At 36.6% G+C, this 144,179-nt stretch overlaps 1 pseudogene; it reads left to right on the top strand.

The window, feature by feature from the left end:
* The first annotated feature begins 87,047 nt into the window (after positions 1-87,047).
* LOC118985854 (ezrin-like) lies at positions 87,048-88,912 on the top strand (annotated as a pseudogene).
* Positions 88,913-144,179: the final 55,267 nt, after the last annotated feature.

The following is a 144,179-nucleotide window of genomic DNA, read 5'->3' as shown; positions in this document are numbered from 1 at the left end:
TTCATCCAAAGCTTCAGGTCTTGGCTTAACCCAGAGTTCTAACTATATCATCAGAATCTGGTTTCTCCTCTATTTCTCCACTACATTTTCTCTATGTAATTTCATTCTCTGATGGTTTCTAGAGAAACCAAGCAAAAATAGTGAGATTCTTTCCCCACTCTTTGGAACAAAACTCATTCTGTTTAATAGTTCTAACGGGCTTCAGTGGCTATAGTTAAACCTACCATAGAAGCCTGAACAGGGTATTGAACCAGGTAGATTGGGTCTCAGTGGACTAAAGGCCAGTGGGGACACGTGCGACAGGAGGGAGGAATGTGTGATCTATTGAAGAGTAATCAGGTAGTCACCAGGACAAGGAGTTTGAAAGTAGATGTCCACTACATGTAGTTGAACTAAAACATCAGATATTTTTTCTATGCTACATTCAAATAATTTGATAACTATTTCTTTCCACATGGATTCTATTATATATTTGGAAAATTAAGTTAATTTGAATTAAATCACACTGAAATGAAAGAACATGAATTGAAATAAATTGAACAAGTGAATGCTAAGATTCCTCCCAACCGCATCATTTTGTAGGTAGTAGAAATAGTGATAATTGCAGGAATATACTGGCCTTTTACTCTGTTACTCATTTTCTTGTTGAAAATGAGTAATCTTTTCAACAAGAACAAGTAAAAATTGTCTAAGATGTGAAAGTGTTTTTTCTAGTATATCTGATTTTCCAGTTGAATAATGAATAAGAGTTTTTGTTCATTAGTTTTTGAGCATTTTGTCATATTGCTGACATGTTCTGCCATGAAAGTTCTATATAATAAACAATCTTTCACAAAAATGTGGAAGAACAATTACAAACTCTTCAGAAATATCTCGACATATTTAGGGTGAGATTCACACTGGGCCTGCCCCCTTCTCCATTTAGGCATGGCCTTTTCCTACTGAGAGGGTATGTCAGGTAGGTCACTGCACTTCAAGGATGGCTAATTAAAACATTATACAGATAGCAAAAAAAAAAAAAAAACCCAGCAGGAGTGAGGGAGGAGAGTAGAGGAATGAAGGACAGACATATATTGTAGTTTCTGCCTTTTTCTAACCAAATGAATCACTTTTGTGCAAGACCTTCCCTCACTCCTAAAATAAAGCATGAACAGACTTTACATATTGGACATCAAGTCATGTGGTAGAGGAAGGCATTTGTAACACTAAACATTTAAAACAAGCACTCTGAATCAGATTAAAAGCCAAGTGTGTTTTTTAAAAAATAACTGTTTTGCCTAAAGACCGAATTCCCTAAATATTTATGTCTGAGAATAAGCAGAACCTTGTCTGTTTATTATGAGGTGTTCTTGCTTTATTAATAACATTGCCAAACATTTTTTTGAATCATTAATTGATCAGTTTTAAATTTATGAAATTTCCAGCTTTGGTTAGCTACACTGCATAACACCAGTTTTAAGAAAAATACCTGGGCTCAAGTAACAATTATATTTCATAATAGAACTATGAAATAGTGTCAATGAAATTACACATCCTTGATCAGGCACCTAAACTTTATCTATGTTCCACAAAGACTCTGGTTACCATTACAGATCAACATTCATAACTTTCAGTTTTTGCTGTGTGGCTGTGCATGAGATTGTGTAAGTATGTGTTCTGCAGAAAGGACTGTATGGCTCCCACACTTTCTCCCCTAGTACTTTCTCTTCCTTCCAACCAGTCTGGCCTTTGATCTTCCCTGTTCCCTGGAAAACAAACCATATTAAGATAACTTTATTAGTCCATTCAGGGTGGTATAGAAAAATACCATATACTGTGTAGTTTAAACAATAAACATTTATTTCTCACAGTCATGGACCTGGGAAGTCCAAGGTCAAAGTGCCAGCAGATTTTGTGTCTGATGAGGGCCTGCTTCTTGATTCATAGGCGGCTGTCTTTTGCTGTATCCTCACTTGACAAAAGCGATTTAAAGAACTCTCTAGTTGGTATTATAAGGACACTAATGCCATTCATAAGGGCCCTACTTTTATGACCTAATCAGCTCCCATAGGCCCTACCTCCAATATCATGACACTGAAAGTTGGAATTTCAGCATGTGAATTTTGGGGGGTCACAAACAGCTAGTCCACAACATTGACTAAAGGCTGTAAGGTTGTGTGTTAGACTTTGCTCACTATGTGCAGAGGAGATGGAGTCCTTCTCCAGTAGCATGGCTTTGGGGAGTTGGTCCTATCGGAGGATGAACAGAGAGTACTCAGGGAACAGTGGGCATACAAATAATCTAACATGGTACTAACTCTTGCTAAAATCTTACTAGAAAAAAATATAAAGCCCATGAGTCAAGTTATATTAAAACAAACGGCCAATATAAACACTCATTATTTAGTGAATTTAATATAATTAGGGGGACAATCATAACAATCACTCCAAAAATAATACTTCATAGAATATCAATACTTCACAGATTATAAATACTTATCCTAAAAGTATTTTGTACTCAAATGTTTTAAAATTAAATAAGAATTAATTTCTCTATTGTTATTTATCAAAAGATGCTCCTGAAGCAGAAAGTTATAGTGACAAATTAATATTCAACAATTCAGGACACAACTCATGTATTTGATTATAGAAGCTATTTTTTCAGCTCACATATTCAAACCTCAGTGGGTATTAATGTACGTCACATGTTGTTTTAAAAACACAGGGTCTGGTAGAAAAAAGGGCTGCTTGAGTGTGGTTGGTAGGGTAATAATATGGGTATAATAATGTATAGTTTTAATATGAACATTTCACCCAAAATGTCATGCAGTGTGCTTGAGTATGATACTGTTACATTACAGAATTACATGCTTATGATTTTGTAAGAAACGAGGGACATTATTTGTGCCAGGTCCTGTGTAGTGTAGTTTCACTAATAACTTTTTCTACCAGCTTTGCAAGATTTTTCTGCAAAGGGCTGCCAAATATTTTCATTTAAAAAAAAACAAACAAACACTGGCAACATCAAGAAACATGGCTCTGCCATTGACCTCTTGTATAATTTCATACAAATGATCACAGTCCTATGGATTTGATTTACCTGCTTGTTAAATGAGAGTTTGGGAACTTACAAGTAAAGATGATATCCAGATAATCAGATATCATTTTTCCTCTTCCAACTTTCTATTAACACACTAAACAAACCAAAACTGAAAGTAAAGATGGTATCCATATAATCAGACATAATTTTTCCTCTTTCAACTTTTCTATTAACACACTAAACAAACCAAAATTGAGAGGAATGCAAAAGTGCAATTAGTCATTTTATATAAAGCAAACTTTCTACTTTATAAAATTAAGGTATTCAACTCAATTATTTATAGAGTATATGGATATTTCCATATACTTAGATATTTCCATATCTAAGATACAAAAAGAAACAGCACACAACAAACAGCTGTTGATTGTGGAAAATATTTAATGCTTAAAGAATAAAAAGCTACCAATTAGTTTACTGTGTAATCAAGCCATGAATTATGATGTTTTCTTCTTTTAAGACTTCTGTGAAGTGTGCCATTTACCACTGGTAATATACTAAATTTCTTCCAATTTAAGACAACATCAAATATAAGAAACATTATTGTTGCACCATGAATGAAGAAAAAACATCTCTAATTAAACTACATGATATCGGTGACTGAAAAATGCATACCTCCTTTAAACATGCTAAAATGCGGGGGGAAATGTGCTCCTTAGAACCAGTGGAAAGTAAATATATGTTTGGAGTAAGAAAATTTGAGTAACTGTCTTTGAACTTTGTAACACCTCTTATAACACATTTTTTGCAAAGCTACTTTCTCAAAGATCATTACAATATCCTTAAAAACAATCATTTAAATAAGAAGGTCAATTACATTTGACTGAGATTCTCACATCCCATCATTTAGAAAGTAAAAAGTGAACAAATTCTCCTTAAAATATGTCTAAGTCCTGAAAAAAATGAAGATTTGTGGCTCCTGTTGTATTAGGTAAAACCACAAATTCAATTCTTCAAAAAAATAACAGTTATAATAGCAGTCAAATCATTGACTTTATACTTAGCACTGAAGAAATTGAAAATTGATCAAGGAACCCGATAAGACAGCTACAGTGATATCATAAGACCTCTCTTTCCAAAGTAAACACCAAATTAATTAAAACCACTATAAGTTAATAAATACTTATAGAATGACATCAAATTAAGTTTCTTAGTCTAAATCTCTTCACAGAATCTAAATAATATATTATTAAAGTATGAGAACCACGCCAAGCTCCCCATAGTAATTAAAATAACATAAAATCCTTACCGTGGGTGGCGAGGCCCCCGCTGCTCTGGCCTCTGCAGGGCTCTCTGGCCTGGGCTTTCACCTCTGTTCCTCTGGCTCACTCCTTCCAGCCACACAGATCGACACGAACCTGTTTCTTTTTTATAAATTACATTCTACTAATTATGCTATTATAATGGCCCAATTTTCCCCCTTTACCCATCCTCCCCCCAGCACTCCCCACTGCCTCAGGCAATCCCCTAACCGTTGATCACGTCCATGGGCTACGTGTATAAGCTCTTCGGCTGCTCCGTTTCCTACACTGCACGTCACAGCCCCGTGGCTGTTTTGTAACCACCTATTTGTATTTCTTAATCCCCTCAGCTCTTCACTCATCCCCCGACACCCTCCTACTATCTGGCAACCATCAAAATCCTTCGCAGATCGTATTTTGTCATGTATAATATTCACTCACATATTGTGTACATTATGTATGGGATTATATGATCACTATACCCATGTATAATGCACATCCTTATTTTTCCCTCAAAAATTGGGGCCAAAAGTGCATTATACGTGTCAAAATGATTCTGTCTCTGTTCTTCTTGTTTGCTTAGTTTGTTTTTTAGATTCAATTTGTTGATAGATATGCATTTATTGCCATTTTATTTTTCATAGTTTAGATCATTTTTTCCTTAAATAAGTCCATTTAACATTTCATATAATAATAGTTTGGTGATGATGAACTCCTTTAGGTTTTTTTTTCTTGTCTGCAAAGCTCTTTATCTGCCCCTCGACTCTAAATGATAGCTTTGCTAGGTAGAGCAATCTTGTCTGTAGGTCCCTGCTTTTCATGACTTTGAACATTTCTTGCCAATCCTTTCTAGCCTGCAATGTTTTGTTGTTGTTGTTGTTGTTGTTGTTGTTGTTGAGAAATCAGCTGACAGTTTCATGAGAACCCGTCTTGGCCTCTGTCTGCCTTGGTGCCAGACACCTCAGTTTTTCCCCTAATGGCACTGGTGCCTTTCAAGCTGTTATCCCAGTGCTGGAGCTCAGAGGGAGTGAGTCTGAGTAACTCCATGTGTGGGTTCTTTAAAAGGAACAGATTGGGACTCCAGAAATTTCTCATATTGACTCAATCCCTGCTGGGCTTTGCAGCCAGAACTTATCTTCCTGGCACTGTAACCCTGGGCTGGGGGGCCTTATGTGGAGCTGAAACTTCCCCTGAAATATCCCTCTCAAATTTGTATCTACTGTGCATGGTGTGGGACAGCCCATTCTGTGTCTACACTCTCACTAACGGTCTGGATGTACGTGGTTTCTTTAATTTCAGGTTTGTAAGACTTCTACTGATCTCCTTTTCTGATGGTCCTGAGTGATGATTGTTCTATATTTAGTTGCAATTTTGATGCAGCTGTGCAAGGAGGCAAGCTGTGTTTACCTGTCGCCATCTTGACCGGAAGTTTGAGTATAAGTTTTCATTTTTAATTTTTGGAGTGCTGAGTATAGGTACAAAATCACTATGTCCTTGAACTTGCTATTTCCTCATAGGAAACACTTTTCTCTCAGACCTTGACATCAATCAAAATTTTAACATTTTTTATATCCTAATAATTTATTATGATGACTGCTCCTCCTGAAAGATTTTGCTGAGCACCATGTTTAGCATCTGCTCATTTCCAGTAACTCCCATTTCCCTATTTTCTCTGCTTCATGTAGTTTTGTTACTATCTAAAATTATACAATGAATCATTGTGTCCAATAAGGGCCATGTTTTTTTAAATTCTTTTTAGCACTCACTGTTTGTTCAATTGTTACCAGAGTTATACAGCACTTTACTAATGGATGGCAGTTAACTAGGCTTGGGTTGCTGAAGAAGCCTCACAAGAACCAAAATGACAATGCTTACCAATGTGTAGCTTATTCCCATGAATGGAAATACAACAATAGATCAGAGTCAGGATGTAGATCACAGCCAAAAGCTGTGTGAAGAGGTCTGGAAAGGCCAGGTGAGAGCACCATTGTCTTCTGTCTGTGAGGGTGACACAGACATAGTTTTTCCTCTCAAATTGGGAACAGCTATTGTGTGTAAAGAGCATCTACGAACCAGGATGCTGAAATGGAGTCTCTCCTGGGGTTTCTCTGTTGTCTCACAGAGGACGTAGGCAAATCACCAGTCCCACTTATCAAAAAACAGCATTCATAAACTGGTCCCAGTGGCCCTGAAATCCCCAGGATCCATGGTTACAAACCAGCACTATTATCAGCACATTTCATTTCATGCCTAATACTTAGAGTTATACAGGGCATTTCTTACTCCTGCGGAAGAGTTCTGGGTCATTCCAAGGCCTGCTGGAATTAAACAGCATAGGCACAAACACAGTAGGATGTGTGTGTGTGTGTGTGTGTGTGTGTGTGTGTGTTGAATAAATTTATAAGTAAAATATTTTTGTAAATTTTGAAAATTGTATTCTAATTGTCTCTACACAGAAAATAAACTTGGCTATACAACATTCTGGTGGCAGAGTGCCTGCCCACCCAAATCGGTGCCTCCTCCTCCCTGGTGTAGAGCGTTTTCTGGGAAGCAGCTTTCCAGCTTAGTGCTGCTACTTTCCAAACGCTCACCGAAGGAAAGTGAGACAGTGCCATTTGTGTTGTTTCTGGACTGGGGCAATTAAAAAGCAGCCAAGGCTTCCGGCCCCCCTACCCTCCCTCACATGCATTCTGGGTTTAGAGGACCCTGAGAAACTAGGGGATTGTCACACCCTAAGATGGAAGCTGATGCGGCCAGGAACACCCTCATTTGTTGTTTCAAGTGTGAACATGGCTCTCGGGTGCTAAGTCGCTAAAATGTCGGAATTTATTACTTAGGTTAGGTTTCAGCTAGGTTTCCTCAGCCAATACTGTTTCTACCAAAGGACACCAATAAAAAGGAGTTTACTCAGCTACTCTCTGATAATCAGAGCTTATATACTTGCAGAATTATAGCACATTAATTTTTAATTTAATAGTTGACACTTAAATTTCACTTCAGCTATCTATTTTTATGTAAGTCACTGTGCACATATCAAACATTCTTCTTTTACTATATATAGTTTACTTAACTGACAACATAATGTTACGTGATTGCTATTCACTTGTACTTACAGGGTGCATTTGATGTGTTCAAGACATTGACATCACAAACTAGAAGACCAGCCTCATATTTCTGCACTCACGCTTTGTGAATTGCATACCAACAAACATTTAAAAACAAATTTTTCAGCTTTTAAGAAGCATGGTTTCATTCTGAATTTCTCCCTTTTCTAAACGTAAGTATTTAGTCTATGTGACACAGTTTGAAATGTATCTATATTTCAATTACCTACATTAATTATCTACATTATATTTTTCTCTAAATATACCAGTACAAGTTGAATATTAGGCCTTTTACATTCAAATAAAATTTTCTGTTGATTTGTAGAGATTTTCTTATTACATGTTTATTATTATTGCTCTCTTTAGCAATTTTTGAATTATCTACTTTGTGGCAAAACCATCATGTACCTAATTACATGCAAGCCAGTAACACCAGAAACCCTATAATTAATTATATGCTGTGTAATTTATTATAAATTAGTACCATTGCTTCTTACAAAGGTTCTTAGTAACATTGCTTATATGTTTCTTGTTACAATGTTTTATATTATATAATGGAGTACCTAGATATCAATGTAACTTTTAAAAATTCAATAAAAGCAATCCTTTTACACCATTGATTGAACATCTTTAAGTAAATACAATCACAGTAATGTCAAGTCTTTTGAGTCTCTAGCTCTGCTTTATCTTTCTAAAATTAGTAGGAGGATTTGACATATATAATTTAGTCACTTGGATAAAAATACTTGTTGATATTTTATCAAAAGGTAATGTAAGTATGCATGTCATATGTGTTTTTGATCCCCCAAAATACCAAGTAAAATATGAGAATAAAAATGATACCCCTTTAAGATCTATGTTGTGCATTATTTTAAGAAAGTGTTCCTATTTTTTAATTTTATTCATATCTGCCTCACCCCTTCCCCAAAGGCATTCAGTAATGAGATTCTGTTAAAGGCAGTAACAAAATTATTTCTGCTAAAGGAGAATAGCAATCAAATTTTTTCTGCATGCATCCTAGTTTCAAAAATTATCTGTCAAATAAACGTGCAGTGCTTATAAATCTAGCCATTACCAATTTTTGAATGACAATGCATCAACCATATAAAACAGTCTTTTGTTTGCTTTGTTTTGGGTCATTTTGCTTTTGCATCACAGTACCTGAAATTGACCTTCATCTCAAGGATCTTCATTCTTTCAGCAGAAGCAGAGTGAATCTAGATGTAAGCCACTTTATTTTTAGTATATGTATTGACTAAGTTTAGTGAAATTACGCCTGTGAACAAATCCAGAAATGTGAATAAACTAGGGCTACCTATTATATTAAATTTGCATTGAAAAGAAAGCAAAATTAGTAATGCGTAAAAGCAGACTGGAAACTCAGTGATAATTATAAAGTTTTCTTTAAGAGTTAACATTATATTTTATTTTAAATTATATAAATTACATTAATAAAATACTACTAAAATACTATATCAACATACATAATTTTAAATAGTTTTATTAAGTGTTTTTAAAGAAATAGATCTTTAATCCTACAAAATCTTCCTAAAGTCTACTATTTGAAAGAGGCCCTCCTGCTATCCTGCCACGTGTTCTTTGCATACACACACGTGTGTGTGTTTAATGAAGGATGGGATGGTTATTATTATTCATTCGATTAAAAGAAAAACACAGTTCAGACACCATGTAAATTACTCGACTTCAACAATGGTAGTGACATAACCACATTTTCAGTTAATAATTCCATACATAGGCCAAACAACAACTACTTATTAGGAGATTTATTATGAGATCAAGAAAGGATGATGAAATTTTTTAAATACTGGATGAGATTCTGAAGACATGGATTTCCATTTGGTTAATAGCCAGCCATAAAATTCTCCTGCATTTATTTTTACTCGCTCAGTCTCTGTTACCTAATTTATTTAATTCAACAAATGCATCTTTAATAATTGCCATTGATAGACACCCATATGAAATGGGTGGTCAGACTAGCTAATTTGTAGAGGTGGTGGTTCTGTCATTGCAATAGCACGAGATGAATCAAGCCATAGGCAAACTGTCAACTCAGAAATGGTAACATAAGACTCTCACATTACCCAACTCTTCAATTCCCTAATTAATATTACTCATAGGAAACCCCAGCCCATTCATTACAGTCATCACTTCATCCACACTACTGATGAAATTTACTTGCCTTTTATCAAAAGGCCACATCTGAAATCATCTTAACGTGTGTAACTAGACTGCTACATTATAAATATAGTAGTATTGCTCTCTTTATCATGTGTTCAAATTGTTTTAGACATTCTTATGTGAAGCCAACTTTTCAAATTCATCGAGTGTGACTTCTTTTTTAAAAAAATGGAAGCAGTAGGGATCCCCAGTAGCTCGCCACGATTGTATAGTGGTTCGTACTCTGCGTTGTGGATGCAGCAAAAAATGGAAGCAGAGAGTAATTTTGTAAAGTCTTAATACTTTTTGCAGACATTTAGAGAGAAAAGTGTTATCAGGCCCAGGATGTGGTATGGGTAGGAGGAATCTAAGTAAAGGCGTATGCAGATTTCAGAGTGGTGCCGTATTGATTACAAACAGTTTAGTTTATATGAGCCCAATGCAATGACAGTGACTTTTTAAAATTTTATTGGATTTATTGGGGTTACATGGTTCATAATATTATATATGTTTCACGTGTACAATTCTATAAGATAAAATCTGTATATATATTGTGTGTTCACCACCCCAAGTCTCCTTCTAATGATATTTTTAATACTAATAAATTAGCAAATGCAAACTATGTTTTGTAAAGCTATGTGTCCTGCACCTTTTCATCAGCTAACTACCACATTCTAATAACACTTGAAGAAATTCAGTGTAAAAGTAAGTTCAATTGTAGTTACAGTAGAAACCATAAATCAACAAATTATTATTGCTTTTCTTTTGCATCATATAAATGAATTACAAATGGTATGTAACATGTCAAAGAGATGTCATGAACATGACATCCAAGTGTTTTTTTGTGGAGAGTAATGTATTTTCCCAAAGAACTCTCACACGTCTCTGTTTATAGGCCATAAAATATGTAATGGCTATTAAGAAAACTGGTGATTAATGCCCTAGGATCAGGAGGCAGAAAGATCTTCAAGAAGACATTTATTTACTTCTGAAATGTTCAAACTGAATCACACAGAAAGCATTGATTAATGAACATTTAAAGAATTATACATATTTCATTAAAGTGTTCAGAACATATTAATTACTATTTTTCCTCTGTAAAACAAATTACATAAGAATATTAAAAATTGATAATAAAGAATTCAACTTTCCATTATTTTTCCATGAATCATTTTACTCCTTTCTTTTTCTTTTAAAAGTTAGATCTAGAAAGAAAGAGGGGAGAAAGAGAGAAAGAAAGACAGACAGAGAGAGAGAGAGAGAGAGAGAGAAAGAAAGAAAGAAAGAAAGAAAGAAAGAAAGAAAGAAAGAAAGAAAGAAGAAAGAGAAAGATGAAGGCTTTTTTTCCATCCATTTTATTTTTTGTATTATGCCCTAGGACATAAATTTCTTTGTCTTCCTTTCTAAACTTTAGCACTGTCCCTCCTGACCACATTTTATAACTATAGGTGCAAAAGACAGGTATTGTTTCTTTCTCAAGTCTTGGTCAGCTGGACCTAGCACTGTAAGATATGACACTTTGCAGATGTTGCAGTGCTTCAGCTTGCTGTGAAGGCCTTTTCTTTGGAAGTTGTTACCGTGTTTAGCCCAGTAGTTTTGAATAAGCCTCGTCAGAAGTATGTCACATAGGATTCTGTCTGTTTATAATTTCTTCTCTCGCACATCTTTTGCATGCATCCCTCTGATTCTATTGAAATTATTTTTATGAATATCTCATCTTTTCTGTTATTACAAATAAGCTTATGTAATTAAGCAAGCTGTTTTTCCTTTGTATACTTTAGCAATTATACTTTTCCATAATCTGTGTACCTCAGCAATTACTACCTAAGTCTTTTTACATCCTGATGCTCACTAAAGAAAATTGACTAACATCTTGCTTTGTTCTAAATCTTCTACTTTCTAGGTGTTTTAAATGCCCTTTGTATTCTGTGCATAAATGTTCTAAGGCAAGTTTCTATAGATTTCAAAATCATTTATCTCAAATTTGAATTTCAATAGTATATACCTATTAACACAAGAAAACAAATCTAAATTCTCTAAATTACATTTTTAAAATTTCATCTTTGTCTTTATAGAGGTGGAAAATTGCAAATTAGTATCCAGTTTATGTATTTTTAGGTCCACTCTCAACTCATCATCTTCTCTAATTGAAGTTACAAGTGTTTTTTCCTATTTCTTTAGCTTTAAAATGTTTTTATTTTAATTGTTGTTCTAGTACAGTTTTCTGTATTTTACTCCCATTCCAACCCACCCCCCTGAACTCCCCACCTCCCTCCCATTTCCACCCCCCTTAGTTTTTTTGTCCATATATTCTTTATACTTGTTCCTGTAGATCCTTCCCCTTTTCCTCTGAAATTCCCTCCCCTCTCCCCTCTGGTCACTGTCAGCCTGTTCTCTATTTCAGTGTCTCTGGTTATATTTTGCTTGTTTGTTTGTTTTGTTGTTTAGGTTCCTCTTAAAGGTGAGATCATATGGTGTTTGTCTTTCACTGCCTGGCTTATTTCACTCAGCATAATGCTTTCCATGATGTTGCAAAGGGTAGGAGCTCCTTCTTCCTTTCTGCTGCACAGAATTCCATTGTGTAAACACACCATACTTTTTTGATCCATTTATTTACTGATGGGCACGTAGGTTGCTTCCAGCACTTGGCAATAGTAAATTGTGCTGCTATGAACATTGAGGTGCATAGGTTCTTTTGGATTGGTGTTTCAGGGCTCTTAGGATATAATTCTACCAGTGGACTTGCTGGGTCAAAAGGCAGATCCACTTTTAGTTTTCTTTTAAAATTCCATACTGTTTTCCATAGTGGTTGTACCAGTCTACAATCCCAACAGTGAACTAGGGTTCCCTTTTCTCCACAACCTCTCCAACACTTGTTGTTTGTTACTTTGTTTATGATGGCCATTCTGAATGGTGTGAAGTGGTATCTCATTGTGGTTTTAATTTGCATCTCTCTGATAGCTAGTGATATTGAGCATCTTTTCATGTGTCTCTGTCCTCTTTACCTTTTTTTATATGTGACTTCGAAATTGTTTTCAATTGCTTGCCTTTGTGTATATTTGCCAAATTCAGTTTTGGGAAATATATTTGATAAATATCTGGATTATAATTATATTTCACCATTATATATTCATTTACATAGAAAATCAATTCCTGTGTAACAAAAAATTTGGCTTTCCTTTGCTGCAGGTTCCTGGGAGAGTCTCTAACTCCTTGGTATTTCCCAGGTGATAGAAATGTCTTTGTTATTCATTGTAGAACCTGATGGTATATACTAATGAGGAGAATCATGATGGACCTATTGATAGTGTACACTAAAGAAATTATTCCCTTCAGGGGCTGGCCATGCTAGAAAGACCAGCCTGCAATTGGAGTATTAGGGTTTCCAGCCACACGATATCAGCCTAACCTCCTGGGACCAGAAGGGAGATAGACATTGACTTTCAGTCACCCAGACAGTGATTCAATCAATCATGCCTATCTAATGAAACCCAGTAAAAACTCTGGACATCAGATAAGCAAGCTTTCTAGGTTGGTCATACTTTGCATGTTGTTACACACTTTTTTTTTTTTTTTTTGCTGTCAGCCAAGAGAGCCTAGAAGCAACCACTACAGCTGCGATAAGGACACCTAGCACCTGGAGCTAATGCCATTCTCTAGTAAAAAGAACTAGATCTTTGAAGAAATGGCAGGTTTGAAAATTGGGACAGGCAATAATACATGAGATAAGCATCCTATATGTAATATATGTTCTATATTATATATAATAGTATATTTGTGGAATACACACACACACACATGTATATAATGGAACATCTCACAGTGCCAGAAAGTAAGAAAGTGACCAAAAAAAAGTCAGAGGGACACAGGAGCTAACTAAAAGAGCTGCAAATGGCAAAAACTGGAACAACTACAGCAAGAAAATAAATTATTTTGTAATATAAGCCACAACAAAATAAATATCCTGGAGTCCACACTTATACAAATCAAGTATTGCATAAATAAATACTCTGCATGAAAAAACATGTCTCCCATGCAAAGCAATTATAAATACGTGATGTAGAGACTCTGCCCCCAAAGAGAGGGAGCACATAAACTCTCATTCCCTACAGCATCACCACCATCATCACCACTTTCCCCCAAATGTGTCAGTTTGGTCTACGTAATAACTATATCACATGTCATCCTGACTCCCTATTCCCCAAATTGGACGTGGAAATAATAGGATAAAGATAGTAGCATCGTGGCCCTTTTTGATCTCCTAAGGCAATTTCATTAGTGTAATCACATTTAAGTGTTCTACAGTTCTGTATACTCAGTAACATATGTACCATTTTAAGACAAGTCATTGAAGTTTTTAAATGTCTCAGATATCTGACCTGGCCATAACACAGAACTAGTTATCCTAACTCCGTACTCAGTACCATTTCTACCATACCTCTCAATACCACACCTTAACAACATCCATCACCAAGATGCTCGTCACAATATCTGTTAGTACCAACATATAGTGAAAGTTTCAGAGAATCACATCCCTAGGACAAAATGAACATATAAATACACATTCCCCTGTATAAGTAAGCTAAAAGTGAGTTACAATCACATACTCATATTCAACACACATAATTTTTTAAATATACATGAAGATACATAGATGAGCATAAAGTATATGCACATATATTCATTTTTTACATAACTGCGTATATACAATACACACAGACACGCATATGCCATCTTATATGCCATATAACATCTTGATGCTCACATAAATTGTCTTTTTGAACAAAATCTACATTTCTCCTAGTCTTTTAATGACCTTCAAAATTTTACATTTTTTAGCCCTGGCTGGTGTAGCTCAATGGATTGAGCATGGACCTGCAAACCAAAGGATCAAGGTTCAATTCCCAGTCAGAGCACATGCCTGGGTTGCAGGCCAGTTCCCAGCAAGGGACACATGAGAGGCAACCATACATTGACATTTCTCTCCCTCTCTCCTTCTCATCCCCTCTAAAGATAAATAAATAAAATCTTCTTTAAAAGTCTTACATTTTTATATGTGTCTTCAAATGGTATTTTCTCCGTTTGGTAGATGACAGGACAACTTCTTTAGGAAAGCTATCAACGATTAGTCTAAAAAGCTAATTGGGGTATGGTGATTAAGCTCTTCAAGATTTTAGCCCAGTTTTCTCTCCTTATATAAAGAAAAACAAAGAATACATAATTGTCAAAAATATTATGAAATATATTAGTAGTTATAAAGGCAAATATAAGAATTAGTAATTCTGAAAAGTCTAGTAGCCTATAAATATTCAACTTACTGCAACCAATTTTCCACTAGGATGACTATAGACCTCAAAAGTGTAATATAACTGGTAAAAGTTTTAGCTTTACCAACCTTGTTATATCCTGAGTTAGTGAAGCGACTAAAGCTGATTTATTTTTTCTTGTTTAGTGCCTGAACTTAAAAAAATAAATGAAAGAGAAGGGCAACTCAATGTCAGGTATATCAATTTATAAACAGATACTTTATAAAATGCTGCACTACACCTTTCTAAGCAAAACATTTAACAGCAAAATATTTAATATTTTGATTCAACATTAACTATGTAGGCATTATAATTTTAACATTTATTCCACTATAAACAGTTCAAATACATACCGTATTAACAATAACCTAAAGGCCAAAACTTTTCTTGAAAGCAAGAGTTTATTGCTTTGACTGGTGTGCTCAGTGGATTGCATGTGGGCCTGCCAACCGAAGCATTGCCAGTTCAATTCCCAGTCACATGCCTGGGTTGCAGGCCAGGTCCCCAGTAGGGGGCACGCAAGAGGCAACCACAAATTCATGTTCTCCCTCTTCTTCTTCCTCCCTCCTCCTCTCTTTAAAAATAAATAAATAAAGTCTCAAAGGGAAGGAAGGAAGAAAATAAAGAAAAGAAAAAAAAGAAAGAAGGAAGTTATTGAACCATGTGCTAGCCAGAAAAAAGACATGGCCTTGGGGGTTGTAGACTAAACCACCAGCAACAGGACTAGAGGATAAGACAAACATGTCTGCCTTCCTGAGGGGCTGAAAGGGGGCTAATTCTGGGATAGGTGTACAGTTCATAAAAAAGTGTTTACTGCTTTTAGGTTGGTTGTGGACAGCAGTCTGGAGAGTTCATGCATGTGTAGGATGTGGTGGACTATAGTGGCTGTCTCTTCTCGCTAGATAAGAGCTTAATTAACTGCCTGGGAGTTGATTCCAACTTTTCACATACATGCAGGAATGTGATCAGTTTTTGTTGGTTTTTGCCAGCAGTTCCGTTAATTGATTGACTCTCCTTATCTTTTCTTCCTACCCTCTGGCTTGCTCTAATTCAATTTAGGGCATCTTAAAATTTTTTTCTTGCCCCCTCAAATTGTGTTGTATGTTTATTTAGGAAGATCAAATCACAGTACTTCTTTTGTCTGTGACATTGAACCACTCATCAGGGGTTTTGGCATGGGTGCATCAATAGCATTCCTGGTTTGTCTTTGAGAAGGTTTTTTTTATTTATACTGTAACCTCCTTACAATTTTTCATAGTGGGAAAAAAATCAACAAGGTGAAAAAAATCAGAAGTCTGACAGATTCTATTTGTTCAAAAAGACTGCTGAGAACATAAAAGGCCAGTATCTTTCTCATTGATTGTTTGAACAAAAGCTGGACATATTCCCAGGCTCCGACTTTTTCTTTCCGTCAAGTCCTTCCATCTTCTGTCAATGCTTTGAAAAGCCTCAGGTTCAGAGCAATTGTTTCCAAGTCACCCTTTTCCAGGCTGAGATTGTGTGGAAGGCCCTCTCTGAAAAGGAAATATTGGCTCTTATTCATTTTGCTTTTGCTCTGTCTTTCAAAAAATAAGTTAGAGCAAGCTTATTGGTTGGAAAATTTTTAAAAGATGACATAAAACAAAATTAAGAAAAAATGAGTCTAAATTATAACTTTGTTTTGCCGCATCTTCTGTCCACCCCAAATGCTATCATTCAACACAATGTGTCAGTTAGGTCTGTGACTCCCTCAGAAGAATTGTTTACAGAAAAAAATGAAATTAATTTTAAGCAAAATAAAGCAAACTAAAATAATACAATTTCATTTACTCCAGGTTAAAACTTGCTATTAAACTAGTGAGAAACTAGCTTCAACATGTACCCACCACAAATGAATAGTAAAGTAGTACATTTAAAACTCATATATTTGAATGTTTGAAAATATTTTAATGTTATAATGCTTCACTTTACAATCTGCCTCTTTTGTTACTTAGAAACCCAACAACACAAATTGCAGAATCCTATTCTTCCCTGTGTCCATGTGCCTTGTCATCCTATCCATGGGATATTAAGAACGATGTGAAAAGCACAAACAATCTTAAATAGTACATCCAACTTACTTTAAATGTGCATGTTAGTATGATAGCCATAAAAGTGTAATAAAATGAGATATTTGATCTATTTGGAAGAAATAAGATATATGGCCCTCCCAAGATATATGGCTCCTCCCAAGAGCACCGGCAGAGAAAGAGCCCCAAAGGTCAGGCATTGACCTAGATCGGATGAGAAAGGAGCAGTTCCCCAGGCTCCAGTTGCTGGGAGAACACCCACTCCACTGTCAACTGTTTCATAGGAGGGAAGGTTAAACCTCATGGAGGAATTTACCAAAGGCACCTTCTTCTGTATCTCTGCATACCACCTCCATGAAAAGACATGGAAGGAGGAGAGGTATAGGGCTCAGACCAGGCGCCAGGGTGCATGGCCACTCTCACAGAACCTCAGAATTAGTAACTCTTTACTCAGAGAAAACACACAGCATCGTAGTGGAATGCTTAGCGGCTGGCCGAGTGCAACAGGAATGTCCCCAGTTCCCCATCCTCCACCAAAGTGCCCGTTAGATTAGAAGCAAGCGCCTCGGGAGTTTCCAGCACCTTTTCCTAGGTAAACACTGGACTTCTTATGTTTCATACCAAGCCAAGGTCTTCATTGTCTATCCAATAGGTTTAGCATGTTGTTGAAAATGGCAGGTGAATAGCCACATGTGGCATCAAAAATGTCCACAAGGATTAGCCCTGGCTGGTGTAGCTCAGTGGATTGAGCGCGGGCCTGCGAACCAAACCATCGCAGTTCGATTCCCAGTCAGGGCACATGCCTGGGTTGCAGGCCAGTTCCCAGCAGGGGGCGCACAAGAAGCAACCATACATTGATATTTCTCTCCTTCTCTCTTTCCCTTCCCCTCTAAAGATAAATAAATAAATTAAAAAATATATTTTCAAAAAAAAATTGTCCACAAGGATGAACAAGAACCTGCACAAAGGAGTGAAAGTCACACCACTCAGAAAAATGATTCAGGACACTGAACTTTCTCTGCTCCTGAGCGCTCTCTTGAATAATATTAGAGAGCCATCAGTCTCTGCGCATGCCCTAAAATAAACTGTGGTGTGCCCCTGAGAAGTACTTCCTAAATCAGCTTGTGCTCAGAGACTCGTGTTTGACACTCCCCAGTTCAATCCCAGGTGGTGCCTCATGGAAGGTCGGGTGGCTTCCTTGGGGTATGTAATAGCACTAGTTATATTCTTGATAGTGGTGAATATTCATTCTTTATTCTGTTCTTCAAAATTTATTGAATGTGTTACATTCATTGAACTTCTCACAACCGTCCTGCAATGATTGTGAGATTGTATCTATAACCATCTTTGTTATTAGTAAGGCAAATGAGCTATACTATCATTTTTTGTTTTGTTTTTAAATTTAATTTATACACTTAAAAAAATAAAAGTACAAGTACTTTTCACCCCATTGCTTACTCTAATGGTTATCACTACTAATATCTGCACATTGAAGGTATGTGCAACCAATTTGTTTTTCCTATTGTTTCATCTCTCTGTCACTCATTATACTTCATTTTTTTCCAGGGACTATATCCATCTAAAATATTCTCTTAAATAGTTAAATCAAAGCACAGCATAGTTCTTACCAGTTATGAAGATCAAAACAAAGTACAGAATTTTTATTATAATTTATATATATATAAATTTTATTTTTCTTTCCATGGTATGGGAAAGGCTAGGCATATTGGTCTGCAACTAGCTTTTGTACCTATTTGGTCATAAGCATTTATCTAAGGTGGTACACACAGATTGACCTCATTTCAGGAAGGGGAAAATACCTACTCTTTATAGTTGAGATGTACTACAATTTATTGACCCATTCCTCCACAGGTAGACAGCCTAAGATTTCAAGCAATTCTCCAATTAACATATGCAAATGATTCATTGCATTTTCTGAGGATATATTCCTAAGTGTTGATAAACTGCAAACTGCTGCAATAATCCAGATTCTCATCAACACACAAGAGATCTCATTTTCCCACATTCTTAGCAATGCTGCCTCTTAACTTTTTAAAATTTCCCAGTTCTAAGGGTCTCACCATTTGGTTTTAATGTGCATTTCTTTCATTATTAGTGACATTGAATATAATATTTTTCATATATCTTGAGTATTTATAATTTCATACTTTACTAAACTGCTCAGAAATATCCTGTGCCTATTTTCCCTTTTTTGGTTCATTATATATTCTATTATTTTATCACATATCTTACATGTATTCAACATCTGTGTTATTTTCTATTTGCTTATCCTCTCCTTTATTATATCAATAAAGATTACTTTGTTGCTTATCTTTACTTATTTCAGAAATGTTTATTTCAACTCACCAATGTCCTCTGGCTTACTATGAAAGAAAGGAAATGACGGAGAAAGGACCTTTAAAATACTATCAACCCCACTACATTGGCTAATGTTGCAGTTTAGCAAAAACAGATTAACAACATCTTCACGCATCTAGTTCACTTTTAAAAGCATGATGTAACATGGATGAAGCATGAGGCCTTTTTTTAAAGAGCTAGCATAACTGGTAATTTGCTTTCAGATTGCATTTTCAAATTTCTTTGGATTTATAAAAAGTGCATGTCAACAGACCAGAATTAAAAAGGTGCCAAACTGTGAAGAATTAAAAGTTCTAATTTAACAGATGAGCAATTGCAAATAACCAAATCTCAGACAAACACAATTTTAATGAAAGGTGACATGCTGGAGATTCTTCTGTTTTGTTTTGTTCCTTTTCATCAGGCACTAAGAAGCCTCACTTGAATGCGGCGACTGTGACAACCTGCTCATAGCCTGTGCTGTTAGCTTCGTTTGTGTTTGTTTTCTTGAACCATACATGACACTTCCTTGGTACTAAGTAGATAGTTTCTTCACTCAGATGTATCACATAAGTTGTTCAAGTCCAGACTAGTTAAGTGTTTTTGCTACCCAATGCTATTCTTCTTGTGGTTGCTGCTTCTAAAAGCCTTATTTTTCTTAGTGTTCAGAACAAGAGAGAATGGCATGAGCACACAGTGAAGAAATATAACTCATTCTACGGTCCAAGAGTGACATTTTGTGACTCATAAAAAAAAACTTAGAGATCCTGTCTTGCCTTGCAAACACAGAGACAGCATTAATTTAAGCTGGGGGGAGGATTAAATGTGATTAAGGAATAAAGCAAATTTGATTGTGGGTAATAAGGTTCATGGAATATCAGAGTGTACAGACATGTTTTTTAAAAATGTATTACGGCTTCTAGTAAGTGTTAGCTAGTTGATTACAGAAATATGTATCCCCCTGTCCCTTGCACATTTATAGAACAATAGGAGCCAAATGTTCTTAATTTTAATGCAATTTGGGTGCACAGCTCCCACCGACAGGCTTGTACACAGGTACCTGTAAGTGCTCATCTCTCCAGCCCAGCGCAATGACTCTCCGTGTTTGATTACGCTCCCCCAGGCTCCCTATTTTCTGTTCAAACTGTTTTGCCATTGCTTTAAAGAGATGTTAGAGATAACACAACGAGAAAATAAACCTTCAAAGATATCTTTTTTCCTTATTTAGATAAACAAAATTACAGTAAAAGGTTTTTTTAATTTTCATTTAATATACACTTATTCCTCTAGATGTAAATATGTATTTATGGTTGACTTTACAGAATGTTCTAATTGTCATTTTGCAAAAATAATAGTATCCTAAGTACTTGTAAACATATTTTATTTAATATTTATTAAATATATTATAAATGTATTTAAGCAATGCATACATTTATGATAGGTAGACAATATTTATTATCTAGTATAATCATTCTTCATTAAGGGAATTTTGTCCCCCAGGAGATGCTGGCAGTTGGCAGTTTCTGGAAACAGCTTTGGTCGCCACAGCTGGGGAGTTCCACTGGCTAGTAGAACCTCTCAGGGTAGAAGTTAAAGATGCCTGAAGACCCTACAATCCTCAGGGCAGCTCTCCGCAGCCGAGAGTTACCCGGCCGAGAGTGTCAATTGTGCTGAGGCTGAGAAACGATGCTGTAAACCACCCACTGTCATGTTATTGATTATGAAAATCAGCCCCGATTACTTCCCAAAGTGAGATACATAATTAAAGCTATCTAAATTTGAATGTGTTTATTTTCTAGAAGTAGTGACATTGTACAGCTAAACAGTGTCATAGAATGACAGGACCTTGAAGAAGACTATGGAAGGATAAAGGTGCATTTAGTTTCCTTGAGATTAATATCACTACTATCATGGAGATAATGAGTTAGAAAAACTTTGCTAGGGTTTGAGGCAACAAAGAAAATATACTTTCAAAAATCATATTATACTTTTATGCATTTCAAATATGTAAATTATTTCAGAAATCATAAGCTTTGTCACCATCGATTGAAAGATAGAGCTTACAGAAAATAGTTTACCAATAAGCTAAGCAAAAAGCTCTTGAGGTATTTTTATGCCACTTTTTCGTGAAAACACTGAAATCTGTAAAATATAAGTTATAACTAAAATGGATTGTCTTGATATATTTCAGATCGATGAGAAGTAAAGTCTTTACAATATCTTGTATTAAAACAGCAATGGAAAAACTAGAAGATGTCGCCTGACTGAGGACTTTCTTTCCTCCTACCCCTAATATTATTTTAAAGATAATTTTACAGCAGTTTTATACTCAAACTTAGCAAAACGGAGACGGTACAAGAATTTCCCACGTACCTGTCACTCACACCTATGCATAGCCTCCCTCATTAGCATCGCCCACAACCAGAGTGATACATTTGTTAAAACTGATGCATTTACATTGACCCACCATAATCATCCAAAGGGGGTAGTTTACATTAGGTGTCATTCTTCTGCAAATAATTTTAAAGAATGATTTTATAACAGTACTTGTGTATAACATTTAAGTGGAAGAATTTTAGTAGTGAATAAAAGAAGACAGGGTCAAAATGAGGGAGAACAAACCTGGCGCGGCTGGCCACAGCCTGGCTGAGGACAGGTCCACTGGGAGAGTGGTTCAGGGAGTGCCCGGCATCAGAGCAGCATGAACAGGAGGAGTCACAAGGGATCCCTGGGGGAGAATTGCCATAATGTATCTTATGAAAACTTATATAGTTAGCTGATGAAACTGAAATGAAAAATATTTATGGTCACATCTGGGAAAAAGAAAACTGGAAACATGTTTTTAGTTTCTCGTAACAGTAATAGATATTATTTAAGTCAGTTATTATTTAATATATTCAAATGTGTTTAGAGTGGGTGTGACAGCCATCCTATTAATTTTACTCTAGCTGCAAAACAGAATTTTAATTGTTTTTCATCTTTTGAAGACTTACTCATCATGTTTTTTGTTGTTGGGTTAGGAAAGGGTCTCCTGTACCAATCCACAACTCTCTGAATTTGTGTAGTATATTCGATTGCATGAGTGTTTACAAACTAGGCATTTATTTTTTACCTCATCTTTTTTTTTTCTTACACACACCAGTAACATTCTTTTTTACCCTCTTCCCTAGAGAAAAAAATCATTTCGGAACATAATTGCCTTCTACTTCACCACAAATGATAGTTGTTCAACTAGGTTACCATGTACCGTCAACTTCTCAGTCTCTGATAACAGGTTTTCCTCCATCTTCCACTTGATCTTAAACTGGTGACATATTTTGAAGTTGCTGTTGTTGGGTTTTTTTGTTTGCTTTTTAATAGTAGTAATTTTGCTCCAGTACAAACTTATATATGCATTAGGATATGCTATATAGAACTATAGTAAACTATAGTGGCATTAATCAGAAAAATTTATTTCTTTTTCATGCTACACATAACGTTGGGTCAGAAAAGTGCTTCATTCCATGTCAGTCTCCCTCAAGGACCCAGACTGATTTGAAACCTCTGTCACCGGGATCACCATTGTTCACTGTAGTAGAGGACAATGATGAAGTAGAGGACATCAACATGAAAAAGCAAGCACATGCCCTTGAATGCGTAATCCCAGAAGTGACACATGTCATTTCTGTTCCTATTTCCTTGGTCAGATCAATTCACAAAGCCACATCTCAGTGGATGAGGTCAGAGAAATAGAATCTTATATTCTCAGAAGAAGAGCACCTTGAAATATCAATGAACAGAGCTAATGACTGTGATAGTCCCAGTGATCCACACTCCGTGTGAGCAAGTGGATTGAAGGATAATTCTCAAAAGACAAAGTGTGGAATGGTGCAAGAATTATACTGCCTTGGCTTCCAAATTGTTCATGCTATAAATATCATATTTGTATAATTAGAGAACCCTACTGCAGAAAATTCTCTCATCAGTATGACAACCCACCAAATGTTTACTAGATCCTCTCTTTTATACAATCATAACAAGAAAATAAATGATAGTCAATGAAAGTAGTAATGTTTATGATACAGAGTTTCACTGCTTTACCAATGGCCACAAATAATTATGTTCCAGAAATAAAGATGGCATTTATATTATGTGACAAAACTTAATTTTATTTTATGACCTGTATATTCCAATGTAATTCTAGATCATTCATTCTTATCTGAATGAATAAATCTAATTTTTCTGGGAGCTTAATTTAATGGGGGCTGTGGTGCAATTTATTTCTCTATACCAAGGAAATACTCTTAAGTAAAATTGTACTGTCCTTAAAATCAAAGTACTATTATTTAAACTATTACTCTACTGCCCAGCTTTGCTAATATTTCCGCTATTAGTTAAAATTTAAATTGTTTTAAATAAAAAAAAACCTAGAAATATATTTTCAAATGACATTGCTTTATCAATCCTAACCTGATTCCAAAAATATCCAAGAATTTGCACTTACTCAACATGCACGTGTTTTTAGAAAAGGCATGAAGTTGTACCTGAAAATAATTATAAAAATCAAAAAGAAAATAAAACAGTCTTTGAATTGTTCTAAGTCTAAAAATGATAACTAACAATCACCTTTTTCTTCAGCCACTGCTATTTGAAAGGAGATGAAATCTCCTTCCTGACTCCCTTCCCCAAGTTTCTTGTCTCCCTGCCTGGGAATCAGTTATTCATTCCACATCGCTTTCCTGAGTACTTCGTGTGTGTGGAAATCTGATCATGTGCTTGCAACACCCCCTTCACTGGGCTGATTTTCTACTAGAACAGACATTTTTAAGAATCACACTATGTAGTTATAATTGTAAAGTAAGAAAAATACTTTGAGGAAAAAAGAACTTGATAAAAAATAAGAGCACAACTGATGAATGACATGAAGCAAAGGCTTCTCTGAGAAAATACCATTAAAAGTTTTACTCCAGAGTAGCACTTCTCTTATTTCCTTTACTTAATTTAGTTCCAAACACCATTTCCAAGGAAGGTTAGTAAATGAGTGATTCTATAATTGTAAGAGATATTTTGGCTTTTGTTCTTTTTTCTTCTTTTTTTCTTTTTAATTGTTTTATTGTTGTTCAAGTACAGTTGTGTGCAATCACACCCACCACTCCTCCCCCACCCCAGCCATCCCCAACTCCCACCCTTGATTCCACCCACCCTCCCTTAGTTCAATACTAAGAAAATGCATTGATGACACCCTCCAGGAGACTAATTAATCAGAGCATTTCCTTACAGAGTGATGAATCTGCAGATGTTAGTGACAATGTTCAGTTAATAGCTCTACTGAGAATCCTTTAAGAGGAATGCTTAGAAGAATATGCTTTACCAAATATTACCAAAATAAACTACTCAGGATAAAGTATTTGAAGTACTTTATATGCTTTAAAACAAACCAGATTTTCTGGGTTACCCAAGCACAACAGTTTCTGTACAGGCGGGAAAGCTGTGATGACAAGAAGGTGGGAAGGTTTCAGTCCATATCTGTTCTCCATGGTCTGAACACCTAAGATGCAACCAAGACATTGTTTTAGAGCTTTTGTCTATACATTCACCTGTAGATGTAAATTCCACATTAAAGAATATTACTAATAAAATCAAAAAAAATAATAAATAAATAAATGTTTTATTTAGGCAAAACATGGGGGGAAAGGACATACCAGGCAAATAAGCACCATTTGCAAAGGTCCTATTGTTAATTTCACCACTGTGAAGAAAGAAGTTTACCAATGGAAGGAGCACAATAATTAGAGATGAAATCCTCTGTAAGAGCTTTAGAGATCAAGGTATTTTTACATTTTACTATAGTTCTGAATTGTCAAAAAGGCTTTCTTAAGCAGAGTGAATTAATCAGATTTGTTTTGTACTGATCGATTAGGATATAATGGGAATAATAGGCTGCGAAGAAGAAGAGTAATACAAATGAAAATGCTATTTAAGAGGTGTTCAAAGATATTTTGAGAGAGATGATAGTGTCAGGAATTAAGATGATAGCAGTAAAAACAAATATACAGATTTGAAAGCTACTTAGTAGGTGCATTTGAAAGTTCTTCGCATTTAACTGGGTGAGAAGAAGGGGAAACAATCTTCCCATTCCGAAAGCCCAGTTCTGGATGCCAGCTATGCTGGAGGTTCATTCACATTTTGCTTTTTCCTAATAATTCACATTTATCCACGAATTCTCCTCCTTATCCACAATCTCCAATTGTGCATCTATTGTATGCACAATTTCTGCAATGTCTAAGTTCTTTTACCCCATGGCATAAAGAAAAGTTACTAGGGGATTTCAAAATGTATATTTCTAAGGATATACCAATATATAAGTATGAAAAGCTATAAATGTAACTCATGTGACTATCCTTGTATGCTTGTAGTGACAACAATTTTCTATCTCATAAGAATTATGAAACAAAAATTATCAATCACTAAATATAAAAATATGTGCTAGAGAAATAATGTAAAAATGAGCTAAATTTCCCATTGTGCTGGATCTTTAGCCTCAGTTAAACCCACTTTCATGAGTCTCTAGCTTTTGAGACTACCCACGATATGTTTGCTATAGGAATGTAAACTTGTAATTATATCCAAATACACCCAGCAAAGATATATACTAACCCATAGACTATTACTTCAACATGTCAAGTGTCTGCCCACTACTGTATCAGATCGCTTCTCCTAATCTGCAGCTGGCCCAGCTTTGTCGTGTTCTTTTTCAGCCAATTGTACTTTATCATCTGTCCTTTCCCAAGGAGCCTCAGTTCCATCCCTAAAACCAAGGCCCTATTTAATTCTGCTTATTTCTTTTTTCCATGTATTTTGCTGCCAATTAATTAGGAAAAAAACCTGACATAGATATCTGTTTTAATATGGCAATATGCTATGTGTTTTTTATAACAAATGAAGAAAAAAAATTTTTAGCTTCTTTGCCTTTAGCAGGAAATTGTTAAACAAACTACTGAATATGTGCCAATGGTACCATGAAAGGATCTAACAAGTAGAACATCTATCTGATTTTTCTCTTAGTTATTGATGAATTTTCTTTCCTTTCCAATAAGAAGACAAAAAAGGTATAATAAGAACATTCATTTCCATATTTATTACAAAGCTATAATTTAAAGGTAGTTACATTCTCTTATGAGTACCACGAGAGAGCTATTGAACTTTAAAAATTAGCAGCCTGTTATAATAAATATTCAGTTTCGATCTGAATGATTCTTCCATAGCCTGTCATTTTAGAAACTCAGGAAGTCCAAAAGTCATGACACAAGAAGCAGTGTTAACAGTTGGAGTAAAGGGATCAGCAGCCACAGGAGTAGTAAGACTGAGCGCCTGTACAGTAACCATGGGAACTCAGCATTACCCCAACTGAGAGGTCAAGTGTGACTGTGATTGCAAAAGTGAGTCATTGTCAAAGATAACATTATAAATTTTGTGAAATTTAACTTCCGACTTTAAGTCTTAATGTTGTGTAATATTAAAAGTAAACATTCATGTAAGTCATGTATTAATAATTTATACTGGGACTGGCATGAAGAATCTAAAACGTAATATGTCATGATCTTAAGTATCTTCAAATACAGGCACATGTCTCTGTTTGCAATTATATATCTGTACAACTTAATAATTTAGATACATCATACAGTGTAAATTCTTATAAAGTGCATAATAATATTAAATATTAAATAAGCTCAATATTGAGTCACATTACTTCAAATGAGTAGAAGTTATGTGTGAATAATTGAAGTTATTTTCTAAAGAAAGGATTTTTATTCCATTATATGTTTACACATTTGAAAGACATCAGATCTTGGAAAATTTTATACATATGCACACATGTTTCAAAATAACTTTTAGGAAATACAGCTAACTGAGCTCATGTAAAAAAACATCCACTCACAAACATAAATAAAGCTACAAATAATATTTGTTTTTAATAGCTGAGCTCAAAAGGAGGAATATGATACCTCTGATTAATGAAGAAATAATTCAAAGCCTAAGTGGTTAGGGGAGCTTTGAAAGACATTAGAGCTAGGACTAAGCATAGGAGAAGTTAGTGCCCATTGGGGATAGAAAACATGATTCTCTCAGTGCCTGTGTCAGGAAAGCGAATGAAGAAATCAGCATTTGTCTGGCCCTATCAATAGAAGAGCCACAATACTTCTTTATACTTCTTTGGGTCCTTACTTTTAGTAACCATTCTCTGCACGCAATAGATGTGGGTAAAGGAGAAAATAAAAATCTTCTCTCTCTCTCTTTCTGTGTGTGTGTCTGTCTGTCTCTCTCAATACATATATATATAGTGTGTGTGTAAATTCTTACACATTATATTGTAATATATACGTATGTATACACAGACATGTAAAACAACCTCTAACAAATTAATGAATAAGCACAGCACATCAGCAGTTATTACTAGAATGAAACCAAGCCACGTAGAGAGTTTGTCCCTCCTAAGGAAAGAACACGCCACCAGCCATGAAGCAGACTTAACAAACAAGCCTCTTCCTGGTTCTTCTTAGTTCAATGACTCCAACTACCAAAACAAAGTAAATATAGATACTAGAATGTATTATCATTTGTTACAACATTCTGATCATGTCATCAGCCAATTAAACGACACAATCAGAAAACACTGCAGGTCATATGATCTAGTTATTTTAACAGGTAAATTGTAGAGAGAAAGACAGTGTAGAAATCTATACATTAAAGACAGGCAACATACAACTAAAAAGCTTATGACCCTATGAGACATTTATAAATTTTATGATTGACTAGATATCTAATAATATTGAGAAATTATTATTATAGTCCTATAGTGGCATTATGATTACTTTTAAAAGATGCTCATTATTTTCAGAAGTAAATAATAAAATATTTATTAATAAATTAACATGAGGTACAGAAATTGCCTTAAAATAACATGTAACAGGGAAAATGAGTGGGAGTGGGAGAAAACACTGGCCATTACATAATAATTGCCAAAGCTGGGTAATAGGTACATGGAAGTTCACTTTATTATTCAGTCTATATTTTTAATATGTTTGAAATAGTTAACAATAAAAAGATTAAGCATAACATATATTTAAAGTTGTAAAATTGATTTTAATTAATACTATACTATAATAAAAAATAAATTGTGAGTCTCAACACATTATAATGTAGACCATTCATTAAAATAAAGTGTTAAGCATTTTTTAAGATTAAATTGATAATTTAGCCTTTCAAAGGCAGAAATTAAATCCTACACATCCTTGTAGGCCTCATAATTCCTGGCATATAATAGTCGCTCAATAATTAATTATAATACTTTGATTTTATTTTGCTATATCAAAATGTGAGAGTCTTTAATGATACAAGAGTAAAACCTAATTCATTACAAATCCAAGGTGTATTTTCTACTTAATAATTTAGAAATACAAGCATACTGATAAAGATGGGTATTCATATAATCAGAAAGAATAATACTTTTATAATACAAATTTCAAGTAATTTCCACTCACTTTTTCAAAAAACTAGTTTTGTCATTTTCAGAATTGATACATATTACTATGAAAAGACGTTAAGAAAACTACAAGGAGCTAGAAGCTGGTTGCTAACAGCACCTGAGAATTCCTAGGCTGCCTATAAGCAAAGTTTCAGTCTCTTGTGACACCATTCATAAACCATTAACCAAAGTAACTACAAGTGAGGAAAATATAATGAAAACATGAGCAATGAGCTCGATGCATTTGTAGAAAAGTAAATCATGTCAAGTAAACTTAATTACTTTCTCAATTGAGATACATAATTCATGGATGAAGTGAATGTAGTAGATGCGATGGATTTATATTTCATTGAGTGGATGTAATGACTCAGAATTATGATTTGAAAAATAGATTTAATTGTCTTACATAAGCTGGCATTTCTTATTAAAAATGGAAACAATGAAATCTGTTGATAGAATGAATAAGGTCTACAAATTAGTAATAAAACGTACTCATCAATCCCTCCCTTATGAAACTTTCATACAAGGTGTCACACTGATTTCCGCCATACCGCTGGAGCTCTCCAAAGACGGAAAGAAACTGAGGCCAGTAGTCAAAGACCTGGATGCATCAGAGGAAAAGGTGAAGTTAAGCTATGAGTCACCTGGACCCTTGCTTCTTCTTTCATTGCCTCTTTAATTTTATGATTTGGAAGTCTCTTTACCTCTACCTTTCCCATAACTTAGAAAGGAAAGACTAATAAAAGCAATGTCATTAAATATTCATGCTAAATGTGATGTTAACATTTAAACATTAACACAGAAATAAAAAGCATCCAAATGAAAAGAAAAAAAACAATAAAATAATCTCTATACATTGTATTATGTATAAAAAAACCCTAAGGAATATACACACAAAAAATGAGAACAAATAAAGTATTTCAACATGGTTATAGGATATACGATCAACATTTAAAAAGCAATTATTTATCTAACACACTAGTAATAAGTAATCCAAAATTCAAGTCAATTTTAAACTCTATTTATAGTAATATAAAGTCTAATAAAGTAGAAATAAATTTAACAAAAAGAGTGGAAGCTTTGTACACTGAAAACTATAAGACATTGTAGAAAGAAAGAAAACCTGAAAACAATGGAAAGACACCATGTTTATGAATTAGAAGAAATAATGTTGTTAATAATTAAATATTATTAAGATTCAATACAATACCCGTGAAAATTCAAGTTGGTGTTTTTTTAGACATTGACATGGTGATTTTCACATTTTTATGAAAATGCAAGAGACCCAGAGTAAGCCAAAACAATCTTAAAAACCAACAAATTATGATGACTTACACTTCTTAATTTTAAAACTGAACACAAAACTATAATATCAAGACTCTGGTACTGGCATAAGAATAAACATAAACCAATGAGCTAGAACTGAGAGTCTAGAATTAAATCTTTACGTTTATTTACATTTATTTTTAAATCTTTACATTTATTTATTACAGGTGCCAAGATAGTTCAATGGGAAAGAACAGTTTGTTCAACAAACAATATCTGGGTGACTGAGTGTCCACATGTAAAACCAAGGGGTGGCTTGCTAATGGTGAGTTTGCAGGTACCCATAAAGTAAGATTACTTTTGAACCAAAAGTTTACTAGATCTCTTTGATAGCTCACTCACTATAAGCTGAAAGAGTGAACATGTACAGACTTATGCATTCTTCTATAAACTGAAAAATAGATTTACTATCTCACCATCAGCCTTTCTTCCTTACTACGGCACTTTTCACTCTGACTTTGTACAATATCCCAGAAAATGCCTGGCTGCCAGATCAGTAGCCCATTTCTGGTGCTATTTGCTTTATGAACAAAAATAGTCAATATGTGAGGTCTGTCCAAAAAGTATACAGTCATGAGATATGAAAAATAGACATTTATTATTACAAGAAACATTGTACATAGGACAATGACCTCTCTGTATGGCCATCACACTGAAAATGACTGAGAGAGTAGAGCAACATTTCTGCTTCAAATTTTATATTAAGCTTGCACATTACTTCACAGAAACTATCCAGATGATTCAGAAGGCCACAGCTATAGGCAACTGGTGCTTGGCAGCTTTGTCAGGACAATGTGCCTATTATGCACTACATCTCATGCAGAATTTTTTGGCAAAACATCAAATCACCCAGGTGACTCAGCCCCCCTACAGCCCAGATTTGGTGCCCTGTGACTTCTGGCTTTTCCCCAGACTAAAATCATTGAAAGGGAAGAGATTTCACACTGTCAACGAGATTCAGGAAAATACGATGAGGTAGTTGATTGGCTTTTGGGTGAACTGTGTGAGGTTCCAAGGTGCCTACTTTGAAGGGGACTGAGGAGAGGTCATTGTCCTATGTACACATGCTCACTTAATGGCTTCTACTGCCCACGCTGACTAGTACAGTGAAATCGTCATAGTTCATGCATGTGCATTCCAGTCCACTCTCTTTGGCTTTCAGGTTACACCAAAGTCATGCAAACCATTCTCATTACATTAACAATAGTTGTACTTTTTTCTAAACAGACCTCATATAATGAACAATAGTGTGCAAGGCTCTGTTCTAAGTGCTTTTGCTTTTTTAAATCTCACAGCAACCCTTTGATAAAGCTTCCATTATAATTATCAACTCGCACTTGAGGAAACTACAGTATACAAAGAATTTAAATGCCTTGGAGAGCATCACAGTTAGCAAGTCTAGGTTCTAACTAAAACAATCTGCCTTGTAGGCAATTCAGAGATGATAGAGACTATTTAGGCATTCATAACGTAGTGGAACGTGTTAAAACATTACCCCACAGGATGCAACCAGAGGACATAAAATCAAATGAATATGAAATCAGTTACTACTTAATTCCCAATTTCAAACTTACTGTATACAAATTCATAATCTGCTATAGAAATGGAAGAAAAAAGAATGATTGACAATAAAAGCTGTGATAAATTAGAAAATAATAAGTCCATTGAAGCCTATCAATTCTGTTCACTCGCTTTATCAAAAATTTGATAGATAGAAATTTCCTTTTACTGAAAAAAATTATTTTTCTCTCTAGACAAATTATTAAGACCCCTTTTATATTTATCTTTTCAAAGTATGCTGTTTATTCATCATAAAACAACAGCTTATGCAAGATAAGAGAGCTGGCAAAAATGCACTAAAATATGCATTTATTAGCTGAGAAAAACAATTTATTGTCATTGTAGTTTAAAATGTGTTAATACTTACATGTAAAGGGATTATTTTTTTTCTTTTAAATGCCTTGTTTCATCAATGAAATTGAAAGCTGCTGAGAAGTGTTAGGGACTCCTGTGACAGAAGCTCTGTAGGTATCTCTAACCTTAGAAGCACATAAACCACTCTTCTCTAAGTACTGATTTGGGTGGCTCCATTTGATTGCTGTAAATTTGTAAAATCACCTGACTGAAAGGGACCATGAGAGGTCAGACACAGTTCCACTCTGAGGCTGCACCCTACTTAACTGTCCCTGACAAATGCGCATCTATCCTATTTGAAAGCCACGCCACGAAGGAAGTTCGTGTAAATGAATCACACACTTAACCCTAGAGAATGGAGAGCTCAGAACAGCACTCTTGATTTAACCAATCATATTATTATTGATCGTGCCAGCACTTCCATCATTCCAACTGCTTTTTGCTTGTAAATCAGTAGCATCTTCAAGACTCCAAATTTTCATCTACTTCAGACGATACAAAGAATCAGCCTGCACCAGCATTTCCATTAAGCAGACCAACTGAGAAGCCAAAATAACTATACTACGGAGGAAGACGAACTGGCATTAAGTAACGTAGAATATCTAATTTCAAATGATATCTTAAGTGAAAATCAGTGAATGAAGGTAAATATGAGTATATATGAAATGCATTCTACTAAATAGATGCAAATACTGATAAAGATTTTCCCCACTTTAACTTCATATGATCCTTCCCTGTGGCCTTGCTGCTATTGCACACATCATTCATTAGATTATAAAAACCATTAATGTCAAGAAGCAGAACAAAATGAATTCACTGAGGGGCTGCTATTAGCATATCAAGCAGCTATTTCTCACTAAATATTCCTGACAGCTCTCATTATGTATGATGGATGAGCTTTATAAGTAGTAGTAGTTTCTGAGGAAAATAAAATCTTTAAGCTCACTAACACGTGTGGCTGAATAACTAGCAATCATCTTTCAACAGTTTATATTTTTTCCCTTTGTTAATGAGAACGTGTTATAAAATTCACAGGTAGGTTAAATGCCTGAGTCAAAATTCATTTAGAAACGGCATGTCTAATTTATGACCTGAATATCAGAAGTGTTTTTAGTTAAACACATTGGAGCCCGTCATCCCAATGCTCACAAATATAGGAAATGACAGTAAACTAAAAAAAAAAAAAAAAGGCGGTTGGAAATAAGAATTTTGGAAGCCACTGGTACTGGAGGATTTAAAACAAGCAGGGAAACTCATACCATTGGCTAAAAGGCAGAACTATGATACCACTCCATATGTTTTCCTACAGTAGGGCTGTCAGAAAGCACTGCAACCTTTATCATAATGTGCATAGGAAGAAATAATAATTACCATAATGTTGTTTGTTTTTCTGAGAAAGTGAGGAGGCAGCATTGGTCCCAAGGGTATGACCATTCACAAGCGTTATATTTTTTAAATCACACGACACAAACTGCAACACAGTTCGAGTCCAGCCTGTAGAAGTATTCTGTTTGGTCTACGCAGTGTATTTTTAAAAATTAAATTTCAGCATTTTAAAAAAAATCAAGGAATTTTAGGTGTCTGGTTACTTTTTTTTGTTTTACTTTGGCAGCAGTTGGTGGGAGCATCAGCATCACTTTTCCTTTTGCCACAAACATCTCCTCTCCACAGTGTCCTGGGTGGACAAACAGAAAATCTGTGGTCTTTGTCATTAGGAGAGTATTATTGTTTCTCATGGTAGAGAAACAGTTCTTTATGAAATGTAGGAAAACAAGCAATAAACTAAAAGGGATATTTAAGTCATTGACTTAAGTTATCTAATTCTCTTTTAAATTCATAAAAGGATTTACTATAATTTTAACATGTTAATTTCTTATTAGTAATAAACTAGTAAATGTTTCAAAATAATATGAAATCAATTTCTACTTTACTGTCATCTGTATACTCTAATATATATTATGTTATTTATATTTATTGCAGTTGTATTCTAGAAATCACAAAAAAATTACTTGTATTATATAACTCGTAAGCCAGCTAGAAAGAAAACAAAACATTTCAATTAATTTTATACACGTTCCCAAATGTTTGGTGGTTAGTCATTATGTAGAAATATAAATGAACACATCTATTATCTCTGAAAGTCTTTCTAAAACCAAAGAGTTGCCTGTACTTCTCTTACTGATGTAACTTTAAAAGTGCCTACTTTTTGTTCCTAAAAACTTACTTTTTCAACCATAGACACTTTAGTACAAGTTAATTATTATTTTTATAATTTTAATAATGTGGTGCTTATAAAGGAAGAAACATGCATCTTCTTTCATTTTTGTTATTAGAATCATCTTCAAGAATTATTTCCAGATCAACTATATTCTTTAAAAGTGACTAGATATTAATTCATCAACAAATACAACTATCTTTAAACTTAGCTAAAATAAACTCCCATCACAAAAAATAAAATTGACTAATAAAATGCAGTCTTATTTTCCATCCTCTTGTCTTATTTTATTCACCTTTTGGGGAAACATATTTCAAGCGCCCGAACAGAAAGAGAAGCTGCCAAGGATGATGACATTGGAGCATTTCTTAGTTAGATCGGTGTCTTACACAATGCAGTGCCATCACCAGCACATGAAAATCTCAAACTTTCCTTTCTCTTGATAAAAACTGTTGGGTGACAAGAACTCTAGTTCAAGCTCATAGAGAAAAAATACACTTCGATCATATATAACATCAAATTGTACATAAACAACCCTCATCCTGAACAAGAGGTGTGGTAAAGCTTTCAGGCTTATCTAGAGACGGCAAGACAATGGGGTTTATACGTGTTTTTGCCGTTTTCCCACCTCCAACAGTAGACGGCAGACGGCAGACAACTGAACACTTCAGACTATTCAGTGCTTTACTGCCATAGGAGATGTACAGTCACTTCATTTTAATCGATGTTCAGTGAGTGTGATCTTCATCCTATCAACTCAGTTTTGCACAAAATACTCATTACATATAAACCTCAGTTGTGGTTTGGCCAAGGGTAGTTAAAAATTCAACTAGGTAGACATAGACTGAGTTTAAAAATAGGAAAAGAGCCTCTGATCTTCAGTTTATCAGGTTTACCATCTTTGTCTTTCATCTCGTATCAGAAATCCAGCAACACCTGATTTAGTGACATATAAAATCTGGATTTCTTTTCAGATCCTGGAAAACCAAACATCCAGAGTCCAGCCTCCCCCACTGCTAGTGAATGTTGCTTCCAAGGTAAATAAATGTTACTCGATGTCTCTCTGTGCAGGAAAAGGAGTAATCTCAGAATGCTTTACTTGTCTTGGATGATGGACAGATATGTTCAAGGCAAGAAGAAAATTATGTACCTGGAGCTCACAGGTCCCATTCAGGAATATTTTTCCTGAGAATCTTCAGAAAAGGGAAAATATTATTTTTCTAAAAAAACTGTGTTATAGAATTGATTCCCTGCCTGATCCCTATTTTCATTACACAAAATTTTGGGGCTTACACACACACAAACACACACAAAGGAGGGAAAAAGTTATCTATCAGCAGATCATGATCAACTCTCGCCTCTACCATCCTATAGTCTAGAGATAGAAATAAAGAAGGCATGGATATGCCATGAAGAAACTTGCACATTATTTCACAGACTCAGATATAAAAAATTGTCTTAAATAAAGGAAAATATTATATTTAAAAAGTTGCATAATATGGACACTTTAATGACATCAATTCTTTACGGTATGTGCTTTTATTTATTTGTATCTTCTTCAATTTCTTTCTTCAATGTCTTATAAGTTCCCAAGTACAGATCTTTTACCTCCTTGGTTAGATTAATTCCTAGATATTTTATTCTTTTTGAAGCAATTGTGAAAAACAATTTATAGCTACATTGTGATTCCTATTAAGATTTCAGTTACATATTTCACAAAACTGGAATGAATTTTTCAAAAATGTTTATGGAACCACAAAAGACTCAGCATAGCAACAGCAATCTTGAGAAAGAACGAAGTTGGAGGAATCACACTACCTAATATCAAACTATACTATAAGGCCATAGTAATCAAAACAGCATGGTGCTGGCATAAAAACAGACACATAGATCAATGGAACAGGACAGAGAGCCCAGAAAAAAAAAACAACCTTTGTAGTCCATTAATAGTCAACAGAGGAAGCAAGCGCATATAATGGACTAAAGATCATTCAATAAACAATGTTGGGAAAATTGGAACTATGAAACTGGACAACCTTCTTATACCACCCACAAGAAAAGTGAAAATAGAAACATGAAGTTAGACCACTTTCTTATACTACACACAAGACTAAATTCAAAATGGATCAAAGACTTAAGTGTTAGACCCCAAACCATAAACTAATAGAAGAAAACATAGGAAGCAAGATCTTGAACATTGTATGTAGCAATTTTTTATCTGATATATCTTCCCAGGCAAGAAACACAAAAGAAAAATTAAACAAATGGGACTACATCAAACTAAAAGTTTTTGCACAGCAAACAAAACTATCACCAAAATAAAAAGACAACCCGCAGAATGGGAGAACATATTCACCAATACATCTGATAAAGGGTTTATATCCAAAATTTATAAAATAGTTACAAAGCTCAAAACCATAAAAGCAAACAACACAATTTACAAATGGGAAAGGAACTGAATAGACACTTTTCCAAAGAGGACATGTACATGGCCAATACACATATGAAAGATGTTCAACATCACTAATCTTCAGAGAAATACAAATAAAAACCACAATGAGATACCATCTCATACCTGTCAAAATGACTATCATCAATATATCAAAAACAAGTGCCTGCAAGTATGTGGAGCAAGGGGAACACTTTCGCACTGTTGATGGGAATTCAAATTGGTGTAGCCACTAGGAAAAGCAGTATAGAGATGCCTGTTAAAACAAAAAATAGATCTTCCCTTTGACCCAGTGATCCCACTTGTGGGGGTATATTTGAAGGAACCCAAAACATTAATTCAAAAGAACATAAGCACCCCTAGATTCATTGCAGCATTATTTATAATCGCCAAAATATGGAAGCAGCCCAAGTGTCCATCAATAAATGAATGGATAAAACAATTATGGGATATTTACACAATGGAATACAATTCAGCCTTAACAAATGGTCCCTTCAACCATATGAATGGGCCATTATGTTAAGTGAACATTATGTTAAGTGAAATAAGGCAGTCAGAGAAAGACAAATGCCATGTGAATTCATCCATATGTTGAATATAATGAACGAAATGAACTAACAGAGAAAACAGAGACAGACTCATAGGTGGAGAGCAAGATGATGGCTAGAGGGGGAGTTGATGAGGAGAGCGACTGAGCAAAAAGGAAAAGGCACTCACGGACAGGGACAACAGTGTGGTGATTGCATGGGAGAGGGGGGATACATCCACGTTGTTTGCTTTGATGTTTTGGCCAAATTTCATCATCTTCTCTCAAAGAAACAATGTTCTATATGAACAATAAAAACAACAAACACCATATTACTGTTTGGAATGTTGAAGAATTGCTTTCTACTTTATCTGTGATTTCCTTACACTTCCTTTTTATCAGAAACTCTCATGAAATGAAATGCTTCATTATTCATTCATCAACAAGTGCTAATGAATGACATGTGAATGACATATGAATGACAGAAGAGGAGTTTAAAACATAATTGAGGTGTTATTCCTGCTGTCAAGGAGATAAAATGTGCACAAAGATTACTGTAATGCAAGATAAGAAGTGTTAGGAGACAGAGGACAAATTTAGATAGAGTTCAGAGAAGGGGAAGTTCTAGTTCGGGATGATAGCTCAGCCCAGTGGGAGGTTGTATCCCATCAACTGATAAAATAAAGCACAAGCTCTTATGCTGGATAGATCTATCCTGTTCCTTATTTGCCTTACTGAAACTTAGTTTTAATCTGGGATTCATATTTCTAATCTGTAAAATGGGAATTACATTAGCATTTACCCCTTGGGGTTGCCAGCTGAATAAAAGAAAATATTGCATATAAAACACTTAGAAAGTGTTGGGCACTCACATTTTACCTAATTCAGCAGTGAATGAATAACAGTTACTGAGACATTGAGACTGTCTGTTATGACAAAATTTGGTTAAAGTTCTGGGCAAGCACTATCTATGCCTCTATTGTCCTGACCAAATCCAGGCAAAAATTTTCACTCCCTTTTCCCAATACGCACACCATATAAACAAGATATTAAATTAAGATTCACTTTGTAATTAGATCTGCAATGTTCTCTTTTGACTTTTTAAAATTTCTATAAAACATTTTAAATTATTTTTATTGATTTTCTTACAATGTTCACATCTCCTGAGTTTTTCATTGCAATTATGTTTATCGGCAACATTGGTTGGTTTGTACTAGGGACACAAGAGTCTGCAGAAATAAAGATTCCAGAGGGCCTTTTTGGTTTATCTAGATTCTGATGATTCTTTTAAAAAATTGCTATCCATCAACCTTCAAGTCTCCCTTACACTGTTGTAGACATGTCTCAGAGTGACTGTCTGCTGGAGGTTAGGGGCTGGGCTCCCCTGGACTGAGTAAGTAAGGACAACTCACGCTAACACAAGTCCATTTTCTGTTCCTTCTCTTCTTTTGAAAACTTGGATGATACTTGTTGAGTGGAGGGAAAAACGAATGGGTCCTGAGAGTGTGGCCCATCGATAATCCATGCTGAACCTATTCCATGAACTTGAATTTGAGCAGCAGTGTTTTATCCTCATTCAGACCCTGAAAGCTCTGACCCCTAAACACTGTTCAGTAGAAAAGCTTCAAAAAAGTTATCTTCAGAAATTTTTCAGGAAGAGTGAAAAAATAGTATTATTTAGGGTCTGGGTTTGGGATGAGGCAAGTGTCTATAAATGTCATATAATACAATATTTTTTAAATGGACATTTGCTATAAGATACTGAAGTTGCCTTCCCTTGATGAAGTTAAAAGGCAACTTAATGGACTCTTTCCACCTGAGCAATCTCAAATTTCCTCAAAAGTCTGTCACAATTTTAGAAGCACATGCTTCAAAATCCATTGCAAGTTTATTGAGCAATTTAATAATAAAAAAGAAACAAGGAAAATAAATCAATGGGAAGATTTTAGCCTAAAAACATTATCGCAAGAGCATTATATCTGCGATATAACCACTCGTATGTGGTGGCTTGTTAGCAGCGGTGGTCATAAATTTTAGCACCCAGCATATTCAAAGGAGATGATGTACTGCTGGTAGTTATCTACAAACAAATATATGATTTTTTTAAATCTACAAACTGTAATTCCTCCCTGGAACTGATGACTTAAAATTATCCTCTGTAGATAATTCACTTATACATAACTTTCACTATGCCTTAGGTGATAATTTTACTCTTTATCTGAGAGACTCTTATAGCACTGGTTGCATTCACTTAGTTTTCAAATACTAAACTCTATTCTCCTGCCATTCTACAGCCGAGTGCCCACTGCCAGCACTACCAACGGCCACCAGAAATTGAAGCCTTCCTCCTGTTTCCAAAGTGGAGTCTGAGCCCTGACAAGGGAAATAAACCAAATCTGACACTGGATTCCAAGGTCTACTCTCATGATGTCTCCCATGCTAATTTGTCAAGTTCAAGGGGTTATCCCAGATCTGCTCATTGGGCTCTTGTCTTGCTTCCTGGCACTAATTATCTTTCCTTCCCTTCTGTATTTTTTTTATTTGTATCAATAGACTTCAGATTCACTTCTTAGAAAGGGCTCAGAGGAGCCTGGCTAGAGTTTGGACAAAGAGAGACTCTTTGTCACCCTCAGGCCTATTTCCATTTCCATCTCTCTTGTTGAAATACATGTCTCCAGCCTGGGTTTCACCACTAGCTTGCCATTTTTAACTTGGAAAATACTCAGAGAATTTGAAGTCTTTTAACAGTGTTCTTTCCCTCAGTGTGTGCCTCACCTCATAACTATAGTATTCTTTAAACATCCTTCACCTTATTACATATCTTGGTTCTAAGAGCTATGTTCTTGCTGCCCTGTGTCACACAAATGCATTCCCAAACTGCCTCAAGTTATAAGACAGGGAAGACACTCAATTATGTATGTTCTCAAGTCTGCTTGTGACAGCCAAATTTGTCCTCCAGTGAGCATCTGGCAGTTAATTCATTTTATTTATATATATATCCATATATATATATGTGTGTATGTGTATTATGGATATATATATATATGCCAAACATGTAACAACTAGCAAACAACACACACACACACACACACACACATATATATATATACATGATGTTTGCACAGAAAAAGTCCAACCATTGTTAATATAAAAAGAACAATTGTGTGACATTGATGTAATTTGGCAGCCAAGGAGAAGGGAGCGGAATGCACACCTGTGAACAATGATGACTTCACCATATTAGTTATCGAGAGAGGCGGAAGCTGTTGAATAAACATGTATACCGTGTGGCCATCACATTCAAGATGACAGAGAACAAAGCAATGGTTCTGCATCAAATTTTGTGTTATGCTCGAATATACCTCCAGAGAAACCATTTGGTTGATTCAGAATACCACAACCATGGGCAACTGGTGATTGGCAGATCACTACAATGCACCCACTCATACATCACATCTCATGTAGTGTTTTTCGGTGAAATCAAATCACCAAGGTGACTTAGCTCTCTTATAGCCAAGATATGGCATGCAGTGACTTTTGGCTTTTCCCAAAACTAAAATCACCTTTGAAAAGGCAGAGATTTCAGACCATTGATGAGATTCAAGAACATACAACAAGGCAGTTGATGGCAATTGGGAGAACTTTATGAGGTCCCACAGTTCCTACTTTGAAGTGGACTGAGGCATCATTTTCCTATGTGCAATGGTTCTTGTATCTTTTTCAATAAATGTCTATTTTTCATAGTACCTGGCTGTATACTCTCTGGAAAGACATTTTGTGTATCTGTGTACTAATTTGTCAATTAATTATATGTTTCTATCTTAATAGCAGGCTGATATAAATAATGTTTATTTATCACAAGTATGTCTTACTTTTTAGAGTCTACTATTCCTAAAAGAAAAATAGGCTTTAAAAATGTGTGTGTGTGTGTGTGTGTGTGTGTGTGTGTGTTTGCAGCTGTCACCACACCAACACTGCCTCTAGCTCACTGAGCTCCAGCCAAAGGAGAAAGTCTTTATACCATGGCTGGCTCATGCAAAGCAGATTGCCCACAAATCTACTGGTGGAAAAGCACCGAGGAAAGCAACTGACTATAGAAGCAGCTCATTAGGTCCTTATCATTACAGGCTTGGTACCATGGCACCTCATGAAATTAGATGTTATCAGAAGTCCACTGAACTTCTGATTCATAAAATTCCCTTCTAACATTTGGTATGAGAACTTGCTCAGGACTTCAAAACACATCTGCATTTCCAGAGTGTAGCTATTGGTGCTTTGTAAGGGGTAAGTAAGGCCCATCTCATTGGCCTTTATGAAGACACAAAAATGTACCTCTAGCTCACCAAGCTCTAGCCAAAGGAAGAAGTCTTTAACCATGGCTGGCTCATGCAAAGCAGAGTTTTCTACCCATGCAAAATGTACAACTAGCAAACCAGCGAATGCATCATATATGTGTTATCATCCACTGTGATGGGAAACATTTCATTCTTTTAAAAAATTGTCTTATTCCTATTATTGGTCGTTCTGAATATATCTCCCTTCCATGGGGTCAAAAGTTGCCCATGTATGATTACAAGTGGAAAATAAGGAACAGAAATCAGGTATCAGCAGTTTTTCCAATTTCACTTGCATGTGAATTTTTTAAACACACATGCAGGGACATAAAACTTTAATGTAAGTCAAAATGCATCATTGAGCAAATAATAGCAGTTCAACTGTATAACAATAATAATAAATCTTTTAAATTTTTCTGGACAATGAAAAATCCAATATTTGGATTTTCTAAAAAAAACAAGTAAATTTCTTACTGATGGCAACTTTTTGAATTAGAATACTTTAACTGTGTCCTTTATAGTAAAAAAGTGTATGCAGCCCTGGCTGGTGTGGCTCAGTAGCTTGAGCACTGGCCTGCAAACCAAAGGCTACTGGTTTGATTCCTAATCAGGGCATATGCCTGGGTTGCAGGCCAGGTCTGCAGTGGGGGCGTCAAGAAGCAATGACACACTGACGTTTCTCTTCTCTTTCTCCACCCCCTTCCCCTCTCCATAAAAAATAAATAAATAAAATCTTCAAAAAAATAAAAAGTGTACCCAAAAGCACATCACCCACCTTGAAATATCAGTTTAAATTGTGGTGTGTGTGTGTGTGTGTATATATAAAACATAGTCATGATTTAATAAATAGACATTGTATTTTCTAATGCTTTTGAGGTCAAAGAATGTGTTGCCCCACCAAAGAGAGCTCAACAGTTCTCTTCAGTTTTAGGTGAATCTGGTCAGATCTACTTTACCTGGACCTTATTTAAAGGATTTTTCTCTCAAGTTCATCTTTATAGGGCAGACTCATACCCAGCTCCTTGGGTATCAGTGTATAAACCCCAGCCTCCTCTAGGGTGCCCTTATAATCCCTTTTAGCTCCATAGCAACTCTCTCCTGTGAGCCTAAGATACCAGATAACTATTATTTACTAAGCTATTTCCTCAGGTGCAGAATTGGAAAGAAGCCTAGAAGCTTAGAAGGCTTACCTGTCTGGCTAAATCCTACAATCTATCAATTAAATGCAGAGTGGTTTATGTCACCAGTGCTCAATGAAATCTAATTTCTTATTCTAGGTGCTTAGTGCTATGGTCTCCATTTTCTGGTTTCTTGCTATTAAGAACATTTGTTGTGGTTTCCTGTTTCCTCCTCTTAAGTAATACTATAATTAATGAATGCTATTGTTTCTCAGACTCCCTTGGTTGCTATTTAATCATTTTTAGTGTGTGTACTAAAGATAAGAAAGTTTTAGAAATGTCATTAAATTGCGGCAACTCTAACTGTAGCAGACAGCTATAAGCAGGTTACAAAGCATAAGAGCAGCTGGGAAGAATTATCACGTTAACTAAAAGTAAAAAGCAAATGGCTCTTGAATTAATTAATTTTGTAGGCTTCATATATAGAAAATATTCAGGGACCTCAAATATTCAAGGAAAGTACTCTATTACATTTGCAACTACAAATATTATTTAGACAGAGAGTTGTCATGCATGGGTTTTGTGAATAATGAAATGGCTCCCTCAGTGGGTCCAATATGGTCTTTCTCTTTTTGGATCCAGTTTTTTTTCCAGAGAATAGACACACCATGACAAGACCAGTTCAACCAAGAATGTTTTAGGTCCACCCAACTCCATAAAATCTCTTCAATCTGTAGAGCTGTCATGAGCTGTGTTAGGTTTGAATATAAAATCTTTCCATTGCACGGCCAGGTCAGAATGGGAAGGTTCACATAGAAAGAAAAGAAAGATCACCTTAGATAACAAATGGATATTAAATGAACGTCCTTTTTTCATCTAATTAATAAAATAAACATGTTTTAATAGAGATCCTTCAGGAACTATAGGTGCCATTTGCTCTACATAAATAAACACTGAAAATGGATAGAAATTTCAAAATAATGAAAAGAGAAGGCATTATGTCTGCTGCCTGTCACTGGCAGAGTTAAATGATATCCATCAAACAAAGAAAGGAAGCTAGTGAAATATTTCTGTTGATTCTATTTTTATTTTTATTTTTATTTTTTTAGAGTCTATTTTTAAAAAGTTATTTTCATCATGATGAAGAAGAATATATAAAGTTTCTTTCTTGCTAAAGAGAACTTTAGAATAAGTTCTATTGGACCATCTCTGAATTAAGGGATGATACTAAGTTTCAGCGGGAGGAGAACATATGTCTAAAAGTGCTAATGACACACAGTTTACTTCTCCTGCTCAACTTCCTTTTGTCTTAATAACTCTCGGCTATAGCTACATAGTGTAATTATGAAAAATGTAGTTGATTAGCTATAGTAAGAAACTGAGAAATCAATTAAAGATCTTCTTTATTTATTTTTTTAATATAATTTTTATTTAATTCTTGTTCACGTACAGGTTTCTGTCTTATATTCCCAGCCCTGCCCGCCCCCCGCCCCATGCTCCCCTCCTCCCTCCCCTTTCCACCCCCCACCCTTAGTTATTGTCCATGTGTCCTTTATACTTGTTCATGTGAGTCCATTCCCTTTTCCCCTGTGATTCTCTCCCCTCTCCCCTCTGGACCCTGTCAACCTGTTCCATATTTGAGTGTCCTTGGTCGTATTTTGCTTGCATGTTTGGTTTGTTTAGAATCCTGTTAACAGTGAGATCATATGATCTTTATAATGATCATGTAAAAAACATTTTTAAGATTAAACAATAGAGAATAGAATGCTTTTGCAACATCTCCCCAAGCTTCCTTTGAGAGGAAAAGAGAATCAAAGTAAGTGCAAACCATACCCCTCACAATCCAAGAGTAGAAATAACCTTAGGAGAGAGCATGGTTATAAAGTCAAGAATCCTATTCAGAACACATTTTCACATCCAACTCACCCCACAATTCACTGTCACTACATTTATCACCTTTTTTGTTACAAAAAGAATCTTCTTTTGCAGAGATGTAAAACCTGACCAATATAAAAGAAAATACACAAATAAATCATTCAAATGACCCTCTATGCAAATTTAAAAGTAAACAAACTACTGTTGTTAATGCTGACAGGGTCCCTGCAGTTAGTAAAACTGCAAAAAGTTTGAGGGCATCATCTTAACAAGAAGGCCTTCTTCACTTCCAACACTAACTGTGAGTTTGAGGGGTCCCCCAGACCTCTATCAGTTCAATAATCACTTAGGAGACTCACAGAATTTACTGAAAACAAGTATACTGATGGTGATGGCTACAGCTAATAGCAGGGAAAGACACAGATTAAAATGAGCCAAGAAAAAAAATATGTAGGGTGAAGTCCAGGAAATTTCCTAACACATGAAATCAGGGCATGTTACTCTCCCACCATCAACATGTGAAAATACACAAGGAATATTGTGAACAAAAAAAATTCACCTAAGCCATGATGTCCAGAGTTTCTACTAGGGCTTCATTATGTAGGCATAATTGATTGATTGATTGATTGATGACCTAATTAAACTCAGTTTCCTGACTGAGAGTGCATGATCCAAAGCTCCTACTCTAAGTCACATTGTTGTTCCACTTGGCATACCAAACCTCTACTTCAACTCTACTGGGTATGGCCACCGCCCTTTCCCCCATGATCTGGAATGGAGGCCTCCATCTTAAAAACAACACTTTATCAGACCTGACATAGTTTACCTACTAGAAGCCAAGGGGAAGACCAGACTTCTCACTGTGAAAAGCCAAGTTCATTACTACACAGATAGTCTATTGCTTGGCTTTTGCTCAAGAATCTCTTACAGCAAAATAAGTTTGTCCGGGCATGCACATTTATTATAGCATCAATATGCCAGACGGAGTAATGCCATCTTTACAAATATACTTCACATTTGGAGGATCCAGTGTAGGGGAGCAATAGTTTAAAGAAACAACTGATCCATTCCATAAAGCCATTCCCTTGATTTACCATTATGATAAACTGTTGCAGAACTATTTAGCATAGAAATAAGCTGATAGTTAGATAAAACCAGTGCTTCCTCGGGCCCTTCATTTTCCATTAGTGTCACATCCTGAAGAGGCTTTAACTCAATTTAACAATACATTTGACCATCCACATCAGCATTGTAACCTAGCCAACAATGTCAGGGTTACAACACATCACAGCACTGCAGCAGATATAACGTAAAAGTGAATCAAAATGTGTGTACGTTATGTGCCATGGAGTCGGTTCCAACTCCTGGCGACCATATGAGTGGGCGATGTCTGCAGTAGTCCTACTCCGCTCGTGGAGACTCACCATGCCGGTGGGGTCAGCTCGTCTTATATTTGGTCTTCCTCTGTTCCTGCTACCTTCTATTTTTTCCCAGCATCCATCTTCTCCAAAGAACCCTGACTTCTTATGATGTGCCCAAATTAAGACAGCTTCAGTTTCGTAATTTCTGCCTCCAGTGATGTTTCAGGATTAATTTGCTTTAGGACACACTTATTTATCTTTTCTGGCAGGCCACGAATCAAAACATATCCAAACATGACTGGTTTTAGTCATTAACAATTAATCCAGTCCATCATCACAGCATATGATTAAAATATCTTCCAGAGCAATGTCACTCAGGTTTGTAGCGGATTTTGTGAGGTTACGAAGGCAGGCATGGTCTGAGCAACATATGGCTTCACCCTTTCATGCATCTGGAATAACTGACCTAAGAGATGCTATATCATCTATGCTCTGAGCCTTTCTCAAAACACTGATGCAATATTAGACTTTTGTCATTATATAATCCATTTATTCATTCTTTCACCCTCATCGACTATTTGTACTTTCCACTTATCCTTTAGGCTTACCTAAACTTTTCCACTTTCATGGGGTAAAATATAAATGGGACCAAAAATTATGAAAAAGCCTTTCTCTTGCTAAGAAAAGAGATTATTTACAGAGGAACTAGGCAAAGAGGACGTATAGAGAAAAGGAGCAACATGTAAATGTCTTTACTCCCTGCTTCCCACTGTCCACCACCAAAACAGATATTTGAGATGGGGTACATGACTGGGTAGAAGCTCTTACAAAGATTTAAGAAATCTGAAAACATGCTTTGCCAAACATCTGAAAGAGTCTGGGCTCCTCAGAGTAGACCAAGGCCACACCTAAGCTGGCATTCGTGGGGAAGGAAAAAGGGTCACAAAGCTGAAGGAGGTCTGTGCAAGGTGTGAAGTGGCTTCCCATGCTAGTGTGCTTTTCTCCATTGACTAGTGAAGTTGATCATCTTTTCATACGTTTATTGGCTGATTGGGTGTTCCTGTCTGTGAATAACCTAATCATAACCTTTATTTTTAATTAGATTATTCATTTTCTTTTTATTGATTTTTAATAGTTTTTACTACTCACATGTCAATTTTGTATATATTACAATGATCTTTCTCAATTTGTTTTACATCTATGAACTATATTTATGGTATATTTGTTATACAAGGTTTTAATTTTGATGTGACCAGTTTTACAATTCATTCTCCTTACATTTTCTTCTTTGTGTGCTGTATTCCAGAAATCCACTTCTACCTGGTATTAAAATATTTTTTTATGTTTTCTAAAACTTTTAAAGTTATTTTCACATTAAGATTCTTAAAACATCTGGCATTTATTTTTTTCTGTATGGAATGAGATTAGGATCTAATTTTACTTTTACCATATGGAAAACTAATTGTCCTGATGCCATTTATCAAATAACTCATCTTTTACCCACTGATTTATAATGCCTCATCAATCATATGGATACTTTCTTTTTTGCTATGAAATCACCATAATTTTATTTGTTTGTATTGAATACCATTTACATAACTTCATAGATATTGAACAACCTTTGCTTTCCTGATATAAATGTTACTAAGATGTGATCTACAAATATAAAGTTGCATTCAGTTGGATAATATTTTGTTAGAAATTTTCTAATAAAAATATTAACAAAAATCTGAATAATTTATAAGTGAGATCTGCCTATAAGTTCCTGTTTTGTACTGCCCTTAGTCATGTTTTCATGTAGAAATCATGGATTCTTTAGTGTAGTTCAGAGTCAGATGCTTCGAAAGAATGCCTCTTCTTTATCTTATATTCTTTTCACTCCTCTTACAACCTAAGCCATGGTTTATGACAAACAAAACAAGAAAGAAACAGTTTCATTCATTTGCTAAAATATAATATGTTATATTTAATTCACATTATTTAGTACAATTAAATGACACTGTTTGGAAACATTTATAATGTACATTTTTCAGACATACTAACGAATTATAGTATTATCTTTTCCCTATTTATATATAAACACTTTTTTTCTGAAATAGCAAATTCCTTACAGTTCCCGCTGCTAAGATAGTATTTTTCTTTGAGAGCATAGGTTACCTCTCGCAGTGAAACCAGAACCAGCTATTAAGCAGCTCAAGATCTACAGTAATTGAATAATGGCCACCTGTCTTCTAGCACGTTATTGGTTCTCCTCTTCTAGAAATTGTATATGTCGATTTAGTTTGATTACATGTCATCTTAATGAAGCTGCATCCACAAGAGTCATGTCATCTGAAGTTCCTTCGATTGCTGCTTCAGTGTGAATGTGGTGAACTGAGAGCCAATTTTACTCCCCTGCGCCCACGCTTGGGTCCCAAGTGAGGGCCACCACCTGCTGTCTCCCAGGCTCCTCACTCAGTGGTCACTCTCAGAGGCCCTTCCTTGAGAGTAGAGAGGGGTCTGGGTAGAACACCAGCTGGAATATCCCACAGTGGCCAGCGAGAGACCTTAACACAAAGGTTTTAAACAAATTTATGTTTAACATAATTATTTATGACAATGCCTCCAAATGATTTATCTACATTATATAAGTTTAACTACATTTTTAAAAAACTAGGATGGATATTTCCCACATGATTATAATAATTTACAATGAGCAGGGACTTGACCCAATTCTTTCTAAAAAATACAAAATAGTCTAAACCAGAGAACAGGCTTTTCTCACTTATAAAGAAAAGGATTCCTCTGAGAACTAGAGCAAATTCTTTTTTTTTTACTTTTTTAAATTTAATTCTTGTTCAAGTACAGTTTTCTGTCTTATATTCCCAGCCCTGCCCGCCCCCCCGGGGCTCCCCACTTCCCTCCCATTTCTGCCGCCCCCCCCTTAGTTATTGTCTATGTGTCCTTTATACTTGTTCATGTGAGTCCTTCCCCTTTTCCCCTGTGATTCTCTCCCCTCTCCCCTCTGGACCCTGTCAGCCTGTTCTGTATTTGAGTGTCATTGGTCATATTTTGCTTGCTTGTTTGTTTTGTTGTTTAGATTCCTGTTAACGGTGATGTCATATGGTATTTGTCTTTCACCGCCTGGCTTATTTTGCTCAGCATAACGTTCTCCAGTTCCATCCATGATGTTGCAAAATGGTAGGAGCTCCTTCTTCCTTTCTGCAGCATGGAATTCCATTGTGTAAATGTACCATAGTTTTTTGATCCAGTCATTTACCAATGAGCGAATTCTTGATGTATAAATCTTATTAAAATGTTGATAAGAGAAATGTTTTAAGAGAATAAATTATTTATACCTCTGAAATATGTATATCACCATATATATCACCAAACTTCACCAAATATGTATAACCTAACTTCAACCAGTCCAAAAGGTGATGCACAGGAAGGATTCACCTAAATGATAACAAAGAGCTATGCATATGCATTATTGTTAAAGACCGCTTTAGAAGACTTCACAGCCTCCTGAAGAGCTCCGTTTGCCTGAAAAACTCCAAGACCAGAGAACACCACTGGGCCAGTGATATCTAAAATGTAGCGTTTCATTCCAGGAATGGGTGATTCAATCGGTTGCTTATCCTATATATTTTCTGTAGCCTTTGGCTGTCGTAAGTCTGGAAGAGTGTGAATCGATAACTACAAACACTGTACTAGAAAGTCGATTCTGATTGTTATGGCATCTAACACAGCACTCTTAGAAGCAGCACCTCGGTCAGTTCTGCCTTGTTTAATTATTTCATGTCCTTGCTGACACCAATTCAACTCCCTGAGTTCAAGTTAGGAAGAAGGAAGAGATGGGGAGAACAGGAGAAAATTTGCACATGAAGGTTTTTATTCCCTGTTATTCACTGATAATTTGAAGCTCTTGTTCTAGTAAGATTAAATCTTTGAAGTATATTTCACAACAAAATGATCAATAATATAAGATGCAATAAAAACTAAGTGATACATTTCATGTCACCAAAGTATCAAACAAGTCACTTTCCATAGTGTGCCCAAACCTATCCAGTATGACTTACTGAGCTATATTATAATATGTTAAGAACATAAAAATGGTCATTTGACCAAAGATACTATGCTCAGTCATTGCATATCATTACATATCATATTATACCATAATCACTGGGTGTCCACTTATCATTAGACAATACAAAGAAGTATAATCCTTTTTTGTGTAGAATTAAAGCTTATATTCTAATCACAGATATGAAGTCCATCCACCTAAATAGAAAACTGACAATGAAGTACAATATATAATTCCCAGATGAGCACTATGTGTGTAAGAAGTACTACGGAAGTTTAGGAACACGCCATATCATGATGAGCTGATATTAGAGTGATCTTTCTGATAATAAATGAAAAGTGTGAGTAGGCTTTATATAAATGTAACATAGTCTTACCAAAAATGAGAAAAGAACCAAAGTACTAAAAAAATGGGACGTGAATTGAATATTGCAGGATTTTAGAAAATATCAAGTTGAAGATTACCCAACCAGGATTGNAAGATACTATGCTCAGTCATTGCATATCATTACATATCATATTATACCATAATCACTGGGTGTCCACTTATCATTAGACAATACAAAGAAGTATAATCCTTTTTTGTGTAGAATTAAAGCTTATATTCTAATCACAGATATGAAGTCCATCCACCTAAATAGAAAACTGACAATGAAGTACAATATATAATTCCCAGATGAGCACTATGTGTGTAAGAAGTACTACGGAAGTTTAGGAACACGCCATATCATGATGAGCTGATATTAGAGTGATCTTTCTGATAATAAATGAAAAGTGTGAGTAGGCTTTATATAAATGTAACATAGTCTTACCAAAAATGAGAAAAGAACCAAAGTAGTAAAAAAATGGGACGTGAATTGAATAGTGCAGGATTTTAGAAAATATCAAGTTGAAGATTACCCAACCAGGATTGCCCAAGAACCGAGAATAATTACGTGAGTGTGAAACAGGAAATCTCTCCTGAGATACTCAGCTGCGTATAGCTAATGCTCATTATCTGAGGGCCACTGGCTCTATGCGACAGGTCTGTGTCAGCAGTGTCTACCCCACAGGAGAAGCCCTGGAATGGGTGGAAACCAGAACTGCTAAAGCAAGGCTTGGACCACGAATCTGCCCATGGCCCTGATTTTTCTACCACTGTAATCTGATTACAAGAGCTGAACACAGTGAAAACCACTTAGAAACTGCCATTTCTGTTTGAAATAAATAGTGACAGTTTCCTGACGGATTATACGACATTTCTGCAGACCAATCTGTGGACAAAAAGCTTTACTCGGATGCATTACAGGAATAATCATTCAGTCTGAGTTTTAGTCTCTCTGTGAGTGTCAGCTAGTAATACTATTGGCCAATGAATAAAGAAAGAGATTGATATAGGAAGAAACAAAAAATGGGAAGGAATAAAAGGGAAAAAAAAGTCAAACAATCTATCCAGTTAAGGTTAGGCATAGAAGGAAGCTTTAGATACAAGCCAAAAACCTACAAGCAAAATATAAAAATCAAAGTTTTAGGACACAGATTATGAGATGGAGAATTTCCATGCCAAAGCTATGAGTTGTCATGGGATTTTTGTAGAGTAGCAGAGGCCTCAGAAGAAATGGACTTGAGGCTAGAGAATATAAAGCAGAGAGATCATGTAAGTAAAACTAGAAAATTAAATTGAAAAGATGAACCATAGTTAGATGGCAGAAAACCACCAAGAACCCCTGTACCAGAGTGCTATGCGCTTCTCCACAGTTCACCCAAGAGTGTCCACGTGCTTTTTCTACCCACCGCCTTTAGCAGAACCCCTTGCTGCTCCTCACACTCCATGGGGCTTTTGTGCTTATTATACCCTCTGTCTGAAATATTTTTTCTCGTAGATGTTCATGTTGCCCCTCCTGCTTCTCTTTCAAGGATATTTAAAATGTCAACATAGTGAGACCTTCCCTGACCGCCTATTTTGAAATCACAACCTCACCTTTTACGGCTGCCACTACTGCTTCTCACCTTCGCCCTGTATCACCGGCCCCCCTCTCACCTATTACATGGTTCTTTTTACAAACGTCTTTTTATTTTCTGTGCCTTTCACTAGCTTAGAAGTTTCATGAATGCAGAAATTATTAGGTTTTTGTTTGACGGTTGAACCAGGAATATCAAAGAACACTTCTTGATGCTTAGAACATGCATGGGTGTGATTGTCTGTGTATGAATAAACACAGTGTTTCTAATCAAAGTAGTGGGCTGAGCCCAGGCGGAGTGATGTTCAAGGGTACCTGAGAAAGCCAATAATCCAATTTGATAATGCCATCAGGTATATAGAGAACTAGTCAAATATATGATGACGGCCCTGGCCGGTGTAGTTCAGCGGACTGAGAGAGGGCCTGCACATCAAAGGATCTCAGTTCCATTCTCGGTCAGGGCACATGCCTGGGTTGCAGGCCCAGTTCCCAGCAGGGGACACATGAGAGGCAACCATACATTGATATTTCTCTCCCTCTCTCCTTCCCTTCCCCTCTAAAGATAAATGAATAAAATCTTAAAATAAAATAAATTTTAAAAAATATATATGATGACAACTTAAGTCCATAAAAAGACCGTGTATCTTATCTAATAACATAAATGATAATAGAACAATAATTTTTTAAAGTTGGGCTTATGTATCAATGAGAATAAAGGGAAAATCATAGCCAAAGGTTTGAAAAAAAGTGTGCTAAAAAAAGTGTACTGTTGGCTCAGACATATCAATCAAGGACTGTATGGCTAAAATATAGAACATGGAGAGTGATGTATGCTAAAATTCAAGAGGAAGTATTCCTTTGTTTTTTTATATATACATATACACGCAGAGAGAGAGAGGTGAATGTAGTTATAAACAAAAGTAACATAAAGAGAAGGAAAATACTGTGTCCAAAAAAATGAAAGTAAAACCTAACAGTTTCAAAATAATTCCAGAGTAATAGTCTACCAACTTTTTTAGAGTACTATGAGTTACCACAAAATATTACTGTTACTTTAGGACATATTACTTGCAACATAAACCCTAACTTGATTTCATAGATCCTTTTTGCAATTTCTGATTTTCTGATTTTTTGTAAAAGAAAAATTTTAGTGTAATCTGAAAATATAACAAAGTAGCAGAAAGTCTAATGAAAATGTCACAAGTGGGAAGAACAAGTATGTGAAAAATGAAGTTGGAGTTATTTAAAATTATAGACTTCGTTTGAGAGTTTGCTATTATTTTGAGTAAAGCACCAGTTAATGAGGACCATTAGAAGTCCAAAATGTTAATTTAATGAAAACCTCCAATTACATTGTAAGATTTTGCCATTAACAATGTTAACTTTCAGTAGTTGTTTTCATTAGACAAGAGAATATCAAAAAATTAAAATAAAGGGCATGTTTAAACAAGTAAAATTCAGTTACATAAAGACTGAGTGAAATGGAGGGACAATTGACATAAAGAGTTATATTAAATTTCCCAGAGTGCCACAAAGTTCTTAAAGAGGAATGTAAACAAATTATTCAAACTTCGTATCATGATTTCAACCCATGGTACATACACTGCGATTAGTCTAACCAATGGTTAGATTTAACCAAGTTAAACTTGTCCTCTTCAGTGGGGGTATTTTTATGCCCAAATTTGTTGAAGATGTCCATATTATAATGTAGGCTATGAGTAAAAACCACATCTTACATGGAGCCTCAAACTATCACAAAGAAACGTGGTCTTTGGTCTTGGATAATAAATGTTTCAGAGTCAAGTCAGAAAACTGTATTTACAGTTTTTAGAGAAACTGTATTTCTCTATTTCCATGTTATAAATTTGACCACTACCATGATCAACTCTAGCCTTTACTTAAGTTCTATTTTTAGAAGATTTCAATTACTTGAAAGGATTTTTTGACAAATAATATTTTTAATACCTGCACTTGCTTTACTTTTAATTCTTATATATGCACTTTACAAACAGTTTTTAAATGAATATTTAAGCAGTGATACAATGAATATTCTTACCCATGAATCATTTTTGCTTATAAGAATGGTGTATGATATTTTGAATATTTCATAAAATGTATACAAGACATACTAATGTGTTCCTAACTTCCCAAGGCCCAAAGTTTTTGCTAAAGCAACACATTTATATAGACAAATTAGTACATATAAGTTCCCTTCCCAGCCCATGGAAAATGGAGTTTATGAGCTTCTGACTTCATAATCAATCTACCAATCTTGCCTTGCCAATATTTATTACGTAGGATGAGAGCTAAGTTCAACTACATTTTCCCTTTCAGAAAAAAAATATTAAAGACTTTAATTTTCTCATTACATTCTTCAGCATTCTCATTATCATTTCAAATATCTTTCTTATTTTCTTGGCTAAATTAATTATTGCGATTTTAAAGCCCTTATGTGATTATTTTGGTATCTGGGTCAATTGCATTTGTTTCTACGGCCTGTCTGTTTTGCTCTCCATGGATTTTAAATTGCATATTGAACACTGTATATAAAAAATGTTCAGGCTCTGATGATACTACCCTTATCCAGTGAGGGTTCACCCTTCCTTTGATCAGCAAATGGAATGGAGGTTGATCATGTGCTCCCAACCAGGGACTGAGCTGAACCTGTGGCTGGGTTGCCGTTTTGGTCAAGTCCATTAATCTCCTCTCTGTTGCAGATCCCTGGATGCATTCCTTCACAGGTTTTAACCGAGGGGTTAAACCTAATCACCACTGTGAGACTGAAATCTCTCCTCTGATTTTTATTCTCTCAGAAGAATATTGAGCTCTCTCTTATTACAGGAAATTCTGGCCCCTTAAATCTCAATGTTTTGTCTCTTGAGCCCTATGAGACTATCAAAAGTTCTACCAGTTTCTCTGTCTCTGGATAATATTAACTGTTACTTCAATCAAAAATGCCCTGCAAGAGATAAATCGTGGTTGCAGAATATCTTTTTGCCTCGGTGCTCAGAATCTGCTTTCTCAGATTTTTATCGCCTCAGACCTAGTTGCTACAAAGGTTATCCACTCCCTGCAAACATTTATTTTTCAACTGGCTTTCTAAGTTTTCCTCAGTGACAGCACTGGTTGACCGTAAGCCTCTCCGTCATAGCTGGAAACTGAAATCCCTTTTTCGGGAATTTGTACAAAGGAAAAGCAAATGGAATGCAGAACAAACAACAAAAATAATCAAATCACATAGCAGTGGGCACTAAGACTGTAACAACATACGAGTGAGAAATTTGAGACAAAGTTAAGATGACTATACTAAGACAAAATTATAAGAAAATATAGCCCTGGCTGGTGTGGCTCAGTGGATTGAGCACAAGCCTGCACACCAAAGGGTTGCCTGTTTGATTCCCAGTCACGCACATTCCTGGGTTGTGGCCCAGGTCTCCAGTGGGGGCACTTGAGAGGCAACCACACGTTGATGTTTCTCTCCCTCTCTTTCTCCCTCCCTTCTTCTCTGTCTAGAAATGAATAAAGTATTTTTTAATTATAAGAAAAAAATACAGTGAAATAATATAAAGCCTATCAAAGCATCCATAAAATTTAGTTCTCTTCAGCAAATTAATAGATATTCAACAATACAGAGTTGAAAATGGGGACAACTGTAATTGAACAACAATAAAAAATTCTTCAAGTAAAACAATAAAATAAGAGTTCTGTAATACAAACACCATCATGAAAAATTAAATAAAAGAAAATCAAATAGGTTTTTAATACCAAAATCATCAGAGACCTCAATATATTATGTGCTTTATGAATCAATCTCCTAAATCTCTTACATAACATTGTCCCCAATATATCGACTGGGGAACCCTTTCATAACAGAATGGTGAAAACTTGGACACTTAAGTGATGCTAGACAAAATTTAACAATATTTGAAAAGATAAGAATTTTTATATACAAAATCAACTAAAACAATGTAGAGCAAATAGAAAAAAATGAGAGACGTGTAGCAAAAAGCTGTTAAAGTCCTAAAAATGATTTACATAAAGGTATATTGGCTCATACCTTCTATTCTCGGATTCCTCTAATTACCATACCTACCCATTGGCCAATGAAAATATTTATAGATGCCCCCTCTACCAAAACATTAAATATAATTAATATAAAGTAGAAAATAAGTATTTCAACCAGTTTTTTTGCATGATAAAAGCTTATTTCCATTAAAAATTACCCACTACCTTTATATACGTACCCAAAGTATTCTGGAAAAGGCTGTTTTGGGGCGGGGTGGGGGGAATCTCATAGGCCTTCTCTGCAGTGGAAAAATTCATTCTGCCACCAAGTGGTGATCTTGGTATAATAGATACCCAGATTAAATTAACATAAACATTGGGGCAGTAACTATCGCCTCCTGTGAAAGAAAAAAATGGATGTATCTCTATAGACTCTCTTTTGACTTGAGAATTTTTCTATTATTCTGCATTCATTAAATTCCTTACTATTATTGTGAGCTTTTATGTTAGACATATGTTAGCTACTCCATAAAAATTAATATTTAAAATACCTTCTGTGAACAACTACCAATAGAAATTTCAAGAATAAAATATCTCATGAAGCAAAAAAAACCATGAGGGAGTAAACTCTATATTATTCATTTTTATTTGTGTCTCACTGAAGGAAAGCCAGGTAAAGGTAATTAATTAAATTCTCTTTGGAGTAAAATTTGAGATAGCATATTGATCCAACATTTATTTTTCTATTGTAGACCAATGAAGCATTTTTGTCAGGGTTTCTGCAAATGCGTAAACTAGTTTTATCTTTTATATATTAAAGAGGGCTTGAGAAGAAGTAGTAAATTTAAAAATGAGAATAAAAGAGCACAGAAAAACACTGTAGACACAGTGTTGTAGAATAAATTGTTTAGGCATCAAGCAGGTGACCTAAGCACATCCACGATGCCAGGCATAAGACAAAAGATAACGTGGGACTGTGACAAAGGAAACAGCACGTGCTACCTCCATAGGCATTCAGATTTGTTGCTTAAATAGTGCGTGGGCAAAGCGAGACCTAGATTCAGCATGTGGGTGGCTATTTTTCTGCCTTTGCATTAGACACTGCCAGCCCCAGGAATTATTAAGAAGGCAGAGAAGGTAGGTTATAAAATAAGAAATGGCATCCATTGATTACTTTCTGTGAGCTGGAGTGTTTGAAATGCTTAACAGATATTATGTGAATGTAATATCTTAACAACATAGGAAGGAGATACTAACAATAGCTCCACCTTACATATTTGATGACAAAATTTGTGATTGGTCATTTACTGAGCCTGATCATTTAAAAATAACTTATTTGGATATTAACCCCTTGTCAGATGTATCAGCAAATATGTTCTCCCATTCTGGGGGGTGTCTTTTTATTTCATTGATGATTTCTTTTGCTGTGCAAAAACCTTTCAGTTTGAGGTAGTCCCACACGTTTATTTTTTTCCTTTGTTTCCCTTGTCTGGGGAGATACATCCGATAACATATTGCTACAAGCAATGTCTGAGATTTCACAGCCTATGTTTTCTTCTAGGATTTTTATGGTTTCACATCTGACATTTAAAGTCTTTGATCCACTTTGAATTTATTCTTGTGTGTAGTGTAAGAATGTGGTCTAGTTTCATTTTCCTGCATGCATCTGTCCAATTCTCCTGACACTGTTTATTGTATAAACTATATTTAGTCTATAACATATGCTTGCTTCCACTGCCAAATATGAATTGACAATAAAGGTGTTGGTTTATTTCTGGGTTTTACATTTGTTCCATTGAGCTATGTGTCTGTGTTTATGAGAGTAACATGCTGTTTTGATTACTATGGCCTTATAACATATTTTAATATTAGGTAGCATGATTCCTCCAACGTTGGTCTTTCTCAGGTTTGCTGTTGCTATGCAGGGCCTTTTGTGGCTCCATATAAATTTTTGAAACGTTTGTTCTAGTTCTGTGAAATATGTCATTGGTATCTTGATAGAAATTGCATTGAGTGTATAGATTGCATTGAATGTATAGCTTTGGGTAGTATGAACATTTTATTGATGTTAATCCCTCCTACCCGTGAACTCAGTATGTACTTCCACTTAATATCTTCTTCAATTTCTTTCTTCAGTGTCTTAATACCAAAAAGAAACCAATTAAAAAATGGACAAAGGACCTGAATAAACACTTCTCCAAGGAGGACATACAGATGTATATGCATATATGAATAGTTTATGCATTCGCAGAAACCCTGACAATAACACTTCATTGTTCTACAACAGGAAAATAAATGTTGGATAAATATGCTATCTCAAATTTTTCCCCAAAGTCATTTGCTCTAAAGCCATTTAAAATGCTTCTATAAAAGCTATTTATAATAGACATATAAAAAGATGCTCAATGTTACTAATCATCAAAAATGCTAATTAGAACCTCAATGAGCTATCATCTCACACCTGTCAGACTGGCCATCATTAATAAATCAACAAACAAGTGCTGGCAAGGATGTAGAGAAAGGAAAACCCTTTTGGACTGTTGGTGGGAATGTAGACTGGTACAACCACTGTGTAAAGCAGTATGGAGATACCCCCCCCCAAATTAAAAATGGATCTGTCTTTTGACCCAGCAATCCCACTTGTGGGACTATATCTGAAAGAATCCAAAACACTAATTTGAAAGAACATGTACTCCTATGTTCACTGCAGCATTATCTACAATCACCAAGATATGGAAGCAGTCCAAGTGTCCATCAGTAAATGAATGGATGAAACAACTATGGGACATTTACACATTGGAATGCTACTTGGCCATAAAAAAGAAGTTTTACTCTTAGTGACAGTATGGATGGCCCTGGAGAACATTATGCTAAGTGAAATAAGCCAGTCAGAGAAACACAAATACCATATGATTTCACTGATGTGGTATCTAATGAATAAACTGAACTAACAAAGGAAGTTGGGACAGACTCATAGATGGAGAACAGGATAACAGCTAGTCAGCGGGTTGTTAAAAGGGAGGAGGAATTCAGCAAAAAGGGAAAAAGACTCATGGACATGGATAACAATGTGGTGATCGCTGTGGGGAGGGGAATATAAGGGGACTAAATGGTAATTGAAAAAATATAATAAAGATAAAAAACAAAAACAACAATAAATAAATAAAATAAAAATAACTTATTTATAAAACCTTACTTTATTCCAGGTACTCTATTAACCATTATTTTACTTGCTCCTTACAACAACCCTTTGGAGTGGTCTGTTACGCATTTAAGTAAACTGAAGTCCCAAATAAGGGACTTAAATAAGGTAAGAATAAATTTATAACCCAAATAAATAAGTAGCCCAAACAGTAAAGTGAATAGGCCATGGGGTTGGTTATTACTTTACCATTAGAAATTCATGTTTCTTGGGCCTATTGGGCTTTCAATAAGTATTGTTAAAGAGAGAACCACAGGCCCAATATGGCATCACTTGTGCCAAAAAACAGATGATACCAAACCAAGATTTAATACCTGACCTAAAAGTAGTTCCAATCACTTCTGGTCTAGAATTCTCTGGTCAAGTACCAGTCATTTGTGGGCTCTCTCCATTCCCCACAAGAAGAAGCAATCTGCATAATAAAACCCCCTTTTTTTCCTTCCCCCAAAAGAAACATGTCCCAGCCCCAAAGCACTTCTTTCTTTCTTTTTTTTTTTGCTCCACCCTTCTTCCTATAAAAACCCTCTATTTTGTACAGCCCTCAGGAATACCCTTCTAGTGGCTAGAAGAGATGCTGCCTCATGCTTGCCCGACTTGGGTAATAGAGCCAATTAGATATACAAATTTCCTTGGTTGATTATTCCCTTTTAGCAGTACTGATGGAACACAACCCTGGGTCAGAGTGGACACAGCCCATGCAGTCACACCCCCTGAGGTTCCTGGTTGTCATCTGTAGCCTTAGATGTCAGCTGGGGAGCAGCCCCATCCTGTGCACACTCGCTAAATGACAAGGATGTGCCAGTGTCCCAGCGTTTCAGCAGCCATTTTTACTCTGGTTTTTCTGAGTACACAAGCTGATGCTTTATAATTTTTTCTTTGTAAAACTAGTTGTTTCTTCGAAATTCCTACTAATTTAACTTGATATTCTTTATCACTAAGAAATTTTACTTCTGAAAACATACTTCTTTGAAAAAAGTTTGAAAATTGCAGACACCTCCAGAAGTGATTAGGTGCGAGGAACACATTTTTCAGATGTATTTGTGTAATGACACTTCTTTAGTCCAGTGCAACATCTATAAATATATTTCTGTTGTCACGGCAATGTGAAAATAGTACCTGTTTCATTAGACATTTTGAAACTAAGCTTCTGTTTCTTTCATTGAAACCTAAAATGTGTTTCTTTTCAAAAATGGATGATTGGCCTTGTCTAAAAATCTCAGGAGATTCCCTCACCGCATGCCCTTCTGAAGATAACCTTAACTCTCACGGCTGACTGAATCCTTCCTGTTTTCCCTCTTTATATTCTCTCCGTGCTCATTTCTGGCAGTTCTCCTCCATTGTTCCTGCTTCTCCCCCATCACCTCTCAACACTTAAATTGGCAATGTCTGATTCGATATTCAGGCCCTTGGGGGTTCACTAGTGTCATCGTGTCCTGCTGGTTGCAGCAGAAGGGTTCAACTGTGAATAAAAATTTGTGGCAATTCCCTTAGCAGAGCCGTAGGATTTGTACTAAAAAAAAAAAATCAGCCTAGACCTCTACACAGGACACTCTTCTCCAGCTAAAGAGAATAATGATCAAGTGTGGTATGTGATTAACTCACCTCAGGTACCATAGAGTCTCCATACTAACAGGCCTCTAAGAATCTTGATCTAGATTTGGGATCAAGCTACCTGAAAAAGAGATTTCTTTCAGAAATTCCCAAAATCCCAAGAGTCAAAATCCTAGACTCTGCAGTCTATTGTTTGGGGGTTTTGTTTGTTTGGGGTTTTTTTTGTTATTTATTATCTTTTTATAAAGTTTTCAGGCCCATTATTTTCATTATGAATATCCAACCCACCATAAAACCTACTGTAATAAAATGTATCCAAGTATCTCCCTCTATATCCTTACCTTAATTGAAACCCAGCCTTCAACAACATCTTCTCTTCCCTCATACTCATCCCTCTGGGTAGAAGGTGCTCCATCTCCAAAATCATGAACTTTATTGACATTTCCTAAATTCCCCACCAAAAGTTTTAAACCACAGGTACCTGACTTTTGTATAAAAAAACAAACAAGTATGGTAATGATAATAATAAGGTGATGACAGTTCCTTGTGTGCCTTTTTCTACTCTTTAATTCAACTGTCTTCTTCTGACCTCAAGATTTTTCCATATTTGCCCAATTGTTGGATCACTGCCTTAGACATCCTTGACCTCTTAAATGTCAGAAAGTGTGTTTACACTCATTGTGAGCATCCCTTTTCAATGTTTTTTCCTTTGTGGTGGAAGAAGGATTGAAGTATCACATTCAAAGTACAGGTTAGAGTTTGTTGTGATTACAGTCACAAATTTTCCAGATGTCTAGTGTGGCTAAGATGAAACAGACAAAGAATTCAATCTAAAAATTCAGATGAATTAGGCCTAAGTCTTTCAATATTTGTTTCTCTTGAATAGATCTACTCCCAAAATTTAATCTGTGAATTGCTAATCACCATCTTGCCATATCTCTTACACACTAACCCTCACCATTTGTGTTCTATAACCTCATCATGGCTACTGAAGGCCTGACCACTCCCCTTTATTCTATAACATCAGTCTTGAAATATCTTCATGTCATTCCATGTGAAGCATACAATCCATGGCACATAGCTTTAACCATCTCTTTCTTTACTCTCACCTGTCAACCTACTCACATTCACCCTTTTTGGGTCAATAAAGACTTTGCTCCAAGGTCAACTCCTTTTGGAAAGACTTCCTTGGACCTCCCCTCCAAGCAGGTAAATCTGCATTTTACTGCCCATTGTACTCTACCCAAACACCTTCTGTTGGCCTTGTTTGCAGAGCTACTTCCCTCTATGAGACCATACATTCATTGGCAGCAATGATCATGTTTTGTTTTGTTGTGTTGTGTTGTGTTGTTTTGTGTTTTGTTTTGTGGATCTTACTGCCTGGCACAGAGATGAATACCAAGTACACACTTAATAAGTGTGTTCTAAATTAACCAATAACTTATTCTTCTCAGAAATTGCATTGATTTCACTTGCCTCTGTCCAAAAATCTTCAGTTGGTCCTATTTATTCTTTTTATATAGACTTTATTTTCTTAACAATTTTAGGTTAACAGAAAAATTGATGAGAAACTACAGATAGATTCCATATTACCCACCCACAAGTTTCCCCTGTTATGAACTCTTGCATCAACATGATGCATTTGTTATAAATAATGAGCCAATATTTGCACGAGATTATTAATTTTAATCTATAGTTTACATTAGGGATCAATTGTTGTATCGCAGAGCTCTCTGGATTTTAACAAATGTGTAATGACATGTATACATTATTACACTATCATACAAAATTGTTTCACTGCCTTAAAAATGCTTCTGCTCTGTCTCTTCATCCTTCCCTCCTTCACCACCCAACTCTTTGCAATCACTTTTCTTTTTACTCCCTCCACAGTGTTGCCTTGCCAGAATGTCACAGAGTTGGAACCATATGGTGTGCAGCCTTTTCCAACCTGATTATTTCACTTAACACTTACACATTCAGGTTTTCTCCATGCCTTCTCATGGACTGATAGGTCATTTCTTCTTATTGCTGAATAATAGTCTTTTGTCTAGATGTACCACAGTTTGTATAACCATTTACCTATCAAAGGACATACAGATTTCTTTCAAGTTTTGATCATTATAAATAACGTTGCTACCAACCTTCATATGCAGGTTTTTGTGTGGGCAAGAATTTTTAACACAATTGGGTAAATACCAAGGCGCTGATTGTGAGGTTATACGGTAAGAGTATATTCAGTTTTATAAGAAACTGCCAAACTGTCTTCCAAGGAAGCCATCTTCGCTGTCCCACCAACAATAAATGAGACTCCCTACCTCATTCTGTTTTCAGGATATAATGACTCATTCTTAAACATATAGTCATATATGACTCTTTGTTGTTTTAAGACTTGTCTTTTCAAGCCAGCATTTATTGTTGCTTACCCTCTGATCCCATAACATCTGGAAAAATCCTTATACCACTTCCTATAGCACATGGTCATGAAATGACACCCCTGCTACCCCACTCATGTGGGTCTCAGTTTCTCTGCATCTCAAAGCAGTATGTCTAAAAAAATTGCCTGTGTGGTTTCCATAAATCTTTATTTAATTACTTCATAGGGGATAAATGAATGAACATATGACTTCTGTTTTCTTTTATGCACAATGGCACAGAAAATGCAGAGTAAGAAGCACAGTTATGCAAGTCTTTTCTGTCATTTCTACATGGTGGAACCACAGGAGGAGCAGGACACTCATAGAATGTGAATTAAGAGCTTTATCGGAGTATAGTGGTGAATGGTGCTACAGTTCTGGAGGAGAGTACTACTAGAGAAAGTGCACTGCTCAGAAGAGAATGGAGACAGCTCATAAACAGGCTTGGTTTTGTGGCTTTTTGTATAAGCTCAACATGTTTAATTCTAGGCACATCTAAGGGAACACAGTAAACAAGGACATTAAGCTGTGTGTCAGGAGAAACGACTCTCTCCCTGCCTCTCCTGGTGAAAATCTGTGTGACTCTGAGCAAAGTCTTCACTTGGCTCTATCCTTTTGTTCCTCCTATGTACAGTGAAGGTTTACTCATCCAACTTTCAAAACTTGTACTGACTGAGTGTCCCAGAGGCTTGGGCCATGGGAGGAGCCAGATGACTGAAGTCCTAACTTCAATGTCCTTACATTCCAGGAGTGAGGAAGGCAACAGGAATAAACAATTAACAAATAAATGGGTAAATATCAAAAAGCAATAGATTATGTGAAATAATCACATAGAGATAGGTAATGGAAAGAGCTTTCCCAGGGAATAATATTAAATTGAATGTTCTGTCAACCTCTCTGAAGACATGATAGTTAGTCTGCGTCCTAAGTGACCAGCAAGAGCCAGCCAGCTTTGTGAACACCTGAAACAGATGTTGCTTCTAAGATCACTTCCATCTCTCAGAATCTGACTTTATTGGTTGGCCATTTTATTTTTATGGCCATTGACCATGTGACATTTTACCAGTGACGTTATATAAGGAAATTAATATTGCTTCTTGGAGGTCCGTGGTAAAATGGGATTTGCAAGGTAATCTATCTGCTGCTTTTAAATAATTTGTAAATGCTTTTTAGCCCATCCTCCATCCTTCCCTTTCCTCTCACAACAGCACACTTTGAAAGTCCATCATTACACAATTCAGCACATGGAATTGTTTTATATGCCAAGGATCATTTAACATATTTTTTTAACTCAAAGATGATTTAAGTAAAAAAAAAAAAAACTCTTTTGAAAGCATTGGTATTAGGAAAATCAAAATAGAATTCAAATGCCAGGAAAATCAATTCTTATCTAATTTGCCTAGTTAAAGGGCCTTAATGAACATGAGTCAGTTTTGATGTTAAATTAGAATAGCTAACATTTTGGGGAGTTTCATATATTCATTAATTTTCCACATTTACTATATCTAACTTGATTCTTAGGTGATTATTATACTCATTATTAGATTCAAAATAATAACCTCTTGAACTTGTATAGTCTAACACATTCTTCACATAACTTGTAACAATATAACTACAAATTATCTCCATTTTAAAGAGGAGGAAATTGATGTTGAGGGAAACATTTATGCAATGTCTATAGGCAATTATTGGGAGATCAAAGCTTGAAGACCAGGCCTGCCTTTCTACTTTCCTTCCTTCATTCCCTTCTTCCTTTCTTCCTTCTCAATATCCATGTGTCAGAGACTACGTGTGCTATTGGCAGTTTGGTCAAGAATAAGTCTAATCTCTGTCTTCAAAGAGCTCACATTCAAATGGAGGAGACAGAAGACAAACAGTGTCAACGAGGCTGCTGTAGAGACACATACCATGACCCACATAAGAGCCTTCTCTCAAAAGAGCCCACTGCCTTCTTTTCCATAATACGAAACCAGCAGGGTTGGATCTTCTAATGTAAACATATGCACAGTGAGTTAGAATGATCAAGTTGGAATCTCTGCATCTGTTTCATTGAATAGAAATAGCCTTGGTCCATGTAAAAAGTTGGCCATTAGGGAAGAGCTTTCCAAATGCAATTCAGTTACCTTTCTTCACCATTGCCCTTACTTTGCAATAAAAGCTACGTGTATGATTAGGTTATATTAACTCTGAAATCTGGAGGGTCAATTTTCCCATTCCAAATGTGTAAACTTAACTAATTAGCTAATTGTGTGCATGACACATTCCACTAACACTGTACAGCTGCTTTCAGTTATCAACTTAGAGAATATGAATTTGACTAACATGTTCCTTCTTCTTCACACTTAACTTGCATAGAAATAATACTTACTTTGGAAAGGAACAAAACAAAAAAGGAGCATGTAACTAGATCTAAATTTATTAACAAAGTAGCAAAGTCAATAGCATGAAGTTGAATTCAGATGGTTTTTAGTTCTCATGGTTGCTCTTCCATTCACCAACTGCATGGCAACTTGCACTGGTAAAGATGATTAGGCTTTCTAAGCCTCAGTTTTCTCATCTGCAAAATGGGGGTAAGGTCTGTTTACTGGGCTGATATTAGGACTTTATGTGTTAATATGTGTATAATTCTTAGCATAGTTCCTAGTACTTAAGTGATCAATAATAAGAATATTTTTCTTATCTTGCAGAATTAAATCATACATTCTATCTTTTTTAGTAGCATAGAGCTACTACCTAAAATATTTCAAAGTAATAAAGCTTACGTGAAATATTTAGATCTACAAAATCCATGATTATTAACACTTTATTTATAGTTAAGGTTATGTTTTTCTCTCTCTTTGAATAATATTATATAACGTCTCTTCACATAAACCTATGTTTATGTAAAACCTTTACAACAACTAGCTCCAAACTAACCAGTTATCACAAGCCAATGACTTTGCTGCTTATCAGCCTATCCAATCTCCTTAACTATCCCCACGTCCCAGGAGGCCTCAAAACAAACCAGGATAATAGTTTGATCATTCTGACTCTTTGCATTCTCCATACACGACGGGGGGGGGGGGGGGCAAAAACGATTTATTTATAAAAGGTGTGTATTTATTCTCACACATTTAAACTTTAGTCACCTTCAAAGTCCTCTCCATTTCATACAATACACACCTATCAAGACTTTTTCCCACTGCTCAAAACAGTTCTTTTTTTTAAGATTTTTTTTATTTACCTTTAGAGGGGAAGGGAAGGAAAGAGGGAGAGAAATATCAATGTATGTTGCCTTTCATGGGTCCCCTGCTGGGAACTGGCCTGCAAACCAGGCATGTGCCCTGACTGGGAATCGAACTGTGATCACCTGGTTCGCAGGCCCGCACTCAATCCACTGAGCTACGCCAGCCAGGGCTCAAAACAGTTCTTAAACTCATCAATTTTGATACCTGTTAGTGCATTTGAGATTTTTCATTTCACCTCTTCCACATTGGCGAAACATTTCCCTTTGAGGGCTTTTCCATCAGGGAAACAAAAGAAAAGAGTTGTTCCGGGTGAGATCGGGTGAATGGGGAGGAAGGGGCACAGGAGCAATGCCATTTTGGGTCAAAAACTGCTGAACATTCAGCTCAGTGTGAACAGGTATGCTCATAAATCATTCATGAAATGGGCAGACATGTTGAAAGAGATTTCGAAAAAAATTTCCTGAAGCTGACTGCAGCCTCTCACAACAATGCCAGCTGGTACACTGATACAGATGGGTTCCCAGAACAGTTGGCTAGCAGGGGAACACTGTGCTACAAGGGGTCTGCCCTCCAGAAGATAATTCCAGTTATTTGTGGGTCCCCCCTCATAAGTCTTTTTCATGGATTCTACAGATACCTCCTCAGGTTTTTGGTTTGGTCTAAGGTAAATGCAGGCAATATGAAAAGCTTTAGATATTATGTACAGTACAGAATAATGAATAGATATCATTTATAAACTGAACCATTCTAGCCATTAATTCTAGCCATTAATTGTATTATTATAACTACATACAGTTGTAATTTCAATTAAAATGATACCAGATAGGCCTCTTTGAGAATGTCTTATTCAGAGAAGTGAAGTTCTCAACTAAATAAATGAAACCATGTACTTAATTACTTGTTTAATTTTAAGTTGGTAAAGCAGCCAGAACACCCATCAAAATAATTCATTTTCCTTCTCACACAATTACATAGTATTGAAAATTGCAGCAAATGAAAGGGGTGAAGGGGAAGGGAAATACAAGTCAGAACCATGTTTGGCAGTGACCGTCTGGCTATTTTAACCCCTTGTCTGTGGCACGTTACGTGAAGGTTGGCAGAAGTTTGAACAAAAGCCAACAGAAAATCATCTGCACTGACAAAAATGAAAGCCTCTCACTGAGAATTCTCAAAGCTTCCCAGAACAACCTGAGCCAAACAAACACAGTCAGTGCTTCAGTTTAGAAAAGATGGCACTAGTTTGTTAATAACTACTCTTTCCTCCTGTCAGCTGTTTAATAGCACCAAGTTTGGGCTTTGCAACTGTTCATACTTGAAAGAGTTGGACTCTTTGTATCACTTGGAGTCACAAGCACTCCCTTCTAGAGGCTTAAAGGAAATGAAAACATAATGAGAAATCAACATTACTTCCCAGTCTCCGACACAGCATTTCCAAATGCCTGCTTTGCATGTGGGCTTCCCACCTGCCAGAGTCTTGTCAAGAGAAGTCCCACAGCATCAGCTACTCATCTGCTCTGTGAGGCCTGCAGAGTTATTTAATTGCAGTGCAGTTTGCACACTTTGGAAGAACTCTGTCAGGACCCACTCTGTGAAGAGGAAATCGGGGACCAGCCTCCCCAGAAAGTCAGAGGCTTCCTTTCATTGGCAGCCTCTGCAGAAAGCGCTGCCAAAGCGAGAGGGCGTACCGCCTGTGCACCTTGCGTTTCTACGTGGGTCAGCTTCCACTCGGTTGTAAGCAACATGCACCTATCTAAGCAGATCGGGGTAGTATCTTAGCCATTTCTCTGTTTGTGTGTATCTCTATTCTTATCCTTATCTACAGGCAATATGTACATGTCATAAAATCACACAGAAAAAGAAACAAGCAGAAAAGATAGCAAGTTTTTAAAAATTATTGGAAATCTTTTAAAAAATTACATTAAGATTTTCTGAAGAGGCAAATACAGCAGGTTATTATCATCTAGAGAAAATCCTTTCCTGATATTTACCTTTTTATTATTTGACTTTTTTTTCTTATAACAATTTTGAAAAAAACTTTAGAAAACTAAAGCATCAGAAGGGCTTTTTCGTTTGTTTAGCTATCAAAGTTCCTCCCATGCAAAGTATGTTTATTTAAACCATCTGCAGTTACACATTTACAATGAATTTGTTAAATTAGTTAAGAGGCTTTAATTGGGCATTGGGGATTAGTTGCACTATTCCCAAATCTCTTTTCTAAAAATACATGAGAACAGTGAGTAGTTTATTTATAACCTCGTTACTTTGGACCATTAGTGATGGCATCGTTTTTCTCCTCATGGTTTTAATGTGTCAAATCCACAGCCTGGTTTGCTCATGTTTTATAAAGTAGCCTACAACAATTTTAAGTTAAATGCAGTGCATCCACCTGCTAAATTTGGAACAGAAAAGGATGGAAGAGTTCAAAAAACTGCATTAAAACTGCAAATAGAACTTGTAATTTTTCTGTTCATTGCCCATGGAAAGCATTTATAATATTATCTTTCATTCATGTAAAAATATACAATATTATACTATTTTGCTTCATTATAGGAAATTAAAATTAAAAATAAAGAGTATTTCCAATGGGAAATAATATTCTTGCTCACTATTCCTGTGACCACGAATCTGTGTCACTGCTATCTGCATTAAGATAGAAGTGGATAATAACACATTGTCACCTACAACACTGTCTGAAAGAATTTGTGTGATGGCTGTGTGTCAGGAGATCTGCTTGGCATCTGATAATCATTCTCACACAATAAAGAAGACTGACACATTGAACCCTGCTTCCCTCCCCACCTGGAGGTGTGAGTTCAGCGCAAAGAACAACAGGGTTCGTGCTAAGCCATCGCACCAGAAGAAAACATGCTGAATCATCTCATTTCTAAAAGGATGTTCCTCTGCAGCCCCCACATTCAGATTTGCTTTAACAATCCCCTGGGCTTTTGTTTTTCTCTAAATCAGAATTTCTGCGAACTTCTGAAAACCTGTTCTGACTTAGGACAGCCCGAATCGGCCTACTCTGAGAGACAAGGGTGATGGAGGCAGGACCCACAAGGCATCAGCCTTCCTGCCCAACTTCCATCTGTTCAAGGAGGAGGAGTCCTACATTAAAACGAAGATGGGTTAACTACCCCCAAGATGGTCTTAATATTCCTGTTAGCTAGATTAAATCTAAAACACATTTCTTCTTGATTTTTCTTAGAGTATGTACTTTAGAAAACTTCCAACTGCAATTTTTTTCTCTGCCCTTTTGAAATGTAAGCCTTCTACAAGCCAGAAAAGTCCTCAAGGCCCTGGAAGCCACCTCTTTGAAGCGTAATCATGGAAGGAGATAGCGCCCTCCCCCCCCCACCCCCCCAGTTTCTGTGGTAAGGTAGGAGCTCAACCTCAGTAACTAACAATTAGTGAATGCAGGTGGCCTACCTCTAATGCCCTTCAGGACTTTTCCTTTTAAAAGTACCAGAATTTAAAAACTCTCCATCCAGAATTTTAAAATTCTCTTGCCATTTGTTTTAGGAGAGTTAAGTTCACTCTCTCCCCACTATTAAATAGTGTCTCTCCCCTACTGAAATGTCCTCTAGTAAAATCTTCCTGGACTGTTTAACTGGTCTGGTGCAATTTGTCTTCTATAGTACTCAATTTTTTTTCTCATCAAGAGTGACACCTAATTACTAGCAACTAGTCATTCACTGCATGAATGGCTTAAAAAATCCTTTATTTTACAAAGGAAGATGTTTTGGCTTCTGCTGAAACTCCTTTGGTGGTATATGAATTTATGAAGATTGTAAGCTACCAATGTTTTTGTGGCTTCCTGATAAGTAAATTGGCTCAGTAATGCTCCAAACCCTTAAATTGAATATTTCTGCATAGAAAATAACCCCAACTTACTTTTTAACAAATGGTCTGAGTCTACTTGCTTCCATATTTTTTTTTTTACCTCTTCCTCCTCATTCACCCTGAGACACTATTCTATCCCTTACTTCTCAATGAATAATTCTGATTGATGCTTCCTGAGAAGAGAGCACCAGTGAGAAAGAAGTCCGAATAAAGATATGAGAAAATAATTTGTTCATTATCTCTTTAATAATTCCCTGGTGGTGCCAATTCCCTCCAGTCCTGTAAAACCAAGCGGCAAAGATAAAAGTATACCCCCGCTGATGAAGTCTACTATGATATGAAGAATGAATCTCATTGTGGCTGACGCCAAAAGGTTAACAAGGAAATGATTAACTCACGTACAAAAGCTTCTTCCTCTTAACTTCTTCCTCTTCCTGCTCCTTTCAAGTCTTCATCACAAAAAGAAAAGGCTGTGGCTGGAAAGAAGCCATTTATGACCTTCTTGCAGAAATTCTAATATTTTGCTTCAATTTACTAATGCTGTGTTCTCTTTTATTTTTAGGAACTTGTAAAGTCAACTAAATTAAGAGCAAAATGTGTAAGTAACGTAACTACTTTCCAGAAGTCAGGGGATGGAAAGTATCTGCAATAAATTAAACAAAATAATAAAAAATGCTCTAAAACTCTTTTCTTACTAAATAGGATTCAAAATTGTGATGAACTATCAGTCTCCTGCCTGGCACTGATAAAACTTGCCCCGGAACAATGAAAGGTGTGTCTGGTGCACACGTGTCTAGTACATAGTGACAGGAAACGCCATTTCTGGTCATGGCGTGCACGTGTGTACACGTGCGTGGTCTGTGTGCAGCTGTGGCAATGAATCGGTCATTGCCATGAATATTCTCTAGGGCCACAGACAGAGCTGATATTGATTATAATTTGTTTTTGTAGTGCAGGAGAAATTTCACATAAGTCAAATTGTTCAGTATTAATGAATAGATACTTAAATAGTGTACAGGAAAATAATGATTTATGTACCTTTCACAAAAAATGTATATTTATTTCATTAAATTAAAAGAAATTATTTCATTAAAATGTTGTCTTAATCGGACATGCTAATTACATTTAGGCATGTAACATGTCTAAAACCTGTCAAACTTGTAGAGAATTTGACGAAAACGTCAAACTTGTAGAGAATTTATGTGAGTTTATTTGAGCCAAACTGAGAATTACCAGGAAGCAAAATCTCAAGGGATCATGAAAATGGCAGTTTTGCTACTTTCTTTATACATTACAACCAAAAGAGAAAATGTAAGTGGGTTGCATGGAATCCATTGGTGACCTATGAAGCTGGGAGAAGAAAGTAAAGCAGGGAAACATTTGGGATTAGATAAAATGTGAAATGATAACAGATACTTCTTTTATGCAGCTGGGTCTGGGCTAGTTAACAGATAACAATAACAGGGGATATGTGATCTCCCTCTGGTGTGGTGCCTGTGCTTTGGGGGGGTCTGAAAAAGGGAAATCACTTCGCCATTCCAAAGGTATGTTATCTATAGATGCAAAAAGACAACGGACAGGCGCCATTAAGGTGAAGATCAACTTTTGTCAGGGAATATGCCTACCTGCCATAAACTGCTTTTAACTAATGTTTTGTTTTTCAGACCATCCTATGCACTTCCTTTAGGTCTCTGAGTTTGTAAGGCTGCCGTGCAGGCCTCCTGTGAGCTTCTCAGGTTCAATACAAGGCCCTTTTCTTGCACAAATCCCAAATGCCCTGAGAACTAGGTATAATGTAAGTGGATAAAGCTGTATGAGTCAATTACAAGTGAGTTCAATATGAAGCATCATCCTAGTTGCTCACTGGAAGAATGTACCTCTCCCAGGATATTCAAATGCATCTTCAAAACCATCTCCTGGCCCTCATAGGTCTGCTGTCAGGTACGTTCCCCTTCCCCAAGTGTTCAATCCCTGAAGCATCTCATGACCCTGTTTTCTGGCTGTGAGATGTAATGTTGGCATAACTTCAGCATACTTAGGATATAAAAGTCCATTCTACTTGTAATAGTCATAAGTCATGTCAGGTAGTTGTATTTGAAGTGGTAATTAGTTTGCAAAAAATTTGCATAAACAGATAGAGCATTAATTATTTTGATAACTCTCTTTGGCCCTTACCTTACTCTCTCCCATTCTTGAAGCACATCTCTGCACACATGTACTAATGCCAATGTACTTATCTTCCCCTATTACTTCTGAATTCTTTCATTAGGACGTATTTTGTGAGGTATAATGACCATATAATCTCCTAACAAATTCATGACAAATATTTCAGTCATAGACTTTACTTCCAGGTCCTGCCATTTGAAATGTTTGATACTAGAAGATCGGTTTGATCTTCAGTATGTTTCAGAAACTTTCACCCAAGTTCATATCATTATTTGCAAAAGTGCTCTAAGCACTGGGACTCTGAGATGGAATGGAAGCAAGCCTAATGAGTCCTTTTGGGGTTTACGGAAGCAATCACAAACTTGGAAGAAACAAGAAGCAGTGAACTGATTGATGGTCCCTGCACACAGCACACCCATGAGGAGCACACGAGCATACATTCTTTCAAATATGTGCGAGGCTTTTGGTGACTATGTAGGTTACATGTCATATGCTATATAGCCAGCAGTCCAGGAATAGTAATTAATAAATAGCAATGACTATATGTAAACAGTATAAAGTACTGTTTGTACTTTATATAAAGTACTTTGTATAAAGTAGATATCTTGCAGTGTCTCTGAAAATAAACTGATTTAGTTACTACTTAAATATAATTATAAAATAGATTTTGTTCTCACTAAGACTAGTTCTTCTTCTACTAGATAACGTTCTACGTATTTTGCCACATGCCAAATTCTATCCCCCAAAGCAGTTATGTGTCACCCCATCCCAAAGCTCTCGTAAACAGGAATGAAATCTAAAGTTTAAAAGTTTCTGGGTAGTATATATTAGGAAATATCAGCAGCATTTCCAGTGAATAGACAGCTCAATGAAAAGCATCTACTATTTTCACAGTGTGTCTTGATCAATTTAGGATTCCGGGTCCTGGGAGCCCAGATTCATGGCCATCTGTCAGTGCTGAGAGACACACACTTAAATATCAGATGTGCAGTGGAGCTAACATTCCCACATGGGAACGAGGCAGTCGCTCTCTCCTGATTTCCACCTCTCAACAAGTGCAACACATTTCCCAGCTTTGCTGTCCAAAACACAGAGAGAGCGGCAAGGAGGAAGGAGACAAGATGGTAATGTAAGACAGAGCTAATAAAAGAACCAAATGACTCACAAACAATCTGGCAAGCAGTGATCAGGCCTATTGTGCCTCCAGTTCACTGCTCCAGAGACAGACAAGCCTTTCTCTCCCCCTAAAGAGAAAATGGTTTCTGCCCCTAAGAGCTTGCAGACATCGCCACGAGATTCCCCTTGCCTGTCCTTAGCATATAAATGAAGGAGGTTAGTGTGGTCTTATATAATTTCAACAGACTTTATTCTTGCAAATGTTCTTATACACGCATATAAAAATACATATGTCCCTTCTTTTAGTAAAATTAAATTATTATGCCAAGGGTCTCGGGTACATCATTTCATTTACAAATAAAGTAAAACCTTTAATCTATAATTTAATATGAAATATTTATCTTTGGCATTTTATGGTAACACACTTAGGAAAATATAGGTATTGCTTTTATTTTCTTACTGTTTGCAGATGTGACATTCGATAGCAGCTCCCAGGCGTTTGCTTTAAGGGTAAGCAGTGTGCCTGGTTGCCAGGATGGGAAGATTGAAAAAACAGGCTCTTTTCCTTAAAATTCTTCAGTAAAAGATTTGATACAGTTTTAGAATCTCTTTCTCTTCAAGAGTAAGCGTAAACACATACACAGTACAAAATCCTACACGTATTCAGTGAAGATACACACAGTGGAGTAAACTTGAACTATTTGCCACATAATCATAAGCACACACTGAACACTGCAGTGTGGATTTAAATGTCTTATCAACTGAGTTACAGATTTTTCTGAGATAGAAGTGCCTTCCATTTCTGTTACTTAAAATTGAGGCTAAATGTCTTCTATGCATCCTAAGTGCTTTCTAGTTTTTGATACATACAATACATTAAAGACATTAGAGAAAGATCTTAAATCACACACAGTCCTATTAAGTAGAACCTCTCATATATACTCTGTTAAAAGATAAAACATTCTCTTACTACCCTCTTTTTCTTTCAAAGACACTTTCTAAGCTGCTGCATGTGCCAGACCTGGTTCTAGGAACCTGCCAGGCAGCAGTGAGCAAAACAATGATTCCTGTCCTTGTGGAGCTTCCAGTCCAGTCAACAAGCGAGCATGTCGTGGATACCTGCTGTGTGACTTGAGCAAGTCACTGAACTTCTCTCTACTTCAGTCTCCTCACCTGCAAAAGTGGGATATTAATCGTCTCTACCCCACAGGGTTTTGATGAATATTAAGTGAGTTAGTATATATAAAGCATCTTACACAGAGTAAGTCCTGTAGTATAAACATTAATTTTATCATTTTGTTCTAACTTGTGCCAATGTAAATGTGTACAAAGATAAAAATATTAAGCTGAACCATTTGAAACTGACATTATTGTGGGCAATTTTAAGCCTTCAGTTCAACTTATAATTTAAGACAGTCATTCTTATCTGTACCTATACATTATAATTACCTGAGGAAACTTTTAAAATTGCCATTGCCAGAACCCACCCCAGGTCTACTAACTCACAATTTTGTAGGTGAAGTGTGGGCGTCATTTTTAAAAAATTACTGGGTGATTGTAATGGGCAACCAGAGATGAAAATTATGGGAGGTGTGAGAAAATTGGCAAGTGATGTCAAAGGAAGCAGACAGAAAGAAGAAAAGCCGGTCAATGATGTTAAATGTTACACAGAAGTTATATAAAAACAAAATTGCCTTATACTTTTTAGGGAGGCATATTCACTTGCTTGTTCCTTGAGTTCATGATTGTCTCCACTGGAAAATACAGTGACTTTGCTTTTGTTTCTGCCCCATTTCTTAATGATACTCAGAAGTGGTCCAGGGGGTAGAATTCAGGCAGTCAGTTGTCAGAAATGTCATCACTATAGCAGCACATGAGTAAACAAATTTAAACTTTAAAATATAAGTTTTTAATAGAAAATAAAATATATTTAAGTTTCTATTATGATTTCTCTATGTACCATATCTAAAAGTACAAAATAAAAATGTAGCATATTTCTAAAATTCAGACACAAAATTGTTGGTTATAATCCAAAACTTATGTCAAACATATCAACATCTACCATTCCATAAGAAATGTTTTAAATTTGGTTATTTCTGTGTTTTGAAAGAATGGAAATATGGTTTTCACAGTATAATGGGGTATTTTAAGGACATCTTTATCATGTAATCTGTTCATCATCAGTAATAAGAAGTGTTTATCGAAACCATGTAATGGGTAAATCCACCCGGGAAAACATCCTCAAGATATCTGATAAGCCTCAGTTGCTAGCCTCCTTTTCAATAGTTTTAACATGAAGATATGCCTCTATAAAGTAAGCTTATAGAATCTGTGAGTGATGGGAAAAGCTTGAAGGAAACAAAATTTGTATGATAGACCCAAGTAGGCCTTACGTATGTGAGTTATAAGCTACATCTAAGAGGATAAAATGAAATAATAAAATAAGTGCTCATCAGATTTCTTTGGTTGACTAAAAGCCTATTCTCTGTGCTCATAGAGCACTTTGTGCATACTTGAATTTCAGATGCATGTTACAATAGTACATTATATGACACAACTCTGCAGTATTTTGAAATGATGAGTTTATCTGCTGTTTGCCCAGTATAATATATGCCCATTCATCCTTGCACCTTAGATTATCTAGCAGAGTACCTAAGAGCTCATAGACATTTTTGCAGAGCTAAGCAGTACCACATAGCTTAATGTACTATCACAACAACCAACAACAATTTAAATAGAATAAAAAGGTGGTGTGAGGCGGTTAGAGAAAGTGTAAAATGGATATGCAGGAAGGAATGTGACAGCCACCTTCAAATATCTGACACACTGTCACTCAGAAGAGGGATGGAGCCATTCTCCATGAGTACGAGGTAGTGGAATTAGTTAATGCGTGCTACTTTCCAAGACAAAGGTAAGAACCTTAGATCAAGAGAAGTAACAACAAATCTTAAAAATGAAATGTATGGCTATGTCTTATTTTGAATCTCCTAGCCATGATGTTTTCAAATATATATTAGTAGCCACATATTAAAGAAGGGAAGTGGCCATTATTCCTTGATGAAATAACATTCTCTACTATGTTCCGGGTACAGTGCTATCCTCTAAGAATACACAGCCCATGGCTCAAAAAATTTACCCTTTTCCCTGACAGAGGTGGTTCAGTCACTTGAGGGTCATCCCTCACAGTGAAAGTTCATTGGTTCAATTCTGGGTCAGGGCACTTATAAGAGGCAACCGATCCATGTTTCTCTCTCACATTGATGTTTCTCTCCCTCTTTCTCTCTCCCTCTCCCTACTTTAAAAATAAATAAATAGTTTTAAATGGTTTACCATTTAATAGGAGATACAAGCAAATAAATAGGAATAATAATCATCTGTGGGAAAATGCTGCAGTGCACAATAATAATGAAAGTACATAGAAAAGACCATTTCTTATTGGCAAATAAAAAAATTCCTTTCTCTGACTTTGGAATTTTTTTTAAAATTAAGGTAGATAATCTTCAATTACTTTGAAACTCTGGTATGTCTAGTTCCACACACCTCCCAGAAGTGCAAAGCACTGGAAAAATTAGGCTATTTACCTTGAAATCATTTGGAGTTTTGAAGGTTTTTTCCCTGAATTACAGCCCTTTGTAACACATATCTGTCATTTCTTCTTCTGTCACACTGTCATCACAATTTTTATTATATATACACACATATGAAAAAATGGACTATTTCTATTGTCTTTAATTATGTTGATTAGTATGTGAAAGACAGTATTCTGAGAATATATTAGCTTTTAGTTTTCTATTGCTAACATAGTGTTACCTCTGAAAGGAGCAAAAATTTGAACTTGATAATTATGTAAGAAGTCAAGCTGTACATGGCACCACCTAACAAATAATTCAACTCAGGTGACAATCTAATAATGATAGTTCTTCCATGGGAGGCAGCTGCAAAAACATAATATGCATATGTACCCTGTTTTTTTATTTTTGAATGTTTTTGTCATTAGTGATTGACATTTGGTTTTAATGAGGATTATAAAACATCATGTATTTTATTTCTATTTCTAAAATATTAAAATGTAAAATGATGTGTCTTAGAATTTCTTTTAAAATATGGAAAGGGCTAACAAATATCTCTTTTTTTCTTTGTATAATTTTTAACTAGAACAACATATTTTACTAAAAATATGAACCAAAGATTAAACTTTAAAAAGCTATGGCTTTTTTACATATGCATTTAATAAACAAATAAATGTATACATGAACATACAGAGAGGTAGTTGAGGTCAAATTAAAATTTTCTAAATTTAAGAAGAAACCCTCAAAAATGTACACTCCATTAAACCAACATATGCTGAGGACATATTTCTATTTGAATGTGATTAAATAGACTATTTAAAATAAAAGTATTATCTCTTCTATAATGAGTTTAGTTTTATATGAGCTTAAATGGCAATTGTCATATTGCTTCTTAAGCCTCCTCAGATTGTTACAATGTACAAACTAGCTCCTTGGATTTATCACTTTCAAAATTGCAAGGAAAGTTTCAGGACACTGGATCATAAGAAGATAGGCCCTCTGATGTAGTAACTAACTGATTTTTCAGATGTCTGACATACTCCTCCACCGCCCTGCGATGTGAGAAATCCGACAATTCTTTACAAAACCCAGAACAACCCCGGGAACGGGACATGAATATTCAATAAAGATGTGTTAAATAATCCATTCATTTTGCCCCCTCCTAATTTGTGGCTTAACTTTCATCAGAAACATGGCAACTACTATCATAAGCTCTGCTCCTTATGGTGCATAGGTATTTTTAACTCTTGTCATTTCATTATTTCAGTCTATTCTGACTGGTAGCCTTGTCCTGCTTTTTGTAAGCAATTACTATGTATCTAGAGGCAGTGCGTCCACTTCTGCAGGAGAGAAGGGGAGAGAAAACCTGTCAGAACATCACCAAAGCCCAGCAAAAAGCTAGAATGCATGCACAAAAAGATAAAATAGTTTCACTACTGTGCTGGGGAAAAAAAATTTAAAGAAAAAGATAGGAAAAAGTAAAATTGCAGCTCAAGAATGAAATAATAAGAGTAAAAACAGCAAAATGAAATAAGATATGAGAGAATGAGAAAAAAACAGGTTCTGAATATATTAAACTGAAGATGAATAATGAACAGAACTAGTAGGACAAACCACATTTCATGATAACTAATCAGAATTTAAAATTTAATAGTTATATGAGCTTTATAATTAGACTAGACATATTAAATAATTCCAGCTCTGTATTCCTGTGCCTTTTGTCAATGTCCAAATATAATGTAAAGTAAGTAAATTACAAGGCATTAAATATTCAATATGGACACAGTATGTAATAAGTAGAGATATACATGCCAATTTTTTAGCTACTATGTAATGAATACTCTAGAGTATGCATGTGGTTAAGAACAAGGAAGTTATGCTCTCACAGGTAACAATGCCTCTCAGACGATATGCAACTAAAAGGGAAACAACCAGCTATTTAGTGTCACACGTAGTGATTTAAAAAAGGAAAATTACAGGATCATGCAAATATTGAATACTAAAGTTAAAATATAATATGGAAATATATTCATAAAAGATATTAGTGGGAGTAAAAGACAGAAAACTGTACTTGAACAATTAAAATAAAAAAATTTTAAAAACATATTAGTAAAACAACATCCATTTCAAAAATGCTTTAGGATACATACATTGATTCTAATCAACACAAACTTGAAAATTTCCAATTATTTTCAAGTTTGTGTCATTATTTCCAATTATATTATTTCTGATTATTTTCAGTTAAATTGGGTCATAAGATTTGACAAAGAAACAAAAATTATATATATATATATATACATATACATATAAATCCAGTGAAAATGCTATATATCTGGATTGTCTTTACATGTGGGTTAATTAACAGTGGTATCATATTTTCCAGATTCATCCTCTCTCCATTGTATACACACAAACCTTATGTCCTATATAAAGAACTCAATTCAAGATTGTGCGGCCTTTCATTTTAGTTATCTTTTCTCTGATAGTGAATTATATTACAGATGTAAAGATAAGCATCATATTTCATTGTATAATTTTTAATACTTCATTGTAGTAAAACATAAAACAATACATTCTTCTACTTACAAAATTATCCAAACCTAAAAAGATCAGTCCAGAAAATCTAATCATAAAATGATCAAAATCAAAACTGAACCCTTTTAAGTTCCGTTTCTTAGAATTATTGGTATGAGTCTTTAAAATTAGTTCAAAATTATTGGGTGCACAAAAAAAGTAAAGTCAACTTAGATGACATCCCTCCCAAAGTGTTGCTGTTCTTGCTGTTGTTAACGTCTTCTTAAGCATGTAACTAACCTTAGGCCTTTATTGTGAATTTTGTCTATCAGGTAACAATGAGCTAATAAAATAGAGATCCTAAAGTAGGGATTTTTGTAAATCCTTTCTAAATTCTGAAGCAAATTATTATCAAAAATAATCTGCTCATTCCTGCAAAGATAGAGAGATGTATCGATGACGGAAAGACCATGCACACACACACACACACACACACACACATTCACATATAAAAAAGCACTCCCAATATATTAGAGGTAGACCTTTACTCGTTAATATGAAAATAATAATCATTTTAACATATAATATATGTATTTTATTATATATGTAATTAATCAAATGCAGTGTAAATATTTCTTCCAAATGTTATATTATGTTCTTAATAATTATAATCAGGTCCAATTAATAAGTGTTGGGCACTCAATGGACATTAAATAAAGTTCAAATAACTGAATTAACAAACATCAAGTGTGCATTTTATCCTTTTCTTTGGAAACTTATATTTATTTATTATTCATCTCTTTAGCATAGTTCTTACCTCCAAGTTAATATTTAGTACAGGAGTGTCCTTTCTCCCTGGTTTGTGTTTTACTCCTTCCATGCACACATGACTGATGCTGGCATACAACACCACCTCATCCCCCACTGACATGATCTCTAAGAGTTCCAGGACTTCTTGCCAGATGCATTAGATGGAATCACTAATTCATAACTAACTTGACTTTGTGATATCCTGCTGATCCAATGAAGCAAACGACGTCTCCCATATCCTCCTCTTCCGAAACACCACGTTCATCCGCTGCCCACAGGGAGCAGAACAGAGCAGGTGGCAGGAAATACTCTGTAGACTGCCTTTAAGAAGCTTCTTCGACATCCTATGATCAGACCACGTGCCTCTTGGAGTGTCATACATGGAGAGTTCTAAATGACATAATGTTATATCGAATGCAAAAACACACATTCCTTATTTTTATCACACCCGTTGTCTAAATCACGGTGTTTATAACCAGTCTCAAGAGATTAGGTACCTAGACCTTCTCTTTGGTCTTCACATTTTTTCCCATTTAATGCAAAAGAAGAATATTGTGCAATCCAGAGTCTATCAAAGTTAGTTGACCTTTAATAATGACACATTGCCAGAACCCTGCCAGGATATAGGAGAGAGGACGAATTTAATGAGCAGTTTATTTCGCAAGTTGGGACCCACAGAGCCTACTTCCAGTCTAAATTAAGCCCCCAAATATTATTCAAACGCATGATTCAAACACTACAGCCTTTACATAGAAATAGTCTATCTGAATAAAGTTGGAAAAATATTTATATCACTGTCATATATAATCTTCACAGCAACCTTGTGAGGTACTCAGAAGAGGAATTTGCATTTTAAAAACACCATAGATGAAGTTTAAAAAGTGAAAGTAATTAGACCAAGAAATAGGTTTTCTAATCACCAGTACTTATTGTTTCTTCTCCATAGTAGCCTTGCTGTTGCTGTGTTTACGGTCCATGGGAAGAGTCAATCATGTAACTAATTACTTCATTAAATATTTGATTATGTGAGTGATAACTGTTATGAAGGGGAGGTTCAGGTTGCAGTGAGTATAGTTAGTAGGGGGACCTTTATCTAGTGGTGACTTAAAAGAATACTTCCTATGTAAATTACTTCTGAACTGACTGAACTTATTTGATAAAGGGTAAAGTGACAGATAAAGGGAAATGGCGCAGAAAAAATAGCTTGTGCTGCCACCCTGAGAGGGGAAGGAGCATGGTCTGACGGCTGATAGGACAGAGAGCAATGGGAATAAAGGTGCTGTGTGGGAATGGGGATCAGGCAAGACAGACAACACAGGGTTTGGTATACTATATTCAGGACTCTGATCTTCATTCTAATCCCTGTAAGATGCCATGCATGGTTTTAAGCAGTAAAATTTGCATGTTAAATTTGAATGTTAAAAGCATTGCTGTGGTTACAATGTACGAGGCTGGGAGATCTCACAAGAATTTTTTACAGTTGTTTAGACAAGACAGTAGTTTTTTGAGTTTGATTGATATCAGAGATGCAAATGGGACTGATTTGATACAAAGAAAGCAAAATTTGAAAAGACAGTGATCATTCTGGATGACAGAAAGAAATATCAAAATGACCTTAAATTTTCACGACTGTATAACATGAATAGTGGCGGCACCAATCACTTGAGATTTTAAATATCCTACATGAACAAGCGTGAATTAGGACATATTGAGACTGGTTGCTGTTATGACCTCCAAGATTGGGATGGGAGTAAACAAACCTGGAGTTAGAGAAAAAGTGTGGGCTAGAAATATAAATGTGCAAGTTGTCAGCCTGTAGACGGCACATGAACCTGCTCATTCAATGTGGGGAGAATGTAAAGCACCGATATTGAATAGCCAGTCACAGGTGAGCCAGCAAAGGAAGTTCGGACAGTACAGCTCACAGAGGCTACGGGGCATGCACAAGAGTACTGAGAGCAGTGCAAACCAAGCGGAGAAGTTTTTTAGAAAGAAATGCTTAACATTTCTCATATTGTGCAATGAGAAATAAGTTATTGGAATCCTCTGTTTACATTCAGGTCACATTCTGCCAAAGAAGGTAAAAAAAACAAAAATGATTCACACAAGAGGAATAGAAATAAAATTAGAGTATAAGAAAGAATGCTCAACTACACCAGCTATATCTCTACTCTTTTTTAAAAACATGAAATGCTATTTTTCATTTATATTAACAAAAGGCAAGTGTTGGCAAGATTGCTGGAAAAGCAATAAATTCATTAGTATTGTCATTAAAATAATCTGTAAATACACATCAAAAACCTGGATATGCATTGATGCCCACTGACAGTCCCACTGATGCATGGAAATAATTTAAAAATCTCCAAACAGCAATAACCAGAAATAATTTTGTTGGAGACTAACTCACGTAATGTTTACAACAAAGCAGTAACATATGCCGTGCTATTTTTCTGATGAGCAAACTGGGGCACAGATGGTTAAGTAACTTTCTTAAAGCTGCATGTTAGTAAATGGTAGAGCAAAGAGAAATGGGCAGTTTAAACTAAAAACCTGCACTGTGTGATTCTGCCGTTTCCCTCTGAAGTTTTTCTTTTGCGCCTTACATTCGGGTGGATGCTTTCCATTTTGCCCCATTAGTCCTGTGTCAGATTTATCTTTTTCCTTAAGCTATATAGAGTATACAAATACTGGATAGTTTCAGAAAATAAGAAAAGGAATGAATTCATGGATCTTAAAAACCAACAAGTAAACTTTTCACATACTGCCACTACCACCACACCACCACACCACCACTACATATTTCAAAAGCTCACCAAGTAGTTTTCATTACACCATTCACTTCCCCCAAAACCTCACATTCAGTTCAATCTGAACATCTGTTGGGCATTTTTAAATACAGAGTCCAGCACAAACAACACCCTCTTTTATTACAAATCCTTTTATTACAAAATCATTAGCACGTAATTCTGTAATGTAACAATATCACACTCAAGCACGCCCTATGATATTTTAGGTGAAATGTTCAAATTGAAACTATAAATTATCACACATTATTACCCTACCAACCACACTCAGGCAGGCATTACTTCCACCAGACACTGTATATGAAACACTGTGCTAGATCCAATGGAAATAAAGATTATTTCTTTATGATCCTATACTCAGAGAGCTCACCGTCCTCAGAGGGAGGCAAATTTGAACTAACTGTGTGTGTGTGTTTTGTGATGCTACCTATAACTAGAATCAGTACTATGATAAAATTTTGCACAGGGTTCATGAATTCCAAAAAAGAAGGATGACTTAGTCCACTTTGTGGGTCTAGGAAGGTGGAGATGATACCTGAATTGAGTCCTGGAGCATCACTGTATGTCATGTAAGTGAGGGTTAGAAGAGGCAAAGACACTCCAGGACGGGGGGGTGGCAGCGTGGTATATGAGTGTGCTGTGCATGCATGTGCGTATGTGTGTGCATATCTTGAGGGTGGCAGTGGGAGGGGGCAGTGGACAGGAGATGGTCTAAAAGTTACCTGAAAAAGTGTCCTTGATTTTCCTATAATACTATCTGAACGCATTGTCCTAGGTAATTCATCCTTACTTACTGAACAAATTACCTATTGCTCAGAACTTAAAATATCAAATTTTGAATGCATATTAATTTCAACAAGATTATCTCTATGCTAAAGTGTATGAAAAGCTTGATTCAGTGGCCTCTATTTCTTACCATGCATTTGTTCACACTCTAAAAATGCTCTTCTTCTTCCCAGAAGTCAAACGTTCATATTAGCCCCCTGTCTAACGAGTTTAACCCACTTCTCCATATAAATTATTCATTGGCCTTATCAGCTACTCTTTTAAATTAATTTGAATAGTGGCATTATCTCTTTAACCTGTCCTAGCCCATATCTAATGAACAACTGTGCTTCAACTCAAAGTATTAATCCTGGACATAGGTTTATCCTTTTATAGACTATAAAATATGTGTAATGTCAGTTGATACTTAAAATAGCATTGTAATAAAAGCAAGGTAGCTATTATGCCATTTTTAAGATGAAGTTAATGAACTTCAAAAATTAATTGACTTATTCAAAGTCAGAGAGTCCTCGGCACAATCAATAGTAAAGCTCATTTTATGTACGCCTTAGTGGGAGCAATTTTACTCCTGACACCCTTCACCTAAAGGCAGGCTCCGTGATTTTGCTTCTGAAGCAAGCAAACGGCACGTGTATTTCAGAGTCTTTGAATTACTTCTTCACCTGACACCAAATGGGCAGCTCCCTACTCTAGCTACATGAACCGATCTGTGTTCACTATCTCTGCCTCAGGGTGACGTTCACCTGAGTTGACACTAAAATGTCTTATTAACAATCATCTGGTTTACCAAGAGTGGGTAACTTTAACTTTAAAAATTAAAACCATTTTCAAAGACATAATGTAATTTTTAACTGCTCCAATGCCTTATTCCTTTTATTTATGAAGAAAGGTTATGGTAGTTTTTTTGCCAGCTTTTTTCCCCTTAAATCATTTTGTCCTCACCTTTCACTCACAGTGATGGAAAGAAATTTTTGACAGGTAAACAGAACCCTGCAAAAACCATGGAAAATGTCAGAGTGGTCACTAGTCAGTTAACAAGAAAAGAAACAGAGACACTGACTAGGCCCATTGGCAATACATGGGCACTGCAAGCTGCCTACACAGAATATCTCGCTGCCCCTTCCACCCCTTGGCAACTCTACCAAGAATAGCTTCGTTTAAAAAAGGGCTTGTTCTCATTACTCCCATAGGACCAAAACCAAACTCATACACCTGCCTTTCCATCATCCTAAATTTTTCTTCTTTATTCTCCATTTAAGTTAATTACATTACAGTTGCCAACCCATGATACAAAACTTCTTCAAGGCACATTACTGTTCCCTTTTTGCCTCTTGTGCTAAATCATCTTTAAATGTGTTTCTCAATGCCTTTCTGTGGTTATGATCTCAGCTCAGGACCTGCACATTCCCACTGGGATGACTATGACATCCTAACATGGGCCATCACATTTCTTTTCCACCTTACCTCTCCCTCGCCACCTCAATTTTCTTTGACAACACAGATCTTTTCACGAACTTTCTTCTTCGAAAGCTGCTGGTAACTCCTCAATATGGATACAATAAATCTTGAGCTCCTTATAATTTTAGGTTCTTTTGGTTTATTTGGGTTTTGTTTTGTTTTGTTGCTCTTTTTATGACCTGGCCCCGATCACCTCTCCAAAAACAGAGTGCCTGTATTAACTGCACACATACACCCCAGCTAGAGGACATACCTCTGGCCTTAGCATGAGTCTCTGACAGCTTTACCTAGAGGGACTTAGAAGGCGATCTGTATGTTCAGATCTCAGAGGTATAACTTATCTTTCCTTTTTGACAAAAGTTAGCTCATCTTAAGCTGTTGTTAAGAGATGTATCTATTTAGGGATAGTAATAGATAGCGCCAGATTGGTCTTCCCTTTAGCAAATGAGTTGGCTTGTTTAACTGTAAAACAAAATTAAGTAAGTTTCTTGTCTCACCGTCAGAAACTGTCACACAGCAACTTGCATTTTGCAATTTCAAAGGAAGGATTTAGACTGCATCGTCCCCAAGCATTTTTGGAGTATGTAATACTGTGTTCCCAGATCATGCTTACTTAACATCTTTCAAACTCATGACAGAGTTTGGCAAATGCCTCCGTACACCCTATGCATATTAGGGTTCTTACAACTTAACAGAAGTAGGATTGAGTAGGGGGAAATACATGGAAGTGATAAAGAAGAAAACACAGAAAAAAGCTTGGGATCCCGGAGTATGTGTGTTGGAGGGCAGAAAGGCACAGTAGGTTGAAAAGGGGGCAGTGACTGAACAGAGAAAATGGGACTTAAACACCTAAATCAAACTTCATCAAGTTCATCATCAAACTTCCTCCTTTCCTGGATGATTAACCTGAAATATGCTAAGTATTGATGAGACATTATTTACAATAGATGAATATTATATACATAAGTAGAATTCAAGGGATAAGTTCCCCTCCTTAGTTAGGGAGCAGCTTTTTGACACTATGGAAAAAATGAATACATTAAGCATGGACACAAGAACCATGGTTCTAAAATATTCTTGCAATCGGTAAGACCATAGCAGCTCTACAAGAATTAGGCATTAATAGTTAAATGGAAATATAAATTTATTACGTGCAGTCTCTATCAAACTTTCCGCCCTGCTTCTTTGGAAATTTTGCTTATAAATGTCAATAGTATTTACATAAACAAATATGTTCAGTATTTTTAAAATAAGCAGATCAGATGAATTAGGTGAGACGTTTGAACACTGTTGAAACACCTCACAGCGTTCCCTGTTCTGCCATTTCCAAGTCAACTCCAGGGAGAAAAATATCCATACAGTAGAGTTGGCTTCTTGAAAACAGACTGAAAGAAAAAACTGAAGTAAATTTGTGACACGCAAATTAAATTAGAGGTCAGTGGGAACAGACTTGGGTTTAACATTAAAGCAGAATAAAGGACCACACGTCATCACTGTTAGGGAATAGTTCAAGGAAAGGTCTTTGGAGCGCGGACTGCGGGCACACGGCGCAGATGCACCCACCGCTGGAGTGTAGCAGTCCTCCGTGGCGCGGCAGTCCAGAGAGCCATCTCAGCGGCCGCTGGCAACCTGCGTTTCCAGAGGATGGAGGAAAACCCACCAGGAACTGAGAATGCCAAAATCAATCAATGTCTGAGTTACCACCATGGATGCGGAGCTGGAGTTCGTCATCCAGCCAAATGCAATAGGAAAACAACCTTTCGAGCAGGTGGTTGAGACTATGGACATTTGAAAAGTGTGGTTCTTTGACCTCCATTATGTAGATCATAAAGAATTTCCCAGTTGGCTGAAATTTGATTTAAAAATGTCGGCCCAGTAGGTCAGGAAAGAGAATCCTCTCCAGCTCAAGATCAGGGTCCAGTTCTACCCTGAACATGTGTCTGAAAAGCTCATGCAGAACATCAAGCAGAAGCTTTTCTTCCTCCCAGGGGAGGGAGGCATACTCAGACCTGGGATTTACCACCCTCCTGGGACCGCAGTGCTCCTCGGGTCCCACTCGGTGCAAGCCAACTTTGGAGACGATAACACAGAAATGCACAAATTCAGGTACCTCAGTTCCCGGTAGCTGATCCCCCAAAGAGTCTTGGACTGGCGCAAGCTTACCAGGGATCAGCAAGAGGACCGGATCCAGGGGTGGCACGCTGAGCCCCTCAGGATGCTCAAAGATAGTGCCATGTTGGAGCATCTGAAAATAACTCAAGACCTGGAAATGTATAAAAATGACTATTTGGGGGTTAAAAAATAAGAGAGGGATAAACCTTTAGTTTAGAGTGGATGTCCTTGGACTAAATATTTATTAAAAAGATGATAAGCTGACTCCAGAGATTGGCTTTTGTGGAATAAAATCAGGAACATCTTTTTCAATGGCCAAAGACGGCACCTGACTTCATCTTCTACGTCCTTTGCCTCCGCATCAACGAGTAGGTCTTGCAGCTCTGCCTGGGGAACCACGAGCTGTTCATGTGCGGCAGGAAGGCCAACACCATCGAGGCGCAGCAGATGAAGACACAGGCCTGGGAGGAGAAGCACCAGAAGCAGCAGGAGGAGCAGCAGCTGGAAACCGAAAGGAAGAGGGAAACCAAAAGGAAGAGAGAAACCGTGGAGACAGAGAAAGAGCAGATGATGCCAGAGAAGGAGGAGCTGATGCCCAGGCTCCAGGACTACAAACAGAAAGCCTACAAAGCTGAGAAAGAGCTCCCCAACCAGGTGCAGAGGGCCCTGCAGCTGGAGGAAGAGGGGAAGCATGCGCAGGCAGAGGCTGACCACCAGGAGGCAGACCGCACAGCCTAGCTGCGCGCCAAGGAGGAGCTGGCAAGGCAGGCAGGCGATGGATCCGATGAAGTCTCAGGAACAGCTGGCTGTGAGGCTCTCAGAGCAGACAGCCAAAATCGCCCTTCTGGCTACCACACGCAGGCGCAAGGACGATGAGGTCTAAGAGTGGCAGTAAAGGGCCAAGGAAGCCCTGGATCACCTGGCAAAGACCAAGGAGGAGCTGCATGTGGTGATGACAGCCTCCTACTCTCACAACCTCAGACCCTCACGTGTAAAACGTGGTGGGCTACCACGTCCAGGAGAACCTGCTGTAGGAAGGCAAGAGTACACTGGCTACGGAGCCGAGCTGTGCGGTGAGGACATCCTGGACCGCTGCAGGGAGGGGAAGGGAACCACCAAGGCCAAGAAGAAAGTGCAGTGGCAGCGGCAGCTGATGATTCTGTCCAGTGAGCTGTACCAGGCCAGAAACGAGAACAAGAGGCCCCACAATGACAGCTTCCACAATGAGAACATGAAGCACAGCTGAGACAAGTACAAGATGCTGCAGGGCAACACCCAGCAGCACGTTCAAGAGTTCAAGGCCATGTGGAGGCCAGGCAGGGCCTGGGCAGAATGGGGCCTTGAGCCTGGGGTCTGCAGAGGGTCACACGCAGAGTTTAAAAATTTTGTTGTTCTCTAAATGTAACCCCTCCTCCCCATTACTTGAGTTCTTTTAGAAAAAGAGTAGCTCTTTCAGTGGGAACATTCTAGGGCTGGGACCAGTGGAGGCTTCCCTGTTTTGTTTTCCCCATTAGTACCATCATGCCAAATGGGCCTGGTTAGTATTTTAATACTAGTACTAGTATCAGTATTAGTATTAATGTTAGTATTAGTGTTATTGATCACTTCCTGGCTTGTTCTTGGAGCAGGACTGACTAGACCAAGCAAAGAGATGCTTGTAAAGTCTGAGTAACAGACTCCATGCTGGCACGTGTGATCCAGGAACCCACACTGTGGCTTCTATTCTGTGCCCTACTATTTCTGTATTTGAAATTAGCTCTGATTGGTTGATTTGTACTTGATTTCTATGAAGGATGCATCTCTGTATATTTATGGCTTTTGAGGGGTGAAAATTATTTCAAAAACTGGGTCTAAAGCCCATGTGCAAACACAGTGATTTCCTCCCTCAGTGAGAACCAAATCTTTCAGGATGAACAACACAGGAGAACACTCTACTCTTGGATAAATTTTTCTTACTTTTTTTGTTTTTTGACAGTCAGTGGACCACATTGCTGAACTTACACACCTAATTAATTTCAGCTATGGAGTATAGCATTTATATATAAGCAATAATATGGGTTTGTAACATTAAAAAAGAGAAAATTTTGTTTATTTTGTTACTTTTCACAGAATAACAAGAGAATTACATACTGGAATTCTCTACCTTCAAGGAACTTGAGTAAATTTTGGCAGTTTCAGGTTTTACGTTCCAGAAATAACTCATCCCTCATTATTTTATACTTCGTTGTTTTAAAGGAGGACTTAGGTCCAAGTAGAATCTGAGTCTACTGTGGTAACTGTCAATGAGTAAACCTCTGCCCACATTTTATTCTTTATGAAAAATAAATGAGTGCAAGACAAGAAAACTGACACTCATATATGGAGACAAGAATTTGTTAGCACATGTATTTGCATTTTAAAATTACTTTTGAAGAAACAATAATGGACTTTCTACATTCTTCCCAAGACACTAAAGATGGAGTTACGGGGTGGCCCAGATTTGTTTTCCTGTGTCCCTAATAACTATAACTATATATGCATTTCCTTCTTGACTCTTATATTGGTGCAATCAGCCCCTTGGGCAGCAAACAAATGCTGATAGAAAATTATTCCTATTAAATACCACTTTGAAAATGACCCTTTAATTTTGTGTTGTCTTTTATTATCAAGAAATATTTGTTCAAAACAGCCTAAAAGTACTATAGCAATAAAGATTTTATGTTTATATCACTCGTAGCATTGCAAAGTCAGTGTCTGAAATGCTTCTCCTACTGATTTTATTTTTCTTTGTATGGCTTATGAAAATTCCCCTAATTTGGTTAAAGTCACATTTATTTGCATAAGAGCAATCTTGGAAAGATAAGAAAAAGTTCTGTGAAAATCTCAGGGCACAAGGACAGAAGGAAGGAACTTGGTAGTGCCATGCCCTTCGGGGCACGAAACAGAGAATCTGTCTCAGGTCCAGTGCAAGGCTTCACTGCTGGTGGGAAAGAACGTGGCTAAGAGTTCATGTGCTTCTTGGTGCTGTGTGACATTTAAAAATGGATTTTTGCCCTGGCTGGTGTGGCTCAGTGGATTGAGCACGGGCTTGTGAAGCAAAGGGTCGCTGGTTCGATTCCCAGTCAGGGCACATGTCTAGGTTGCAGGCCAGTTCCCCAGTAGGGGACACATGAGAGGCAACCACACATTGATGTTTCTCTCCCACTCTTTCTCCTTCCCTTCCCCTCTCTCTAAAAATAAATAAATATTTTAAATAAATAAATAAATATGGATTTTTGCAGCCTTGTTCATTGTGCCCTTCATGTTCCAAGTAGGCTCTCCCGTTTTTCTCCTCAAACTGCTGAGAAAAGTTTGTGGGTCATTCAGGCAGTTGCTGTCCCTGGTGCTTCCCACAGACAGAAAACTTGGGGAGGACCATGCCCTCAGCAGTCTTTCCCCATTTCCTGGGCACCACTGAAGTGTGGAAGATCGTTTTGAAAGTAAATTTCTTAGGTCTTCGGGATGAATCTATCACGTGGTGAGACTTTGAACATTATTTCTCTATTATTTCAGAAAAGATTCTGCATACCTTTTTTTTATGTCTAGAGTGGGTGACTGTAAAACAGAAAGTTGCTGGTGGCTCCTTCAGCACTGAAACAAAACATCATGGGGCTGAAATGGCGGCTTTACTCTCAAGTGGTGATAGTGTATTAGTAACCACTGAGTTTCAGAATTCAAAACCAAAACAGTTTGTCAGCTAGTGTGCCAAGAAGAAAATAAGGTGCTGGAAGCGGGCTTTAAACACAAGATAACAGATTCATAGCCATCAAGACCCTCCCTCTCTACCCACCTTCATAGCTCACCTCACCTTGCTTGTTGCCAGTTACATGATAGTTGCATTCTCTCCTTTTCTAAATAGGCTTCCCTCAGTGATTGGTGAGCATGCTTCCCGACAGGTCATTTGTCTTTTTCTCAACACACAAATGTCTTCAACAGATGTATTGAGTTTCCACTATATGCCAGCCATTGCTTTAGATGTTAAAGATGGAGAGTCAGAAGACAAAAACATGTCTCTGTTTATGAAATCTTCACCTAGTGTTGGGGGGAGGAAATTTATTTAAAAAATAAAAACATAATATGTCAGATGGGACTGAGAATTATGGAGGAAAAAAGGAAGAAGGAGGATAAATAGTAAGGGTTGGGTTTTATTCCATCTTGGAAGATCAAGGAACATCTCATAGGAAGGAAACATTTGGGCAGTAACTTGAAGGAACTGAGAAAGTGAACAGTGTGACTATAAAAGAAGCCAATAAGAAACAAAAAGTGTAAGGAAGCCATACACTGTTGGTCACACAGATGGTATATTTCTCGTTTGGTCACAAGTTAGAATTTCATAAGAGAGAGATTAGACTTCACTGAAAGTTTTTAAAAATTACCAAATAATTGTCTGTATAAGGAGACGGAGGTTGTACTGGGTTGAATAGTGCCTCACCCCAAAATTCATGTCCAACTGGAACCTAACAATGTGATCATATTTGGAAATTAGGTCTTTATAAATATGGTCAGTTAACATGAGGTCATGCTGAATAAAGATGGACCTTAAATCCAATGACTGGTGTCCTTATCATGTAGAAGGCCATGTGAAAACACAGACACATAAGGAAGATACACGCATATGTGACACAGAGGAAAAAGTTGTACTGATGCCTCTACATGTCAAGAAATGCCAAGGATTGCTGGCAACCACTAAAAAGTAAGAAAAGGCAAGGAAGGACTCTTCCTTAGCAACTTCAAAGGGAGTGCAGCCCTGCTGACAACTTAATCTCAGACTTTAGTCCCTGGGAATCTGAGAGAATACACTTCGGTTGTTTTAAGCCACTCTGTGCTGTGGTACTTTGTTACAGTCATCCTGAGAAACTACTACAGAAATCCTCTCGTTTTACATAAGATATGCACATTCCAGGTTTCCTCTTCACAGATAACACCAGTCTACTGCAGGAGAGCCAGACCCCAGAGTGTCCTGCACTTCACTGAGAAGAAAGTGCTGAGAGACAGCACTGGACGCAGCTGAAGGGAGTCCAGGGCTGCACTGAAACCATCTTACTGCACTGCTCCGTCTGGGGCTTATCTCTCATATACCTCTCGGTGCTGTCACTGAGTTCCCGTAATTACTGCAGTACCAGCTGCACACACCAAACTCCTGGCTCCTTTTCCTATAGCGAACAGTCACAGCCACCTAATCACCATGGTGCTTTCCCAGGTCCTCTAGCGGGTAACTGATCAGAGATTAGATGTTTCCTCTGTTCCCGAGAAGCACCCACATCTTTAATGTTCATCAGCCCTGAGGTGTCAATAAGTAAGCCGACTACTGGGACAGTCTGGTCCTTAAGTGCATTTTGTACACTTTCTACACTGACTCTTTCTCCACTCCAGCAATTCAGCTATGGTGTCCAATTCATCAGCTTCTGTGGGGAGAGGTCATGGGAGCCCCTTAATTTCAGCGAGCTGCTGCTCTTCCTCCTGCTGAAGAGGGGCTGCTGCACCACAGTGAGCCGGTCTCCTCCCAACTCAGAGCTCTGCTCCCCCAGGTCACCCGTGGAGAGAGTGTCCAGGGGAGGAGAGCCCAGAGTTTGTTTTTTCCAGCTCCCATTGGGCAGGAGACAGAGGTAGTAAGCCTTGCTTTGCTGACGGTGTGAAGAACATGGGGAAGGCTCCCAGTCAACCTCTCCATGGAGACCGCACTTCCCCAAGGTTATCCCACTGCATGAGGGGAAATCACCCCAATCCCCACTTCCCAGTGCTGCATAGGAAGTCAGGATTGAGCACACTAGGACGAGTAGGCTCTGAGGGGAGGGTAGAACAAATGGAAGGTGGCAGGGGTCTCTAATAGCTCAAGACCCTGATTTGCTGATGGAATTTCACCACAGCAGACTCTAGGCTTCCTCAGGTGAAGCCAAATGAACTTCTGAGGCCTAAGGGTTGTAGATTGTGCCCAAGTATTCACGCCTAGCTTGTGGTTATAGTTCAGCTAGGGGCCTTTTTTTCATGCTGGACATCAGGAGGGAAGGGAAGGAAAGATGCAGACTCTGAAACTAAAGTGCTTTAGTCACATTTGTGCCTATGCTGCATGTCAGCCCCGTTCAGCATAAAGGAAAAGCTAAATTAAGACTCTGATAACCATGTGGTGTGGGTTGCTCAGATATAACAAACTCATTTTGTGTGGTTTCCAGACTTTTTAAGGAGAGCTGAGGAAAAGCTAAAACATCATCTTCGTTTTGTGAGCAAGAACCAGAAAAGGAAGGTGAGCTCTTAAATGAGTCACCAGCATAGCAGATGCACCCTGTTTTGTAACCAAACCCTCACTTAAGCACAGCAGGAAAGATCTTTTCGAAATACCTCTGCCCATCTGCCATTATTGAATTAAAGAAAGGTGAGCGGCCACCTTGTGACATAAGCTATTTTTCTGAGCAGACAGGAGGAGGGAGGGTAAAGCCCAACCCTTGTTTCCTTGGTGATTATGGATTGAAGACAAGGGAGTTGATGAGAAATGGAAAAATAGAAAAAAAATTTCTCTACAAAGAAGTCATAGAGAGGGGACCATGCTAGGTATATTGAGACTAAAGCCATGCAACAGAAGATTTTTGTGCTGTTTTCCTCTGGAACTATAAAGAAAGCCATTTCAAGGGATATCACCAAAGCAATGCAAGGTTAGGGATATGAAGTCCTGACATCTCCTCCCCTAGTTTTCCTAGACTCCCATTTGGTGCAAAACATATTTGCAGGCTTATGTGGGAGGAGACAACTACAATGAAATGTAACTGAACATCTATCTGATGTCTGTAGGAGAGACCCAAGGTTAAGGAGCAAATTACAAGTAAAGAGAAGTTATAGCCAGACTTCAGAGGAGACTGAGGTAAAATCCAAGTAAGCAAGGCAGGACACCTGACCAATCTGAGAAATAACTCCCCAGGCAGGAGCTCCCTACTATAGTCACAGGATGCTAGCAGGGCACAGACACCAGGCAAGGCCATTGTTACAGAGATAAAGAAGCCAGAAAACCAAGCAAAGTTTTGCAGATATGATTAGTTTACATTAGAGATGCTCGCTGCCTTCTTTGGTGCACATAGCTCACCATGACATACTCATCACCTTGGAGAGAGGCAGGGAAGAGACAGAAATCTACAACACTGTATTATTCAAAACAGTCAAATACCTGAGGAGGCTGAATTTATAAGACTGAATTTAGTTTCATGAGTTTGTTTGCTTCTCTTTTCCCTTGCTGCACTGCAAGATCATATCAGAAAACAAAGAAGCCATACCCAGCCTGTAGATCCACATACCTCAGGTCAGTTGAGATAATAATACATGACAGCACAAGAGCAAAGTACCAACATTTATTGCATCACTACAGGGTTTCTTCAATTTGCCAAGAAAACTGTCACAGTGACCATTTATAGATTTCATTTCATACTTTCAAGAAGCTAAAAAATCAAAAATAGAGTGAGACAAAGAAGTTATTGAAGATATAAATTCCGCTTTCAGTTGACAGAACAGTAGGGTGGGAAGATAAGGAACTATCTCCAGATTCCTTGCTAAGCATTACTCTTAAGTGCTGCATAATTAAAACCATGTTAAAAGCATTTTATATAAAATTAGCAGTTCACAGGGAAGAATTGTCAGTTATGACTCAAATGGAAAGTCCAACTTTCTCAAAGTTCTCTTCTTCCAAAGGGTAAATAAGTTTCTAAATGTAATGCCAGCTTTAAATACTTGGTCTGACCTAAGGCAAGATATGCTCTGAGCTGGAAAGGAACATGAGGTAACCTATGTGGAGGACTCAACAATACATTTTAAAGAATTATCTCACAAATATGAACTGGTGGGATAAGTAAATAAGGACCAGCTGAATATAAAGTGGAGTAGATGTGCTTTCAATATTAAAAACTCTTGTGCTTTTCAACAAATAATTTAGGAACATAGGATTATAACTAATATATACCTTACAAGGATATTTATATTATGTTGGCCAAAAAGTTCTTTTTTTCCCTGTAAGATGGCTTCAATAGGGCTTAGTTGTCTTTAACTTCATTCCAAACAATTTTACTAGATTGTATTGTGACAGCTGTCATATAAGAGTGCATTCAAAAAAACTTATCAAAATTGGTAAATTTTTGTAAAGCTATTTCAATATTGAAGATAGAAGAAAATACACAACATTTTCAGCATATGATGCTTTATTATTTCAAGAAAGGTAAAAACACAACTGAAATGCAAAAATAAAATGTTTTTGCAGTGTATGGAGAAGGGGCTGTGACTGATCGAATGTGTCAAAAGAGTTTTGCAAAGTTTTGGGCTAGAGACTACTTGCTGGATAGTGCTCCAGGGTCAAGTAGACCAGTCGACGGTGATAGAGATCAAATGGAGGCATTAATTGAAAACAATCAACATTATACTCAAAACATAGTCAACATTCTCAAAATATCCAAATCAATAAATTTATTGGTTAAAATGAAAAATGTGTCTTTTATGTTTTGGAAAAAAACATACAGACTTTTTGGACAGCACAATATTTAAAGCACATGATAATCTGTAATATTCAATCAGCTATTTATTTCTTCTGTGATGGAGAAGAATAGGGGCTTATTTTCTATGCGATGCAGGTAATTTCCTCTGCAGAAGTATTTTACTATCCCATATCTTTCCTCCTAAGGCAACAAAAATAATGTTATAAAAAATATTATAAATTTTAAAATAAATGCTAATATCTAAAATAGCATAGAAATGTGAACTACAAGTATAATAAATTTTACGGCAGATAAATGTGCTTCTTCTTGAGTATGTCTAGGAATGTAAGCCACTCTAGACCGATAGACATTATTTTTACAAAATAAATTAGAAATTCACATGACTATAAAACTTTTCAAGTGCTGAGCTGAGAACCCAACACCTAGCATTAAATTTGACACTGATTAAATGCAAAACAAATATGCATTGACATGATTCTATTTGTCTTAAATAAAAGACCTCCTTTTCAACGTGTATATGTGTACATATATTTCAAAATTAGAAACACTTTTCCAAAATAATTCATTTCATGGTTTATTTTCACATGAAACCAATATGACTTTCTTAAAATTAAATATTTAAATATTTAAGCCCTACTTTATCTACCAGCTATATTTCTTAAATCAATTAATAAGTACAAAATTAAAGTTCATTAAAACAGATTGTAGAGCTTTTATTTATAAAGCAGCCTTTTCCTTTTGAATTTTTTACTTTTTAAGCACAAGTTATTCTCGGGCACTGCTGTGTCTGTACTGAACTAATTTCAGAAACAAACAGCTGCTTGAAACCCCTCTCTGTGCCTACAAATACCTATAGGTGTGAAAATGTCATAAACAAAAGAAAAAGTTCCTACATTAAGCTCACACCTCACTGTGAAATGAATTACGCAGATCCAAAGATGAAAATCATAATCTCCATTAAGTACTTTTCTGTAGTCAGGTTATTGAAGCATTTAGCATTGTTGAAGCAAAGGATTTCTGATAAACAAAATGGGCACAGACTCTGAAATTATCAGGGTGTTTTGCTGTCAAATCTGTTTATGTTTGGAACCAACAAAAGTCCACTAGCTTGCTTCTTTATTAACTAAGAAGTGAGAAAGAGAGACTCAAGATGGAGGCATAGGTAGACATACTTCACCTCCCTAACCAACCACAGAAAGGATTACAATGAAACCTCAAAACAAATAACACCCAGAACTGTCAGAAAATCCAACTCTCTGTATGTCCAACAACCAAGGGTTTAAAGAAGCCACATTCATCCAGATGGGTAGGAGTGGCAGAGAGACAAGACCGGCAGGGAAGCAAGGGGATGTGGTGTGGCATGGAGGGCGGTGGCAGCAGAATGGGCAACTCCACACTCACGTGTGGTTGATATAATTTGGGAAGGACACCTTGGGAGCAAGCGATCTCAGCCCCAGGCCAAGCCACATAGGCCAAGGTTCCAATGTTGGGAAAATAAATCCCCATAACTTCTGGCTGTAAAAACCAACAGGGTTGCGGGCAGCAGAAGAAAAAGCTAGATTTTTAGGAGACTGCTTAACGGGCTCTCATCATCTTAGACTGTATGTAAACTCACCCACACTGAGATTCAGCAACAGAACAGGAGCTGGAAGGGTGCCAGTCACATGTGGGGAGTGGGGGGAAGTGAATAGAAATGGGGCAGGTGCTGGGCAAACCTCCAGAAGCCAGGCAGTGGCACTGTCCCCTCTCTCAGCCCTCCACCCACAGAAAGCTACAAAATGGTGAAATGGGTTGCCCCACCCTAGTGATTACTTAAGGTTATGCCCCAGCCAATTTAAAGGTGCCTTTTCTACAATAGGCCGTGCTACTAAGACAGGGAGTCAAAGCAGATCTACCTATAACACACAGAAACAAACACGGGGAGATGGTCAAATTGAGGAGACAAAGAAATACGGCCCAAATGAAAGAACAGAACAATAACTAAACAAAACAGAGGTAACCAATCTATTACATGCAGAGTTCAAAACACTGGTGATGGGGATGCTCAAAGAACTCACTGAGTACGGCAACAACATAGAGGAAGAAATAAAAGTTACACTAAGCGAAATGAAAAAATATGCAGGGAACTATCGATGGAAGATAGGAAGCTGGGATCCAAATCAACGATTTGGAGCATAAGGGAGAAATAAGCATTCAATCAGAATGGCAAGAAAAAAACAGTTTTGAAAAATGAGGATAGTCTAAGGAGGCTCTGGGACATCTCCAAATGTACCACCATCTGAATCATAGGATGCCAGAAGGAGCAAGAAATTGAAAACTTATTTCAAAAAGTAATGAAACAAAACTTCTTTAATTTGGCTAAGGAAATAGACATACAAGTCCAGGAAGCACAGAGACAAACAGACTTTCAAACAAGTATTACCAAAAGAGGACCACACCAAGACACATCATAATTAAAATGCTAAAGGTTAAAGGTAAAGAGAGAATCTTAAAAGCAGTAAGAGAAAAGCAGAGTTCCCTACAAAGGAGTTCCCATAAGACTATCAGCTGATTTCTCAAAAAACTTTGCAGGCAAGAGGGACTGGCAGAAAGTATTCAAGTAATAAAAAGCAAAGACCTACAACCCAGATTACTCTCTACAGCAAAGCTTTCATTTAGAATGGAAGGGCAGACAAAGTCCTTCCCAGACAAGGTAAAGTTAAAGGAGTTCATCAGCACCAAGCCATTACTACATGAAATATTATACAGACTTGTTTAAGAAAAAGAAGATCAAAACTATGAAGATTAAAAGGACAACAAATTAACAACTATCAACAACTGAATCTAAAAAAAAAACCTAAGCAAAGATGGCGACAGAGTAGCACCTAGGGAACCCAGCTCTCGTGCATCTGGTGGAAAATCCGGGCAGATCTACAGAAGAATAGCATAATCAACCAACAGTTCCCCAACATTTATGAAAATAGGAGACCAGACAGTGTAACGGGGGAACCAAACAGCGGCAGATCGGCAAGGAATCCAGAAGGCGAGTGAGGATAAAAGTGGCTGTGAGCCCCCGGGAGCCCGTGGGCTGCGCCCAGGCCCGGGGGCTCCCAGGGCAGGCGAACTCTGGTGGAGCGTGAGTACCAACGAGAATTGGCGCGCAAAGGGGGCTGGCACCATCAGGGGGAAACAGGAGCCCCGTCTGAATCCAGGGCCGGGGCGCCGGTGACGGGGTGAACGCGGGAGGGCCGGCGTCCGGTGGACCGGCAGCACACTCCTCGGGAGAGAACTGACTCTCCCCTCCCTGTCTAGGCGGGCAGATTGGTGCCGGACAGAGACCCGTGGGCTTGGGTTAACGTAGAGGGTGGCAACTGCGACACCGAGGTCGCCAGCCCGCCAGCCCGAGGGATTTAAGAAAGACACTGTCATTGCTGGTCTTTTGGGATTGGGCTGGGCTGAGAGACTGGCTTTGTGGAGAAGTCTCTGTTGGGAAAGCCTGGGTCCTGCACGGGAAGGAGAAGTGACGGATACCGCGGGCCACAGGCAGCTTCTCCGGGCTGTGCGCGACCACAGACCAATCAGCAGCCTGCTAGCTCGGCCTGCAAACCTGCCCTCAGACCAGAAAAACCGGTTTGGACAGTTTGAAACCAACAAAGGAATGGTGCTTCCTTTTTTTTTTTTCTTTTTGCCTCCTTCTCTAGTGTGTGTGTGTGTGTGTGTGTGTGTGTGTGTGTGTGTGTGTTTTCCACTCCCCCCTTTTTTCCTTTCTTTTTTTATTTATTTTTTATTATTTATTTATTTATTTATTTATTTATTTTTTCTTTTTCTCTCGCAACCTCTTTTGTAATTAATCTTATATATTGTAAACTGTATTGTTGCTCTATCTTTCAATACTCTGTCCCTCATTTCTTTTCCTTTTTGTCCGGTTTTAGTCCTTCTGTTCTTCCCAAAATTTCCGCTTATTCCCCTTTTCTCCTGACTTTTCCGTGTGTGTGTGTCAGATTGTTTGTTTGTGCGGTGTGTAGTTGTCTTTTGAGGTGTATTATTATTATTTTTGTATTATTCTTACTCCTTTTTTCATTTCAAGAATATCTTTGTATCCCACCTCTTTCTGTACAGGTTTTTTTAATCCTGGCTGGGTATACTGTATTACCTGACAGGTTCCCACTGCTCCTTCCTCCACAGTGTTTTGCTGATTTTCTATACTTCACGTGCTTTCTTTTGCTATACTACCCAAGCTCTATAACCCCCATTTAGACAGATCACATAAAATTTATCACTTGAGTGTTCCTCTAATATTAGGGTAAATAAGGGCTGTTCTGTACAGCACTAATACTTCATAACACATCTCTCGGACCTTAGACCACCTTACAGGTGCCTCACTTCTATTACTCTATTTACTGACGCACTACACCCAGTTACTTACCTGTACTGTCACCTTACCTCAAATCTGACCACCCGCAACCACACTGCTTTCTAGATACAACTCACAGGCCCCCCCTTCTTAACAAGACACTTAACTTATGCCTGCCCTTTCCTAAAAGTGGTAAGCTGGGTTGAAGAGCACAGTTAACTCTATACATAGCCAAGAGATTGTCTATTTCTTCTCTGCCCACAGTGTCTGTAAATAACATAAAATAACCCTCTGCTATCATAAACCATTTTGCCTCCCCCACAACTGATCACACACGCACAATAAAGAAAGGAGTTGGCAGAAGCGGAGAACAACAAGATACCTGCAGAAGACTGCACCAGTGACTTTCACAGGTATCCTACCACAGAAGTTCACACTATAAACCCAGCGAACCAGAACAGATCAATTTAAGAAGCTGGGGACAACAAGAAGAGTATCACAAACAATGGGAAGACAAAGAAACAATCCCCAAATGAAAGAAAAGGAGGAAACCTCAGAAAGAATATTAGATGAAATAGACGCAAGTCAACTATCAGATGTGGAATTCAAAGCACTGGTTATCAGGAAATTCAAAGAGCTTACAACGAGCTACCAGAAACTACAGGGGAGCTACAATGAACTCTCTGCAAACTATACCAACATGAAAAAGGAAATAGAAACCATCAGTAAAGGCCAAGAGGAAATGAAGAATACAATTTCTGAACTGAAGAACACAGTAGAAGGTATGAAGAATAGAATCGATATGGCGGAAGATCGCATAAGTGAGATTGAAGACAGGTTAGAAAAAATCTCCCAGACGGAACAAGTAAGGGAAAAGAGAATCAGAAAAAATGAAGAGAATTTAAGAGAAATGCAAGACAACATGAAACGTAATAATATCCGAATAATAGGAATTCCAGAAGGAGAGGAAGAGGAACAAGGGATAGAAAACCTACTTGAAAGAGTAATAACGGAAAATTTTCCTAAGTTGAGGAGAGATAAAGTCGCACGGATCCAGGAATCACAGAGAGTCCCCAGCAGGTGGAACCCAAAGAGGCCTACTGCAAGACACATCATCATTAAAATGGCAAACCTCCAAGACAAAGAGAAAATCCTAAAGGCAGCAAGGGAGAAAAAGGAAGTGACATACAAGGGGGTCCCAATAAGGCTGGCTACTGACTTCTCAATGGAAACATTCCAAGCAAGAAGAGAATGGCAAGAAATATTCCAAGTAATGAGAAACAGAGGCCTACAACCAAGGCTACTGTACCCAGCAAGGCTCTCAATCAAGATAGAAGGCCAAATAAAGAGCTTCCAAGACAAAAGAAGTCTAAAAGAATACGCCTCCACCAAACCAGCTCTACAAGAATTACTAAAAGGGCTGCTTTAAGGAAAGGAAGGAAAAGAGAGAGACAGAGAGGAACACAGGTACATAAATGGCAATGAATAAGTACCTTTCAATAATAACCTTAAACGTAAATGGATTAAATGCACCAATTAAAAGACATAGAATAGCTGAATGGATAAGAAAGCATGACCCACACATATGCTGCCTACAAGAGACCCACCTCAGGTCAAAAGACCACCACAGACTAAAAGTGAAAGGATGGAAACAAATTTTCCAAGCAAATGGACAAGAAAAAAAAGCCGGGGTAGCAATTCTCATATCAGACAAAATAGACTTCAAAAAAAGGGCCATAAAGAGAGACCCAGAAGGTCACTTCATAATACTCAAGGGAAGAATCCACCAAGAAGACATTAACATCATAAATATATATGCACCCAACACAGGAGCACCCAAATATATAAAGAAAATCCTAGAGGACCTCAAGAAAGATATTGACAGCAACACAATTATAGTAGGGGATTTTAACACCCCACTGTCAAAAATGGACAGATCTTCCAAACAAAATATCAACAAAGATATAGCAGCATTAAACGACACTCTAGAAGAAATGGACCTAATTGATATATATAGAGCCATCCATCCCAAAGAAACTAAATACACTTTCTTTTCAAACGCACATGGAACATTTTCAAAGATAGATCACATGATAGGACACAAAACCAGTCTCAACAACTTCAGGAAAATAGAAATCATACCAAGCATCTTCTCTGATCACAAGGGACTGAAATTGGAAACCAACCCCACAGGAAAAAACCCAAAACACCCAAAATCATGGAGACTGAATGGTAGGCTATTGAACAATGAATGGGTCAAGATTGAAATTAGGGAGGAAATCAAAAAACTCCTTGAAACAAATGAAAATGAACTCACCACAACCCAAAATTTATGGGACACAGTGAAGGCAGTCCTGAGAGGGAAGTTCATAGCGATACAGGCTCACCTAAAGAGGATAGAAACATTTCAAACAAACAACCTAACCCAACGCCTGCAAGAACTCGAGGAACAACAACAAAGACAGCCCAGAGCAAGTAGAAGGAAGGAAATAACCAAGATCAAAGCAGAATTAAATGACATAGAGACTAAAAGCACAATTCTAAAGATCAATGAATCCAGGAGTTGGTTTTTTGAAAAGATAAACAAAATAGACAAACCTTTAAGTAGGCTCATTAAGAAAAGAAGAGAGAGGACACAAATAAACACAATCAGAAATGAAAGAGGAGAGATTACAACTGATACCACAGAAATAGAAAGGATTGTAAGAAATTACTATGCGGAACTGTATGCCAAGAAATTTGAAAACCTGGGTGAAATGGACAAATTTCTAGAAAAATATAATCTTCCAAAACTCAATGAAAAAGAAGCAGAAAACCTGAACAGGCCAATAACAGCAAATGAAATTGAAGAAGTAATCAAAAAACTCCCATCACACAAAAGCCCTGGGCCAGATGGTTTCACAGGAGAATTCTACAAAGCTTTTAAGGAAGAGCTAACCCCTATTCTTCACAGACTATTCCAAAAAATCCAAAAGGAGGGAAAACTCCCCAACTCTTTCTATGAAGCCAGCATCACCCTAATCCCAAAGCCAGATAGAGACACAACAAAGAAAGAAAATTACAGACCAATATCACTGATGAACATAGATGCTAAAATCCTCAACAAAATATTGGCAAATCGCATCCAACAATACATCAAAAAGATCATACACCATGACCAAGTGGGATTCATCCCGGGGATGCAAGGATGGTTCAATATACGCAAATCAATAAATGTAATACACGAAATAAACAAAAGCAAAGACAAAAACCACATGGTCATATCAATAGATGCGGAAAAAGCTTTTGATAAGGTACAACACCCATTTATGATAAAGGTACTCAGCAAGGTGGGAATAGAGGGAACATTCCTCAATATAATAAAGGCCATATATGAAAGACCTACAGCCAACATCATACTCAATGGGCAAAAACTAAAAGCTTTTCCACTAAGATCAGGTACAAGACAAGGTTGCCCACTTTCACCACTTCTATTCAATATAGTATTAGAAGTTCTAGCTGCAGCGATCAGACAAGAAAAGGAAATAAAAGGCATCCAAATCGGAAAGGAGGAAACAAAACTGGCATTGTTTGCAGATGACATGATAGTGTACATGGAAAACCCTATAGCCTCTACCAAAAAACTGCTGGAACTAATAAATGAATTTGGCATAACAGCGGGATACAAAGTTAATATCCAGAAATCAAAGGCATTTTTGTATACCAACAATGAAGCAGCAGAAGCAGAAATCAGGAAAAAAATCCCATTCGATATAGCAAAAAGAAAAATAAAATATCTGGGAATAAACCTAACCAAGGAGGTAAAAGACCTGTATGCAGAAAACTACACAACACTGAAGAAAGAAATCAAGGAAGACACAAATAAATGGAAACATATACCGTGTTCATGGATTGGAAGAATTAACATCATCAAAATGTCCATACTACCCAAAGCAATTTACAGATTCAATGCAATACCTATTAAAGTACCAATGGCGTATTTCACAGACATAGAACAAACACTTCAAAAATTTATATGGAACCAGAAAAGACCCCGAATAGCTGCTGCAATTTTGAGAAAGAAGAACAAAGTAGGAGGGATCACAATACCTGATATCAAACTGTATTACAAGGCCACTGTAATCAAAACAGCCTGGTACTGGCACAAAAACAGGCACATAGACCAATGGAATAGAACAGAGAGCCCAGAAATAAACCCAACTCTCTACAGTCAATTAATATTCGACAAAGGGGGCAATAACATAAAATGGAGTAAAGACAGCCTTTTCAACAAATGGTGTTGGGAGAACTGGACAGCTACATGCAAAAAAATGAAACTTGAGCACCAACTTACACCATACACCAAAATAAATTCAAGGTGGATAAAAGACTTAAATATAAGCCGTGAAACCATTAAAACCCTAGAGGAGAGCCTTGGCAAGAAAATCTCAGATATTCCACGCAGCAATATTTTTACTGATACGTCCCCTAGAGCAAGGAACATAAAGGAAAGAATAAACAAATGGGATCTCATCAAAATTAAAAGCTTCTGCATGGCTAAGGAAAACAGTATCAAGATACAAAGAGAAGCAACAGCTTGGGAAAACATATTTGCCAATGATACCTCAGATAAGGGTTTAATCTCCAAAATATACAAAGAACTCATTCGGCTCCACTCAAAGAAGACAAGCAACCCAATCAAAAAATGGGCAGAGGACTTGAACAGACATTTCTCCAAGGAGGACATACAGAGAATCCAGAGACACATGAAAAGATGCTCGATATCGCTAGCTATCAGAGAGATGCAAATTAAAACCCCAATGAGATACCACTTAACACCAGTCAGAATGGCTATCATAAACAAAGAAACAAACAACAAGTGCTGGAGAGGTTGTGGGGAAAAGGGGACCCTAGTTCACTGTTGGTGGGATTGCAGACTGGTACAACCACTATGGAAAGCAGTATGGAATTTTCTAAGAAAACTAAAAATGGACGTGCCTTTTGACCCAGCAATTCCACTGCTAGGAGTATATCCTAAGAACCCTGAAACACCAATCCAAAAGAACCTATGCACCCCGATGTTCATAGCAGCACAATTTATAATAGCCAAGAGTTGGAAGCAACCTAGGTGCCCATCGGTCGATGACTGGATCAAAAAACTATGGTACATTTACACAATGGAATTCTATGCTGCAGAAAGGAAGAAGGAGCTCCTACCCTTTGCAACATCATGGATGGAGCTGGAAAGCATTATGCTGAGCAAAATAAGCCAGGCAGTGAAGGACAAATACCATATGATATCACCTTTAACAGGAATGTAAACAACAAAACAAACAAGCAAGCAAAATGTAATCAAAGACACTGAAATACAGAACGTGCTGACAGGGTCCAGAGGGTAGAGGGGAGAGAAGCGCAGAGTAAAGGGGATGGATTCACATGAATAAGTATGAAGGACACATGGACAATAACTAAGACGGGGGCTGAGATGGGAGGGGGGTGGGGAGCACTGGAGGGGGTGCAGGGCTGGGAATACAAGAAAGAAAACTGTACTTGAACAAAAGTTAAAAAAAAACTAAAAAAAAAAAACCTAAGCAAACAGCATTAATAGGAACAGAATCATAGATATAAAGATCCTTTGGAGGGTTATCAGCTGGGAGGGGGAAAAGGGATGGCGGAAAAGGTGCAGGGATTAAGAAGCATAATTAGTAGGTACAAAATAGATAAGGTGATGTTAACAATAGTATAGGAAATGAAGAAGCCAAGGAACTTAAATGAGCAACCCATGGACTTGGTAGGGGGATTGCTGGTGGGAAAGTGGGTACTGGGCAGAGGGGAAAAAGGGGGGGGGGAAATTTGGGACAACTGTAATAGCATAATCAATAAAATATATTTTTAAAAAAGAAGTGAAAGAAATGAGAGAAATAATGAAAAGGAAAAAATCACATTTTAGAAATGAACTCCCTGCATTACACAGAAAATGAAAATAACCAAAAGAGTAGAATTAGTACTCATTTACTTTTCAGGTTTGTACATTCCACATCTGGTGGTACTGAGATTTATAGTGACTTCGATTAGTTCTTAGCAAGAAAAATTTCAGAACCAAGGAAATCTCTAATATTCTTTTCTGATTTCATAATTTACCTCTTTATGAAAATTATTAGAACAAAAATCATTCTAGTCTTTTTGGTCACATCAAAGGGAACTGAAGATTTAGTACTTGTAGTAAGTGAACTGAGCACTACTAGTGAAAATGAAGAGAGGGAAACAACCAAGTAAGAGATTACTTACAATTAAACAAACAAAAAGATTGCCTCAAGAAATGAGTTTTGACAAAGGAATCTGGTGAACCTGGTTTCAAGTTATCAACAAGAAAGAAAAACTACTATAACAACAAAAATTAAAATGTCTTTCCTTTGTCAATCCCCACTAATTTGCTGACTGTCTATGTACAAAAAGGAACTGTTGTATAAGACAGACTGATAATCACCCGTTTCTACTAGTAAATGCCTAAGAACTATATTTTTGAGAAAACTCAAAATCTAGAAAGTATTGGAAGAAAATATATGCATAGAAATGATGTAACTCTATCATAGTCTCTGTTCTTGCTCCTAATAGCAAACAATTAATTTCACTTAAAAAATTCAATCTGAAGTTTATATAAACTCTATTCTTCAGAGAAAGGAGGTAAATAAACATAATATTCGTTATGAAAGTGTATGCTTTGAGGAAAAGAGAAGATGACTTCCTAGTCAAAAAACTGTTTATAACTTTGGACTTTGGTATCTGAGCCTTTGATTCAAGTATAGCTTCTTACATGCACCACTGCATCATTTTGGGAAAGTTAGCAAAGGTTTCTGAATTGAAGTTCCTACTTCATGCAAAAATATACATTAATAACACTTTCTTCTTAGAGTCATGTTATGGACTAAATATTTGCATCCCCCACAACATGTACATGGTGAAATCCCAAACCCCAACGTGACAGTATAAACAGGTAGGGCCTCTGGGCTGATTAAGTCAGGAGGATAGGGCCTTCATGAATGGGATTAGTGCCCCCAAAAGAGACCTTTCTTACACCCTTCCTACTAGGTGGAGACACAGAGAGAAGACAGTCATCTGTGAACACAAAAGTGGGCTCTTCCCAGACAGCAAATCTACTGACTCCTTGATCTTGGACTTCCTAACCTCCAACAGTGAGAGAAAAAAATCTGTTGTTTATAAACTATACCACCCATCGTGTTCTGTTACAGCAGCCCACACAGACTAAAACAAAGTGTTGTGAACATGATATTAGATTGCTTGTGTAAAATGTGTTGCACAGTATCTAACATACACTATGTACATTTATTTCTGTTATTGTGATAGATAATATCCAAAAGGTAACTGAGGCCTTAATTATTATGTAATTAATCTTTGTGGATACAATGGCATTCATCAAAGGCTATTATAAATTTTATTGTATAAATGTATCCAGTATTTTTTTCTGTTCTCTCACAGGACATAGTAAAGTAACAACAGCAATAATTATTGTATAAGAATGAAAGCTAGCACTTATTGATACTGGCTTAACATGAACACTGGAAGTAGTTTAGCAGTTTAAATTATAACATTTAACAACTATCTTATGAGATACATACTGTCATCTTCTCTACTGAACTAACGAATCTGGGCCACAGAGGTATGCACTAATTTAGCTAAGGTTACAGAGCTAAGGAATTGGAACCTGGATACAAACCCAAGGAAACTCTTTCCAGAATGCCTGCTCTATTCTGCTTTCAAGTCTAATCTTAAAGTTTATATGGACAATAAGATACGGAAATGTGTTTGCTAAATGAATGAGTATAAATAAATCCAACCCTGTGTTCAATATTTCAACAGATGGAGCATGCATTTCAAAGTTGTCACCCAGGATTTAACTGTACAACTCCCACTGCCATGGGTGACAATCATGCAGCTGAATCACTGTGTGCTCTTTAAACAGCTCACCCCATGAAGTTCTCATTAACTTGTTTTAAGCTAGGCAAAATTTAAGAAAGAGGCAGTGATACACAATAACATGCAGTAAGTAGTCCAATTAGTTTTAGGCTATGCTGTTCACTAAGGAATACAATTATTTTTAATCACAGCAAAATAAATGCAATTATATTTACTTTTTAATTTTATTCTTGTGTTAAAAGTCTTGGAAGGATATGCTCAAATGCTTAGTGATTGCAAATCTAAATGCAATTTAGCACACATATTCACCTGCACACATGTGTATTGACACTCTAAATATATTTATAAATAATATATTCATATGAATGTAACCCATTCGAGCTATTTGTAGACTCAGTCAAGTCCAGAACACATGTATCAAAAAGGCTATCTAGGATACACTTTTATGCCACTTCTCTGGTGAAATTTCTTGTTAAGGCAGAACAAAAATATCTTGGAAAGTAATTTGAAATTATTCTATGAATCTTGTCCTTCAAAACTTCCCAAAACTCCCTTGTAACCCATGGGTTAATGTATTATTCTAAATAGTTAATGAAATTACAAGGCAATATTGCACAATGGTTAAAACCCATTGGATTTAAATCAGGTAGAAAGAACAAAATTTTTAGCTCTAATACTTCCTAGCTTGGTGATTTGGGCAACCTATTTAATCATCTATAAAATGGAGATAATAAAAGTCAAATTTAAAAGAGCTATTGTATGGATGAAAGAAAATGATGTATATAAAAATACTGTAAGTTACATATAAATGCTTAAAAATTGTAACCTGCTGGTAAGATCATTAGTTTTATAGTTTTCTGACTACGTATTTGTAGTAATGTGATGAAACTATAAGCAAATATGTTATAGTTTCTTGGAGAATTCCAAGAGCAGCAGGTAGGAAAGTGTTTATTATACTACGTATCCTGCTTAACAGTTTCTTCATTCTTTGGCTTTAAAAAAATCCATTTTTCCATAGAATTTCTGTTTCCTTCAGGCTCTTTCTGGTGATTATCTGCAAAGAGCTTTCTCTCAAAGGACTTCATGCTGGAGGTAGCAGCTGAAATGTCTATTCGTAAGTGCGTGATTATTCGTAAGTTCAGTGAATGTTTCCATTCCCGTTAAATTTATGTTGTTCATCCTAGGTTTTTGAAATTAATGTCTCTTGTATTTTTATGGTTCTCAGTTTATAGAAGGATTGCACTCTGTTTTATCACCTACAAATCATCTATTTATCATTCCAGAAAATAGATAGCTGAGACACTCTTATGTGGAAAAAACAGCTCTTTTAGGTACCACCATCTATGTGATCTGAGTTCAGATCAATATGGGAGTCTCAAGCTTCAAATCCCAAATGTTAAGGTGATGAGCCTCAGAAATTTTGCATAAATATGAACACTAAATTTCACAATGGAATTCTAGATATATATTATTTTATGTTGTTATGTTCTGTTATCATATATTACCTCATCTCATCTCATCTCACTTTACCTACCCCATCTAACTTTAGTCCAGTCATTAGAATTCACTCCACATCTTCCTGAGTTGAAGTTATAATACAAGTTCTAAGAATATGTAAATAAGTTGTTACTCATATAAAAAATAAACAATTGAAAAATCATTACAAAACAGCATATCCAAGAATACAAATGAACCGAGTATTAATTATGTATGGGACTAAGTTGGGCACCAGAAATGATCAGATGAGGCCAATTAGAAAAGTCTCCTGAAAAAATGCATTTTTGAAGTTGAAAAAGCAAGTGCAACAAAAAGCCTGGAGGTAGAAATATACCAACATGCAAATAAGAAAGATAAGCTTAGAATACTGCAGAAGGTTCTATCACAGAATAACATAAACTTGATGAGATACGAGTGAAGGTGAGCCCTTGGGATGTACTTCTAATGAGAAGTTTTCCATGAAAAGATTAGAAAATACACCAGGGTCTAGCCAGTGCTAATCAGAAACCCAAAGGTCTTTCGTGAGCTGATGCAGGTTTCTGAACCATGTGTACTGTTTTTGTCTGAATGGTGGCCACAGTATGTCAAAGTGACTCACAGTATTAGATGGCTGGAGGTATCAGTTAAAAAGCAATCAGTAAACCATGCAGTTCCAATTGTCCCCCACCCCCATAGAAGCCATTTCTGGATACTATTTACTACCTGAGTGATTTTACAATGTTGATCAAATTGTTTCATCGATGCTTACAAATGAAACAGGGGCCTTGTATTCTAATTTTATGTAAACTATAATTTTAAAACATTTTTTCTTCATCTCAGCACACATCAATGATTTGATCTAATTTCTCACCTTGATGACCCTCGACCCTGAAGCAGCAGAAAACAATAACCTAGTTCTGATGGATGGTCACAAGGTTTAAGCTCCAGGCACACTGAAGATAATGTCTTAATCTAAACTATATTCCAGCCCCTGAGCCCTCTGCCTGGACACCTTCCTCAGCTACCTCTCCTTGACTCCATTTCTGGATGCCGGAGTTGACCTTGGAGTCATCCTTAGGGCAGAAAACATGATTCTCCACCCTTATCTCGCCTCTGACCAATCAGCTCCAAACATGACCTCAAGTCCCTAACCTACAGAATCTCGTGGTTTTGCTTATATAACCTGTAGCCCACATGCCCTCAGTGAGTCAAAGCTTTCAGAGCATGAGCTCCCCTCTCTCTAGACTGGCCAAATCTAATAAATTAATTTTCCCTGCAAACCTCTGCTCCTGCATGTTTGGCCAAAGCATGCGGGCAGATGAACTTGATTATTGGGCTTCAGTAACACAACTTCAGTGATATCGGTTAAGGTTTCCGCAGAAAAAGGACTCACTGTATGTTCTTTTATATGTTAAAGCTACAGGCACCCACAAAATAAAGCTGCATTGATTAGAAATTGTAACCATCCTACGACTTTCAGAAGTAACACATGTATGTTGCTTGCATTAGGAGAGCAAATTAACAAACACCAGTGTCATTATATTTTTGCACTGCATTGGTAAAATACTCTGAACTTGCCTGAAAACAACAAAACCATCCTCATACTATTCATAAAAGTCACGTTCCTCAGCTTCCTCAGGTGGCGTTTCAATTTTCCCAGAAGAGAGACGAATTTCTCTCAGATGGAGTTTGTCCCAGGTGAGCTGACAAGTATGAACTAAATGACCCCAATTTTGAGGGCTTGGCTGAGATAAGGACTTCAAGTCCAGAAGTCTGACAGGCACTAATGACTTTTACCAGAGAGATCTCTTCTGTGCCAGTATAATGTATATTTCATTCAGGTGCAGTATTGCAACATAGATTACTCAAGAATGACAACGCCTAAAGGGGGTAGTTTTAACTTAGGATTTAGGAGGACAGCAAAAGGATTTGCTGAGAATGACTAAGTCACATTCTAGAGAAGAATTATAAATAACAGATGAGAAAAGAACACGTTACCACCTGGCCACGTTGACCTGTGAGGTATGTTTATGTATATGTGCACAAGTAACTCCCAGTTCCTCCTCAGTAAGGAACTAATAGGGCCTTTTAGCAAGTAATTTTATTCACCCTAGATTCTTATTCTTCTGGATTCGACAGAACTACATTTTTAAAACCCCTGCTGTTCTAATAACAACTTCATACTCTAAGAGTAGTTACTTCCTTATTTCAGGACTAATTTCAATTTGCAGAAATCTTTAGTCATTCTGTTTGCAGAAGCTCATTTCTCTTACAGGCTTCACCAGTGGGTTGCATAGAGGCTTAGCTCCTCTGCAACGTGTACTTCACAAAATGGGAGCTGCCTGCTTTTCTTAATGAAGCATTGGGCCGTCCAGACCCCTTTACTCTGAATGCATGATCCTGAGTGGTTTCCTTTTCACAATCAGAATTCTCTCCAGATACTCACTGTTGGAATAAGTATATCCTGCCTAACTAGGGAATGTACAACATGGATCGTGGTCCACACTAAAAAGCAACCTTCCCTTCTTCACCATCATCATGACAACCTTTCTTCTATCCCTTTGGTATCTCTCCCAGCACCACCAACCCCCATAGAGAAACTCAGTGGTACCCAAGTTAAATGACTTCAAACATGTCAGAATGTAGGCTGACACGTGATTATTTTAATGTTCAAAACATTAAGAGTTGCAATCTCAAGAATCAACTATTTAGGAAGAAATAGATAAGTCATAACCAACTATTTTGTCCACAAAAAAGTCATCTTAAAACGATTTTTTTTGAAAAGGAAAGAAACTTAAAGAAGAAGAAAAACAATATATACACATTAGTACAATACCTCATAAAAATACCTACAGATTCATTACAGAATTAGGAATAACTTTTCTAAATATCTCATCATGATTAGATATGTTTGTCATGTACTATGAGAGAGTTGAAAGAAAAGGTTACATATAACATTATACCAATATATTGCAAAATCTAATCAGAGTCGCAGGTTTAGAGAATATATTATCAGGGTTAAGTTGAATGAAAGTCGAACCCTGCTTACAAGGTGTGTGGGGGAGAGACAACGGAAAACTAGCTGATTCTCATTATAAAATGTGTGAGGCGCAGGATGCAATATGGAGTTAATAGAAGCATTGTTTAAAAGCCTGTTTGATGAGCAGACGGCCGCGGCCTCAGCCCACTATCACCTGACACTAGCGGGAGACGGAGGTGTACCCTTTGCAGTTGAAGGAGAGATGATATGAACTGAAGCCAAGAGGCAGAACTGAGTGTGGGACCGGATGACATTTTGAAGTAGGCAAATTAAGTAATAGTTTGCACAGTGATACTCCTTCCTACTTCCTGTATTCTTCCCAGAATGTCTATGGCTGGGTTTAGCCCGTCACAGGCAAGAGAAAGAAAATGTTCTGCAGAAAAAAAGGCACAGATACTGCTATCGTTTGGGGATTTTCCACTGAAAGGACCAAATCTTCTTTGAATCAACTCTGTGAAACATACCAACTGACGAGGTTCTTTTCCAAACGGAAAACCTCCAGTAAGTTCTTGCAGTGTCTCATTCTAAAATCTGAACAGGGCTGAGAGTCATAAAACACTTGAGAAAATTCTCCCCAGGGCCCCTTCTTGTGGGAGGGGTCTACTTCCTGACCCAGTTGATGGGCTTTGTCCCAGTGGACTGTGTATGTAAATAAGATGACCCACTCTCAACCCAAAGTTGTAAGAGCCATCACAGAGTTTTTTCTTGGCTCTCTTCCCTGACCAAGAAAATGACGAAGCATGTAATTTCTTATCTCTCAGTTTAGATTCCAAAATGACAGAAGTGAGAGAGAAGGCACAGCTGATTTGCAGGCATCATGTAAAGTGAGTGAGTTATAAAGGGTGTTGATAAAAACCCCTGCAATTTGGGGATTTTTTGCTATAATACTGCAACCTCAGGAAAGCTGAGCAATACACCAACCATGCAAGTAGTAGAAAAACAAACCCTTGGTGAAACTATAGCTTAATATCCTTAGAGAGAAAGGGACATGTCATATACATGAAAAAAAAATGAATTGCCATCAGAAGGAAACTTTAAAAGACAAAGAAAGGGCTCTATGATATGATAATCATAAGTTGATATAAGATAAATTTTAAATTTCATTAACATATAGGAAAGACAAAACGGAAAAAAAACTACCAAATAGAAAAATGTCCACTTCACTTTTTATTAACTTAGCTACTTGATTTTGTAACTTATATACATTAATTACTCTGATAAAAATAAGAATTAAATTAAAAATTAAAAAGCCAAACATGAATAATATTCGATATAAAATATTTTTATAAAATGTATACCCATTAGTTATATAAAAAGAATATATTTAAATTTTAACATTTTAATGTTTTAATGTTCTATTTCTTCTATAAGGCTTACAGTTGGTTATAAAATAACTTGGAGATATTCAATGCATCTTGGTTACAACTATTTTTATATGCTGACTTAGTTAGGTATATATGACAAAGAGCTAATTCATATATTATCTATATTTTCCTATCATTAAGAAGTGAAAGCTGCCCTGACTGGTGTAGCTCAGTGGATTGAGTTCCTGCCTGTGAACCAAAGGGTCACCAGTTTGATTCCCAGTCAGAGCACATGCCTGGGTTGCGGGCCAGATCCCCAGTAGGAAGCACATGAGAGGCAGCCACACACTGATGTTTTTCTCCCTCTCTTTCTCCCTCCTTTCTCTTCTGTCTAAAAATAAATAAAATCTTTCAAAGAAAAGAAGTTAAAGCTGCCTTTTCATACTTTCAATCATTGAACAACTCTCAACCCAAATGTTCGGTATTTTGAAAAATTTAAAAGAGACAGACCTTTCAAGTACTGTTGACTATACACATAGTAATCAAACTTCAATGAGTTGATACTTGGGCCCACACTCTACAATCTAAAAAGTTCAATTCCATTTGGCAATACAAATCCTTGCATGACCTCACGACCAGGTCTCCAAATGTACATGACATCATAAACCATACATCTTCCACCAGGATTTTAGATCAAGTAGATACTGTTTTGATGTCTACAGTCTCTATTCAAAACCTATTTGACACAATCCAGATGATCAGACACACAGACAACCATGTTTTAATATGTATGACCTCATTTGTTTTCTAAGCTATTTTACTTTTATCTCCATTGGTTTAACATTCTTGCTTTCTAAGTGGCCCTCTTCTTCTTACTGTTCTGATCATCTTTCCTCCAATACCTGGCTATTATTCACTCCTGATTTGGGACAAGACATAATCAAATCAAAGGTCATATTGTTTCCAATTTTCTTTGGGTGCCACCCAGCTTCCTGTAGTACCAGTCTCATCCATAGAATCAATTCATTTCATGAGTATTTGTTTTGAACCACTAGATGGCAAACACAACACTAAATTAGACAGCCAAAGTTTAAAGCTCTCTATTGCATAATTTTAAAACTCCCCATGACCTAGCGTTGGCTGTTTCTATCTCCATCAAAATAAACTTGAGGCCTTTCATAAATAACTAGACTTTGAAACTGAACATTTTCAGAAATAGTACTTGGTGAAGGGGTAAGAAATGAACTGCATCTATGTAAACGCCTCTGTAACTTCTTAAGGCGTTATTCAAACTCTGTTCATAAGAGCATTCTCTATTGCCAGGAAGATTATGAATAAACCCACCTTATTTTTTGACAAAGGGCTTTGCTGGTGATCTTTAGACAACTTATTTCTTTATTTATTTAGCTAGTTAGTTATGTAGCTGGTCTGTAACTAGTATGGGCAATTTTAAAATAGAATAGTAGTTTTAGAGGTAAAAAGTTAAACCTGAAAAAGTTAACTGTCCTTTGAGCCAAACTAAATCAATTACTATGGTCTCTAAAAATTCACCATACATACACACACAAAGTATTTTCCAAATTGGAAAATTATTTATCTTCATAGTTAACTTGACTGTTGCTAAAATAGTAACTGTAGGGAAAATAGATGTTAAGAACTCTTAGTGAAACTCTTTTCTGGGAGCCCTGACATTGAGCAAACAACATCCTTGAGGCATAAAAATGCAGCAAGATGGTAAAGAGGAGAGGGCAAGTGAAGTTCAAGATGGCCTGTATTTCTGACTCCTGTACTGGAAAGTCCTCCGTAGCTGCTCTGAGGCTATGCAGTCTACCTAATTTACCACCCCAAGCCACTTATAAATAAATCAAAGAGAAGCCATGAAAAAAAGTTAAATCATCCATCATGCCTTTAGAGGCCTACTCTCCCTAAAAACAAACATCATTTAATTTCAGTTTACTGTAGCAGAAAGTGGAAATAACACAGAGTCATCGTGAGTCTGGCACTGCCTCCTGACACAGATCTGATGCCAAGTCGCTGAGTGCTTTCAATACTGGGGGTGAATAATCATTTTCATCATTCATTTTAAATGAATGGTGACATGCCATTAATTAGTATTAATCAGGAAATTACCACATAAGCACTGAGAGAATGGTGGTCCACATATGGCTCATTAGGCTTCGATAGCAGCAGACATGAACTGGAATTTTAGTCTCACTCTTTACAGAACTTAATAGAAATGAGTCATTTCAAATATTTCTAACAATATAAAAGCTAAATACATAGGCATTAAATCTTAAAGTAAATAAAATATTATTTTTGGCAGGTAACCCTGACTGTTTGTTCTCCTAAAGGCGTAAGAAATATACATTTTGCAGCAAAAGAAGTGCTACAAACCAAATAATGCATGTTGTGCATAAAAATATCCTTTCTACAAATAAATATTTCTACATGTTATTTTATAAATTGCATTTCCCATATTCACAGGAGAAGGCAGAGCAGGCTAATATGTGATAAGTAGTTAATTGAAAACTGTAATTTACTCATTACTTTGTTTTTGCTGATTTAAAAAAATTAGAAAAGCATTGGTATTTTGGTATTTTCTGTGTAAATGAGAAATTTGACAGATAGTTTCTTGAAGATAAATGAAGTAAGCTTGTCACTTCAAGGAAAGCATCTATTTTTTTTTTTTTGCAAAAATTTAAACTTCATGCGTGGTAACACCATGCATGGCTAAGCGATCCATTCAAAGAGCAAGTGGGGTCAATGGATTTTAGTGTCACTGAGTACGCTAAGTTCTTTGAGATGGTTTCTGCTTGCGTGTTGCAACTAACCTTTAAAAACCTAACAGTTCCAAGTGGTGGTTGCAATATTAAGAAAAGGTGTTGACCCTGGCTGGTGTAGCTCAGTGGATTGAGCGCGGGCCTGCGACCCAGATGATCACGGTTCGATTCCCAGTCAGGGTACATGCTTGGGTTGCAGGCCAGTTTCCGGCAGGAGCCAGTTCCCTGCAGGGGATGTACGAGAAGCAACCATACATTGATGTTTCTTTCCTCTCTCCTTCCCTTCCCCTCTAAAAAGATAAATAAATAAAATATTTTAAAAAAAAGAAAGAAAAGGTGTTGAAAATAATCCTACCTTTTTCAACTCAGAGGCCAGATTTTCTTCCTACATTTCAACTACAACATATTGCCGTAGATTAATGAGGCTCCAGATGTCTTATATTTCACCAGTCATTTAATAAATTTGCAAAACTGTAAAAAAATGGTATTTTTCTTGTGCTCACATCTCCAAATTCTCACATCAAATTCTCACATCTCCAAGATTCTTGTGCCTGGATGCACATGCCCATTACAATCGCCTCCCCTTGAGTTTCAGCAGGACCTACAGATATACTAGCATGGTCAGTTGTGATTAAGCTGCACTGTATGACAAAGGTACTGCAATTGTAACATCCCTGGTTATTTCCTTATGTAAGACTCATAGTTGACTGACGGGATGCTCTCTGCTGGCACTATAAAAGTAAGCTGCCATGTTGTGGAAAAAGTATACATACATATTGGTTCCATTTCCATAAGCTCAAAAACAGGTGAAACCAATCTTTGGTATTAGAAATAACAATAATGGTTATGCTTGCAAGGGACATTGGAAAATAGTGGCCAGAGGAGAGCATGCAGACAACATCTGGGGTGCGAGTAATGTTTTGTTTCTTCTTCTGGGTGCTGGTTACATGAGCTCATTCAATTTATAAAACTTCAAGTATCTGTACTACTGTAATTAGTGTCTACTGTAATTAGTATGCATATTGTATAGTAGTTCCAATTTAGTCATTTCATTGAATAAGCCATGTGTTACCACCCTCTTCTATTACCCACAATCCTGCATATGACAAGATGCATTAGATTTATTAGATTTCTACAGCTGTAAAACAAATTACTTCAATTTTAGCAGATCGAAATAACATACATCTCAGTGTCTGTGGGCCTAGACACAGGAATCTAGACACAGATTATCTGGGTCCTTTGCTCAGAGTCTCCCAAGGCTAACATCAGGTGTCAGCTTGGATAGGTTCTTTTCTAGAGCTCAGAGTCTTCCTCTTCACTCAAGAGGTTATTGGTAGAATTTATCTCCTTGTGGATGCATGACAAGTCTTCCCATCTCCTTGAGGCTACCCTTGGTTCCCTGCTATGTAGCTCCCTCTATAGGCAGTTCACATCATAGCGCCTTGCTTTTTCAAGGCCAGTAGGAGAGAGTATCTCCTTCTAAGACTGCATCTTATATTATGTAACCAAATCAAGGGAATGACATCCCTTCAACTTTGTCATATTCTGTTTGTTAGAAACATATTATAGGTTCTGCCAGTAGTTAAGGAGAGGAGAGGGGATAACACAAAGAAAGAGAAATGAACTCCTGGAAATCACTCCAAAGTCTTAGCAGTACAGAGTATCGATGACTGCTGTTTAAAAAAGAAATCAAGCAAACAAATAAAAAAATTTTATGTAGCATTTCTCAGAGCCCATAACATTTCACTGTGGAGATTTCCAAAATTAATTTCTTTCCTGAGGAGCTTTAGGAAGTCCTTCAGAAAATTTCATTATCACTGAGCAAGTATCAAATAATGACTAGTTTTGGGAGTAAGAAGTATTAAAATCAGCATGCCCCTGTTGTGTTAATCAGAGACTTCTGAATTGTTAAATTAGCATAAATTATAGGAATATTTTTATTCTCAACTTCAGGGATGCTGTAAATTGTCCTTGAACAAGTACTTATTCTGCAAGACTGGATATGAGCTAATATTTGTACATAGGATATCACAGATAAAATATACCAATAACACCATTAACTAGAGAGTTTCTAACAGTTTCTACTAAGTGTTAGGAAAGTAATCCAACAATAAATTATTTTGTGATTTCTTATTTAATCAATTGAATGATGAAATCAATCTGATTTCAATGTTCAGATGTATTTCAATGAATCACATCTAGACTTGAATTAACTTCAAAGAGGCACTTGCCTTTGGAAATATAAGGCACTGAAATACAAAACAACCATTCTGCACAGTGATATTTGTGACCAACCTCAAGCTTGAAAAAGGAAAAGTAGAAATGTGTGACCATGATAAGTAATTAATGGCTGAACATATGAATGAAATGAATAGATGTATCCCACTTCTGATATTTTTTAATCTTTTTATTGCTTAATCCTTTCAAAGATATTCTTTGTGCCCTCCCATGGGCTACATTACCTTAAAAGTCTGAAAAATAACTGTGAAAACTGGAAAAAATGTTCATTGGTTTGATTAAGAAAGTGAAGAATTAAGATACTAATGTTCGCAGAAAGATCTGCTGGCTCAGGTTGTGGGAGAAGTAGAGCCTGAATGAAAATAAAGCCCAAACCGCATCAGGGAAAGATGAAATTCAGTGTTACTTTAGAGGGAAGTGAGAGTTTGAAACATCCTCTAAACTCTCTTGCCCGTCTGAGTCTCGGGTGCCAGTTCGGTTGCTCCTGCTAACGTCAGGCAGCTGTGCGAGCCCTTCTTTCAAGTCTGGTATTTGTCACAAGATGAACTGGCATTTAAGATCCCTCAGGCTCTCCTCGGGAGTCATGAATGCATACACCAAAGAGCTTTTGGTTTGCTATGATTCCTTAAAGGTCAAATCATAAACATTTAATGGGTATTTGATGATCAAAAGGCCTATTTACTATAGACAGCTTAGTTTAAAAACTTTGTTTCATAAGTTTGATTACAAACTGTAAAGAAAAAATGAGACAGTGCCCCAACTATCTGCCCTGACAACATTATTTTAGAGGGTTTTTTAGTAATAGCATGCTCTTATTTAAATATCTACATACACGATAATTGCTTGAGGCAAATTAAATATTTTTAATAAATCCCTGTTTTCGCTATTATACTTTGAGTGTATGTTAGGGGTGTTAGGTACAAGGAGCTTTTTATAGATTTATTATAATAATAGTTTAGCGCCCTGGCTGGTGTAGCTCAGTGGATTGAGCACCAGCTGCGAACCAAAGGGTCGCCGGTTCGATTCCCAGTCAGGGCACATGCCTGGGTTGCGGGCCAGTTCCCAGCAGGGGACTCCCGAGAGGCAACCATACATTGATGTTTCTCTCCTTCTCTCCTTCCTTTCCTCTCTAAAGATAAATAAATAAAATCTTTAAAAAAATAATAGTTTAGCTTTACCAACACCTTCAGTTGTAAATACTTTCTGAGCTATTCAATTACACTTCAATTCCCTGATCTAATAAGTGTAAAAATTTACTGAGTTTCAGAGGATTCTTAGAAGGGAAAACATGTTCTACTGATTCAAGTTTATAGCACTGGTTAAAAAATGGATGTAAATAATAAAGGAATCAGATGAAATAGTGCTGGAGTTCACCAGCAAAGACGCCACTCACGGTAGGTCTTCAACAAGTCAGGGAGCCCAGCTCCAGGGAGAAGACGTTAGCAGTCACTGGCAGACAGAGCCTGAGCTGAGTGTCAGCTGCATAGAAAGCATCTTTTTGGATGTCCTAGGATAAACCCAAACAAAACCGAAGACTGTGGAGTCACATGCAAACTTGAGGAATTGGCTTCTGCTGTGAACTTTTGTTTTCAGTCATGAGCAAGTTTGAGGACAAAAAAAGGAGTAGGACTCCTTTAATGTCAGCTATAGCTGTAGGCAGGTGGCAGAGGTTTCAAATTACCCTAACGTCCTTCCTTTTTCCTTCCGTTTTCTCTGAGCTTCTCTAAGAACCTCTTTACTCGTAGAGTCTGCTTCTCGCAGCTCTCTCAGCTATAATTCACCATGTTTATACTGGAGCCCTGCTGGTGTGGTAATAAGATGGGAAAGGCAGGCATTTTGTAATCATGACTAAATCTTGAGCTTTTAGTTGGTCTGTGTCCCTCAGCTGTGACCTTCACCTGTGTTTCTTACCTGCCCTTCCAGACAGGAGGGCTAGGGGTTTGGAATCTATGAAACACCCTTCCCCCAGGTGGGTTAGATTCTGATGAAATAACTTCCCTGGAAGAGTACACATTTGTTATGAAGAATTCTTTCTATATTTTGTAATGCTGCCTTCTCCTCACCCCCTATCCGAGCTATAAGTGGATATTCTTGAATCTTCATGATGAGAAAATGGCAGGATCCCCAGAGAGACAACCCACCAATGAGTGGGCCCCACCCCTAAGACTGTTGCTCCAAAGAGTATCTCGTTCTCAAGCTAGTAGGCACTCAACCTGCAGAAATTTATCAAAATTACCAGGTACACATTTCCAACAACTTTATGGCACCCGAGGCTTCTGCTGTAGGTGAGTAGGCCTGAGCTGTAACTGTCTGGATTTGCCCATCTCTCCAAATTTCAGCATAGTAATTTTCCCTGTGTATTGTAAATCCATTCTCTGATGGGTCCTAGGAAGATTGTCGATTTCAGTTTGTTCAACTTGTCTCTTGTTTAGGATGAGAGTGATGAATTCCAAGTTCTTTACATGTGAGAGCTGAAACTAGATGGATGAATACAGAGAAAACAAATTTGTATTTTAAAAAAAGAATAAGGAAACTCTAAAACGTATAAGCATTTCTGTAAGTAGAAGCTTATTGGCCAAATTATTATAAATTATTAGTCAAATTCTCCCTGAATGATTCAGGCAAGTTCTGAGTAAAAATAACAACCAAACAAAAAAAATTTTCATTATTTGCAAAAATCTGTGGGATCATGTCTGTTCTGGAGAACCAAAGATTAAAGGGAAAGGCACTCAAATATAGGCATCATTTGCTCCTGTCCTGTGAAGTCACCTCACTTTCTTTAAGTGTCTGAACATGAGGCTAATTGGATCTATAATAAATGTAGGCAGTATCTGATTGCCAATAAAATACCTGAAAGCCTGAAGGATTATCATCACAAAATGAGACTGTGACTTCCAAATTTGTTGACTTAATCCAACATCTCTTCGTTCTGAATCTTTTCACAAATTAGTACAGTAATTTCTTTTATCCATTCTCTGCGATGTATTTCTGAGTGCACAGTCCAGTACCACTGGCATAATCAGGTGGGACATCTGGAACCTAGACATATTAATCAGAATCCCTGCAGTGTAGTTCCAGGAATCTACACACTAAAAACTCTGTTTGTAACGATCATGAACACTGCAACTGGTCTATACTAGTGGTTCTCACAACGTGATTCTAGACTAGCTAGTTTTAAGAAGTCCTTCACATGATTCTGATGGAATAACAAAGTTTCATAATCATTGCTCTGTAGTATAGGAATAATAAGAGTAGTAAACAAGGCCTTTGCTTCTACAAATGTGACCTCTGTTTTCCAAAGAATCTTGAAACTGAAATAGACCTTGTTGACCATTTCAACAAAACATTTTGAACAGAGTGGTAATCCATTGAATTTGAGATCAATAATTACAGAAGTCTAATATGTTTAACTGCTATTCCTCCTCTCATTAAAGTGACTGTTTCTATAAGGCAATAAACATACATCTGCATTTATGACCTATATTTTATACTGTAATATTTAATTTATAAAAATGTTAATCATTTGACAACATAAGGAAACAAATATTTCCCAATACATTCTGTAAAAATAAATTATCTTTGGAAAAGAAAAGTCCAGGTTGTAATCAGTGAATATTCATTTTTAGTACTTTAATTATTCTTAAATATGAAAATAAATATTTTTCAGTTTCTCAAATTTTAGGAAACTATTGCACATTGCAAAAACTGGTCTCCCCCATGTATCACTTTGCTTTTACTTCAGTGTATATTAATATATGTAAATCTTTTAAAGGGCAAGGTACTTTTTTAGGGGTAATAAAATACATAAGCTCAACTATTTAATAAGCCAGCTCAATATCAATTACTTAATGACATAGTAGATAAGTTTAAATTAAACAAAAGTTGTATGTGACATGGTAGTTTTAATAATTTTGTTAAATCCATGTTTTAAAGTGCTTTTATGGATGAATGAGGAAATTATTTCAGGTTGTGTAATACTACATCTTAGATAAAGAAACCGTTATAAAACTGTAATGATCTTATTGGAGATGCTATACCTTTATGACCTTCTTTGACCACTCAGTTATGATGCACATTTTTAAAACAAAAGTCTGAACACATTGTGAGCTTATGTCCTTCAAGTTACCATTTCGATGTTTCACAGATTAAGTACATCGCAAACAAACTCAAAACTGAAATTGCTCATTAAATTTAATAAACATGAAGAATTAAATTTTAAATCTTAACATACAAGCTGACAAAGAATTAATATCCAAATATGTCTATCTGCCCTATGAAACAGTAGAAACTATTCAAAATTTTTAATTGCAAAATATTAACATCAGAAAGAACATAAGTAAAAATTGAATTATATTAATGAAATAAAAATAATACGAATTTTTCTTTTAGGTTTTGAAATATGTTAACATTTTAGAGTAAAATGTATGTGCCTTAATCCTTTCAAATAGTGGGCAGGTAGTGTTTCTAATTGGAATTTCTAAATTACCAACTACTTTTTCTAGTGCAATATACAAATATGTATACCCAGGATAGTTTGCAATATAAACAAGAAGAGATAAATGTTCATAATACACATAATACTACTATATTTATCACTTTTCTAAAAGAAATTTTCTGATTTTCATAAATATTCCAAAATCAAGATCCCAATATTTTTCATCTATAGGTCAAGAGATTTATATTCTAGAAATAATTAGTACATATCTAGATTTTAGTTCTATGTGATAAAATCTCATGAAATTTCTTAAACTCTTTTAGAAGTTGATGTTAAAATTTATTTTTATTTTAGTGCTCAAGGCCTATGCAAAATAAGTTTAAATTATTTTGGGGAGAAAATGAGTTGACATTTTTTACATCAGTTGTAAATTCTATACATAAAAATCTCATAATTCTTCTTTTTAAGTACTTTAGCATTAAAAGAAGACACATAGTAGTAGTGTGGTTTCAATATTCTTTCCTCTTTCCTTCCCACTACCACCAGATCGGGAGGGTCAATGCCAGGGAAGGGGTCATCTTTACTGAAGAGGTGGAAATTAAAGATGACTGTGAACCAGCTACATAAATCCTATTAGAATTATCATATACCTGGGAACTCACAGAAAAAATAAACATAAAATTCTCAACAATAAATAAGAGCTAATGAAGATGGGATTTTTTTAAATCCAAAGTTTTAGTCTCTGCAATACAATAATTATTCATTTTTCTTTCAAACAAATCTTGCCTTCAGTGGTCAAATTGAGTGAAAGACATTCTCAGTTAGTACAAAAAGTAAATACTCCATTTCACCACTTTAAAGAAAACTCTTCTGCTGAGTGAAAATCAGGAGTGAGCCTTAGTTGATTAACTTGAAATTATATCTACTAAATATCCCTCTCTGAAAGATATGTACATCCCACTTTTACACCCTTTTTTGTTACTCTTATTATAATTTTTATATTGTCAGGATTTAATATTTATATTTTTGTTATAGCATAATTTCCACAGTTTTACGTATTTAAATGATTTAATTCTTACTACCAGTCAGTGTCCTAATGGTTTTTGAATTCATTTTGTAGCTAGATTTCTTTTGTTTTGTATTGTTCTTCTAGGAAGGATTTGTGTTGCTATAGTTTCTGAATTTTTACATTTGAAAATGTTTGCCTGCTTCCTTAGCTCTGAACAACAATTTGGTCAGATAAAAAATTCTTAGAGCTCGCTTTCTTCTGCTAAGCAAGTTACAGTTAATGCTGTGTTGTGGGGTCTATCAAGTATACAGTCAGCTTGATTTATTTTTACTAACAATGGTGACCAAGTGTTTTCCCCAAATGTTTACAGTATTTTTTCTCTTCTTTAATAACTAATAGCTTAACCAAGACAGGTCTCAAAATAGATTATTTTTAGACAATTGATAAAATTTCAGATACATTATTATCAGGAAAAAATTGCATATCACTTATTTTAAATTTTATTTTTATAAAAATGAGTAATGCTGTGTAATGGGCAAAATGTTCTGTGGGATTTCATGTCTAAGTCACATCAAATAGGTACATAGGAGCTTCTTTTCTCTGCTCTTAAACAGATTGCATATGATATCGTAGTTTTATTCAGTTTCCCATAGCACAGTAGTTCTCTCTTTTAAACAGTTCAATTAGTATTGTTCACTCACAAGGTGAAGGCAAGAAAAATTCCAGGCTTTTATTTTTACAAATATTTAAAGAGGAATAAAGAGAACAAACACTTTTGATTTGAAAGTTCTTTTGTTTTCCAAAGTTTTTACCTACTAAAACAAAAGTCAGGTATACCTACATGTGTCCATTGTATTGGACCAAATAGTCTAATTCTATAAAGCACTTGACATAAACTTGGACTCTTTCTATATAGGACACACACATCTCTCGAGTGTGTTAAAGGATGTGAGGTGATGAGACACTTGTTTTCTAATTTGGGGACATTTCCGTTTATTGGTAATGGTCTGCTTTCACCATCCACTCTCCGATCTCACTGACTTTCTGCAGAAAACTTCTGAAAAATCATTGCCTTTTATTCCTTTCAAAGAAACACCATCTTTCCCCCTACTTTTATATAACCACGCAGGCTACGACTTGCAAAATCACTACAGAATGATTCATTTTAACCACATTGTTTTATTTAAAATAAGCATTAAATCACAAACTATTTTAAGCCAATTCTATGTAATTCAAACAGCATCACTCTTCCTCAAGCTATTACATGAAGCTGATAGACAATGAAATAATATGTACAGTGAGCATATGTAGTGTGCTTATACATATTTATCTTTAATGAATTTATATTTATGCAATTTTATAGACTTTTAAGAAATTTGGTGTCTTTTCTATACCTCTTCCATATAAGCTTCTCTTTATTCTATAGCACTGTACTATGTAAAGGAAAAATAGAACACAGAGTTTCCGTAAGTTGTCTGTATATTTGCTCTAGTTTATTATGAGGAATAAATATCTCAGAGTTCTTATTGCAGGTTTACCTCCTTCTGAATATTACCTGCTACTCTTTACCCAAAAGGTCATGGTATAGTCAAATCATATTTGCTAGGATCGGGGAGTAGTGCTTTTCAAACAGGAAAAATGTACATAGGAAAAAAGTTAAGGAACCACATAAATCTTCAATATGAAGAGAAATACATATAGTATGAACTTCAAAGAATTTTCACACAGTCCACAGAATGACTTCCAAAGAAATGTAAGTCCTTTCTCAAAGTTAGTTCAAAAATGAGACACAGAGATTTATTTAAAGCTATAAATAATCAAACAGCTACCTGAAGGAGATTTCTCTTCAAATAAAATTGTTCATATCTCAGCACTTTATGTGTAAAATCTCTGTCAATTCTTTGGAGTTAGTTCTGTAGTCCACAATAAGGCTTTTACCAAGCACAATTGGAATAAAATGGAAATATCATAAAATGAAACATGTAAGTTCTCTATATTAGAACCATGGGGAAGAGGAAGGTTCCAGGGAAAAGAGAAAAAAGATACATTTGCAGAAAAAATATGAATGGTAACAAATAGTCTTGAAGTATTAAAAAAATAGTGTTTCTATTTTGACACACACTAAATTGCAGAACGTTTCCTAGTTTTAAGGAATGTGCCAGAAAGCCTTACTCAAGCTTCTGTATAGACAAACCGAGAGAGGGGAGACAATGGAGACTGACATAAAGTCCAGTTGAAAAAAGAAGCTTTACCAAATTCTGTGTTTGATTTACCAGGTTACACTATCAGCTGTTCCTCGGGATGTAAATTTCACACCACATTACATTTTAAGACAATGTGTTCTCCCTTGGTTTTCTGGATTGCTGTGCTTGAAGAAAGGCGTGAGAACCCAGTTGTGTTACATAAAGCTGCTTCATGTATTTCCGTTGGTCTGCATGGGGGAACACAGTGACCTGGCTAGCTCGGAAGAGATAGCTGAACATTTAGTCATCAGTTTGTAGCTCAACGTGTCTAATGAAATGAATTATCATGCAAGCAGAGCAGCTGGCATCTTGTTAAACAAGTGTTCAAGGAGTTCCCGGTCCACAAGATATGGTGGTCTGGGATGTGGTGTCCTACAGAGGAAAACAAGCACAAATCTTGCAGATATAACTGCCTTTTGAATTTTGCAGTCCACAGGCTAGTGCCTACTTAGACTCTCCTCTTGGAAGTTTTCCTGGAAGTTACATACTTTATCATCCCCATTTTTGGTAACATTAGTGTAAAGTATTTGCTGAGACTCGGCTACCTAACTTTGTTATGTTTCATATGGTTTGCCATGGGATTCAGTAACTGTTGGTTATTATTAAAAATAAAAATATCAAAAAAATCATCAAAGTACATACAATTTACATTGATTACATAATAATTTAAGAAAAATGACAAAAGGGGAAACCATAAATATGCATTGGAATTAAATATTCTGCTTTTCATATATTTCAACTATTATCCATCACTACACCAATTTGGATAATCTTTCATTCAGGAGTAAAATAAAATATACCCCAAGTCTTTAATTGGGTATCAACATTCTTTGAGCTCTAGTCTTTCTGTCTCAGCACTGTAAGTGTCCAGGCGGAAATGCTTAACACCTCAACATTTTATTTTAATTATTTGCTCTACCTAATACTTGTACACCTGCTGGTAGAGACTTGGCTAAAATAAGACCTTTATCTGAGGCCTTATTACTTCTGTACGGCTATAAAGTGCTTCCAGCTTTTTTATCCTTTTGTGAAAGGTAGTTGCTTCTCTCCTTTACACAGTTCGTACTACTAGAGAACAACAACAAAAAAGAACAAAGACACAAGGTGCATGTAATTTAGGATGAGATTTATTCCCTTGGCCATCTTCTAATCATTTACACCTCCCTTATTGCTCACAGCCTTCACTAATTACTTTGTACAAAATCGATAAAGATAATAATTGAATGTGCCAAGCCATTTTTAGGCGTTCAAGAATCTTTGCACCCCATCTGGTGTAGCTCAGTGGATTGAGCACCAGCTGTGAACCAAAGGGTTGCCGGTTCGATTCCCAGTCAGGGCACATGCCTGGGTTGCAGGCCAGGTCCCCAGTGGGGGCCACATGAAAGGCAACCACACATTGATGTTTCTCTTCTTCTCTTTCTCCCTCCTTTCCCCGCTCTCTAGAAATAAATAAATAAAACCTTTTAAAAAAGAATCTTTCCCTTTATCTTCTTACACATATGTGAACAAAAGAGTTCAGAATTTAAACAAAATTATAAAGTATGTTACCTTGCCTAATTTGTCAAATTAAAAATCAATGTATGGCATTTAAATTGCTGCGAAGTAATTTATCTTTTTATAATTATTTATAGGCCATAGGAAGTGAGTAATGCAGTTTTTCAAAGGTGGCTGCTTGAAATTTAATCTTTCAAAATAGCCTCCCTCCACCCTCAAACTTTCTCGGTCCTCTCTCCCATACGCGCCACCTCCTCTGACTCTTCACCTCTCATTCTGACGATGGGGCTCCCTCTGTCTCCCTGTCCAGGTGTGTGTCTCACATGATAGAGGAGGGCAAGACAGGAATTTCTATTTGGGAGTTTCACTTCCCAGTAAATTGCACAGCCTTCTTAAAGTCCCTTCTCTCAGAAAAGGCTTTAGAAAATTTAGATGGCCGTTTCTGCTTTCACGAATGCACCAAGCTCTCACCTGAGTAGCAGACCGTGCTCCCGTGTTCCACATGGAATAGCTCTAACTAGATCAAGCACAGTAATTCTTGCATTCCAAAGAGAGGCCGCATCATCCAGAATTAGGAAAAACTCTTGCCAGAGAACGCAATCTCTCAACTCTTAGGTGAAGGCAATATTCTATCATTTCCTTAAAAATACCTTCTAGGTTTGATTAGTCTTTATGTCTGCTATAGTATCAAGTGTAACAACTAACACGTAAAAGACACACGATAAAAGTATGCTAAATGTATAGTTGAAAGAATTGAAGAATCACAGTAAATTTTTTAATACTCAAGCAACAATGCTGATATTTTCTGTGATAAAATAAAGTATGGCAAAAACCATAAAAGAATGAAATTCAGCAAAAGAAAATACTACAGTTCTTTTTATTGAGAAAATGTGAGCACAAAATATATTTATCGTATTATTTTTGCAAAGCTTTTTGTTATTTCCAAAACATGAACACACACATACAAAACAAATAGCATTCAGGGAAAAAGTTTTATCGACTTCTGTATCCCAATTGTTCTTGAGAAAGGCACACACACATACTCATAAGTTAAAACCTAAAGATCACAAATGCCATTGAGGTCACTATAGATTAAAGATGTAACCAGAATCTCTGGCTCCTTTGCTGCCTTTTTATAAAGAAAAATAGTGTTTTTAAATTTTATAATGAAATTACATTTATCATTTTTCTGCTCTCTTTTCTTTCTTTTCTCGATACAATCCTGTCATCTTTAGAGTTGATGTCAATGACTTGAATTTTTCTTAAGTCAGACTCCCAACTAAGTAAGATGAATGAAATCAATATTCTTCCTTTTACAGGCGAAACGAGTTTAGTAACATAGGTAGTACTGTGCCTTCCTCTCCTGTTTTCCACTTTGTACTGCAATCTATCAATGTAACCCATTTGACACCTGAATAAACACATCTTAACATAAGATTTCAAGCAACAATTCTTTCTTGAATTATAATAAAATATGTCAGCCTTTGTTCTTAAAAACCCACACCTACATCTACGTTCTTTGTTTCTCCACAAGAATTTACTTCTTTTATCTTTACAGGATTCTTAGTGTTCACAAGCGATTAGTCAGGTCCTTGTGTTCATGAAGTACCTAAGCACTACATACGAGAGTCTAAATGCTTTTTAATTCTGAGGACTGACAGAAAAAACAGACGGGCTTTCAAAACAGGACTTTATAATGAAGGCCGTCATGTTTAATGCTATTGCTCCAAATCACGAAGCTCCCGTTTGCCATTATTCATGAGTCTTCTTCTATTAATTCAAGGGTTTCCCCTATAATAGTCCTTCTCATAGCAAAAAAAAAAAAAAGTAACATAATCCGGTTTCTTGGTAATGTGTTCATGAATTATAANCCACACCTACATCTACGTTCTTTGTTTCTCCACAAGAATTTACTTCTTTTATCTTTACAGGATTCTTAGTGTTCACAAGCGATTAGTCAGGTCCTTGTGTTCATGAAGTACCTAAGCACTACATACGAGGGTCTAAATGCTTTTTAATTCTGAGGACTGACAGAAAAAACAGACGGGCTTTCAAAACAGGACTTTATAATGAAGGCCGCCATGTTTAATGCTATTGCTCCAAATCACGAAGCTCCCGTTTGCCGTTATTCATGAGTCTTCTTCTATTAATTCAAGGGTTTCCCCTATAATAGTCCTTCTCATAGCAAAAAAAAAAAAAGTAACATAATCCGGTTTCTTGGTAATGTGTTCATGAATTATAAAATGTTATGTGGTTTTTAAAATCTTTTTCAATCCTGCATTTTATTGACCTATTCTCATTTACATCCCAATTACATATATTATAATATATGATATAAGTGGGTGATAAAAGAAAAGTTCAGTAAGAAAAATGTTATTTCATGCTGATTAAAAGATAAAAATAATTTTTATCTTCATATATATTCATATTTTTCACATTTTTGAATACTCAGAAGAACTAGTTTATGTTGTTTGGCATTGATCATGAGAAAAATACTGAAGATGTTAAAGAGTTATAACCTAGAAATTTACTATACAATAAACAGATGTATTTGTGCTAATAACTAAGTGGATATATTTGGACTATTGATGGTAAACATCTGGATGTTAAACTACTACATGTGGGGAAACATTAAGTAAATCAAGGAGATCCAAGATGGTGACAGAGTAGGTGGATGTTGTGCCCACCTCTTCCTGGGACAAAACTAGAATTACAACTAAAATATAGAGCAATCAACCTGAATTACGAAGTGACGGGGAGCTGAAGAGAAGTCTTATAACCAAGTATTTACAAAAGAAGCCACATTGAGACTGATAGGAAGGGTGGAGACATAGAAAGTCCTGGTCTTGCTCCCATGAGCAGAAGCTGAGATTCCGGAGGTATATCTTCGTTGCAAAGGTGCTCCCTGAGAAGGGTGGGACACCAGCCCCAAGCTAGGATTCCTCAGCTTCTTCCTGGAGCCCCCAAACCAGGAAGAGGCACACAGAAAACATGCGGCAGTGAAAATCAGCAGGCATTTTGTCCACCAGGGAGAGACAAGAGTCTGATAGAGACACAGGTGCCTCTTAAAGGGACAATGCACAAAATATGATTTGCAACCATTTACCCTGGACCCCAGTGGAGGGAGGACAGAATGATCTACAATCTCATGGGGAGAGATGAGAGTTTGCGGTTCTGGGGAGAAAGCTGAAGGGAGAGCCACCAGTATTCCCGTGCCAAGTCCCTCTCCTATACCACAAATGCTATCTTTCTTGGGTGGAGCACTCCCCTCCTTATGGTATCAGCCCAGGGGGATGCAATAACTCTACCCTCTGGACTTCCTGTGGCCCGACCCAAGGAGCTTGTACCCTGACTGAGGACACTGGGTAGGATTATAGAGGTCTGAGCAAACTCAGCGGGTGTCAGTGACTGAGTTGTATAGTTTTGAGGCAGGGACCATTCCCCCTACTTTCCTGTGAACCTGACTGACACCACCCTCCGGAGGAAATCAGCTAGCCCTACACCCCAGGCTCTCAGTGGTCCCATACTCCTGACTCATGGTGGCTCTGCCCTGCCAACCTTCTAAAGCCTGGAAAAAATCCAAGAGAGATGGAGTTAAGCAGAGACAACCATAAACTACAAATAGCTTTGTAGCACCATATAGGTTTCCCAGGGTTAGTCTCAGACAGAGTCTGACATTGCTCTGCACAAGAGTCCCCCCAAGAGGTTCAGGAACCAACACACCTAGTAGCAAGCTTCAGACAACATCAAAGCAAGATCCAATTAACTTCATAAGCGGCATATCCAGTGGAGATGCTGATGGTCACCAGAGCTTGCTGAGGCAAATTCTACTTTGTGTGGTCAGCACCTGCAGAGCAGATCAGATACTGTGATCAGGGTTGATCCTCATAGTCAGCCAGCCTGAAGGTCAACCCCACACATGGATGGTCCAATAGCAATCAAGATTCAATTATAACAGGAGGGTTTGTATAATTCACACAAGGGACATCCCTAACATACCCAGCTCAAGTGATCAAGGAGACTACACCGAACCTACTGCATAAGGCTACCCCACAAAGACTGGGAGTCATAATAGATCTACCTAACACATAATAACAAACACTAACAGAAAGCCAAAGTAGGGAAACAAACAAACATGCCTAAAATGAAAGAATAGGAGAAATCTCCAGGAAACAAAAAGTGCTAAATGAAATGGAAGCAAGCAATTTATCAAGACAGACAGTACAAAACAAGGTTATAAAGATGCTCAAGCAACCTAGTGAGAAATATAATAGCATGAAAAAGGACACCGCGACCATAAAAAGAGAACTAGTTAGAAATGAAGAACACAATATCTGAAATAAAGTATACAACAGAAGGAATAAACAGGAGGTTGGATAAAGCAGAGTACTGAAATCAGCAATTTGGAAAATAAGGTAGCATAAAACATCCAATCAGATCACAAAAAGAAATATAATGTTAAAAATATGAGAATATTTTAAGAGATGTTTGGGACAACATAAAGCATAATAATGTCCACATCATAGGGTTATAAAAGAAGAACAGACAGAGCAAAGGAAAAATAACCTATCTGAGGAAATAAGGAGTCAAATACTTCCCTAATCTGGTGAAGGAAGAAGACACACAAGTCTAAGAAATGCCTAAAGTCCTAAATAAGATTAACCCAAAGAGGCCCACACCAAGACACATAATAATTAAAATGGTAAAGGCTAAAGACAAAGAGAGAATCTTTAAAGCAGCCAGAGAAAGACAATTAATCACCTACAAGGTGATTAAACCCTTAAGGGAGCTCCCATAAGACTATCAGCTATTTCTCAACAGAAATATTTTATGCCAGAAAGGATTGGCATAAAATATTTAAACTGATGAAAAGCAAGGACCTACAACCAAAACTACTTTACCCAGCAAGACTATCATTTAAAACTGAAGGATAAATAGCCCTGGCTGGTGTGACTCAGTGGACTGAGTGCCAGACTACCAATCAAAAACTCACTGGTTCTATTTACAGTCAGGGCACATGCCTGGGTTGTGAGGCAGGTTCCTAGTTGGGAGTGTGTAAGAGGCAACCAGTCTCAACTCTCTCTAAAGATAGGTAAAGTTTTTAAAAAGTAACTTTAAAAATAACATTGAAAGATAAATAAAGAGCTTTCCAGACAAGAAAAAGTTAAAGTTCACTCCCACCAAACCAGTATTACAAGAAATGTTAAAGGGTCTTTCTTATATAGAAGAAAAAAACAGAGGAACATAGTTAAAAGAATAAAATGGCAACAAATACATATCTATCTATAATCACTTTAAATGAAAATGGTTTAAATACTCCAATCAAAGGACATAAGGTAGCTGAATGGATAAGAGAGCAAGACTGACTGATATGCTGTCTATAAGACACTGATACCAGAATAAGAGATACACACAGACCAAAATTAAAAGGATGGAAAAAATTTGTACACAAATTGAAATGAAAAATAAAGCAATACTAAAATATCAGACAAAATGTGTTTTAAAACTAAGGCTATAGTAAAAGACAAAGAAGGACACTACATAATTATTAAAGGAACAATCCATCAAGAGGATAAAACACTTTTAAACATGTATAAATCCAACATAGTAGCTCCTAGATACAATGCAAATTTTGATGGACATAAAGGGAGAGATCAACAGTAATACAGTCATCACAATAGATTTTAACACCCCACTGATGTCAATGAATAGATCTTCCCAACAATCAACAAGGAAACAATGGTGGTAAATGACAGACCAAATCACATGGATTTCATTGATATCTTCAGAGCATTTTCATCTCAAAGCAACAGAATATGAATTCTTTTCAACTACACGTGGAACATTTTCTAGGATAGACCATATGTTAGGACACAAAACAAGTCTCTATAAATCTAAGAAGATTGAAATCATATCACTTATATATGGAATCTAATGAACATAATCAACTAACAAAGTGAGCGAAAAGGAAGAAGGACTCATGGACATGGGCAACAGTGTGGTCATTGAGGGGTGAGGGGCGTATAAGAGGATTAAATGACAACGGAAAAAACACAATAAAAATTTAAAAACAGAGACTCAGAGATAGAGGGAACAGACTGACAGCTGCCAGAGGGAGGGGGTGGGGACTAGGTAAAAGGGTGAAGTAATCAAGCAAAGAATAAAAACTCAGACTCAGATTACAAGAGGGAAAGAGGGGTGAGGGAGGTAGAAGAGTATAAAAGAGGAACAAATAGTGATGGGAGGAGACCTGACCTGGGGTGAAAAATGCACAATACAGATGATGTGGTATAAAACTGTGCACCTGAAACCTACATTATTTTATTAACCAATGTCACCCCAATAAATTCAATTAAAATATTAAGTGAATAAATAAATAATCAAACTACATAAGGAGGCAATGATACAGAATCCCTCAATTATTGTTACTATATGAGTGGGATAAACCAAGAAAACAGGTGNGAGGGGGTGGGGACTAGGTAAAAGGGTGAAGTAATCAAGCAAAGAATAAAAACTCAGACTCAGATTACAAGAGGGAAAGAGGGGTGAGGGAGGTAGAAGAGTATAAAAGAGGAACAAATAGTGATGCGAGGAGACCTGACCTGGGGTGAAAAATGCACAATACAGATGATGTGGTATAAAACTGTGCACCTGAAACCTACATTATTTTATTAACCAATGTCACTCCAATAAATTCAATTAAAATATTAAGTGAATAAATAAATAATCAAACTACATAAGGAGGCAATGATACAGAATCCCTCAACTATTGTTACTATATGAGTGGGATAAACCAAGAAAACAGGTGAGTTTCAGTGAAATGGAGAACACATCCCACTGAGACAGAACTTCACTGGCATCCTTACAGTTACAGCTCACTCCTCAATCCCAGGCCCACCCCAACCTTCTAATAATCACATTATAGGTAAAAAGCAACAAGAAAAGGATGTGAAGAATAATTAGTAAGTAGAATATAAAATCCATAGTCTAACTGGTTTGGAGGGGAATTCTGGGAGTGGTTTGAGAGGGGTTTGTACAGTGGGCAAAGATGCAATCAAAGCAGGGTAGACATGTGTGAATACTGATGTATTTTATCATCTCAATAATTGAGGAAATTCTTGAGTATCTCAGACTTCTGGCATTTCTTAGCGTAGTCAATGGTGATGAATACTTGTGTATATATGTTGCTTCACCCACTGTCTGTGACTGATTGGGAGAAGATAAGGGACGGCAAGATGAAGAGCTTCTTCTCCAGGTTTGGGAGTTTCTGTTAACCGACCCAAGTAGCTAAAGATGACCATTGCCTGTTTTGTGCACTATTTCCTTAAATCTCACCACCTACAAAGATTTCACTCAGGGGATAGGATATCAAAGTAGGAAGACAATGATGAGACAATGAGGACTTTTCAAAACCAAGTGAAAAGGATCAAAAGTAACTGGTGACAATAAAACACACAGTAAAACAAACACTAGCACTCCTAGTAAAAATAGGGCACAACTTTTAAACCATAAACTTTAAAAACTATAATTCAGAAAAGAGAGACAGTGACTCAAGAATTAATTTTATGCAAAGAATTTTTTCAAATTCTTACACAAGGATATAGTTATTGATTATAGAGAGAGGGGAAGGGGGAGAAAGCGAGAAACATCAATATGAGAGAGAGAACTCAAACAGTTGCTTCCCATACACACCTCAACTGGGCATCGAACCCCCAACTTACATTGTGCCCTAACCAGGAACTGAACCTGGAAAAATATGGTGTACGGGACAAAACTGCAACCAACCGAGCCACTGGGCCAGGGCACAAATAACTTTCATAATCTGGTGTAAATGGATTACTTTTTTAAAATAATAAAAATATAACCCTCGATAACTGCTTGCAATATTAATGCTTTTCTATCTCTCCATCTTGAAGAAAATTAGAAGCCAATCAATTTGGCTCCAGAGCTTCCAATGCTGAGGAGTTGCTATTAACATTTAAAGAAAAGTGTTATTTTTACTTTTCACCTTAAACTACATGCACATTGTATCCATGAATCAAAAATAAGATATTTTATCATAATATTAACTTTCAAATATATGAAAATTAGGAGAAACACACAGAAAAATAAAATTAGTATGTATTCATTTTGTACAGTATAGTAACAGTAGACATAAGCATGCAGTAAATATTTTAGATAATAAGTTATTTCCTTTTATTTCATGGTCTTTTCTTGGGGAACTAGGCTCAGAAAGATCTACAGTCTGATGCAGAGGGAGGCTGCTGGGAAATGACATCTTCACCCCATCCTGCAGCACATACAGATTTTTTTCAATATTTTCTTGCAGTTTGTAAGGTAGTAAACAGAGAGCTGTATTTCTCTACAACAGTTAAGTGGCTCAGGTTGCATAGTAGGATTCCAGAGGATGGTATAAACATTTTTGAAAGTTCAAGCAAACCTTCCCTAGCAGAATCCCGACTCTGCCCATGGATATCAGCTCACCCCTGTTTCCATGTAGAACTTGGGACCTGAGTACTCACAGCTCTATGTAATGTTATCTCTCACTTCTTGCTTTATTTAAATTAAGTTTTAAAAATTCTATGTCCTTTTTTATGGAAAAACTTCACAATTTCTTATTGGTATCATTCTCTCATATATCCATGTTATTTGGAACAATGATGTAATTTGCAAATTAACAATTGAGATCTCCTCAGACAGTGAAAATCCTTATATAAGATCCAGAATACATTACATTAACTTTTCATATAGTTTTTAGAGGATTTAAAAATAATATTTTTAAACTAATGACATTCTTATGAAGAAAATCCTACTTTTATTAAAGTAGTAGAGATAAAGGACAATGAATTAATTTTGTAACCCATTCCTACTCATCTGAACTACTTTAAAATACGTAATTTATTGTTCTTCTCAGTCTATTTTATTCTTTCTTTTTTGAAGGGCAAAGGGTTGTCTCCTCAAATTCAGCCCAACTTTCCAATAAATATGACTTCATTCCAATTCTTGCTCTCTCTTTTTTCCTTCTACAGATAAGATACAACAAGGGCATGTGTGGGCTGGACCTCATTTTGTATGATCTCATAGCAATTGTTAAATAAATTCTCTCTCTCTTTGGGGGACTTAATAATTCAACAGTTATTTTTCCTAACTACCAACCTGAGGGTACCAACAGATTGTGCGGAGGGGAAATCCTAAGTTAATTTTTGAAATAAAAAGAAGAGAGCTGAATTTTCTCCCACTAACTTCATCTTATTGCCACACGACAATAATACCTCTGTTTGGCTGACTGCCCATGTCTCTTCTTGCAGCATTTGGACAGCTTGTTCGCTGTCCCCGCTGCTGTCAAACAATTATAGCTGCACCCACTTGTGGCTACTCAACGTGAAGACCTCCTCCACCCTGAGTAGGAATCTTGGTGCCAAATAGTAGCCATACCTAGCAGATAGATCCGTAGGGCCAGTATAGAACGGAAGACACCTGGTTTCTCTTGGTCTATCGTTTCTCCAGGTGCCAAGAGAACAGGTTGGAAAATCAGTATCTTCCTAAATGGTAGAAAATCACAATAAGAATTCACCCTATTTACATGAATAAAGAAGGCACTCAATCATTCCTTTTACAGACTTGATTCTTTCTCTGCAACGAGGTATAAATAGAAAGTTTAGTCTCATAAGGCTAATAAATGCATTGCCTTATAGGGTGACTTATGTAGCACTCTTTGACCTGAATATTAGCAGATAGTTTACTAAGAATATGAAATGACTTCCTTCAGATAATTAGATCATACACACACCCCACGATCACATGTCAGTAATACCCAAATCTTCAAGTGGGCCCACACTTTTTATAATCTGCTTTCACAATTCTGTAACTAAACTATTAACAGTCGGCATGGATACCTTACAGACAATGTAGACTCTCTAATGAATCCTTCCACTCTGGGCTACCTCTCTTTTCTGACTTTTTCACTCCAAATACTGTTCTCTGAAGCACCGTGGGCTGTGTTGGTTTCCTGAGCACCCACCTGCTGCTAGCCCATTTTCCGCCCCCTTGTTCCACAGGTGATCACATTGCTCACTCCACCAGACATATTTAATCCTCCTTGTTTTTTCATTTTTCAGCAGCACATAACATGGTCGTTGACTCCTTCCTCTTACTTACACACTGTGGAAGTGTTTTCCTTGTATCCATGTCACTTCACTCTGTCTTCTCTCCTCTCTGGCTATTTCACCTCAGTTGCTATCACCACATTTTCACTTGCTACCTACACTCTAAATCCAAGATTAGATCTGAGACACTATTATCTTCTCAGTCAACTCTATTTCCTTAAGCAACATCATCTACCCCTCTCCTTAACTTCTATTATCTTCCAAAACACTATGCTCATCTAATAAATACCACCTCCTCTGAATCTCCTCTGAACCTCTAACACATATACACAAATGCTTACTTGACGTATTTGCTTGAATGTCCCAAAGGCTCAGCAGGTCTTCAGCAGATGACTGGTGTTTGTCTATATCCCCCACAACCTGCCTCCGAGGCAGACTGTCTACAGTGGTGTTTACCAAATCCTCTGCAGCTCTGTACCTGTGGAGGTGTCAGAGAGTTAACTGCCTCCGAGAGCCCTTATTTTCCTCACCAAAAGCTTAATGGACCAACCTTCAAGTATTTTTTCCAAACTGCCAATGCAAATAGCCTTGGGTCATTCTCTTGATCTTTTCTTTCTGTCTAGGTATGCAGACAGTCTAGACACTGAGGCTACAAACTGCATGGTAGTTTGATTAATACCTCCGCCTTTTACACCTCCTGCTATCTATGCTCCTCTTTCCTTAGAATCACTCTGGCTGTCACTTCCATCCAACCTTAATAATTCTTAACCTCCTGCTCATGTTCACTAAAGACTCTTACTAAAAATGTTGAGAGCTCAGTACAATGGTAGTGTTGAAAATTCTATCAAATATATCACAATTGCCAAGAATGCTGTGGTATAGTGATCTCCAAAATTTTGTCCAGGAGTACCAGTAAAAGTTTTAGGTTGTGGTTTTAAAAGTGTCCTAATAATTCAAAAATAATTTTGTTCTCATTAGTATATTCTTATTGATAATTTTCACTAAAGCAATGTTTTAACTAGCTACTTATTTGTTAAAATCTTATATAACATTTAATAAAGCGATTTCATAGAGCAATATGAATATTTCTATGCTCACATTATTTCAATACCCGATTTTAACAGCTTCTATAGATAAAAAATATTTTTTACAAATATACGTAAAATTCCAACCTCAGCATCACCCGCACATATACTGCTGTATAAGTACCGCGCACTAACCGATTGTGCCACTGGAGCATGCTTTTTCAAATATACATAAAATTAAATAGAAACTTTTAACATGCTGAGCTTACAGAATTATGACACCTTTCACTCCCATCTACAAGTTATAAAGTTGGTTTTTATTTTTTAAAGATTTTATTTATTTATTTTTAGAGAGAGGGGAAAGGAAGGAGAAAGAGAGGGAGGGGCACATCAATGTTTGGTTGCTTCTCGCTCACCTCCTGCTGGGGACCTGGCCAGCAAACCAGACATGTGTCCTGACTGGGAATCAAACCAGCAACCCCTTGGCTTTGGTTCACAGACTGGCGCCCAATCCACTGAGCCACACCAGCCAGGGCAAACAATAGCTTTTTAAATTGTCTAGTATAATTCCTATGTTACCAAAAGAAAAACCTAAAGCAAAACATAATTTCTCTTTAAGATAGGGAAGAAAACCAAAACCTATCACCAGTCTTATACGATGACATTATATTAGCTGTATTAATCAGTATAATAATAGAAGAGCAAAAACAGCAAAGAAACATAATGATTGGAAAGAGACACAACTGTCACAAGTGACCTGATTATGTACACATTGAATTTGACACATTCTATCAGTGTCCATCCTCTTAAAGACCATGGTATTTTATCCATCTGAAACTGGAGCAGGAAGGAAAAAAACTACTCTGTCACTCAAGGTTCTCCACAGAAATAGTATCAGTTGCAACCAAAGGCTCAAAAACCTGGGGAGCTGGGCAGCAGGCTACAAACTCTGGCAAGATGTGTTGCTGTCTCAAAGGAAAACTCCTCCTTTTCCAGAAAACCCCAAATTTTGCTCCGAGGGCCTTCAACTGATTGGATGAGGTCCACCCATATCACTGATAGTAATTTCCTTTACTTAAAGTCGATTGATTATAAATGTTAACTACATCTACAAAATACCTTTACAGAAATACCTACATTAATGTTTGACCAAACGACTAGGTACCATGGCCTACCCAAGTTAATATATACAATTGCTCTTTACAAAAGCAGCATGCTGTTGATACCAAAATCTGACCAAGATATCACAATAAAACAACACCATTATTTTAAATATGGTTCAAAAGTCTTAAAATACAAAGCAATCCATCAGAACAACAAACAATCACAGTGGAGATAACTCCAAAATGTATACATGTTTTAACGAGAGAACAGGTACTAATATAATCAATAATATTAAGAACTGTTTACAACATTAACATAGCTCTAAACTATCTAATGTAATTAGGCTATAGCAAGAACTAAGAGATATAAAAATTGAAAGAAGCAGACATTAGTGCCAGATTATATAATTATGTACACAGAATACCAAAGGAGTAAAATCTTAAAACAGTATTAGAAACAAAAAGAAAAAGTTCTGTCATTGCTGATTACAAACAATGGTGCCATGGGAGACATGATACCATTCATACAGCAACGAAAAGAAAGACTTGGAAGCAAATTAACAAAAATAAGTAAAATCTACACAAAAATTAAATTCTACTGAAGGACAATAAGGAATTGAGTGAATAAAATAAAATGTGTTGTATTTGTTCTATTTAAGATACCTTCCTTCTGCTTCTACTCCAAATTATCTGAATTAATTCCTGGGCAAACATTAGAAACAGGAAGGACATGTTCAGATGGAGGTGGCTGTGTCCACAACCACACACATGCATGTACAATGTCAGGAGAAAAATGTGAGCTTCCTATATATAACTAGTTTTCTTAACAAAAGCACTAAATATTGTTATAATTAAAATTCAAGTTATTTTATTAACCTTTTACACTGAAATATTTTATCAAAATTCCTGACCCAAAACCATCAAGTTTTGATTTTTAAACATTTTAAGCCTAATATTACAGACTTGGAAATATCTTGAGAAATAGTTGCTTGGTATTATGAACAAAATCAAAGAACATACAGGAAGATCAATAGCCTCTGAAAAGTTCTAGTCATAGTTCACATAACGAATACAAGAAAGGTAAAGTGGATTTGCAAAAACTGTAATACATTAGTATTCAGTGAATAAAAACCCAACTTTGGACAGCCCTGGTCTGTGTGGCTCAGTTGGTTGGAGTGCCTTCTTGTAGGTCATAGGTTTGACTCCTGGTCAGAGCACATGCCCAGGCTGTGGAGTTGATCCCCAGGGGTGAGCATTTGAGAAGGCAACCAACTCATGTCTGTCTCTGTCCCTCTCTCTCTCCTCCCTCCCCAGCTTCCTCTCTCTCTAAAACAGAGAATGAAAAAGTGTCCTCAGAGATTTTATATATGTATTTTTTGAAACTTGGCAAAATGAAAGGAAGAAGAGTAAATTTATCACTGATTATGGAAAGTAGAAAGAGAAATTTCATTTAGGAAAATGAGATATAGGCTTCTTCTTCCTGACCCTAAGTATAATGGAAATCTATTCTTATTATACAATAAATACATATAAAAGATTCTAGAAGTAAAACTTTTACTTCTAGCTTTAGGTGGTAAGATGACAGGTAATATTATTATTCTCTCTGAGCTTTTCATTTCTCTTAAGTTTTCTACCTTAAATAAGTTATTCTTTTGAGATTTAACCACTACATATGTCATCTAATGCATAAGCAGCAACTCAGATTCATATGAAAGTTCAATGTAAATTTTCTAGCATCCAGAATTGAAATTTTCATTATACTTACTCCCCAACTTAGGATGTTAACAATGCTCAGATTTATCCGGTGGCAGCTAATGAGACAAAGTCCAAAGGCAAAGTTCACTCATGTTTACTTCTCTTTGAGAAGAGATTTTTAAGTCATTGCATTTAACTTTACCCCGAACAGATGGGGCTGAGTTAATTTTCTTTGAATACCCTATCTACATTATAAAGTATACCTAGTACGGTTTTCTTCCGAATATTTTTTAACTGGCAAGAGAAACAGTATTGAAGGATGATTCTATCAGTGTAACAATTACCATAAATAGATAATGTAATCTTGGAAAAGAGTGATTTGGGGGTTTTTCTTCAATAAAGAACATTGTTTTGAGACAAATATTTTTCCCCTTTGTTTAATATTGACTCCATATAATCCCTCATATTAGTGCTCATAGTATAACTAACCTCCCAAAAGCAAAATATAGAAAGTACAATAAAAATATTTCACAGTTACAAGATCTACTAATGTGAATTTAGATGGGATCTCAAATATTCTCTTGCTAAATATTTAAATAAAAATTAAGAAAGTATTTAAAATGCTTATTAAAATTCTGTACATTTTTAAAATGTTTTTATAGTAAGGTACATAATTAAATTTATCACTTTCCAGCAGTGTTTTGTAAATTTTCCTTAACAAATATTCACAGTACCTAAATAAAAAACTTCCAGAAACTTTCAGAAAATGTTAAAAGCATTCATGCCTGAAGCATTTAGTATGATAAACTATGGTTCAAGACGAATTGAGAAAATTTTTTTCTATTTTCCAGTGAAATGACAGTTCTGGATTTTCTGAGGCTTTGTTATCCACAGCAAATGGCCTCTTAAAAAACAGTCAAATCACATGTGAACTAGTTCCTTCTGGGAGTACAGGAAGCAAGTTCTCAGAATGCCAGGCAATTAACAACAATGGCTTAAAAGAGAATTCTACATGTGGAGAGAGGTTTGTGTCAATAAGAAAACTTACATGCTGAAACTGAAGATTGAAAGCAGTGGCCACAGCTAAAGAAACACAATTAGAGGAGAAACCTGCAATATTACAGATGAGAGATGATGAGAGCAGAAATGCAAAGGAGATGAGGACCAATCTATGAAGGTTTTTTGGAAAAAATAATGGCAGGATTTTAGAAGCATTGGGACTTAGTAAAAGATGCTTTCTTTATTGGCTGCTGAAATGGTAAGAGTACCCACTAGATAGTCAAGTTTGGTGCACACAAATGATAAAGAATGTATTTATTTTATTTCACTGACAAAGAAAAATAGCTTATGATAGCTATGATGGTAAATGAGAATTTATCAGAGGTGTATTATATGTCACCAGGTTGATCAGATTAAAAAAAATAACAATGATCTTAAAACTTACACTTCATCTGAAGAAAGCAAAGAATTTTATTTAGTTTAATCAGATATGACTAAGGATTATAATTAATTCATTCTGAATGATGCAGTAAGCATCTTTCTGTCACTTTGCGGGGATCTGGGCCACGACAAGGAATAAGATTGTTCCTCCCCACATAGTAGAAGAGACTGACAGTAGAGTGAGATGAGAGCCAGTCGTAAGTAAGGACAGCACACCCTCAGACACAGAACAAGGCACCAAACCCATAATGGAGATGTTAAGAAAGTCAGCCTGAAAAACCAGTAAGACATGAAGGCAAAGACGGAGGCAGAAGTGTTCCAAGCAGAGGGAAAGGATGTATAAAGACTAGAGAAAAAGAATAGTTTGGTTAGCACGGTTAACAAAGTAAACACTTTGCATGAAGAATTTAAAGACAATAGAAATGAAGACAAAGAGGCAAGTAGGAACAGATGGCAAAGAGCTTGCAAATGCCATGCTTAGAGGAGTGTGGGTTTTATTTGAACTAGAAAACAATATCAGGGAGGAAAACAAGGCCAGTATTAAAAAA

This window comes from Sturnira hondurensis, unplaced genomic scaffold, assembly GCF_014824575.4.
Source record: "Sturnira hondurensis isolate 20B ecotype Veracruz unplaced genomic scaffold, ASM1482457v3 Scaffold0004136, whole genome shotgun sequence".
In the NCBI taxonomy this organism is placed as follows: domain Eukaryota; kingdom Metazoa; phylum Chordata; class Mammalia; order Chiroptera; family Phyllostomidae; genus Sturnira; species Sturnira hondurensis.
Note: the sequence above shows the minus strand (reverse complement) of the source record. Positions and strands in the feature narration are given on the sequence as shown.